Source organism: Misgurnus anguillicaudatus, chromosome 6 (assembly GCF_027580225.2).
Source record: "Misgurnus anguillicaudatus chromosome 6, ASM2758022v2, whole genome shotgun sequence".
Taxonomy (NCBI): domain Eukaryota; kingdom Metazoa; phylum Chordata; class Actinopteri; order Cypriniformes; family Cobitidae; genus Misgurnus; species Misgurnus anguillicaudatus.
This window is the reverse complement of record NC_073342.2, coordinates 33,521,648-33,665,826: the sequence shown is the minus strand read 5'-3', so window position 1 is coordinate 33,665,826 and position 144,179 is coordinate 33,521,648. Positions and strand designations below refer to the sequence as shown.

Sequence of the window (144,179 nt, the reverse complement as noted above, 5' to 3'; positions counted from 1 at the left end):
CTGAATAAATAAGCTTCACATTGATGGATGGACAATATCTGACCAAGATACAATTATTTAAAAATCTGGAATCACCTTAAAAGTTGTCCAAATGAAGTCCAAATTTTATTATACACTAACAAAAATAAAGTTTTGATATATTTACGGTAAGAAATTTACAAAATATCTTTATGTTATCCTTATGATTTTTGGCATAAAAGAAAACATTTTGACCCACACAGTGTGTTTTTGGCTTTTGCAACAAATATATTCATATGACTTAAGGTTTGTTGTCCAGGGTCACATTTATGCTACTATGATGTCTGATTTCAATAGTCAAGTAAAAACTAGCAGCCATATAATTCTGTCTCTTGTTATGGTCGTCTCATCTTTTTTGTTTTGTATTTAAAGTGGTCACTAATTTTCTCCTTTCTGTGCATATTTGTTATTATGCAAGTGTGACGGTTTGGAGATTACATTTACTGCTTTGACGGTGACTGCCATGGTATTAAGCCTGCTGCACACCATCACCATTTCTATTTACCGTGAGCCAAGCCAAACTAAACTGTAAGTGTTATCTTTAAATATTGCACAACTTTTTGCATGTTAAGCAGGTTATAAAAATATTTTTTCATTTAACTATCTATAAACTTTATTTACAGAAGGAAGTGTTGGCTTTGTGCTGTCATGGTGGTTGATCTGTTAAATACTTCCATTACATGTAAGGTTCTGTTTTTCACCGTCCATACACTGTAAAAAATTAGCTGTAATTATGCAGCTGGTTGCCAGTAACTTACTGTAGAAGATAAAGACTGAAAAACTTTCATGTTTATTTAACTTTGAAAAAACTGTTTCCAGTAAATAACATAAATGTAAAATCTACAGTAAGATACTGGCAGTTGGTTGCCAGTAATACCCAGTGATACTATAATTTCTACAGAATTTTTTTACAGTGTAACTTATCTATTCATATTTATGTTCCTTAAAATAAAGATGTTTTGTTGATGATAAGAACTTAACACAGTTTTTTATAAAATATTTCTTTTGTGCACAAAGGAGATAATGTCACCGTCCATACACTGTAAAAAATTAGCTGTAATTATGCAGCTGGTTGCCAGTAACTTACTGTAGAAGATAAAGACTGAAAATCTTTCATGTTCATTTAACTTTGAACGAGCTGTTGCCAGTAAATAACAAATGTAAAATCTACAGTAAGTTACTGGCAGCTAGTTGCCAGTAATACAGTAATGCTGTAATTTCTACAGATTTTTTTACAGTGTACGTAATTGTCTTATGTACATGTCTTACCATATCACTTCTGATACTATTTGTTGTCTTTTTTTCTCTTTAGCCGCTGCAATATTTGTTGGACTGTGGTGTTTTCAAGGGCGCTGGCTGACAATATTAATGGGTGTTTATGTTATTTGGGAGATCTTGTTTTACCTGACCTCATTTAGCTGTGACCAACTGGAAAAATGCCAGATAAAAAGAAACCTAAGAGGTAAAAACCTTGACTGTCTTATATTCCACAAACTTTACATTGTAGACTTTATATATTTGATATGAATCACATCCAGGATTATTTGTCAGTAGCATGAATTTATTATATTTTAATTTTTTTTCATGTCATATTTTGCTTTGAATTTTGAACTTGCTTTAACCTTTTTTGTTTGTATTTTTACAGGACTTCAGAATCAGGGAAGGAAGGTAAGTGAACTTTACATGCGTCATATTTTTATGCATTTACAAAGCAATTTCAGTTCCAGTTTACAAAATGCTTAATACTTTCCTGCTTAATGCAAAATTAGTTCACCTTAAAGTTTTTTTTTCTTTTATAGAATTCTAACTATAACACATTGTCACACATTACTTTACATGTGTTTGATTACAGATATGCCGGTGGATCATTTTCTTTGTCTATTCTCTTCTTAATATTTTCTTTACAATTGCACTTATAATAGGAGTCTGTCTGACCAGAATGGTGAAGTGTCTTTAGAATTTGGTTGTGTGTTAGATTTAAAAGTCAGCTTCCTATTTGTTATCGCACAATTTGTTATCTATTGCCTTTTGAAACATATTGACTGATATATTCCACAATTTTATTTATTCGTCTTTAGGTTTCTTAGCTGTTACATAAAAATGATGCAGTTGTTGAACGCTCTTTGAAACTGTAGATACAGTACATACCTGTTTTTCATGACTCCCTTATCACTGAATTCACAGGTATTGTTTACAATGCAATGTCAGCGCTTGTGAACAACAGTGAATGTCTGACTCATTTCAAATGTCTTGAATGGCTTACATAAGTGAAGTGAAGAGAAGTGAAGCATGCTAAGCCATACTTGGAATTTAACCAAGTCAAACAAAACCAAACAAATGAAGCCAAATAAACTTTTCACCTGTCGAATTGCCTAGCTTAGATTTAAAGAGTTAAACCTAAAAAAATAAATGCAAAACTTTAAGCATTAATGCATCTGAATGAAATGCTATACTTTTTAAACTAATTTAGGGCTTAACATTTTTCTTTTAGATTCAAAAGTATTACTGGGAACCATGCACAACCATATTGACATAAATAATCTAAAACTTTTAATAAATAATGAATGCTTAACAAACTTATGTCTTTATTTAACCATCATCTGGGAGCCTGACTGCTGGCAATTCAAGTTCCAACAGCCCAATATTTCAACTCTTTCACACTTTTCACCTATAGGTGTCTCCTTGGTTTTGTCCACATTTGAAACAAATTTTTTTTAAACAAAGATGTATATGCATTCATCAGGGTTTTTATTCACCGGCCTCACAATATCTCATAAGAGGGGCCACATACACCTGAAAGCTACAAGACTTTTAGCTGAAAAATCAGGTACGAATCTCTGTACCTGTCTCCTACTCAGTTATTGAAACAGCCATTGTTTGAAGATTGTTGTCAAATCATAAAAATTCCACTCAAAATGACTGACAGAACCAAAAAGCCAAAATACATATTTACCGGCTTGACAGATATAAAAACAAGGGTCATAAATCAAAGGTCATAAATATATCAAAGCAATGCAAATTAGATCCTTGAGAACAAATCCACTTGTTAAGTCATGACGTGGAATATTGTTTGCGGGTCTAAGCCTCCACTCATTTCAGTAAAGGATATTATTTAAACAACTATTTATTTATATCACACATTTAAGAGAAAACGTATACACTCAGTGTACACAGCAGTCTCCAGGCTCACAGATTCACTGACAGTAATATATTAACAATTCGTTTGAAAAAATCCATGCCGTGAGTCCATGTCTGGTCATCTCAGATTTTGTTATGAAAAGAAAAATTTAAATGAGGGTTTTTTGAAGTTTTGCATTATGATACGAGAGTATATTGGCGTATGTTTTCAGTTATTTCCCTACGGCGTTTGAGATCTGTTAGACCCGGAAGCTGAAATGTAAATATTGGCTGCAACATGCAAGAGGATTTAAATATAAATCTATTTATTTAGCAGATGCTTTTGTACAAAGTATACAATAGTAAAGGTATACAATTTTTCAACATGTGTTTCTTGATTTCAAACCTACCTTTTACGCTGCTAAAGCAATGCTTTACCACTGAGCTATACAGCACATTACTGTAAACACCATTAACCCCATATTAACGACATACACTGTAAAAAGTGAAAAGTTAAATTAACTTGCTTAAAAAATACTTTAAATGGTAACACCTAAAACAATTTTTTCAAAATCTTAATCTGAATCTAAAGTGTTTTTGATTAACATATAAGTTGAAAAAGAGTAATTTTTTAAGTTGATTAAACTTTTCACTTTCTACAGTGTAGCACAAGATCATTGTTTGTGTACGAAAATGTATTGTTATTTCTGATGTTATGCAATGTATATTTTTTGATAAGCGATATAGGGATTTATAAAAATGTGTTTGCTGCATGCTGTTGTAATGACATATGTAAAGTATGGAAATAAAGCTTTAAGAACATGCCATCAGTGCTATTTCTTTGAGTAAGTTGTAAACTGTGTTTTTTAACTATCAACATCTATTTTAGACTTAAATGTTAGTTTAACCGCAGTTCAAAGCATTATCTTTAATAAAAAGATTGTTTTACTTTACAAACAAATACAACATTGTATAACAGCATCATTACTACACTACACTACATATTACTGTACAAGGTTAAATAAGTTGTATGTGCATACAATAGCCTACTTAAAGCATACATCTTTATTTAGATTTCAGAATGACCTCAAAACTATTATTTCACTAAAAAGTCCCAGAAAACTGGGTGATAAGTTTCTATACTCTTGAATGTTTCTGCATATTCATGATCTCTTTAGATTCCAACTACTCTTGTCACAATACCAAAGTTATGACTTAAAATAAATGATAAAGTAAAACAACTGAAAGGTTTCAGTTTTGGTTTTAAAACATTTTTCACTCTCATGTTACAAACCTGTTTAAATTTCTTGAGCCATGAGGCACCAAAATGCGAGACGCAAGTGTGTTTTGCTAGTTTTAACCCGGCGCAAATATCATTTCCACGTTTAGCACCACATTGTTTAAATAGCAAATGCATTTGTGCCCAATTTTGCGCCCATGGGCATTCTGGTCTAAAAACGAGGTATGTTCAGGCGTATTGTTGTTGTGTTGCGTTTTTGAGGTAACTAACTTTGCCAATGACCAACTAAAACCTGGCATAAAGTTTAAAGTCAATGGTGCAATGTTGTTTTTGTTATTTAATGAGATAGTTAGTAATATGCGCCTATAAATTGGACGACAACGCGTGTTTGCTTATCACACACATGGATGTGCAGATGTTTGTTACAAATAAGGTATTTTTAGAGTACAAACCTTTTCTTGCATATTTGTAAATTATTTTTTGAGATGACACTGATCATGTAGGCTATCCATTAACAGTAATTAAAAGCCTGCTATTTTAAGTATTTTTACTTCCATGACTGAAAGAAAACGACTTTAAAAAGGTTTTAATACAAAAACAAAAAAACTTTTTCAATACAAATGAAAACAACAAGTTTTAAACATCAATCTTTAAGTAAGTGTCTTCTTCCTCTGTTTAGTTTTTTTTTTAGTTTACAAATTTTGCCATCTAAATAGGGAATCGGCATATTGTGCGAGCGCAACTGGCTATTAAAGGGGATGAGAGCTGAGACTCTCATTGGTTTATTGCACGTTACGCCCAAAACATTTATTACCCATTACGAGATTAGGAACAACCCTTTTAGACTGTGTGCTTGGTGCACAAACCATTTTCCTGTTTTTAATGTTATGTGTTCAGTTACAATAATAATATGATGTTTAGCTGTTATAATGTATTTATTACATTCATGGGATAAATGAGCGCCGGTCACTTTAAGAGGTTCAAAACGGAAGTGACGTTGGGTGTTGTCATTGAGTTCAGTGATTTGAAGCAAGCTGACAACAACAATAAAGTTAAACTACAGTACGAGTCGTCTTTACAGACATAACATTTAAATTAGCAAAAGTTGATTCGGACACGCCTGTTTAGACTGTGTGCTTTAGACAAATGCACTTATATCATTAAAATAGGGCCCAAGGTCTGGTCTTTGGCTATTTAAAAGAGCTGCTCTAAGAAACAGATCATCAGATTTAATCAAAGCAGAGCTCAACATTATTATTCATCGCCCTTGATAGTAGACCATTGATTCTAAATGCAAAAACTAGGGTTGTAAATGGACATGTAAAACTGTCTCTTGCACTTTTTTGCATCTGATCTGGTTTTGCATCTGTTTACAATGTAACATGGTACTTTCAGCAGTTAGAAGATTCAATACATAGTGTGGTGCAATGATATGTTAAGCAGGTGATCAATGTCACTAGCTGTGATTTATTTCTGCTGGCAGCCACTGTAATCTTATCAAGTTTTGCTCATGACAAATGTTTGGAATGCTTACATACATTTTTTCACAGTATCTTTTCATATTTTAATCAAACAGCCACCATCCACACAGTTTACCACTCCTTCTCTGTTTTTAAAGAACTTAATCTGATGATCTAAATCTACTTTTTATCAGTCAGACTGAAATAATCTATTCTCAACATCTTATTGTCATTAAATCCATTCTGCAGATGAGTGTGGTCATTATTTCCTGCACTGAGGCTAAAAAACCAAATATTATCAAAGGATAACTCGAATTCCATAAAATAACTTCAAAATCAATGAATAGGACACTCATAGACATATTTTCATAAAGTTTTTCATTCCCAAATACCTGTCCTGTTCCCTTACACCTGCTGTTGTTTAAAGACATATAAAATAACAACAAACAACATCAATTTGAACTCAACATGAACTCTTACTTCTATTGTCATGATATATGCACACTTATAAAATAAACAAAGTATCTATAAAATGACAACAATAAGATATCTAGAGAAGGTCTTCAAAGATTTTGTTTTCAGGTGAGGGACCCCTTAATGGATAGATGGGAGGAGCTTGGACTCCAAGTAAATGTATTAAATTAGATTTCTTTTATTTCATTTATTTTTGGGCTATGGTAAAACATCTCTTAAATTTTTTTGTCTGGTTTTAGCCTAGACATCTTTGTTGTCTTTCGTAGGTAATAAAATAGTATTTAAAAAAATGACTTCAGTCTGCCACAATCCGAATAGTGTAAAATGGGATTAGATGTAATCAGATGCTTTCATTCCTCTAGTTAACCTGTTCTGAAAGATATCTTTGTAAATCCGTGCAGTGACAGATTTAATAGGCGGGTCTAGTCTATAAATCTGAAACAGTTGTGAGATGTGTCAGTTAGATGACATACACATCACAGTGTTGTTCAGTTTTGTTTCAGATGTATCCTGACGGTCTCTTTTTCCTTTGGTTTGGATTTACCGTGGTGAAGTTCATAACCTGTTACAGTGATGGAAGTTTATTGACTGAAGAATGTCAAGGAATGAACATCGTCCACTACAACAATCTGAAACAAATAATAAGCTACACAGACAGTGCGTGCCCGTTCACTGTCACACCAGATCAGATGACCTTTAATGATTTACAAGTGGGACATGAGATTAACGGTAACATTTAATTTCGGTCTTTCTTTGCAGAAAGGAGATTGTAGGGATTTTATGATATTATGTGACCATGCAGATATATTTTTGTGTGCCTGGTAAGTGACGCTGTCTGTGGCTGTGTCAGGCAAAATCTCAAAGGGGTACCATAATGTATTCATGAGATTAGAGGCATCAAAGTTTGATTTCAATAAAATTTCACATTGATTTCAATCTTTGACATGATTTTTTCACACAAACATTCTTAAGACAAAATTATCATAAGAATGTCCCTAAGTCGAAACCTGGAAGTTCTTAAATATTTACTACAGAACTTTGATCTTAAGAATAAAATGACAAGGTTTAACATTTTAACAATACACTTATTAGGCCTTTAATTTTTATTAGCACCTCTGGAACATATAAAGACGGTTTTATCGGAAGCATGTGCGTTGTCGCGGTTTAATGCCGTAGAAGTATTGTTCATTGTTAGTTCATGTTACCTAATGCATAAATGTGAACAAATACAACCTTATTGTTATGTTAAGTGTTACTGTTTTGTCTTAAGAACATGGAAAATATTTCCTTATGTGGAAAAATAAGAACTGTCTTAGAAAGTTTTTTTTTTTGGGGGGGGGGAGAAAACAATAAATATAAGGTTGAATAAAAAAATGCAGGTAAGAAGAATCTTCTTGAGAGTGATTTGTGAATCCGGCCCCAATTAAATTTTGAATTATTGTTGCTCTTTTTTACCACAGTGACACTTTCAGGGACGGAAACTGATACATTTATGGGTTTTTTGTTGGAGGCTCGTAAGTGTGAGAACTGTCCACCTGCCGGTACTTTTAGTTTGACTGACACAAGCAAAACAGTCCTCCTGACCTGTGATGGCCAAAATGTGAGTCCTGACACATTTTTCTAAAAGGCGTTATGAGTGTTAAGTTATACATGCTATGGTGTTCACAACCCATTTTACTTTTGCAATATAATGCATTTAGAAAAAAAAGAAAACATAAAATAATTGTAGGGGTGAGCGGGGCACAAGCTAACATGGGGTTAATTGTGACACAGTTTTTTACATATAGTTACACAGGGCTGAGCAATCTGTGATTTTGTATCTTTTTCTCTCTAAAGGGCACGGTGCAAGTGCACTTAAAACGTATCCGAATCCACTTTTGCTAGTTTAACGACAGGAAAAATGGTCTATGTGCCTGGTGCACAGTCTAAAAGGGTTGTTCCTATTCTCGTAATGAGTAATAGGTATGTTTTTGGCGTAACGTGCAATAAACCAATGAGAGTCTCCTCTTCCCTTTAAATGCCAGTTGCATTTGCGCCAAGGCGGAGGCAGAGTTTGTAAGCTGGAAAACTGTAATCAGAGGAAGAAGACTAGTATAAGATTCATGTTAAAAAAAAATTGTGTTTTATATATGAAGAGTTTGGTTCCAAAACGCAATAAACGCCATTTTTGAAAAAAATGAGTTACTGTCAGAATCAGTATTATATCAGGTCAGTATTATAAAGTAAATTCTTAATTTTATGCAAAATCCAATTTCCGCAGTGTTATTCTGTCATCTTTTCTCCCTTTTTTCCCAAAATGCAATAAACGCCACTCCCCCTTTTCTACAGAATGCCATAAATCCACTCCTCCACAGATTACAGCACACCTCACGCAATGTAAACAAAGAATGGTGGCGCGTTGAGTACACGGAATCCTAGTTTTCCTCATCTACTATGTACTTCGTGATCACCAAACAAACAAAAAAAAAATAATAATTTGATAGCATTGATAAACCTGTGATAGTTTTCTGTGACGGGAAAGAAACGTAAGCCATCAACATCTAATAATTTACGCAGAGGAACTCGGGAGACCGGTGCTTGTTTGGCCGGGCCGACAGCATCAAGTAACTGTCATGATAACACATTGACCCCAGGGGATCTTATGAAAAACTTTCCATAATTTTACTCAAAGTCAACGATAATCGAGTAGGACCAAAACATTTTACAGCTGATCGCATTGAAAAACGTTAAGCGACGACGTCAAGTTAAACCGATGACTTCTTAATATCACAAAGTAAGTGTTTTGATTAATGACATTAATGTTTATATTTTTAATTAGTGTGTACAACTAGTCAACTAAATGAATATAACATGGCAAAGATGAATGCACATTTATATAGGCGATTGATTCAATAGATTTATAGCATTTTTAATAAAAACTTGTCATGGATTTATTGCATTTTGTGGAAAAAATAATCCGTTTTTATAATAAATCTTTGAAAATCAAGTTATGGATTTGAATTTTTTATGTTTTTATAACCTAAAGATGCTATGTGAAAGTTTGTAACAGAAAATAGTGGTTTTCATCTTGTCACTTTCTTGGTATAGAAAACACGTTTTTACCGAAATTTGTCAAAGTGGATTTATTGCGTTTTGGAACCAAACTCTTCATATATATCTATCCATATACTGTATATCAATCCATAATAAAAGGATGCTTGGATGTGAAATGAATAGATGTATAGAAATGTGGATATATATCTGTTATGAATAGATGTATAAACAATATCCATCTCTATTATAGACAGAATAGTATTCAATTCAAATAGAAGTTGTAACATTTGTACTTCTGTCATTTTTATTGTAATTAGTTCGAGCAACTACATTTTGTAAAGCAGAAATGTGTGTGTTGGTGTAAAAATCTGATTAATCTAAATTAATTATTGTTTGAATGATTGAGCCAAAACCAAAATGCATTAATTTGTGCCCTGTTATCCCATAATAAAGGAACATTATGAGATAGTTCTCTTAAATAGTTCATCTTAAAAAAGTCTTGTGCCATGGCCCCTTTAAATAATCATTTTAAAAATACATTTGTTTAGACATTTGAGTGCGTGTGCACGAAACGATAGCATCTCATGGGGAGCGAGCTGACTATCAAAAAAGTCCAGTTAAAAAAGTTTGTATTTAACGACAAACAGCAAACAAAACTGCCATTATTGAAGTAGGCCTACCTAAAGTAAACTGTCTGTATTTCTTGTTAGTTCTCTACACTTCATTTTAGTTTTCAAAAAAATTCATGAAAAATTATCTAACAATTTAATTATTCTGCTTAGTAGTTTGAAGCTGATTTGCATGGGTATATATTTAAGGTATATATTGCAATATATGAATATATCCATAGTCTAGAATAGATTACTTTATACTGTATATTGGTTAAATAAAAGGGGAAATCCTCATCATACGCAGCTTAAATAAAAAACAATACACGATAGAAAAAACACTCTCACATTATTCTAAAATTTAGAGGGACCTTCCAACATTTATTTTGCCTATAGGGCCTCCAAATATCTATATCTATATTATTTTATGTATTGAGAATTTTGTGTATGTTAACCAATGTTAATAAATGGTATTATTGTCCGATTTAATGATGAACAAACTACTAACATTAACTGTTTACCTTAATTTTTTCAGGGCAGAGCTGTTAGCCATGCTGATAACTTGGACAAAAGCAGCATAACAGTAAAATGGATTGTACCTGAAGCAGGAACTTTCTACTTCAGGTAACTTTTCTCAAGACTAATGAAACTGTCACAGTATCAGATTAGCATTGCACAGTTATCATGGGCAAGAGCATAGATAGTAACATATTATCAAATCCCTATTGAAATTTTAAAAAAGACAAATAATGCTATCAATAATCTTTCATTTGGTTTATTTTGCTTGCCGACAATGAATCACGGGTTAAAATTTAAGTGTACGTTTGGAAATGGCCGTAACTACTGAGACAAATAGGTGCGGTATCAGGCTGTATGTAACTTTTTGCACATAGCACTGGTGGTGCAAGTGTTAAAAGTTTAGTACCACAATCCACACAATTATAATATTTTATACATTTACAAATTATGTAAAAGTTTAAAACATCTGTTACCAAACAGTGCAGTTGATAACTTAAACTATGACTGATAAAAGACATGAATATTACATTCAAGAAACCTGCTGTCTGACATTGGATGCACATAAAAATGTTCAGAAAATAACCATCAATTCAGTTTTGTTTATGTAGTCCAATATCACTAATTACAACTCAACTCATTTAATCATTTTTTTAGAGCTGCTGTCACGAAGACTTTCGATACATTTTGGGGAAGAAATCCAATTACAACAGCAAACTCCATTGGCAAAACCTCAGAAATTTCTGCTGCCAATTCTAACACCCGTATAGTCATCAATCCATACAACAATGCAGTCATTGATTTAAAAACCGGTTCATCCATTCATACAATCTTCACTGCAGACATTAGTGCAGTCTTGACTTCAAACATCCCTGCATACATCAATGCAGTCTTCAATGTGAACTTTACAATCTCCACTGCAGTCATCCATACACAAACAGTATATGTTATAATGGTTTCCATTATTATTCATTATTGTTTTTTTGGTTCTATGCATTTTAAATAGACTAATTTCTGTAATGAATAGTAATTGTAATTATGTATATGCTCATCACACTTTCAGGACTTACTTTTATTTTATTTCAATTTATTGTTTTTGAAAACCATAATAGTGGCAGTTGTGGGCGAAATAAGGCAGATATAATTTATTTTTATTTTTTATTATTATTATTATCCTTTATTTAACCAGGAGAAAAAAACCCATTGAGATTAAAAATCTCTTTTTCAAGGGAGACCTGGCCAAGATAGGCAGCTAAATTACATCACAACATTACATACATACATACATACAAGGACACAAAAACACAAATAATTAAATAAAAACAAGTTGAGAGTCAATTATGCACTTACAAGGAATTCCCAATTAAAAACATTGACATGTAAGGGAGTTCAACTCAAGACACCTCATTCTTATTTTAAAAGCACTCAACGAAATCAATTCACTGAGTTTTAAAGGAACAGTATGTAGGATTGTGGCCAAAACTGGTATTGCAATCACAAAACTTGTGGCTAAAACTGGTACTGCAATCACACAACTGGTGGCCAATACACAAAATGACAACATAAACATCAGTTGAGGGCTGCAACTCCACTTTTTAAATGACAATATCCTGGCCAGACCACTGTTGTGAGTGATATAAGTATTTGAAATGAAAATGATTTCTTAATGTCTAGTGACATATCAGGGCCATTTTATAATTCATTGATATAAATTTCTTACATACTGTTCCTTTAAGTTATTCTGCAACAAATTCCATGTAAAAGGAGCAGAGTGAACAAAAGCCTTTTTACCTACCTCAGTCTTTACGTGTGGAACTGAAAACAGGACTACAGCCTGAGAGCGGAGAGAATAATGACCAGCACTTTTTTTCATAAGAAGTGAACACAAGTAGGATGGAAGCATACCAAGAATAGCCTTGTATATGAATGTGTACCAATGACAAAGCCTCCGTGTGGCCAAATCAGGCCACCCTACACGAGAGTACAGCTCACAGTGGTGGGTGCGAGCTTAGTAATAAATCTTAACGATGCATGATAGGCTGTGTCAATCATATGAAGGCATTGAACAGATGAATGCATATATAATATGTCCCCATAGTCCAACACAGATAAAAAAGTGGATGCCACTAGCCGTTTTTTTGCATTAAAAGAAAAGCACAGTTTGTTTCGAAAATAAAAACCCAATTTTAGCCTCAACTTTCTCATTAAACAGTGTACATGAGGCTTAAAGGATAGGCAATCATCAATCACAATACCAAGATACTTATAGGTTGAGACAATCTGTATTTCACGTCCGTCAAGAGTAACCACTGAGGGTATATTCAGTGGTCTACTCCGGGGGCCCGTGAAAAGCATACATTTGGTTTTTTCTGCATTGAGCACAAGTTTCAGCTGGAGCAATGTGTTTTGGACCACTAAAAAGGCATTCTGCAAATTTGCAATGGCTTGTTTAAGAGAGGGGGCACAACAGTAAATGACTGTGTCATCTGCATAAAAATGAAACTTTGCATCAGACACATTCCGATTAAGATTATTTATATAAATAGTAAATAAAATAGGGCCTAAAACCGAGCCTTGTGGAACCCCTTTAAGAATTGGTAAAATACCAGACTGAACACCATCATACTTAACACACTGGGTTCTGTCACTAAGATAATTTGAGAACCAGCAGACAGTATTCTCCGAAAACCCCGAATTAAGAAGCCTAGTCCTTAAAACATCATGATTAACCGTGTCAAAAGCTTTTGACAAATCAATAAAAAGTGATGCACAATGCTGCTTCTTGTCACGAGCAACAGAGATATCATTTATCACCTTCATGGCAGCTGTGATGGTACTGTGTTTTTTTCTAAAACCTGACTGATCTTGGGATAAAATGTCCTGAGCATATAAGAAATTTTTCATCTGATCACTCACCAGGGATTCAAGCGTTTTGGCTAGAACGGACAAATTAAAAATTGGCCGATAGTTATTTAAATTTGACGAGTCACGCCCTTTCAATATGGGGCAAACAAATGCTGATTTCCATATTTTTGGAATAGTATTGCTCTCTAAAGTAAGATTAAAAAGGTATGTTAAAGGCTGTGCTACGCAGTCTGCAGCTATTTTTAAGAAGTATGGCTCTATAAGATCAGGGCCTGGAGGTTTTTCAGGAGCCAGCCCTTTTAAAGCTTTTTGAACATCGGCCACTAAAAATGGAGTAAGATTAAAGACACTTGTAGAGACTGGTTCATTTCTGCAATTTTTATACTTCATTTTTATATAGATCAGTATGTATGCAGTCCACCATATGTTTAAATTTACATTTTTGAAACCTTTAAGATTAAACTTTAATTTGACTTCCTTCAGAATCAAAAGAGTTTTATTGCCAAGTGTGTTCACACACAAAATAATTTTTTTCAGCCAGACTATAAGCAGACTCGTCACCATCCTGGATGGGGACAATGACCATTATGTCGTCTGCAAATTGCAAGTTTTAACTGATTGATGGGTCAAATATAAACATTTTCTGGATTAATTTAACCCATCAGCTGGGCTTGTCTGTTTTTGACCCAACTCTGGTTGAAAATAATCCAGCATTTTTTTTAGACTCAATATGACTCTTAAGCATGTTTTGAAATTGGAAAGTGTTAAATTGCTAAAAACTGTAATGCAAACTTAACAACCAATAAACTGACAGACCTTTTCATTACATGTTTAAATATAGAGATTACCTAAAAGTAAAATGTATTTTTTATTTACCCCACTTCATGTGTTTTTGTTATTTGAATAAAATATGACATTTCCTGGTCTATCTCTCATCATAAAAAACATTTTTGATGTTTACCTTCCTGTTTCAGTGTTAATAGTTAATGTGGGCTCAACTGCACAGACAAACAGTTTTATATAACAGAGACATATTTGTTAAACGCCTGTTTAACTATTGATACTTGGTTTTGCATCACTTGCTTCATCGTGAATATGCAGGTTCATTACTTACTGCTACCTGTTGCTTATGAGAAATGTTTGGAATGCATTACATGAACCTTTCCATAGAAGAATTACACAGATGAATCTCTTCAGACCTTAAATTACACCAATGGCTGTTTGTTTTTAAATAACTTAATCTGATGATCTGACCAGCTTGTGATGGCACATCATCTTTAATCGTTTTCCGCTTTTTTTTTTTTCCGGGTTTTGGGTTCAAGATCAGCACTTTATAACAATAAGGATCCAAATGTTTTACTTAACTAACATACAGCAATATTTTTGTGATTATGAAAGTATGAAACAGCTAAAAGTAAAAATATGATCTTCAGTTCTGCAGCTCATGGCTCAAGAAAAGAAAGACAACCATCAAAAATCAAATATAAATATACTGTACTTAATCATGCATCTACAAATTTTTATTAAAACCAGTTGTTTCCCAATGCAAATATTGTCATGATTGTCAATCTTCAATTATCATGATACATTTATACAGACAATGTTATAAAAAACTGAATTTTTTAGTTATTACAGTTGTAAAATATAGAGGCAAGAACTATGACAAAATTTGCTAAACCAAATAAGAGAAGAACTGGTTCGTAAAAGGCTGCGGTTATGTATGTCATGTCCTCATTTTTAATTGTTGGTGTTATTGTTTTAACATTTTAAATATTTTTGAACAACACAACAAATGTAAGGCTTCAAAAGCAAAGCTGTTTACAACAGGATGACATCAATTCATGTGGTGTAAGCCTATTTGTATGTAAAATAATGATTATTTATTTATTTTACTTTTGGGAGGGTCATTATGCACACAAATTTTTGTTCTATTTTGATGACTTTATTTTGTAGATTGCAGAAGTTTTTTTCTTATTCAAGCCAGTAAATCAATAATCAAACCCTTTAGTTTGGAAACAGTGACTGACTAGCCCGATGCTGCCTCATAGTGGCCGAAAGTAAAAATCATCACTTGTCAACTTTTTAGAAATGTTTTACATATTTGCACTTTTGAAAAACATTATAACCCTTTCAAAAGAGGAAATTAATTTGAAATATATCGCCTTAAACAAATTTTCCTGAAACAGATCCTCAACAGATTCATACATAGCATACATTTAGCACCTCCACCACCAATAGACGTAAAAGAGATCGGGAGACAAAGCTCTTCATATTTCCGCTGCCTAATCTTAAATTAACGAGGATATAATTTTGTTAAATTGGTAATACATTTTGATTTTAAAGAAAAATGACTTCCGTAAACTATAAGCCCTGCAGACAGTGAAAGATTTAACAGGCGGGTCCAGTCATAGCCTATAAACCTGTCACAGTTTTGAGAAGTGCCAGTTAGACAATAAAGCACTAAGATTCTCATCACCGCGTTGTACATTTTTTTCCAGATGTATCCTGCCGGCATCTTTTTCCTTTTGTTTGGATTTGTCATGGTAAAGTTTATAACCTGTTACAGTGATGGAACTTTATTGACAGATGAATGTCAAGGAATGAACGTCAATCATGACGGTATAGCAGCACAAACAACTGAATCCCCGTTCACTGTCACACCAGAGCAGAAGACCTTCACTGATTCAGAAATCGGAAATGAGATTAATGGTAAGATTAACTTTCTTTCTTTCTTTCTTTCTTTCTTTCTTTCTTTCTTTCTTTCTTTCTTTCTTTCTTTCTTTCTTTCTTAAAATTGTGTAATAGCCTATCCCTTAAGACATTTTAGGATGGAGACCAGTCATATTTTCCTACTGTATAAAGTGTTTCTGTGCCTTAGATTTAACAAAAATAAAATGAGTGAACTGTGTGAACATTTTTGAATTTTTATTTTTTTTAATCAAAATATGAGTTAAAATAACATAATAATTTAAGTAATTCTAAATGAACACATCATTGAGTAAATTCAACTTCATTTTATCATGTATAATCTACTTAAATTTGTAAAAGGGTAATTAATAGACGACCAGCTGACCGACCAGTTTATGCTAGTCTTAGCTGGATTTTTCAGTAGGGATTAGAAGCATCAAAGTTCGATTTCATATTAATTTCAATTCAATGACCTTACTCATTCAGTATTAGTAATATATATGTTATATTTTCACAAAATGCTCTTTCCATGTGGAAAACAATCACACACAAACACAAAAAAAACTTTAGCTAGGATCACAGATTTGTGGTTTAGGTTTTTTTTTTTGGGGGGGGGGGGGTTAATGGCTTAATATTATGTGTGGTTTTCCCCAATCTACATTAACGGGAAGAGCTGCTTTCCAAATGAATTAAATCTGTAACAAAAGACAAAAAACAAGATTAATTGAGATAACATGAAAGACAAATTACTGTAAATGAAAACATTACAGAATAATTAAAAGTCACACATATACAAGTACAAGTATTAAGGTGGCCGTTCTGGTCTACCAATTCTAAAATCTGTTATTTTTGCTCTCTTTTACCACAGTGACACTTTCAGGTACGGCAGGCAATACATTTATAGGTTTTATGTTGGAGGCTCGTAAGTGTGAGACCTGTCCACCTGCCGGTACTTTCAGTTTGACTGACCCAAACACCACAGTCCTCCTGACCTGTGATGGCCAAAATGTGAGTCCTGACACTTTTTTCTAACAGGTACAAGTGTGTTAAGTCAGTGGTTATCAAACTGACATTTTATAATTATCATAAATTCTTAAACCTCAGAAAAAAAAGGCTGCTAACCAACAGCACTATAATTTCATGTTTTGTTTAATTCAAATGATACGTTTTAGAATGTTTTGTCATAAAATCTTCTTTGGAGGGCCAAAAAGGGATGCACTGACTGTACACACAAGCAGTGCCGCACGCCGAAAAAGTTTAAGAACCACTGTGTTAAGTTATAAATGCTATGGTGTTCACAACCCATTTTACATCTGCAATAAAAATCATATTAGAGAAAAACAGGAAATATTTGTAGTGGTGAGCGGGCATAAGCTAACATGGGGTTAATTGTGACACAGCTAACACAGGGCTGAGCAATCTGTGCTTTTGGGGGATTGCTTGGAAATTTATGAGAAGTTAGGGGTGTTTTGAGAAAAGATTGTTTTAAAGACATGAAATTTAATTTCTTCATCATGTTTTTTTTTTTTGCAGTTGCTTTTTCAAAGTCACCAAATCCAACCTTATATCTTAATCACTGACTTGTTGCCTAAAACATAGCACCATTTTGACACGTCAGCAAACCCCAACTGCTACATGTATCAATCCATAATAGAAATATGATTAGATGAGGAATATGTGGATATCTATCTGTTATATATAAACTAAAATCTAATACAGACAGAATAGTATGCTAATAAATTATGTGTTCAAATTAAAGTCATAACATTTACACTTCTAAACACAAATTTTGTTTATTTGTAGCAGAGATGTGTGTTGGTTGTGTAAAAATATAACTAATCCCAAATCAAAATGCATTAGGTTATGCCCTGCTATGATCCCAGTGAAGGAGCATGTATTAAGAAAGTGAATAGGGTTAATTTTTTTAGTTAATGTTGACTATTAGTTTTAATGGATAGTTTTTATTTTAAAAAATAAGGCTTCATTCATTAACATTAGTTAATGCATTAGCTTACAGGAATTAACCATGAGCAATATACTTTTAAAGCATTTATTAATCTTTATTTTTTTTATTAATTTAATGAATCTTTGTTAAGGTAATATCAGTACAGTTCATTGTTTGTTGGTGAAAGTGATGTGTTTGTCAAGTATGGCAGTCCATATTTAAAATTTAACCCAGTAAGAAGTGAACAAACACACTGCAAGTTTTCTAAATAAAGTGTTTGAAATGAAACATGTTCAAAGTCCAAACAGGACTAACATGCATTTGGTTGTGTCATTTATAAATTAAATCTTAATGCACTGATCAAGTTGACTCGCAGTACCGGATGAGGCTGTGTTATTAGTTTAAGGGGAACTTCGGATTGTCACCACTGGCTAATCAGAATCGAACATTACGGAGTGTATAGTAACAAATGTTAACAGATACATTTGATTTTTTTATTCCACTGGAATTATTAAATGTTGGAAATTATGTTAAAAGTTTTTTGTATGTTAACTTATGTTAATTAATGGAACCCTATGATATAGTATTATTCCCCAATTTAATGATGAACAAACTACTAACATCAACTGTTTACCTCTTGATGGTCATTTTTTCAGGGCAGAGCGGTGAGCCATGCTGATAACTTGGACAAAAGCAGCATAACAGTAAAATGGATTGTCCCTGAGGCAGGAACTTTCTTCTTCAGGTAACTTTTCTCTTACAAAAATAAGGAAACTGTCACAGTATCAGATTATTACTACACCGTTGTCATGGCCAAGAGAATAGACAGTAACATGTTAGCGAATCAATATTAAAATTTAAGATTATTATATCAGTTAAATTCATCTTTAATTTGGTTTATTTTTATTTATTTATTTGGCAGACAATGAATCTCGAGTCAAAATACAAGTGTACAGAGTTGGAGTAACTGTTGTGACTTTACAATTTATGTAAAAAAAAGAGACAACAGAAGATAACACTTCTTGCTCACTATCAAGTCAGTTTTGTTTTGTAGTCCAATATCATTAATTACAACTCATATCATTTAAACTCTCTTTCAGAGCTGCGGTCACGCAGACATACGGAGCGTTTTGGCTAAGAAAGGCAATAATACTTACAACAACTGCACCCAAAACAACACCAACACCTAAAAACATATCTGCAAACTCCACTACAACCATCACCTCAATCCCTGCTGCAAACTCCACTGCCAACACCACCGCAAATGATGTAATATAAATATATTTAAATATGAAATATCTGTTGCCAAGTAGTGCAGTTGATTTAACTGTGACTGACAAAAGACACAAGGAAAACATTGAGGAAACCTGCTGTCTGAAATTGAATGCAATTTGTTTATATAGTCAAATATTACTAATTACAACTCAAATCTTTTAAAGGGGACATATCATAAAAATCTGACTTTTCATGTTTAAGTGCTATAATTGGTCCCCAGTGCTTCTATCAACCTAGAAATGTGAAAAAGCACAACCCCGTAACTTAGTTTTGGTAAACCATTCTCTGCAAACATGTGAAAAAATAGATCATTGAAATTTGTCTCCCCTTGTGATGTCAGAGGGCGATAATAACGCCTCTTAATCTGCACTATCCAACCCCAGCACTGTCATTTAGTGCAGAGATCAGCTCATTTGCATTTAAAAAGACACCCAAAGACCATTTTTGCTCACACCTACAAAGTGGCAATTTTAACATGTTATCATAAATTATCTATGGGGTATTTTGAGCTAGAACTTCACATATGTACTCTGGGGACATTATTTTTAAAAAGTCTTGTAAAATATCCCCTTCAATCATTCTTCTAGAGCTCCTGTCACGAAGACTTACACGACATTTTGGGGGAGGAAGTCGATTACAACAGCATCTTTAATGGAGACTTCAGCATCTTTAATGCAGCATCTTTCAGCATCTTTAATGCAGAATCTCCACTGCAGTCATCAATACACAAACAGTTTATGTTGTTATGGTTTCTATTATTATTCATTATTGTTTCCCTGCATTTTAACTAGACTAATTTCTTTAATGAATAGTAATTGTAATTATGTTCATTACACTTTCAGAACTTACTTTCGTATCTGATTCAATTTATTGTTTTTGAGAACCATAATAGTGGCACAGTTGTGGCCAAATAAGGCAGATACATATTATTCCTTTTTATTTCCTGTTTATATAGATCATGTATGCAGTGCACCATAGTTTATATGTTGTAGTTAAAATCACATTTTTGTAACCTTTGCGATTAAACATGAAACTTTTAATTTGACTTCCTTCAGAATCAAAAGAGTTTCATTGCCAAATGTGTTCACCCAGAAAATAATTTTTTTCAGCCAGCTGTTGAACTTTCAGTCTATAAGCAGACTCGTCACCATCCTGGATGGGGACCATGATCATTGTGTTGTCTGCAAATTGCAAGTTTTAACTGATTGATGGGTCAAATATAAATATTTTCTGGATTAATTTAACCCATCGGCTGGGCTTGTCTGTTTTTGACCCAACTCTAGGTTGAAAATAATCCAGCATTTTTTTAGACTCAATACGACTTTTAAGCATGTTTTGAATTTTGAAATTGTTCAATTGCTAAAAACTATAATGCAAACTTAACAACCAAGAAACTGACAGACCTTTTCATTACATGTTTAAATATAGAGATTACCTAAAAGTAAAATGTATTTTTTATTTACCCCACTTCATGTGTTTTTGTTATTTGAATAAAATATGACATTTCCTGGTCTATCTCTCATCATAAAAAAAAACATTTTTGATGTTTACCTTCCTGTTTCAGTGTTAATAGTTCATGTGGGCTCAACTGCACAGACCAACAGTTTTATATAACAGAGACATATTTGTTAAACTAACACGGTCTCACACCCATGGCGTCAATATTTGACGACACTTGACCATGCGTCAATATGTTGACGCGGAGGGTATACCTTTCGCGTCATTTTTTGACCAACTGGGGACTTCAATACTATTAGGTACGCGACATTAAACAGTTGTCGCCTGGCATTGGGGTTAGGGAAAGGTTTGGGTAAGGATGTCATTATGTAAATCTAACCCTAAACCGACGGACTTAATAGTATTGAAGTCCCCAGTTCGTATACCCTCCGCGTCAACATATTGACGCATGGTCAAGTGTCGTCAAATATTGACGCCATGGGGTGAGACTGGGTTGGTTAAACGCCTGTTTAACTATTGATACTTGGTTTTGCATCACTTGCTTCATCGTGAATATGCAGGTTCATTGCTTACTGCTACCTATATGTTGCTTATTATGACAAATGTTTGGAATGCCTTACATGAACCTTTCCATAGAAGAATTACACAGATGAATCTCTTCAGACCTTAAATTACACCAATGGCTGTTTGTTTTTAAATAACTTAATCTGATGATCTGACCAGCTTGTGATGGCACATCATCTTTAATCGTCTTCCGCTTTCTTCCAGAAAGGGTTTTGGGTTCAAGATCAGCACTATATAACACTAAGGAGGCAAATGTATTACTTAACTAACCTACAGCAATATTTATGAACACTGTAAAAAAATTCTGTAGAAATTACAGTATTACTGGCTGCAACTAGCTGCCAATTACTGTAGATTTTACATGTATGTTATTTACTGTTAAATGAACATGAAACATTTTCTGTCTTTATCTTTTACAGTAAGTTACTGGCAACCAGCTGCATTTTTTTAGAGTGAAAGTATTTTGTTTGTTTGAAACAGCTAAAAGTGAAACTATGCTCTTCAGTTCTGGCTCAAGAAAGGATAGACTCTTGGACTGATTGTCTGTCAAATATAAGATCACAGTTGGATGCCGTAAAACTCGACAATCAATGAAAGAGCTTTTACAAGAGAGAAAGCAAAACATCATAATGAACAAACATCAAATCAAATATAAACAAACATACTAACATGCACCTAGACATTTTTATTAAAACTAGTTGATTCTCAATGCAAATATTGTCATGATTGTCAGTTTTCAATTATCATGATTCATAAAGACAATGTTATAAAAAAAGAAACAGAATATCTATTACAGTTAAATATCTAGAGGCAAGAACTATGACAAAATTAGCTAAACCAAGGATCAGAGAAGAACTGTTTGCTGCGATCGGGACAAATATGCTCCTCATGTCCTCAATTTTAATTGTTGGTGTTATTGTTTTAAGATTTTAAAATAAATAGGCTATGCTTGAACAACACAACAAATTTAAGGCTTCAAAAGCAAAGCTCTTTACAACATGATGACGTCAATTCATGTGGTGTAGGCCAATTTAAATAATGATTATTTATTTATTTTACTTTTGGGAGGGTCATTATGCACACAAATTCTACATTTTTGTTCTATTTTGATGACTTTATTTTGTAGATTGCAGAAGTTTTTCTTATTCAAGCCAGTTAATCAATAATCAAACAGTTTAGTTTGGAAACAGTGACTGACGGAGGCGCGTAATTTGCCTGCGTTTTTAAACCGATGCTGCCTCATAGTGGCCGAAAGTGAAAATCATCACTTGTCAACTTTCAGAAATGTTTTACGTATTTGCACTTTTGAAAAATATTATATCAAGCCTTTCAAATAAAGAAATTCATTTTAAATATATCGTCTTGAACAAATTTTCCTGAAACAGATCCTCAACAGATTGCTGTTTCATCTACTCTATTTGCAAATACACTTCTATAGGATTTGGTATAGCCTAACTTACACATTCAGCACCTATACACCAATAGACGTAAAAGAGATCGGGAGATCAAAGCTCTTCATCTTTCTGCGGTCTAATCCTAAATTAGCGTGGATATAATTTTGTTAAATTGGTAATACATTTTGATTTTAAAGAAAAATTACTTCCGTAAACTATAAGCCGTGCACTGACAGATTTAATAGGCGGGTCCAGTCATATAAACCTGGCACAGTTTTAAGAAGTGGCAGTTAAATAATCAAGCGCTACGATTCTCATCACCGATTTGTACATTTTTTTTTGTTTCAGATGTATAATTGTGGTCTCTTTATTCTTTTGTTTGGATTTGTCATGGTGAAGTTTATTACCTGTTACAGTGATGGAACTTTATTGACAGATGAATGTCAAGGAATGAACGTCAATCATGACGGTATAGCAGCACAAACAACTGAATCCCCGTTCACTGTCACACCAGAGCAGAGGACCTTCACTGTCTCAGAAATCGGAAACGAGATTAACGGTAAGATTAACTTTCTTTCTTTCTTTTTTTCTTAAAATTGTGTAATACCCCATTATAAAGACATTTTAAGATGACCAGTCATATTTTCCTATGTCATGATCTGTATGTGACACTAAGTTATAATGTTAATGAGATCCCTTCAGAAAAATCCAGTTAAGACCATGGTGAGCTGGTTTTAGCTGGTCTCCCAGCTTGGTTTAAGCTGGTATTGCTGGTGTAGCAAGCCGGTCTAACTGTGTTTTGGTCACTTTTTAAGATGGTCTAGCTGTGTTTTGGTCACGTTTTAAGCTGGTCTAGCTGGACTTAGCTGATCAGACTGGACGGCCAGCTGACTCACCAGCTTGACCAGCTTTATCAGGCTGGGAGGACCAGCATAAACCAGCTACTGCCACCTTAAACCAGCTACCAGCTTATGCTGGTTTTAGCAGGATTTTTCAGTAGGGATTAGCATCAAACATCATAACTTTTATTAGCTGGGTTTTCAAAAACTTCCACATGTCACTGACATAATGCTGTATCACTGGGTCACTGTTGTTTAATCACAGATTTATGGTTTACATTTTTTTAATGGCTAAATATTATGTCTGGTCTTCCCCAATCTACATCAATGGGAAGAGCTGTTTGAAAAATCTGTAACAAAAGAGACAAAACAAGATTCATTGAGATAACATGAAAGACAAAAGAAATGAAAATATTACAGAATAATTAAAAGTCATTAAACGCCATTCTGGTCACCAATTCTAAAATCTGTTATTGTTGCTCTCTTTTACCACAGTGCAGCTTTCAGGTACGGCAGGCACTACATTTATGGGTTTTATGTTGGAGGCTCGTAAGTGTGAGGACTGTCCACCTGCCGGTACTTTTAGTTTGACTGACACAAGCACCACAGTCCTCCTGTCCTGTGATGGCCAAAATGTGAGTCCTGACACTTTTTTCTACCAGGCATTACAAGTGTGTTAAGTCAGTGGTTATCAAACTGACATTTTATACATTTTATAATTATCATCAATTCTATGTAATTAAACCTCAGAAAAACAAGGCTGCTAACCAACAGCACTAAATTGTATCATTTCATATATTTATGATACGTTTAAAGAAATTACATTTCTTCATCATGTGCTTTTTTTCTCAAAGTCACCCAATCTTGTTGCCTAAAACATAGCACCATTTTTAACCATGTCAGCAAACCCCAACTGTTACACACATATCAATCTAAAATAGAAATATGCTTAGATGAAGGATATGTGGATATCTATCTGTTAAAAACTAAAATCTAGTATAATACAGACAGAATATGCTATTAAATTCAAATATTAGTCAAAACATTTGCACTTCTACAAACAAATTTTGTTTATTTGTAGCAGAGATGTGTGTTGGTTGTGTAAAAATATAACTAATCCAAAATCAAAATGCAGTAGGTTATGCCCTGCTATGATCCCAGTGAAGGAGCGTTGTTTAAGAAAGTGAATAGGGTTAATTTTTTTAGTTCATGTTGACTAGTATTAGTTTTAATGGAAAGTTTTTAATTTATTAATTCATTAACATAAGTAAATGCATTAGCTAACAGGAATTAACCATGAGCAATATACTTTCAAAGCATTTATTAATCTTTGTTAAGGTAATATCAGTACAATTAATTGTTTATTTGTGACATGATTGTCAAGTATGGCAGCCCATATTCAAAATTTAACCCATCCCAGTGAGAAGTGAACACACACACTGCAAGTTTTCTAAATAAAGTGTTTGAAATGAAACATGTTTAAAGTCCAAACAGGACTAACATACATTTGGTTGTATCATTAATGAATTAAATCTTACAAACTGTATTAATAATGCATATTTATTTTGATTTCTTTGTACTGCACTGGTTAAGATGACTCGCAGTACCGGATGAGGCTGTGTTATTAGTTTAAGGGGAACTTCGGATTGTCACCACTGGCTAATCAGAATCGAACATTACAGAGTGTATAGTAACAAATATTAACAGATACATTTGATTTTTTTTATTCCACTGGAATTACTAAATGTTGGAAATTATGTTGAAGGTTTTTTGTATGTCATCTAACAAAGTTTTCGAATGTTGATAAATGGAACCCTATGATATAGTATTATTCCCCAATTTAATGATGAACAAACTACTAACATCAACTGTTTACCTCTTGATGGTCATTTTTTCAGGGCAGAGCTGTGAGCCATGCTGATAACTTGGACAAAAGCAGCATAACAGTAAAATGGATTGTCCCTGAAGCAGGAACTTTCTTCTTCAGGTAACTTTTCTCTTACAAAAATAAGAAAACTGTCACAGCATCAGATTATTGCAACACAGTTATCATGACCAAGAGAATAGACAGTAACATATTAGCGAATCAATATTAAAATTTTAGAACAGAAATAATCGTATCAGTTCAATTATTTAATTTTGTTTATATTCATAAATTTTTGGCGGACAGCGAATATAGAGTCAAAAATACAAGTGTACAAAGTTGGAGTAACTGTTGTGACTTACAAATTTACAATTTATGTAAAAAAGAGATAACAGAAGATAACACTTCTTGCTCACCATCAAGTCAGTTTTGTTTTGTAGTCCAATATCATTAATTACAACTCATATCATTAAACTCTCTTTCAGAGCTGCGGTCACGCAGACATACGGAGCGTTTTGGCTAAGAAAGCCAATAATACTTACAACAACTGCACCCAAAACAACACCAACACCTAAAAACATATCTGCAAACTCCACTACAACCATCACCTCAATCTCTGCTGCAAAGTCCACTGCCAAACCCACCACAAGCCGTGCTTTAAAAACCACTGCCAAAACCACCACAAGCCGTGCTTTAAAAACCACTGCCAAAACCACCACAAGCCGTGCTTTAAAAACCACTGCCAAAACCACCACAAGCCGTGCTTTAAAAACCACTGCCAAAACCACCACAAGCCGTGCTTTAAAAACCCCTGCCAAAACCACCACAAGCCGTGCTTTAAAAACCACTGCCAAAACCACCACAAGCCGTGCTTTAAAAACCACTGCCAAAACCACCACAAGCCGTGCTTTAAAAAACACTGCCAAAACCACCGCAATCTCTGCTGCAAACACCTCCGCAATCTCTGCTGCAAATACCTCCGCAATCTCTGCTGTATACACTGTAGTCATCAATTTAAACCTCCATACAGTCATCAATGCAGTCATTAATTCAGAGACCCTTACATCCATTACTGCAGTCTTTAATGCAAACAACACTGTAAACATCACTACAGGCATCACTGCATACATCAATGCAGTCATTAATTCAAAGACCCTTACATCCATCACTGCATCCATTACTGCAGTCTTTAATGCAAACAACATTGCAATTTCCACTACAAACATGACTACAGGCAACACTGCATATGTCAATGTAGTCTTCAATGCAGACATCACTGCAGTCTCCACTGCAGTCATCAATACACAAACAGTATATGTTGTTATTGTTTCCTTTATTATCCATTATTGTTTTTTATAGTTCTTTGCATTTTAAATTAACTAATTTCTGTAATGTATAGTAATTGTAATTGTGTATATGCCCATTACACTTTCAGGACTTACGTTTGTTGCTGGTCTCATTTATTGTTTTTAAGAACCATAATTGTGGCACATTTAAAATATGATTTCTTTTTATTCATACTTCCTTAAAACTTATATACACATATATCAAAAAGATGCTCTATTGGGTTGAGATCTGGTGACTGTGGGGACCATTTTAGTACAGTGAACTCATCGTCATGTTCAAGAAACCAATTTGAAATGATTCGAGCTTTGTGACATGGTGTATTATCCTGCTGGAAGTATCAGAGGATGGGTACATGGTGGTCATAAAGGGATGGACATGGTCAGAAGCAATGCTCAGGTGGCATTTAAAGGATGCCCAACTGGCACTAAGAGGTCTAAAGTGTGCCAAAGAAAACATCCCCCACACCATTACACCACCAACACCAGCCTACACAGTGGTAAAAAGGCATGATGGATCCATGTTCTCATTCTGTTTACGCCAAAATCTGACTCTACCATCTGAATGTCTCAACAGAAATCAAGACTTATCAGACCAGGCAACATTTTTCCAGTCTTCAACTGTCCAATTTTGGTGAGCTCGTGCAAATTGTAGACTCTTTTTCCTATTTGTAGTGGAGATGAGTGGTACCCGGTGGGGTCTTCTGCTGTTGTAGCCCATCCACCTCAAGGTTGTGCGTGTTGTGGCTTCACAAATGCTTTGCTGCATACCTCGGTTGTAACGAGTGGTTATTTCAGTCAAAGCTGCTCTTCTATCAGCTTGAATCAGTCAGCGCATTCTCCTCTGACCTCTAGCATCAACAAAGCATTTTCGCCCACAGAACTGCCGTATACTGGATGTTTTTCCCTTTTCACACCATTCTTTGTAAACCCTAGAAATGGTAGGGCGTGAAAATCCCACTAACTGAGCAGATGAGCAGCCACAGTGTGTCTGTGTTATTATGTGGTATGCAGATTATATACAGTCTTCATTTAAGGGGCCATTCACCTTTCGTGAAAAAAAAATTATGACAAAACTTTTCTACTTCTATCCAAAGTGATAGAACTGCCAACACATGCTCTGCGCTTCCTGTTGAGCTTGCTTATCAGCGCATTTTAAAAATACAATCGTAACAAACAGGTTTGCTCACATTAAGTTAAAAGAATGTTGCTTTTGATGTGAAACAACACTGCAAAAAATTTTCTGTAGAAATTACAGTATTACTGGGTATTACTGGCAACTAGCTGGCAGTTACTTACTGTAGATTTTACATTTATGTTATTTACTGGCAACAGTTTGTTCAAAGATAAATGAACATGAAACATTTTCAGTCTTTATCTCCTACAGTAAGTTACTGGCAACCAGCTGCATAATTACAGCTAATTTTTTACAGTGAATGTAATAAAACCATCGTCCACTTTAGTTTTTAAAACCTCCAATACTAAATTAATAAAGCAGCCTGAATATGTAATACTATAATAACCACGTGGCATTCAATTTGTTAAGTGTTCTAGTTGCCAATCTCTTATTTTAAATTGCCTTGGTCATGCTTGGTTTGATAAACTTTTCATGTGTGTGTTTATTCGTTTGTATTTGCACATTTATCAGTCTGTACACAATTCAGATGCATGTTTAGCGCGGTTCTTCTTTAGTCATCTCTGTTATCTTGGTGCATCTTGCTTTTGGTCATTATCAGATCTGTTTTGAACTTGAACAAGTGTCTGAAGGTACAAAACATTTGTGCCATTAGTATGAAAATGAAATCTGTTCAGAACGTTCACAATGTGATATATTATACTATCTTTCTGTGTATATGATGGTTTGAAGGTTGAATTTACTGCTTTGACCATGAATCATCTAGGCTACTTTCAATTGCTTTATACGAGTTTTCTGTAAATGCTTAATCACATTTTCAATGTCAAATCTGCTTCTGTTTTTAACTGTCTGTAAACTTTATTTATGTTGGCTTTGTGCTATCATGATGGTTGGTTCTGTACAACTTTTTTATGTTAAAATGAAGTGAATAGTGTTAATAGTATTTATCAGCTTAGATGTATTAGAGCAGTGGTTCTCAAACTGGGGGGTCCTGAGATGGTGCCAGACAGTTTAATGACAAAAATACATTAATTTATCATATATTCTGTGTAATTAAACCTCAGAAAAATAAGGCTATCCAACACTACACTGTTTAATTGAACATGTTTTGTTTAAATATTTGTTTTGGGATGTTTTATGTCATAAATTTTCTTTGGGGGGCACGAACGAATGCACCACATGTTGGAAAAATTGAGAACCACTGTATTAGAGGTTTAGACTAAACACAGATTTATGACTTTGCACAGACATGATAATGTCAAATGCTAAACAGACAGACCTTTTACTAACATATTTAAATAAAGTAATGTATTTTTTGCTACTTTTTTAAATAATTTTGTTGGTGTAAATATGAACCCATTATGTATTACATTCAAAATGACCCATTTGATCTAGTTATCATACAAACTGCTTAATAAACAACCCATTTAAATGTTTGAATAAAATGTGACATTTCCTGGTCTATCTCTCATCACAATAATAAAAAAACATTTGTTTTACTTTACCTCCCTGTTTCAGTGTTAATTTTTCACAGGCCAACAGTTTTATATAACAGAGACACTGTTGTTGAAAGCTTTTTAACTTTGTAGGTATCTGTTTTTGCATAACTTGATCATAGTGAATGCAGGTATTATCTATCCATTGCCAAGTGCTGAAGACAGTGAAACTCATGACAAATTTTTGGAATTCCTTATATGAAACTTCCCGTAGAGGATTTCTACAGAATTTCTTCAGACTTTAAACAGCCATCATTCACACAGTTCACCACTCCTTCTCTCTTTGTTTTTAAAGAACTTAATCTGATTTTACTTTTTATTAGTCAGATTTAAGTAATCTTAGCTATTTTTAACGTCATTAAATTCATTCTGCGAGTGTGGTATTTATTTCCTGCGCTGAGGCGATTAAACATCTCAAATATCAGGAAAAACTTTAAAATAATAGAGTAAGGCATGGACTTATGCACATATTTTCACCTGTTCCCTAACACCTGCTGCTGTTTAAAGTGCCACGTAGAAAACAACAACGACCATGTTGGCATATCATACATCAGTTAGAATCTTGATCTAGAAAGCCAGCTGGAACTCTTTCTTTAATTATCACGATACATGCAAACAATTACAACAATAAAATCTTTAGAAAAGGTCTTCAACTTTTTTCAGGCCAAGGACCCCTTAATAGATAGATGAGCTGGGACCCCACATGTATTAAATTAAGACTGGATTTGCATACTAATGATGGTTGCTTTACAAATAAATATTTTGGTATACACATGTGGTATACATATACCACCTACCATACAGTCATGTACTGTTAAAGGCGGAGTCCACGATGTTTGAAAGCCAATGTTGATATTTGAAATCACCCAAATAAACACGCCCCTACCCCAATAGAATCTGGACTTTCTGTTAATAGACCCGCCCCACACATACGCAACCCGGCATTTGATTTGATTTGATTGGCTACAAGTGTGTTTTGGTAGTCGGCCCGTCTCCTTTTCCAACGCGTTTTTCAAACATCGTGGACTCCGCCTTTAACATAGTACATAACATTTTAATTGTAAAAAATAAATTGCTCTGTATTTTAATAATGTTTATTATTAGCCTAATATTTCATTTTTGTTTGATGCCTTATTTATATGAAATATTTTGAATTCAAACTAAATTTAAAGGGCCACCATGGACATCCTCTTGAAGACCCATGATATATAAGGACAAGAGTAGCTACTATCCACCTTATTTTTGACATAGTGCGCACTACCATCTTTGAGCTCTTTTGAAAAGAATTCCGGTGAGCTTATGGTAGTCCTATTGCGAGTGACACATGTGTGCAGTTTTGTTTAGTTTATTATGGAATACAGAAATGTTAGTGGTTGCCATAATAGCTGGTACAAATGCAGTAAAAAAAATTGTTTTGACCGTATTCCACGTACCAGAGCTGTATGTGGCGCATACACACCCTTCATCTGTATCCAGACATCCATCCAGTAAAATTTTTCATAAAAACTGCCAGCAACTAATGTTTTGCTGATAAAAATATACTGATTTAGCTGGTTTATTTATACTACATTTTTACAAAACCGAATTTTACAAATTATATACAACATAAACTGCTTATTAGTTGTTTATAATAATTCTTAATGTGTTTGCACATATTTGTATTATGCTTTAAATTAAAAATCACACAATTTTCTAAATACCTGATCTCCCTCTAGTGCACAATATTCTTCGTAAAAATTAAAACAAAACTGAATAAATGTAATTAGTAAATATCTTTATTATCGTTTGTTCTCGTTTTCAAATAACTGTGTTGAATAAAATAGAAACTGCTGCTAGCTGTCAGGACGGCGCCTCACGTGATGAGCTTAATCCCATAGAAACTTAATTATACCAGTCAATACAAAATTGCCATTTAATAAATTCACACCAGGAAGAGATGCCTAAAATGTTAAAAACACAAATTCTTGGTCTAGTTCTTGTATAAACACTTGACTAACTTCTACCACAGTACTGGTATGTCTTTGTGCTTGTTGCACAATAAAGACTTGTCAACTCCGAGCAACAATACGAAATAATTTCCCGCTACATGCAGTTTGCCGTGGCGGGCCACCACGCCTAAAACATTCCCACCACGCCTGCGGTTGTGGCTAGAGGGGATACAGCAAACGAAATCTTGCCGGATGAGCACTGTTTTATCATAATTCTTCACCCACACCTAACCCTAAACACATAATTTCATGAGATTTAGACTGTAGTCGTATCTCATCTAGCCAGGACCGCGGTTTTCATCCTAATTCTACCTCCAAATGTAATTCTAAATTTTCTGTGTTTGCTGTATCCCTCTAGCTACAGAAATGCTAAATACATCTCCTAAAATATCATAATTTTCCCCAGGGGTTTAGTTTCATGCGCAAATAGCATTAAATCAGGAGAACATGATTATGTCTGTTTGGAGAAAAAAATAATAAATTGAAAAGCCTACATGAATTGTTTCACTTAAATGATTAGCCTAGCCTAAAAGTAGCCTAGCCTATTTGAGTTTCTGTTCTTTTTTGTGACGCGCTCCAAAACCGATCTAACAGAATGTTTAAAAAAATGTTTTTTAAAGAAGTACGTTTTCTCCTAATTGTGAGTGTACACAAATAAAAGTACATCATTTACAGTTTCAAATGTTTTTTTACTTTTATCTGTATGACCACAATTTAGGGTTATCTTTATGCATCAGGCCACTTTTTTACATAGTGGGTGTAGTAAATATTTACCATAATTATTTTTAATCATGTTTTGTGCATGCTCCCATTGTTTTCTACCAGACGGCAAATGAAACGAAAATCTCGCACAATTTTTTTTTGGAAAATAAGGTGGATATACTCACAAGGAAACAAATATGGAGTTGTTTGTATTTGTATTAAATCACACAAAAATACACAAATGAATCAAAGCATATTTTTCAAACATGGAAAAACTATCTTAGATTTAAGTTGAATTTCAAAAATCAGTGCAACACTTTAATAACATACGTGTCTGAATGAAATGCTGTACAACTAATCTGCATCAAATCTCAAATTCATTTGCTATATTATCATACAAATCAGGGTTTGCAATCACACATAGTTGTACATCGAGTTTACTGACAAAGAACCAAACTATTCACAAATACAAAAAATATATAAAACATTTATAAACATACACTTTACAGCTGTCCTTTAAAAACTTCTTTGGAATAAGGATTCTCTTTGTACGTTTATGTACTTACAATGCCACGAAATGTCAATACAGAGATCATATGTTTTTCTGTGAGGGTTTATTAGGACCCACAGCCCTCCCGTTCAGTCTTCTCTTCTGCAGCCACCGGTAGGATAACATGTGAGATTCTGCTCCACAATCCACTGAGTTTATCCACATCCATTTGATTAAACATTGCTGACTTGTTTGGGGTGACAAACTTTTCTTTTATCTGATCATGTACCATGTCCTCAACTGCACTTAGACTGGAATCGGTTTCTATTTTATCAACTGATAGCATCACAGTAAAAACCAGAAAAACCTTCTTATACGCTGCATTCTCATGGTCACAGTAACGATAGAATATGAGTGTAGATCCAGGAGGAAGCTCCTCGAAACGGTGGATAACGGCTGCAGATTTATTTCCATCAAATGCTTTTCTCAGAGCTGTATCAATGTCCAACTTGACCTGGTCACTGTCTTGTCCTGTTTTGGTAGTCCCATCGATTTCTAAGATTGAGCCGTTGTTAAGAGAAACGGAGTATGCTGTAGCCAAGCTTCGAGCAAGACAAGCCAATGTCCTTTCTGCCTTTAAGCCACCGGTCAGAATCAAGCTGACCGGTTCGGTGGGGTTGACTGTTTGCAAGTGACCCTGAAGATGCCTGACGCTCCTCTTCCAAAATACTGAGCGCTGACTTGGATAAAGTAGCTGTAGTGCAGCCATGTCTGCATTCAAATTTTCCTGTATGTTCGGCTGGACCACATCAGTTCTCAGCATAAATGATTTTGAAATGTGAAAGCCCAAAGCTAGAAATACTAATATCAGAGCCATCAGTAAAAGTTTCCACATGTACCATGTACACCCTGAAAAGAAGATGAATTTGTGAAATATCAGAGCACAGATGATGAGAATTTTTTCAATTCTGATGATGAGTAGAGGTCGAAATACCTTTAGAGGTGGAAGTTGGAGTTGCTCTTGATGTGAGCGGTGTCTTTAAATTCTTTAATCCTTTACAAAGAGATTTTTAGGTAAGTGACAAACTTGCAGCACATTAACATTAAACATGTTATAAAACGAATCGGGCTTTACCTGTGTTTTTGAGTTGAGGGACTTGTTTTCTTGTAGGAAGGTTATTTGTGAGCACTATGAGGTTCCTGTTAGCTTCAGCTGGTCTGTAAGAAAGGGCCGGTCTGGATGCATCTGCAATAATAAAACCTTTGATCACATAACATCAACTATAATGTATGTAAAACTACAACATAATAATAACATCCATGAAAGCAAGAAGTAGCCATCATTCACCATCTAGGTTAACTAAATACCCAATACAGTCGGGCTATGAGTAACCAATTTCTAGCCAAAAAAAAACCCCCATACATTTGGTTGAATGCCGTTTTTGCCAAAATAACTTGAGAGATGTGATACTCCATTATGTAAGCAAAGTCACAGTGATTACATTTATGGCGTCATTTATTTCTTCATTTTTATTTAATTTAAATATCTTTTAAAGGGGACATATCATGAAAATCTGACTAAAAGTGCTATAATTGGGTCCCTAGTGCTTCTATCAATCAATAAAATGTGAAAAAGATCAACCTGGGAACTTAGTTTTGATAAACCTTTCGCTGCAAGTATGTGAAAAAAATAGGTCACTAAAAATTTGGCTCCCCTGTGATGTCAGAAGGGGATAATACCGCCGCATAATCTGCATTATCCAACCACGGCACTGCCATTTAGTGCAGAGATCAGCTCATTTGCATTTAAAAGGACACACCCCAAAACGCCACATTTTTTGCTTTAAAAATGTTAACATGCTATTACAAAGTATTTATATGGTATTTTGAGCTAAAACTTGACACATGTACTCTGGGGACACCAAAGATTTATTTGAGCCTTGTGAAATGTCCCCTTAAAATTTTAATTGGCAGTCCAAGTTTTGCCTTGTTTTAGCCTGGGCTGTATTTGGACGGCTATTTTTAACTCAAAAATGCTTGCTGGGTAACCATATTAATGTGTGTACTAATGTGCATTAAGGGGGTCGCACACCGGACGAGAAGCGTTGCGTCTAGGACAACTCTGAGGTATCGTACACTGGAAGTGCACAGTTAATAGCGCAAGCTTAGTCAGATGGCATCTACTTCAAAATGCAATATATACGTTAGCAGCAAATGTTTATCGCTACCCATTTGGGACAAATTATGTCTCCGCTTAATCTCTATATCCGTTTCAATGTGTGTGTGTATATATATATATATATATATATATATATATATATATATATATATATATATCTCTCCCTAGGGTTTTTCGCTCTTAGGACTTTTTTTACTTCCCCAGCTAAAAAATCCGGGGGTTTTTTCTCCTAGGGGGTTTTTCAACCCGGGGAGGCAGCCTTCTTGGGCTTAACTTCTATACGTTACATTAGTAATACATTTGCTTTAATGTTGATTTATAGCCACATCAAAATTAGCTGCTTGTGCTATTGTCTATTTTGTTGTGCTATCTGTCGATTTTCTGTGCTTTTCACTGCTTCTATTAATGTAAAGCTGCTTTGATACAATTACCAAATTGTGAAAAGCGCTATATAAATAAAATTGAGTTGAATTGAATTGAATGTTATTTAATGTTTAAACTATGTGAGTGGCGCGACAGGGATTTGAGCAGTGTCCAGAATCACAGTGGACAGTCACCGCCGGTGTGCGTACATTCATAGAAAATAATGTGTTTTGTTTTTTAGATTCATGGCGCGACACAGCATTGCGCTTTGTGCTTCTCGTCCAGTGTGCGACCCCCTTTACAAAAAACAGCTAAAATACATACAATCATTTAAAGGTTTTGTTGAAGCTCTAGTTTTCTCCTTTGTGTGATCCTGATCATTTAAGTAACGTCTCCTACTTAACCCCTTTAGGTTCTCCAGGGGTTTGAGTTGAACAGGGACAGCACCCATACTGGAACGCTCTGAAAGTAATATTTAAATGTTCATATTATGTGTAACAGACATTTATTGCATGTGTTTATATTAATGTTAAAAACATGGAGATTTTGTGTGAACAAACCTATAAATGTAGTCTTTAAACTGTGATGATGTTTGGTTGGCTCAGTGTCCTCCGTCTCGTGAATGGATCTTCGGCTTCTCAAGCTCATTCCGGGTTCTAGATTCTCTTCCTGTACATCTGCAGAAAGCTTGAAACCTCTTCTGGACTCAGCTGTGGAGCCACAAAAAACTTGTCCATTACATTTGGATTAACACTTAACCTAATCTCAGAGATTATATATTATTTTTTGCTTTTAAACACATTGGGGTGGTTTCCCGGACAGGGATTATCTTAAATCAGAACTACACCTTAGTTTAATTTGGGAATATAACTAGTTTTAACAAAAATGCCTTACTAAAAACATTGCTGGTGTGCATTTTGAGGCAAAACAAAGGGCACTGATCTATTTAAAGATATGTCAGTGCAAGTTGTTTTCAGTTTGGACAGTTCTTAATTTTATTTTAATATAGGACTAGTAATCTTTGTCCAGGACACCCCCCCATTGTTGAGCTTCAGGTTTAATAATATAGATTAAAACAGTATCCTACATATTAAGAATGCATTGTCCTCCTCAGCCTCCTCCTCTGAATCCATATCTGTATCTTGGTCTACATTGTCATCCATCTCCACATCTGCTTGGTCTCCATCACCTCTGTCATTTCCATTCTCTGTCATCTCTGATTCTTTTTGGCGCTTTGGGGACTTAACAGGGGGTTCTGTATTGAATAATAATAAACACAACAAAACTAAATGTTTTAACCTAGAACTAAAATGTAAACGACATCTTCTTTCATTTACATACCTTCATCTTCGTCCTCTGCCAGGCTATTGACCTCTTTGGACCCATTGACGGCTCGTGATGGCGCATCATCTTTATTCGCCTTCCGTTTCCTTCCTAAAAGGGGTTTGTGTTTAGGATCGGCTAAACTAAAAACTAAAAAAGAAAATGTATGGGGGGGGTGGGGGGGGGGGGGGTGGGGGGGGCGGGGGTGGGTGGGGGGGGGGGGGGGGGGGGGGGGGGGGGGGGGGGGGGGGGGGGGGGGGGGGGGGGGGGGGGGGGGGGGGGGGGGGGGGGGGGGGGGGGGGGGTGGGGGGGGGGGGGGGGGGGGGGGGGGGGGGGTGGGGGGGGGGGGGGGGGGGGGGGGGGGGGGGTGGGGGGGGGGGGGGGGGGGGGGGGGGGGGGGGGGGGGGGGGGGGGGGGGGGGGGGGGGGGGGGGGGGGGGGGGGGGGGGGGGGGGGGGGGGGGGGGGGGGGGGGGGGGGGGCGGGGGGGGGGGGGGGTGGGGGGGGGGGGGGGGGGGGGGGGGGGGGGGGGGGGGGGGGGGGGGGGGGGGGGGGGGGGGGGGGGGGGGGGGGTGGGGTGGGGGGGGGGGGGGGTGGGGGGGGGGGTGTGGGGGTGGGGGGGGGGGTGGGGGGGGGGGGGGGGGGGGGGGGGGGGGGGGGGGTGGGGGGGGGGGAAAAGTGCTTCCAATCACTGCCGTTTGGTAATATACACAAACCGTGAGTATGCAAGTTTTATTTCTTAGGGAATTTTTGAATTTTATATGGTTCTCTATGTTATGTTTATCCCCAAGAGAGCAATGGTTTGGAATCTGTGAGCTCATTTAGATTCTTGAAGTGGTTCACCACTGTAGTCTAAAACTCTGCCATCTTCTCTCAGAGGGGTTTGGGAGATTACAGCTCTGCGCCTGCAGTTTGTTGAAACAGTATATTTTATAGACATTTCGCAGCAACCGTTTAACCGCATGAGTGTAAGCGTATCTGCTGTAAAACCAAGGCCCTGGCAGTAAAAAAACAGACCCAGACTGCCTTGTTGTCCTGGGCTTTGACTAATTGCCGACAGTAGTGGAAAGAGGCCGGTCCCGGGGTGCACGGGTTTGCTGCGCGTAGCCTTCGGCTCTTCCTCTGTTTGACTTGCGCTGTTGGAAAAAAGCCATTCGTGAGCCGAATGAGGTCGTTTCTCTTCATTAACTTGGCTTTAAGGTAACACAGAGCATCTTTAATTGAGCGCTGTGATGTCTCAAGATTTGATCAAGTGGAGTTTCTGTTTAGCCCGCGCACGCACTGTACCATTTAAGCTGTCACTTTAAAATATTGCTCATTATCAAAGCCAAAAAGACCAAGCTGCGAGAATTGCCCTTGAAGACAGCTTTAAAAATAGTGTTTTCCTTTTATAAAACAAATAGTCTTTTATGTTTAAACTGCTTTGCCTTTTCAAACAAAGGCGAAAAATACACAAGCATTACTGTAATTCCTAAGCTGTGGTTTTATGGCCTGTTTATGTGGTTTGTTGATGAATGAATCAACTACTGTTTCTGTTTCCCGTTTCACCACAGACTTCCCTTCGAGCAAGACGTCGAGCACGGAAACACGTCTCACTTGGGCGACTGTGACGGTAAGAGAACGTTTTTATGGCAACTATAAAACTTCACACGTTGACCTCCTGTTCTCGCCTATCGACAGACCCCCACCCATCCCCTCCATTTTGAGGTTTGCTCGCTGATCGCAATTTGCGCTTTCTATTTATAACTTTCCATTCATTTCCGATTACGTTAGCCTTTGAGCCTCTTTGTTGCAAAAATCAATCGTTCATTCTGAAATATTCACTCGGTGTGGAACCCTTTGATTTTGCACAGGCATCGGTGCGCGTTATTCCCGGGTCCACCGCGGGAGACCTCCTCATCTACTGCGAGACGCAAACAGTCGAATGTATAAATATTGCATAATGATCATGTCTGCCCGGCTTGATTTTAATCTGCTCATCAGGAGCTTTTGAAGTTTCCCAGCCTCTGTTACCGCTGCGGTGCAGAAGCCAGAGTGTAATGGGTGGCGGAGCCAACTGTTATATTCGTTAATGTGTTAGCTAATGGAAAAGATGAGTAAATCAGACAAAATACTACCTCTTTTATGGAAGCATGAATAATTTTTACAACACAACCATTTGTTCAGTTTTCTGGCAGAAGTGCCCTTTTTGAAACACCAGCATATTGCCCAGTTCTGCCTAGCTAGACATCACAGGTGTTGCATAAATATGCTGTTAGCTTCTAAGACAACTTTATTTGTAGGCAACATTGGCAAGCATGTATCCATTGTGGTGCGCTGAATACAAAAATGTTAGCTATCACATGATTTCCATGGTCCCCTGATGATCCCCCATTAGTACATGTTAACTTATTCTACTCATCCTAGTCCAACTCGTAAGAGCGCAGCTTCACCAGCTAGGCTAGCACCATCAAAACAGCCCTAACCCACATTAATCAGCCTCGATCATCATATAAATTTATGCTGGTTGAAGCTGGTCTTCCCAGAAGTGTATCTCTCCAGTGATCCCATTATAAGTCATGTATAAATAAGAGTTTGCCTTCAAGGCTTTGATCAGCAGACCGGGCGGGGACCCTGTCAGACCTGTCACATCCATCACGCTACTAAAATGTGGTTGTCCTGAGAATGCAGTCTAGAGAGGCACAGACCACGGGTTGAGAGGTGGGCAGTTTAGAGGATGTAACACTGCATCCATCACTGTTTGTGGCTGGAGACGGGCTTTCATCTTTCATTCATGTTTAAGGGGGCTACAGAAAGACGACTTGGGTGGACAGCCTCAGTGATGAGATGGAGACTGAACTTCTCATGAACCCCACACGTATGTCCAACCACAGCTTTAAAGGGTGCAGACGTAAAGATGGTTTCTGGTTAACAGGAAAAAAGTCAGGGGGAGAAGAATCGATTTTCATCTGGCTTGGTAGAGGTTGAATGATTACAAACACTCCCATAGAGGGAGGGATCCATAAACCATGAAGAAAGAGAGGGTGGAGGCGTACTTAAAGAGAGGAGAGATTGAATAAGGGGCGTATACAGTAGATGGAGGGCTCGTGGTGCTTGTCAGACAGACAGGAGCCGGTGTCCAAGGGCAGGTGATGGAGGTTGGGATGGGTGTAGACATGGTACCCTGAGTGATTTAGAGAGGAAGCGCTGATGTTTCCAGTGTCACAGAGTCCCAAGGGCTTTGCACCGCTATAACTCTCTGACATCCAGCTGTCTTCTGTATGGCAAAAAAGATTTCTCATTCCCTTGCTCGCCCTAGCTGTCTCAATACTTTCTTAGTTTCAGCTTTGGTGCCATTTTTCTTTTTTTAATGACTTGGTTTAAAATTTTACATTTTATCATCTTGAGAATTAACCAATTCTATCTGTAAAGTTTTTGCAGCTTCATCTAGCAAGCATCAAGTCCTTTCATATTAAAAGATCAAGGAAAAAATCCTGCAGTGTGACAAATCAATTTTTAAAATGACCTTGAAGGCTATCAATGTTTTTGCCGTGCATTAAATCTGTACGCAAACAAGTTATGATTTTAGCCAAATGCATATGAAAACCCACCCAAAGTTGGTTTACTGTTACATAAAATCCTCCTACATAATGTAAAGATCATTCAGTGAAAATATAACCTTGATATCTTTCAATCTGATATTGACTGAGTAAGGTCATCTCAAAGATTAAAATTAAAGTGCAATCAGTGTTTAACATCAAAAGTAGATGCTACCTAATCTCAAAATTAGACTTCAGCCTGGATTTCACAGACAGACAAATGTTTTTTAGGTACTTCCCCAAAATTTTTGATGTCTTATATCCTTGCAGGTAACACTTTACTTGAAGGGGTGTTCATAAGAATGACATGATGCCTTCATAATCATTACATGACACATGTCATGAACATGAAGGAGATTTTATGCACATTTATGACAACTGTCATTAAATGTCATTTGTTAAATTATGTCATTTTTAATGCAAAGATGACATCGTTTGAGATGTTATGCCTAGGGATCGACAGATATGGATTTTTTTAGTGCCGATGCCGATTTTTGTTTCATCAGCCTTAGCCGATGACCGATACAGGCTGCCGATTTGAAGCTGCTTTTACTCAATTTAATCATAAAAATGACACGATGATGCCAAATGTTACAAGTCTCAATTTAAAAAAGTAACATTTATTGAACTTAAAAAAAACTATATTTAACAAATAGTAAAAAACAGGTGAGGGTGCTATGGAATCATGAACTGCACTCTCCACAATGATGAGGAACTATCAGCAAAGGATATTGATTTCTAGCACTTTACTACTACAAATATATATAGAGATGAGAAATAAAAACACGCTTTGTGCAGCTATGATCAGCTTTTAGGCCGAGCTTTCGATGTTGTCATGGAAAGGTTGGTTGTTTTTAGTCACATGACCTGCAATCGCTTGCGGCTTCCAGCAATCTGTCTGTAAATGCCGGAAAAAATCAGCGAACACAGCAGCCACATATCGGCCGATGACGATACACATCAAACGTGCAAAAATCGGCCTGCCGATATATCGGTCTATCACTAGTTATGACAACTTGACATAAACCAATACCTCTTAACTCTGTCATAAACATGACATAGCAGAATAATTATCAAACTTTAAAAACTACCTAGCTTAATGGGTTAACATTACATTAAACTGTCATTTAATACTATGTCAAATAATTTAAAATACTTTACAAAATGCAACAGACATGTCAAAATATTATACTTAACTTTATGTATGTCCTCAATATATAAAAAACTGACAACTAACTGATTTTTTTTTTAAATTCTGACATAGAAGAAAAAACTAACAAAACATTTAATTGAATTAATTAATTTAATGTAATTAACTGTTTTTTTTTCCAACATAGGACCCAATGCTGCATGAATTAACCCATTGTTGTACTGTTTTCATTAAATTTTAGGTGAATCGGTCTCCAAATGCAATAAAATAGACTTTTATTAATTTCAATTACTATTATTATTATTATTATTATTATTGAATCATTGATTTTATTTCTTAAACAAAAAAACCCATTATGAACTGAAGAATGTTCATAACGTTGTTATAAAACTACATGACAGAGTATTAACACTTAATGACATTTTAATGACAAATTATATTTGTATCACTGTAGCTGAGGTCAAGAAAAATATTCATGATGCTGTTTTAAAACTACTTGACAGAGTATTAGTACTTAATGACATTTTAATGACAAATTATATTTGTACCACTGTAGTTGAGGTCAAGAAAAATATTAATGACGCTGTTATAAAACTATTTGACAGAGTATTAACACTTAATGACATTTTAATGACAAATTATATTTGTACAACTGCAGTTGAGGTCAAGAAAAATATTAATGACCCTGTTATAAAACTACTTGACAGAGTATTAATACTTAATGACATTTTAATAACAAATTATATTTGTACCACTGTAGTTGAGGTCAAGAAAAATATTAATGATGCTGTTATAAAACTATTTGACAGCGTATTAACACTTAATGACATTTTAATGACAAATCATATTTGTACAACTGTAGTTGAGGTCAAGAAAAATATTAATGACGCTGTTATAAAACTATTTGACAGAGTATTAACACTTAATGACATTTTAATGACAAATTATATTTGTACAACTGTAGTTGAGGTCAAGAAAAATATTAATGACGCTGTTATAAAACTATTTGACAGCGTATTAATGCTTAATGACATTTTAATGACAATGTAAATTTGTATTACTGGTAAAAAGTGGTCAGTTATGTTGTTTTGGTAATATCAAGTTGTCATGACACGTTATGATGAATTGGTTTATGTCAAGTTGTCATAACAGAGACATCTCAAACAATGTCATTTTTGCATTGAAAATTACATAATTGAACGAATGACATTTATTGACAGTTGTCATAAACATGCATAAAATCTCCTTCATGTTCACGTGTCATTTCATGATTATGAAGGTGTTATGTCAGTCTTATGATCACCCCTTCAAGTAAAGTGTTACCATAAATTTGGTCTAAAATCTCTCTTATCTTTCCTCAGTCTTATTTCCTTACTCTTATTGTTGAATAACTGATCAGGCATCGTGTACTGTCTCTCTAATTTTGCTCTTCATTGAAAGCAGCGTAATTAGTAATGCATCAGTGCTTCCATGTCTTGACCGAGCACTTAGCGATCTGCTTCAAAATGTCAACTCTCCTTTATTCCCCCTGCTCCGATAGGGAGCTGATCAAAGTAGATGTCTACATCAGACGATTTAATTTAGTTGACCTGTGAGCCCATCCCTCCGAGGGCTGAGCCACGGCCCACAGCAGCCACCTGTCGTTCTGGATTTTAAACGCTTCTCTCTTTATCTCTCTTTGTGTTCTCCATTATTCCTTCTCTCTCTTTTAGGAAGGATGCCAGATTGAGAAAACTTGCATGATAATTGCGGATGACTAAACTTGCTGAAATGCTCGAGAAGTAAACAACTGCTGAAACAATTAAATTGTTGTTCAAATGATGGGTACACATTGTACAAAAGCAGAAATGCATGAATGCTATGACATTTCACATTCCAGCCATTTTATTTTCCCACTTTTTGCGCCATTAACCCTTTCCAGGTCATGCCCTTTGAGGCTATATCGATTATGGGATTACTGCCTAATTTAACGGTACTTTAACATCAACAGTATCCTTTTCTTTGTAAAAACATTTGATTTTGGTAAATGGCATTTTGAGGAATAAGAGTCTAAAAAAAAACAGCAGCTGTTAAAATGCCTGTAAACGTTAACTGTGCTCATGTCAGCACCGGGTGATACTGTTTGTGCAGAAAGCTCATCGACAAATGTCACCTCTATTAAACCAGACATCAAAAGGGCGGATATGTCAATGTAGAAAAAATGTCACGCTCCGCTCTTGTTACGAATGAATGGGCTGCAAAATAGGTTTCTCATTGAAACCTCTATTCTGGCATCCAGCTGTTTAACTGTTCCCGCTCTATTATGGTTTCTTTGCACCTATACCTCACCCTGCGTCAATGTCTCGTGTGTATACATTGCTGCACAAGCATTTCAGCACAATCACTGAGTTGACACAGATGGAGGCAATTACACCGCTGTAAAAATATTTCCACAAGAAAGGTGCTGCTTTGACTGGGCAAACAGTGAGCTGCAATTATGATTTAATTGAAGTTCAGGCTACACGGAGATATGCTAGGTGGTGTCATTCTTGAGTGGGGTGACAGCCATGAAGAAAAAGGCATTGAGGTACATTTTGACAAATTGGCTTTGATTTTAAAAACATAAAAAACTTTTTATTTTGCGCCACCATACTTGCCTGTGTAACTACTCATGTAAAAGTCTTTAAATAGGGAAAACATGGAAGTGTTTGGTGGCTTCTAAATTCATCCCTGTTTGGATCCTAAGGAATGAATGGGGCTAGGCTAAATGCCAACACATTCACGACGCGCCGCACAAAGACCAAATGCACGCATCGAAAAAAGATAGGTATGTATTCACACGTCTAAGTTGAGGTAAGAACATACTAAAATATTGAAAAACGGTGGTGTTTTCCTTTAAGTTACAGTACCAAACCAACTAATCGACAGTGTTGCGTGTATTCCAGTCCTGACCAAACTCATGTTAGGAAATAATGGCTCGAGCGTATCAGGTTTTGTGTCCTCTATGGAGTATAAGGTGGGTGTAATCGGTTTTATAGAGGGGGCGGTTGTGTTTGTAAGTGTTCGTAAGACTGATGTGGTGCTCTTGCCCTCTGCACCCTACAAACACTCCCTTAAGGCCAGTTCAATTTCTCGTGAAGTTCAACACCTCATGACCTTCATGTTCACATCATTAATCCAGACACTTCACGAGCACAGACATGTACTGTATGTAAACCCGCACACATTTTGCATACACGCAAAGGTCTCACTTGCAGAGTGAGGCATACCAAAGGCTATGATACAACAGATCAGCCATGTGGAGACCATTTGAGAAAGCTTAAGGAGAACAAACAATGTGTGGGGAGTGAAAAAGTAAGAGACGATAAGAAAACAAGGAGTCGGGTCAAAGTCAAAGTTTTATTTGCAACACAGCAAACAGTAATTGTTGACAATAACATTTTTCTTTTTTTACAAGCTCCCATTTACAAGATATACTGTATGTAATTCCATTATTGTATATCCATATATATATATTTATATAGAAATTGCTATTTTCAATATCTGGTTAGATGCTAACTGCATTTTATTTGATTTGTACTTGTACTCGACACAATGTCAATAAAGTTCAATCTAATTTAATATAAAGTAAACTTGAGGTTTAAAATAAATTCAATAGAGTAAGTAGTGCTTTCACTAAGAGTACATTGTAATAAATGAATGTTGTAGTAACAATATAACGTGTGTGCCAAAAGCTGGAAAAAAATAATAATTATCAGTGGCGGCTGGTGATTTCTCTTCCGAAAGGTGTGCATCGGAGTGCATCTTGTCAAAATAAGTGCCTGCTGAACATGCGTCAAAACTGTTTATGATGAAAGAGATGCTCACATTCACAAATACTCACAAGACACTTTAGACACATTACACGTGAGATTAAGCGAGTATCTGGCAAACGCAAGGGTCACTTTAATCATAAACCCTTTAGACGCGTGTGCAGCAGGCACTTATTTTGACAACACGCATGATGCACATGGTTCACATGACGCAAAGAACACATATTTTGAAATGACAAACCACACACATGACGGGCTGAATACATGTTGTGACGAGCTTTGCATTGTGCGTCCTCGAAAAAAAAGTCACTAGCCGCCACTAATGATTATTATTATTTATAAGGCATAAGTATAAACATTTGTTTAGAGCTGATTTGTTTACAAGTTATTGGTGTATTGCAGTGTCATTCAGAAGTAATGAACGTGTGCCCGAAAGAAAGAGGTACTGTAAGAGCCATGGCCTAATGCTAAAATGGACAACATTCCCCAATCTGATACCATCCTCCCACTCCCATCATTTCCAGTCTTCCTGTCAGTTATGAAAGACAGTACTCAAGAGAGGGAACTTGGCTTGTGTGTATGTGTGAAAAATGTAAGATATTGTGCAACTCCCCTTCATCGGGCTACTTGGTTCCATCAGTCACTGGGAGACTGGGTAGTGTTAAAGGACAAGAGCAGCTGCCACTGAAGCCTGTAGCACAGCAACCGTATGTTGTGCTGTTGAGGATGTTGCGGTGTTGGTTGCCAGGCGTGTTGAAGGGGCATGAGGAATCTCTCGGCCTTAGATTATCGTGACTGAATGAAAGTGATAGTTCAGACAGGTGTGTGTGTGTGAACATAAACTGCAGAAAGCAAAACTACATTTGACCTAAATATATATATATATATGAATTCTGCAGTATTGATCAGAAAACACTGCATATTTTGATTATTTTGTTTTTCCCATTTAAATTTTCATTAAACAAATGCAAAAACGTTTTTTTTTATTAAGAATTTGGCAGAAATGTTGTCGGTAGTTAAGTGAATAAAACAAAAATTATCATTTTACTTTTATGCATTGCATACCTATAAATAGTAAATCTAGAAAAACTTAAAGGGACCATTGAAATACAGTATATGTATATATATATGTATTCAGTACTGTATAGTTTTTTCACGGTATTATATTTTTCATGATCATAAAAAACCTTTTAATCTATCTAAATGTTTGAAATGTTGAGCCAACATATTAAATAGTTGCATAATAAAACAGAAATGTAAAAAAATTATATGTTAAATAACAAAAATGTTATTTAAAAAATGTGAATTCATGTTGAAAAAGCAGACAAAGAACCTAAATGTTTTAACATTATGTATATACATATTTTTATATAATGTATACATTTTAGCTCAATTAGTGCCTGTGTAAATTGAAATGTGGTTAGTAAATGTGATTCTGTCTTAAAGGGGTGGTTCAATAGTATTTTAAGCATTCTGACTTATTAACACAGTTATAGAGTTGTTTCCTCATGCTAAATGTAGGCAACGTGTCAAAAAAGCAGTTGGGCGTGTTACAGATTATTTCTGTGCCGAATGCACTTCGCCAGGGTTCGTACAAGTTTCGGAAAGTTTTTTTCGATTACAGGTTCAGCTGACGTTTCAGAGGTTTATACGTATCACTTCTTTACATGGGCACTTCCCCCGGAAAACCCCCCCCACCCGTCAATCAGCTGGAGACGCTAGAACTTGCAAACATCACATCACGCGACAGAGCTTTGTTTGATTTCAAAACTCAACAATGGCACAAAAGAAGAAGTGTGTTTTTGGATGTAAGAAGACATCCAGCCTTATGAAAACAATGGATATAGTTTATTATCCGGGGTAGCAGCGGAGATTGCTTGTGTGTATGATGCACTGGATTTTCCCAACCGGGTCATGAGTTGCATGCAGTAAGTAAGACTTCTGTCTTATGCTGGAAATAGGCACGTGCATATTATATAAATGACACGAACATGTAGTGAATCATAAGTTATAAGTGTTGTATAGTGTTGCATGACTCGTACTCGCTCCTCCCGCATTATAACTAATCCTTTTTCGTACGTTATCGGAAAGATTGGGTAAAGCTAATCTTTCTTTTATAAATCTGATTAAACTAAAGACTCTTTGCTCTATACTCCAGATTAACATCAGAAATGCAGAAACAGTGTGTGTTACGTGAGCTTTAAGCTGTGTGCACACCGGCAGCAACTAGCAAAAGCGGAGTGACACAATCTAATTTATTTTAACGGAAGCTAGTCGATTTACGGCAATATGAGCCACACCTACCGTTGTCGACAAGAAGTGGGCGTGTCCAGATGCAACAAAGTTAAGAACATTTTACCTTTATGCACATGCAAATGACAAGCAACTTTCGGGAATGGCAACCAATGGAAGTACATAATTTGTCTTTCGTCATTTACTGAAATACGGTAACTCGTTTATAGTTATTAATAGGACAACCAGAATAAGAAACGCCCCCTAGCGACCTCATTGAAACAGACAGGCACGCAGTTTTCTATATAAACTCATCCTACATAATGTAAACAACATTTGGTGAAAATATAACTTTCATATCTTTACTATTGACTGAGTAAAGCTATGCAAAATCAAACTTTGATGCTCCTACTCTCATCTCATAATTAGATTATTTGACTTTAATCTGGATTTCACAGACAGGGTACCAAATAGAAGAGAATTTAGAGATTTTGCCATTTGTGTCATTATTCTCTCCCTTATAAACCCTCTCACACATCCTCCAGACCTTGACATGATCTTATTGATCACTCCAAAGAGGATTTTATTCATCAGTTCATCAAGCCAGACATGCATCTCTATTGAGATCATGCTTGACGAGTATGAGAGAGACGGCCACAGCAGACTGATTGACCCAGAAAAACATCATAATTCATTAATGTGCAGAAAACATATTCAGACGTCCCTGTCTGGCCAAACCTAGAAACTCAATATCTCAGTCAGACAGAGAGCAAAAATGTCAGTACCAGCACGTTAACTTAATACAAATAACCAAGTGCTTTCAGCTGCTGGTAATATACTGCCATTTGCACAATAGTGACAGGCAAAATTTACGTCTGACGCATGCTGGAAAGATTAAGTTAAAATTGAGGTTTCGTGATTGTAGCGCATGCAGATGTCGCACATTGCAATTGGCTAGACTAATAGCAAGGTGTCGATTTCTGAATTTATAACCCACGTCTGAATATTTTTTTATGATTTCATTTGAGAGTTCTCTCATTTCGGCCCTAAATCGAGGCTATTAATTTTCCAGCTAACTTCCTGTTATAGTGTAGCATTGTAATGCAGTTTGTGCGTCGACACACTTCCATGATCCTGCATACTTGTTTGATAATTAAACACAGCTGAACGGGCCTTCATCTGCATTCTCATTAGACTCTGTCGGCAATGATTGAGAGAAGCTATGTTGAAAAACTATGCGCTAATTGACTGCAATTGATTGTGGCTGTCTAGGCGGCGCCTGCCGAATATGGAAAAGGTGAGCATGCAACAATAGGGAACAGTGCCGTAGCAGTCGGATAAGGCTCGACTCCTGTGGGGCGGCTCATATCCTGTGTTCGCCCTCCTCTCAACACCCCTCATTATTTTAAACAGTACCTTCTATTTAGTTTCATGTTAATCATCGCCAAGCGTTGTGGATTATAGCGTGCACAATTATGTTGGAATTAGAAACCCTGAACCGGTGCCAGGAAGCCTTTCACCTTATTGGAATGATATAGAGCAGCTCGCTTTTATTGAAAATTATAGAAAGCTAATTGAGAACACATGCGGCTCTCCGTAAACCTGCAGGCTGTATATTGATCTGAAAGTTTGGCTTTTAAATGTAAGCTAAGAAGCCCTAAATGTCTTTGCCACCAACTTTTTGTAAACACCCTGCTTGAAACCAGACGGGTTAAACAAATTTGCAGATTTTTCTTGGCTGCTTTTTATGAAAACCTGCTGAAAAGACCAGCGTAGATTTCCACGCTGGTTGCATTTACATTTATACACTCTTTTATCCAAAATGACTTGCAGTACAGTGTGTTTAAGTTACAATGTTCATTTTCTCAGAACGTTCCCTGGGAATTCAATCCAAATGCTATACTAGTTGATCGACCAATAGTTTTTAACACTCAAAAGTGAAACAGTGATGGAATTTATTACAAAAGTAATAAAACAACAGCACTGAACCATGAAAATGTGCTAAATGAAAGAAATATAAATAAAAGTAAATTCATTCTTATATAAAGTATTAAGGTAAATACTTTTGTGAAATACTCCCACTGGTAATATTGAAATTATATAAATATATATTATATGTGTAGTCTTGTACTTTATTTGCTTCTGTTTTAACACTTAATGATTATCTAATTAAAATAACAAAAGATGTATTGCAGTAATGATAAAAAAGAACTGAAATCAGATTTTGATTCGTTGAATATAGTAATGTAGCCGACAGCTGCATATAGTTTGCTTTCTCTCTTATTAACTTATTAATCATGGATAAAAGTAAAAAGCTGGATAAATAAACTAATGCAAATTGATGGTAATAATCGTGACATTACATATTTGGGTTGGATTTATCTGCATGTATTTTTGTGTAACTGTTTAAGGTACTACTAATATTAGCGTCCTGACAGCCTAAGGTACATTCACACAGGGCGTGATTGTTAACGCTTCCCATTTACTTTTAATGGGTGACGTCATGCGTTTGCTCGCGGCAGAAGTTGAATATTTCTCAACTTTTCAAGCACCAACGTGTGCGTCAGCCAATCAGATCGGCTTATGCAAATAACTAGGGATGTCCCGATCCGATCACGTGATCGGAAATCGGCCCCGATCACGTGGTTTCAGACTCGATCGGAATCGGACGTTACCTCCCGATCAGGACTCGGATACATATGCAGGGTTTAAAATCCATTAAGGTCTCGCTCTGCTCCGCGCCAGTGTACGCGCTGCGCTGGTGCGTGTGAACTGATGAGAAGAGAATAGGCTTGTTCGACTTCATGCAGCGCCGCAACAACCGGCAGCCGGATGACGTCAAAGTTCCGCGAGAGCGATTTAAAAGCAAACTTCTCCGTTTGGTTTCGCGGATCACTCTCGCGGTAGTTTGACGTCACCCGGCTGTCGATTGTTGCGGCGCCGCATGAAGTCGAACAAGCCTATTGACGTGCTTTCATTCACAAGCTTCACACTCGTGCGTGCAAGGAACCCACGACAAAACCGGATTTTTACCGCTCATTTAAACAACGGGTTTACCGTTTTTGTTACCATGTACTCAGACGCAGCTCCGCGTCTCACTCAGACCCTCAAGAACGCGCATTCGCGCAGGATACTGTAGAGATGAGAGATAGAGAGAGAGGTAAGAATGGTGCCCACGTCGAGAAAACTTAATAGAAGTCTAGAAACAAAGTATTAAAGTATGTATAGCCATTTCACTCATCTCATTACAATATGTTAACCAGATAACTGGATACAACTGATTGTATAGTTTAATAAAACAATGTATTTTGATTATACAGATTAATTACGACCTAACTATAGGTATTTTATAACTAACTGCTGACCAGCTTAGGGAATCTCTATGGCTAATTTATAAGATATATTGCTGAATCAGTATGTTGTTTTTCTTGTTAATTGAGTCTTTTTGGGTAGCCTATCTTATGCCTAGAATTAGTCAAGGAGGTTGATTCTTATAACTTCCTTCAAAGTTTAATCAATTGTGCATAATGACACGAGCAACAAATGCATATAGGGTGTCAGACTCATAGATTTGCATCATTTAAAGTTCAGGTTTTAAAGTTTGGGTCAACATGTGGCACAGCTTTAAAACTGAAACTTATGAAATCCTATCAGAGGTCCAAAATATCATTGAAACACACCAGGGGCTTTGCTGTCATCAGGATTAAACATGTTACCCCTCGAACCCTCCCTCCCAACAGAGCATTCCCACAAAACAAATCCCAATGTAACCCCTGTACATATACTATATATATTCTCATTATTTTTTAACACATCTGTAGTTATGCGCTGGCACAGAGTTAGACTGTTTTGACTGATCATCTCTGCGGCATGACATAAGGAACATCCTGGTTCTGTTTTTTTCGCTCTTATTTATTCTTTTTTTATGTATAATAGAAGTATCGGATCGGGACTCGGTATCGGCAGATACTCAAAATCAAATGACTCGGACTCGGACTCGAGGGCAAAAAAACCTGATCGGGACATCCCTACAAATAACCCAGTGCGAGCCAGCCAATTACGATTATGCAAGACCGTAGCATGTGTTGTGGCACTGTAATTGGTTGTTGTCCATGCTTCAGACAAGCCTTCCATAAAGAGTTAACACTTTCACCCTGTGTGAATGTACCATAGACTGTAAAAAAAGATGGATGACGCGACTTCGCCTCCCTCCATTGCAATGAATTGAAGCCAAAAATGTCCGACCATGGTCGCCGCCATGTTACGTAAAAACGTCAGTTTGGACCAAAGGCATGTGCAGAAGGAATCGTCCATAGAGCCAGAGGCGGAGCCGCGGTATCAAACTTCTGCCAAAACGCTTGCTTGCCCAATTCAACCACGCCAATCATAAAGACACACCCCGTTTCTATAGCATCAAATTACTAGCTAAAATAAAACATATCACAAAAAAGAACAATTGAACATATCAGTGTGCAATTAACTACCTGAAAGGATCAAAACCATCTTTCGGAAACTTTTATTGGAAGTGTAAATAATTTTTACATTTAGAGCAGAGTCCCATTCGTTTGAATGGAAAGGGTGGGGTTTATGACTTGTACTGCAGCCAGCCACCAGGGGGCGATCAAAGAGCCAGCGGCTTCACTTTTCAAGACTTATGAGGCACACCCGGAATGTACCGTTAGGTTCCTGCGATTGTTTCGCTAATGCAGCATTTACTTGGCATTAATTCCTTTTTAACTCTTTTCCCGCCAGCATTTTTTTTACCAGCCAATGCCAGCATTTTTCATAAGTTTCACAAAAGTTTGATGCCTTCCAGAAAATATTCTTCTTTAAATATATAAACATACAATATATCAAATGAACAGTCCCTCTGCTTTTAAACAAAACAGATCAGAGATCAGATTAAAGGCGGAGTCCACGATGTTTGAAAGTCAATGTTGATATTTGAAATCACCTAAACAAACACGACCGTACCCCAATAGAATCTGGACCTTCTGTTGATAGACCCACCCCACACATACGCAACCCAGGCAACGATGACGGTTAGTAGACACGCTCCTTACTGCTGATTGGCTATAAGTGTGTTTTGGGAGTCAGCCCGTCTCCTTTTCCAAAGCGTTTTTCAAACATCGTGGACTCCGCCTTTAAGAGCGATCCTCAAAACTTACACGGACATACTGCTGTTTGCCCTAGGGCGATACTTGCAGGTTTTATAAATTGTGGAAGAACGCCACCTGGTAGATAATAGCGGTATTGCGGAATGACGGAAATACTCGTCATTGGCAGGGAAGCGTTTTCTCTTAATCGACGGGGAAAGAGTTAATGATATGAAGCAACGGACGCAACTCGGAACAACCATCTGCTTGAATGTTTGCTGATAGCCGATTGTCCCACCAATGAACTATTGATTAATCGTTCTACCTCTAGTTGAGGTACAGTAGTGCTGGTTATTTCTGTTTTGCTGAATTAACCGGAGCAACTTTTAGTAAACCAGCATTGCCTTGATATTCATCAGTGTACAAATGTTGGTTACCAGCTTTCTGAAAACGTTTGAGGCTTTATATGTAAGCTACCTATAAGAAAAATCACAAATGATATTTCTTCTTTATTCCTCCTAGACATTAGTGAGATAAAATAGAGACTAAATCTCTGCATCTCAGATATTTCTACTGAGGAAAAACACCCAGAAATCTCACAAATGTCTCCATTAGAGTTTCAGAAGATGTCTCAGACTGGGCTCGGATTTGTGTGAAATCAAAAGTCATTATCATTGAGCGTTTTAACATGAACTCAAATATTTCTTAATAAATTTACCCAAATCCATATTAGCTTTTACAATCTTTATAAAATCATCTGCATTTAAACGATTGCATCATTCTTATTTCTCCTAAGCAATTTTAGGAGAAACATCTGAGACCAAGTTGATACTTAAATGAAACCATGCATCACATCTTCTAAGCGATGAAAGCACAGTAGGGACACCAGCATACCAGTATTGGATACACAATGTATGCCACTGATCAGCAATGCTGGTCTTTCCAACAGCGTTAACACAAATAGTAAGAAGTCAAGAGCTAAAGAGAGACAGAGAATAGCCAGCAGTCTTTCAGCAGAGAGAGAAAGGATAAAACAGAGAAGTGTGTGTGTGTGTGTGTGTGTGTGTGAGAGAGAGAGAGAGAGAGAGAGAGAGAGAGAGAGAGAGAGAGAGAGAGAGAGAGAGAGAGAGAGAGAGAGAGAGAGAGAGAGAAAATATAATGAGTAAAGCCAGTGAACCATAAGCCACTTCTGACACCGCTACTCACCTCATGCTAACATGAACACACACACAAACACACAAAGCAGAATGTAATGCAATGTAGAAACTACAGCAAGAATAACAAGTTGCATGCGTTACATAAGCCAGCATCTCTTCAGAGCAGATAAGGAGCTGCTTGCTAAACCCCTTTATACCCCATGAAAGAAGGTCGATTAATTAAAAAACCTCAGGAAGGTCAGAAATAAGAAAATCCATATTCCACCTGAGGTTTTTAATGACGAGATCTCAGCCAGAGCCCTGCTAGCATTTCATTAGCAGAGTCTCCGCTTACAGGTTGAAAGAGGAGAGAGAGAGCAAAGAGTGATACGGGGGAATTAAAGAATAAGGGTACATCCCTGGAGACAGACAGCCAGCGGAAGATGAAAGAACATGGAAGAGATGGGGTTGGGTGGAGGAACAGCAAATGAGAGGGGATGTTCACAGAGATAGATCGACGGATAGACAGGCAACAAACATCAAACTTGGGCATCTGTTAGTGAATAGGTCTATGAACAAAAACTTTTAAAAGCAAGGCAGTTAGTCCCTGGGCTACGAGTCTTATAACACTCGGCCTCCAGGACTTCTCTAATTCAACGCTATTGTTCGTCTGAAATTGGAGCTTCTAGTTCAGGACAGGCTTGTTCTAGTCCGGTTGACTTCCATTAAGCTTTAATAAGTGAATGGGGAAAGTGGGATTCTGTCACAACATCGGGAATGAGGAAAAGAAAGAAACGAAGCCCCCCCATCCACTCTCATCTATTTGTTTTGTTTCCCCAAGCCGTCAAGACAAAGCTAAGTGGTTACAAAGACCCGGCATCTATTCATGGCATACATGCACAGTATCTTCTCGCTGTAAAGAGAGACAAACACATTGCAGGCGAGAGAGAGGAGGAGAAAGAAAGAGTAAGAGGTGGCCCTCCAGACAGGCGGATATTTTAATGCATCTCTTTTATTATGGAGAAAGGCCGGTGTGGTAATATTTTTTCTGAAGCACCATCAGGGATGTGCCCAGGAACAAAGCAAGTGTTTGATGTAGGTCATAATTCTGCTTACAAACTAAAGCCCTAGTTTTCCTCGCAGGCCGAGAGTAAATTTGCGTTTCACTGAATTTTTAAATCTGTCTGGATTTGTAACTTTTTTCCACTTGCGTCTCATTTATCTTAACTTTCATCGAATACAGTTAGTGAGCGATGTTAAGCATTATATTTGAACAAGTTTAAAAAGTCAATTATCTGTTTTATGCATACTAAATACATGCTAATCAGCAGATGGGGAACATTGTGGAATAAAAATAAAGACTTTAAGGTCTCATAGTGTTTTAAACGGGCACAATGATTTTCAGCATGTTACAATAAAATACACTTTCACAAACACTCAGAAGTTTACTTTTTGACCAAACCACATGCACATTTAAATGATCTGTAATAAAACAACACGTTTAATGCTTAAACTTTAGAGAAACAGATCAAATGACATGTTTAAGTTTATTGTGTACACATATTGAACACATTCGCGTTTCTGTCAGTCTCTCATCTATTTTGTAACTCCTCATTCATTTGAAACTTCAGAGAAACATTAAACAACATATTTACTTATTGTGTATGATAGTGAATACGCGTTGTTCACTCAATCTGTCTCGTGCAGTGCATTAATCCTCGTGTTCATTCATATAAACTTCAGAGAAACATATTAAACAACATATAACTTACTTGAAAGCGAACCGTCGCGTTGCTCTCTCTCTTGTTCGTTCGCTCACTCGCTCTCTCTCTCTCTCTTGCACTAAGGTAACGTTAATCCTTTAGAACGTTAATTCAATCTTTAGAAAGATTTTTAAAACTACAAGTTATAAGATTGTAGGCTCCTGTTTGTGTTTGATGGAATACAAAAGCGTTGTGCTGTCAGTCATTCTTTCTCTCTGTCTATCGCACTCGAGGAAGCATCATGGTTGGATAGCGCAGATGAAGGGGCGGTATCATCATAATAAGATCCCTTACCTACGTCATGCGGGGAGCGAAATCCGCATGACCTATTTATTCACATGCTTGCAGAGAGAGCCTTACCAAAACAAAGTTACAGGGTTGCTATTTTTCATGTTTTCTGGGTTGGTAGAAGCACTGGGGACCTGTTTATAGCACTTAAACATGGAAAAAGTCTGATTTTCATGGAATGTCCCCTTTAATGTCTTCTTTAGGCATTGTCAGTGTTTAGTGTGACCTCTCTTGGCACTAAACACATCTTGAGCGTTTCTGAGCAGAATGAAGTAAGAAAAGACTAATTTCTTTAAAAATAGAAATTAGGATTTAATTTTATTTAAGTTTAAGAGATCCTGCAGTTTCCTGCTATTGCTCAAGTGGAAGGGGAGTTTACCCTAAAACTTTAAATTTTTGTAAAGTTTTTAATACTATATACACATTTCATGTATTTGGATGTATGGATGTATTCTATTAAAGAGACTGAGAAACAATTATATATGATCAATATAACATTGCAAAAACAACAAATCTTGTCCAAATCTTGTCCAAGTTATGCAAATGAAGCCCTTGGCCCTTTTTACTTATGCTAATGATTTTTGGCATAAAAACCCATACAATGTAGTTTTGGCTATTGCTACATATATACCTGTGTGGTCCAGGGTCACATATAGTAGTTGCAGGGATATCATATACATTCTTAAAAGATTAGTCAATTTTCTTAAAAGAAAAATCCAGATAATTTACTTACCACCATGTCGTCCAAAATGTTGATGTCTTTCTTTGTTCAGTCGAGAAGAAATTATGTTTTTTGAGGAAAACATTCCAGGATTTTTTTCATTTTAATGGACTTTAATGGACCCCAACACTTAACACTTAACAGTTTTAATGCAGTTTAAATTAGCAGTTTCAAAGGAATCTAAATGATCTCAACGAGGCATGAGGGTCTTATCTAGTGAAACGATTGTCATTTTTGTCAATAAAAATAAAAATATGCACTTTTAAACCAAAACGTATTTTCTTCCTCGGTCCTGTGACGCGCAACCTCACGTAATACGTCATCATGTCAAGAAGTCACAGATGACGTAAGCAAAACTACACCCCAGTGTTTACAAGTAAGAAAGAGGACTGTTCCGACGTTGTTGTACGTCAGATGATACTAATTAAAGTCTTTGTGTCACTTTATTGCTTAAAATGGTCCGCAAATGTGCGTTTTTCATATATTTTACATGTGACCTTTCGATGTCATTACGCAATTACGTGAGGTCGCGCTGGCTCGTCACACGACCGGAAGAAGACGAGAAGTTGTGGTTTAAAGGTACATATTTTTTATTTTTCACTAGAGAAGACCGTTATGTCTTGTTTGGGATCGTTTAGAGTCCTTTGAAGCTGCACTGAAACTGCAATTTTAAACTGCATTAAAACTGTTAAGTGTTGGGGTCCATTAAAGTCCATTAAAATGAAAAAATCCTGGATTGTTTTCCTCCAAAGTTCTTTTTCTTTTTTAAGAAAATTGAGTAATCCTTTAAAAAATGTATTTTATACTCAAAGAAAAAAGTTGTCACTTAGGTGGTACCTTTGTTAATTAAAGAAATGTTAACAGCAATGGATACAGTTTTTGGTTCCCAAAAAACGATTCAGTCTAAGGTTTAGAAAAACGGTTCTTTGGGGAACCAAAAGTGGTTGTTCTCTGCCCTCACTCTGAAGAACCTTTTGTAGATCCTTTATATTTCAGGGTGTATATAATTTTTTTATGCTCACATATTTGCGCACATGCAGAGTGCATGACAACACTCCCATCAAAGCAAAAAATACATATAATTTAATCCCGTTCAAATCAGTACATGAATTTACTTGCTTCCTATGAGTTTAATTGTAACTCAGACAATTTGGAAAACTAATCCCAACTGAATATTAGTTCTAAAAGTTTTTTCGGCCCTCAGCTGGTTCTTTGTGACCTACAACCTAAGCAGAAGCAATAGCAGAGGGCACATTTGAGCCACCCTCCCTCCAGAGATTCGTCAGAAAGGTCACCAAGTGTAGAGCAGTTTAGTCTTCAAGCAATCACACATTGCATTATCTTCTGCCTCTTGCATGTAAACACATGAACATAACCACAGTCTATACAACTACATCATCCCAGCATCCCACCCAATTTACCACATCCTTCCAGACCCCGGGACCTCTGCTCCCCTGTGCTCCGCATGAATGCCCAGTGGGCTGTGAGACGGTAAACAAGAGATGTTTTAGTCACTGGTTTGTAAAGTTAACCGCCCTGTGCCAACAATGTTTATCCAACTTCAAACAGGCATGCAACTGCACCCCACCAGCAGCAGATGAAATATAAATCAAAAAGACTTGGGAAACAAATAGCTTACCACTGTTTATACAGCAAACGGTACACACACCAGATATTTGTCTGCGACTGGATAAATATAATGGTTCCCCACCACCAATAAAACAGGAAAGCTACTGTTTTTGAGTTTTATTGCGAATGGCATTGGGTGGTAGCAGGGTAGCAACAGAAATAAACACAAGAAGAAAGCGTGGAGATGAGCATTGAAAGCATAAACCAGAGTAAAAAGGACAGAAAGATAATAAATACATCCACATGAACACATTGATGGATCCGAGTTGTCCTTTCGGGTAATCTAGTCTGTCCTTTCAAAATGGATACCGTAAACATCTATACCATCTATACGTTCTGTCATTGCACATCTCTATGAAATGATAGCAGTACTCGGCTGACAGATATATTGTAGCTTTAAATTTAACAGGCTCTGTACACACAAGCACCCACACTTATTATGAACTCATTATCATAGCAGCATTTATTGATGGTGTCATCCCTTTTTCTAATTTTATTTGTGCGCTTAAACACACGGCGATGAGTGCACATTAAGGCTGTTTATTTTCACCGGATTGAAATTGTTACCATTAGTCTCTATTGTGATGCATTTGTCAGACAATTAAATTAATTTGTTTCAAGAGCATTTCATCCTTGTTGAATTTTTTCGTGTTGTTCTTGCTGCTGTGGGTTGCTGTGGAAATCAATCCAGTAAATCAAAAATGCATTTTCGTGACTTTTGTTGTCTTTATACCATTTGACAATGCTTACAAAATGTACTTAAAGCAGATGTATACTCAAATGCATAAAATATATGATTCTGGATCACAAAGAAAGTCTTAAGTAGAATTTGTATCAGTGGCGGCCGGTGACTTCTTTTTTCGAGGGCGCATGATGCGAAGTTCATCACAACATGTATGTAACCCATCATGTGTGTGATTCGTAATGTCAAAATATGTGTTCGGCGAGTCGAGTGAACCTATGTGCATCACGTGTCTTGTCAAAATAAGTGCCTGCTGCAGACACGTCTAAATGGTTTAGTACATCAAAAAATGTATTTATCATAGTAATGTTTTGCTAAGGACTCCACTTGGACAACTTTAAAGGCGATTTTCTCAATATTTAGATTTTTTTACACCCTCAGATTTTTAAATAGTTTTTATTGTCCTATCCACCTGTTTCTTGACGTAAATGGGGGCGCCGCCATTTTTGAGCTTTCCTGTTTATGACCTCCGGTGAGCCACTAAAGCTAATGGTAGTCTATTGCGAAGGACACGTTTTGTGCCGTTTTGACTGGCTGTTTAATGTTTACTATGAAATCCAGGAAGACCGACATAATTTGGGCAGTTAGGGGTTGCCATAATAGCTAATACAAACGCAGTTAATTTCTAAAAAACATTTGTGTTAACCATAATCCATGCACAAGAACTGAATGTGTATGTGGCGCACATGCACTCACGATCTGTATTTACATATCCATCCAGTAAAACCTTTCATAGAAACAGCCAGTAAACAATAAATACAATAATTGTTTAAAAACAACTAATATTATTCTGATAAAAATATGCTTATTTATTTATTTTGCTACTATATATTATTACAAAAAATGTGATTACAGTACAGAATATATACGACATAATCTGCTTAGTTAATGTTTATAATAGTTCATAAAAGTGCTGCACAATTAATTGCATCGCAATCGCGATGTCAGCCTGTGCGATTATATGACAGCAAAATGTTGCAATTATATTAAATAAATAAATGTGTGGACTTGTTAACACAAACTTTCTGAGAACAGTTTGATGATTTTCCTTGCTGTTTAAAAAAAGAAAGAAAAACGAACAAAAGGCAGTGCACGTGTGGCATGCACGTGTGTGGTGTGCGTCGTCACTTATACCAGAGCGAAGATGGATGCAGAGGAGGTTGACAGTGATCTGGTAGCTAAAAAAAAACTCTACGTCTGTTGTATGGCGGTATTTTGGATTTAGGATTACTGACACTGAGCAGTTGCTATATCACGTGGCAATACGAAAACATTTCTAGTTTTACAAATACACATTTTAGCTAAACTGTGTGTGGATTTTCCTTAAAACCCATCAAGTTGACTCATGATACCATTTAGCATAATCGCAATCACACATCGCAATATTAGCATCAATAACCGTAATGGGAAAAATTACCCAAATCGTGCAGCCCTAGTTCATAATGTGTTTGCGTGTACTTTTGTTAGGTTTTAAATGAAAAGCAAATACTTTAAAAAGTAAGCAAAAAATTTCATAAGCTTATGTCTCCACCTAGTGCGTAAGAAGTGATGTAATAATATTTTCATAAAACGAAAACAATACTCAATACATGTAGTAGTTTAATATAACTAACAATAACTTACAATGTGTTGAATGAGAAAGATACTGCTGACTGTGTCGGACCGCGTGAAGCTCGACGTGTCGCCATAAACAAGTCCATTTGCCGTTTAAAAAACCTCATACCAGAGGGACAGTTGTGACATTTTAAACCAGCCCCTGAAAAGTTAAAAACACAAAGTCTTTCATGTACAAACACTCGACTGACTTTCCCATTGTAAAGATACTGGTATGTCTCTGTGCTTTAATATTTGCGCATTGAAGACCTGTCACCTCCGATTCACAACGCGAAATGATTGAATATATCTTTATATATCAAGCCACTTCTTAATTTCATCCTCACACTGGTTCATACATGGAAGGTGTAGTGAATATTAACTGTTTAAATCATGTTTTATGCGTGCTCCCACTACACTGTTTTCTACCGGCTGGATATTGGACCGGGAGTCTCGCACAGGAAGGGAAATATGTCACATCACTTACATACCAAACATCAATAGAAAGCTTCTTTATTCAGATAATGTATAAATCTCAATTTCACAAAAATTGACCCTTATGGCTGGTTTTGTGATGCATGGTTTTGACATGGCCTTGCTCAGTCAGTATTAAATATATCATTGCTATATTTTCTCTGAATGTTCTAGGGTGCTTTTATTTTGAAAACACTTTTGCTTGGCTCATGACTCAGCTTGCACTACACAGATTGTTTTCTAATCAAATGCACCTTACAGTATGTGGTTATTTTCCCTAAAACATATCAAATATAACATCATTGGTGATGTAACTACACCCTTTTGGTTTTCTTTTTTGTTTATATGTGTGGAGCCTTTCAGCTAATGCATTCCATTGCTACTCCTCCCCAGTAAATTTTAAAGTTTAGCAAACATTTATAAGACACGCCTGCGGTCCCTCTGATGAAACAGATGTCTGGAGGGGAAGCTTCTGCAATAACTCTTTCACCATCTTGTTTAAAATATAGATTCAGTGCAGTTTTATCGATAACACTCCTTGGTGCTTGTACTCCACCGACGAAAATGCCTCCTGATATTTTCCCAATTGATCTATTGCAGCTGAGGTTTAATGCTCCCCTGTTTCCTCGTCATCAATAATTCATTACGTCTTTTTTTAAGAACTTAAATCTTTTGTCTTTTAAGGGCAAAGTGAATGGTATCCATCGCTCTCATCGGTCTTTAATCTGTCTGGGTGTGAATTTGCAGTGCATAGACACCCAGGGCACTTTATAATTGGTAAATAAAACTTAAAAGCTTGAACATTTGTCACAATTATTCACAGCTTGAAAAGTAATCATCCAAAACACATCATTTACTGTATGATAGATACTTTAAATCTGGTTGACAGTTATTACAGCTGTTGATATCACCATCCACATTGGGTAATGAGTGCAATTAGTCTGAAATTTTCGACGTTCTTCTACCCCAATAGAAAAAACCTTCAAAGGTTATGTTACTTTGTGCCGATTTGCTAATTATGAACGCCCTCTTTATTCACAAAATCTCACTTCTTTTCTTTTCTGTGTGTGATTAGGTCTCCTACCAGAGACTTTCATAGAGGAACCAGATGGCTTGGTGTCTGTAAACCTGCTGGTGGTATCCGCAGTTTCCGCGTTTGCCACCGGGGCGGCGCTGTCGGGTCTGATGGTGTGTTGGATAATGAGCCTCAAGCTCCGCCAGCGATCCAGAGGAGGTGGATCTGGCTTGGGGAGTCGCCGCAAGAGTGACAAGGAGCAAAGCATGCTAGGACACGGACGCAGCGGTTCCATAATCAGCGTGACACGAATCAGCGGCGTCGATCGACCTCGCTCACAAGTGGAGAATATGTTCTCCAACGGCTGGCCAAAGTCTGGAGACATAGACACAGGACTTCCTACACCGGAGCAGACTCCTCTACAGCAAAAACGACCCACTCCTAATGTTCACCTCACAGACTGCGATTGGGACCAGACCCATACTTTCCTCGCCCAAACAGGAACGCCTAACTCTGCTGTCATATACCTGAGCTCCAAATACTTGCAAGGTGGGCGCCAAGAGGGATCGGGTGACATGCCATCTCGCTATCTCATTCTTTCCCACCCGCCCAGTCAGCGGGAACAGGGTGGGCGGGTATCCGCCCCAACAACCCGCAACTCTGCAGGCGAGTACAACTATCCGGCCACTCCTCAGGACTCACCTGACCGTAGGAGGGTGGTGTCTGCTCCGACCACGCAGACGGACTATGGCGAAAACGTGCGTTGGTCCCGCGACGAGTTAAATTTGAATAGCAACAACGCAACGCCCTCCGGCCACCACCCCTATCCGATTCAGCCACGCACTAACGCTGCGTTAGTGCGACCGACCCACCATACCCAACGGGGACTCGGTGAGCTTCAAGACTATAGCCACCTTCTGGTGAAAAGCGTAAATGAGCGGAACCCTAACGGACAGTGAATAGTCCTATTCGGACCCTTCGGTAACTTATCCCCAAGACAGACTCAGACAAGACTCTCCTTTTGTAATCCTGCCCCACCTGTCCTCACTCACTGCCATCCAGTGTCTTTTAAACCCCATGAATGGCTGAGCTCTAGGACTGCAGATGTGATCAATCGGCCAGAGTGAGTGAGAACAAGAGTGTTAGCTAATGGCTGACGGCCATTAGCGGCACGATGCCATTTAGCACGTTAGCACATTAGCGTCTTCTATCCAATAAAACGGATTGCTTGGGAATAACAGAGGTGTTGGCCGATGATACGCAACATAATCATAATCCTACAAACGGCTACGTTGACTGTTTAGCGAAAACAGAAGTAGTCGCGGATCGTCTCTCCGTGTAGCCCTGTGAACCATCCGGTGGATGTGACCCGTTTCGTTTTCACCTTCCGTGGGACTGTGTATGTCCCGGTTCAATCTTCCTCACGTTTGTTAGCTTTGGTGCGAGTGTGTGTGTGAGCCACTGCAAAACATGAAAAATGTGTTTATCGGCCGAGTTAATGTGAACACACGGTCGACTGACACTGGACTTCATAAGTGAATCTGATGTCAATTGACTGAATCCTCTTCCCCTAACCCACTATTAAGTGTCAGGAAGCAATCAAGACAACTGCCATGTGACTTTATCTAAAGATCTGTGTGCTGTTATATCAGATGTGACTGGGTGAGGAACAACATTAGCCAAAAGTCATGGAAGAATCGACCCATGCTTAAAGGACACCAGCGCTACAGAAGCACTGTGGAAAAGACTTTTATTGTGTATAGGAACATACAGTATGTTGTTTGGGTGGACCCATTTGTTTTGGTTTTAATACATATATATATATTAATATTATATGGATTCCAAAACTAAAAAGGTTTTTGGTGTTTTTTTATTTTGTATTGTGTTTTTATATCTACCTTTAAATTTTGCAAAGCATATGAAGCTCTTTCTCTTCACTCTTTCTCTCTCTTTATTTCTGTGTGTCATGTTTTTTTTTACATGCATACATTTCTTTAAGAGAAGTTAGTGCAAATTACTGAAACACTTTCTCTGTTTCTATCTTTTCCCTCTCCCTGCTGTCCATTGACTAGTATGTAAGCGTGGTTGTCTGGGCCGAGTTGGGCCGCTAGGGAGCTGCATTCAGAACGTATCTGTGACACTGAGACTCTTTGTGCAGCCCAGCCAGAGAAGACCATCCCAACAAATAGCCGTTAAGGAGTCATGGCCTCATAGAGACCATCAGCCCGGTCTAGGAGAATGTCAATGAGATGCCAAACAGATCGGACCCCTCTGGGTCCCCACTCGCTGACGGCCTTCAGAAAGCACACGGAATCATGGGACAGATTAATACAATGTTACATTTAAAAGAAATCTAACTCAAAAAGCGCCCAGTGGCTCTGTGCCCACTTCAACCGTCGTTCAGTCTCTTTTGGCCCTCTTTGGATTGGTGTTTGTTTGTTTTTAGAGTTGCAAACCCCAAATGCGTTAAAGAAATAGTGAAAAATTGTATTTATTCAATTCTCAGTCTCTGCTTTCAACCCATATTTCACCTAGCATTACACCAGTGTCTCCACTAGAGGGCAGTCATGCACGTTAATAAGGCAGGGTGTGCTGCTCAACATTTACACTGGTGCATTTGGCAGATGCTTTTATCCAAAGTGACTTCCATTGCATTTGAGATATACATCACGATGTGTGTTCCCTGGGATCGAACCCATCGACTTAGTAAAGCATTGCATTAGCAATGTCTAAGTGAGCTTCAGAAATGCGCTTAATGCATGAGTGGTTAAGTGTCAGCACATAATCTTTGTTAAGGCTCCACAGGCAATAAGCAAAAACACTCTTAAAGGGATAGTGGGGGGTGGGGGGGGGGGGGGGGGGGGGGGGGGGGGGGGGGGGGGGGGGGGGGGGGGGGGGGGGGGGGGGGGGGGGGGGGGGGGGGGGGGGGGGGGGGGGGGGGGGGGGGGGGGGGGGGGGGGGGGGGGGGGGGTGGGGGGGGGGGGGGGGGGGGGGGGGGGGGGGTGGGGGGGGGGGGGGGGGGGGGGGGGGGGGGGTGGGGGGGGGGGGGGGGGGGGGGGGGGGGGGGGGGGGGGGGGGGGGGGGGGGGGGGGGGGGGGGGGGGGGGGGGGGGGGGGGGGGGGGGGGGGGGGGGGGGGGGGGGGGGGGTGGGGGGGGGGGGGGGGGGGGGGGGGGGGGGGGGGGGGGGGGGGGTGGTGGGGGGGGGGGGGTGGGTGGGGTGGGGGGTGGTTGGGGGGTGGGGGGGGGGGTGGGGGGGGGGGGGGGGGGGGGGGGGTGGTGGCGGGGAGGGGGGGGGGGGGGGGGGGGGGGGGGGGGGGGGGGGGGGTGGGGGGGGGGGGGGGAAAAAAAATGGAGAATTTACGAAACAGTTGCGCCACTTTTGTGTTGAATTACAGCACGTATTAAAGACCTGTGGTTTATTCACTAACCAGCTTGCTGAATTCAGAATTGAATCATGTAAAATTGGTTACTGTTCTCTTTAAATGAGATAAAACAAAATATATTAGAAATGTACTACATTCATTAAATCATGTAGTACATTTCTAATATATTTTGTGTTATCTCATTTAAAGAGTACAGTAACCAATTTTCAACTCGCAAAAAGTATCATCCAGCACACTGGTAACCAGTGTTGGGGGTAACGCATTACAAGTAACGTGCATTACGTAATATTACTTTTCTGAAGTAACGAGTAAAGTAACGCATTACTTTTTAAATGTACTACTTATTAATATTTGACTTACTTTTAAAAAAAGTAATCTGAGTTACTTTTCAGTTAATTAATTTGATAAAAAAATAATGTACTGAATTAAACTAAACGTAGTGATGTAGAATTACACATTATGTATGTACGCCAGTTTGAGTCAGAAACTGAGATGGCAGGCCAGAGCTCGACATTTTTGTGATGGAAAATGTAAATTCTGAATGCACAACTTCTTAATACTTTAACTGGCGCAGCCCTTTTTGAGTGGGGGATTGGTGAAAAGGGGATATACAACTTTAAATTAGTATAACTCTGGCCTTTTTTTTGGTCCAGAAGCCTAATTTTGGTTTTAATTTTGGTAATTTTTTGTTTTAAAGAAGACACTTCAACGTTTTTTAGGGAAGTGACTGGATGTGAAAATATTCATTTTTTTAAAGCAGTTTACATTTATTTGTAATAAATAAAAATGCAATATAGTATTATTTTTAATACATAAAATTGTCAAAAAACTGAGGTTTGTGCTGGTTTGCTGTGAGGTTTGCTGCATACTTGTGTCACAAATGAATAAATTACAGTTACTGCATTATTATTACTGCTAAAAGGATTTGAAATATGAAAACTACATTCTTAGACCTTTCCAACAATATATAGTTTGTCGTGATAGATTAACATTTACACAGAAAATATTGAAATAAATGTAGGTGTCCCGCTCACGGGACAGCGCCAATTAACGGGTTAAAAACACCTGCAAGGCCTGAAAGAGATCAAGCCTCGGCCAAGTAAGAAAAAGTAACACAAAAGTAACGTAAAAGTGACGTAAGTATTACTTTTCTGAAGTAACGAGTAAAGTAACGCATTACTTTTTAAATGTACACATTAATATTTGAGTTACTTTTTAAAAAAATTAAAGTCAGTTACTTTTCCGTTTAATTAATTTGATTAAAAAAAATAATGTACTGAATTAAACTAAACGTAGTGAGGAAGAATTACACATTATGCATGTGTGCCAGTTTGTGTCAAAAACTGAGATGGCAGGCCAGAGCTCGACATTTTTGTGATGGAAATAAGCAATTTATGAATGCAGAACTTCATATAAAACACCTGCAAGGCCTGAAAGAGATCAAGCCTCAGCCAAGTATGAAAAAGTAACACAAAAGTAACGCAAGTATTGCTTTCCATGAAAAGTAACTAAGTAATGCAATTAGTTACTTTTTTGGAGAGTAAATTAATATTGTAATGCATTACTTTTAAAAGTAACTTTCCCCAACACTGCTGGTAACTGTCAAAAGTCCTTTGAATGACTTTGTGGACTTTTGCTGACAAATAAACATTAATTTGAAGAGTTTCGTTGCAAAACGAGCAAACTCCGTTTTTTGTATTTGAAAAATCTTGTTTTTTGGTTGTGCATTCCAATTAATATCAATTCAACTGCAGTTGGTTTGTTTTGATTTAAACCTTCATAACTTAAAAAAATACAGCTAAGTAGCACCATTAAACAAAATAATAACATGATAACATAATAATAAACATGTTTTGACAAAAATGTTAAAAACGGATTTATCTCGTTTTGCAACAAAACTCTTCATTTCCTAATCCAGATAATGCAGCAATTGGCCTTATAACACAAAGCAGGTAAAAAATCTGCAAAGTTAAGGGACGAAAACAATTTCATCAACTAATTTTTGCAGGCAATTCAGTACTTTAACAGGATTGCAAAGAGACAATTAGTCATAGTAATTTCAATATCAAAACATAACACGTAGAAAACTCCATGGGTGGCTGATGAGAAACTCAAGGAGGACAAGTCCATTTCTAGGCGGAGAAATCGAACATCTGTCACGCTGTGGACGAATTCTCCAAAGCCTCGGATGGAGCAAAGACTAGGATAAAAATGATATATAAAAATAATACGCCGCGAACTGAGCGAAATCTGGAAGCGGGTGTTTTGACACTCATCCGAGATGCTGGATGACAACACCTCAGCGTTCGCTCCGAGCAGGCAGCCCACACAACCCATAGCGTGTAGACAGCTGCTCTCTGCAGTGGCGCCTTTCCTGCTTGTCATTATCCCACTTAAAGTTCCATGTCAGGTGTGGAGGAATCTTGAAGAATTCGGCTGTGGAATATAGGAGCGTGGATTCTCTAAAGAGCCACAGATCTTTGCTGATGATTCTATTGTTTGTGGCACTGCTCAGTTTGAGTTTGCTTGATGTGTATGGAAATTTGCAACCTTTTTAGGGTTTTCTGGGAAAGGGTACACAGAAGACTGTCTGAAAAAAGCGGATTCGGAGACGCCGTCACGACAGATCTCGTACAGGGCCTGCCTTCCCTGAGAACCGGTAGATCTTCTGTTGTTTACAGTGCTGATGTTCAGCAGGTGATGTGCAGGTCACTGGAATGAACAGAGTACAATCGCTGACACACATCCATCAGCGCTGTATCAACACTGTATAGAGCACTCAGCACTTAAGACTTTTCCATAAACAATCTTTTTTTAGAGGAAGAAAGCACATTCACTATAATGCAATAGGTCACAGTTGACTTATATTGAGGTATTAAATTGTGTAGAGACAAAAATACATGATAAAAGTTATAGAACTAAGTAAAATATGCTAAATAATGTACTAAAATGTGAACTATGTATTTTTTTTTGATGTTTTTTATGTCAAGATCAAGAGAAAAATCACTGTAAAAAGGTTATCTTGAGAGATTGAGATCTTTTGTAAGTATCAAACTCTCACAGAAATTACATAGTTACCTTTTATATTATTTTACGTAAAATGTGATTTAATGTGATACGATCATATAAGATGTAAAATGTAAAGCTCAAAAGTATTAATATGGCATAGCCTGGAAACCCATATCGCTTTAAAAAAGTTACCACATATCTTTACTCATTTAATTTTGTTGAATTAATGAGTGTTACATTGATATTCTGGTTTGTATTGCTTATAATAAAAACATAAATCAGTCCTTTCAGAAAAATTAGGTTTTTTTGTGATTGTTGCGGGCAAACCCTTGATCTTGCGGCATGTTTTCTTAAAAAAAAAAAGGAATATGCGGGATATTTATTCAATTTTATGTGATGAAATTGCAGAAAATTGCAAAAATTGTGGTTGGGGTTTGGAGCTTTTCAATGATGTTTATGTCGCGTAATTACTTCACTTCATAACATTCCCATAGCAACAGAGGACATGGCTGCACTTGTGTGACGTAAATGCTAAATTTTTCTGCATTTTATGCAGCGAAAATGAAAAATGCGGCCCCCTCATAAATATGCGGACTTTGGCTGTTTATGCATTGAATCATGCGATCGCGTTTTTCTGGAGGGACTGATAAATACTATAAAAAATTATAATTTTTTTATAATAATATGTTTATAATAAATATTTTAATTGTTTATTAGAATATTAACAAATTTTAAATAACATTGCTTTATTAAAACATATTGTTCATAATATGTACACAGTAAAATAATGAATCGGCCATGGGTGCTGTAGTAATACAAATGATAAGCTCGAAGAAGAGGTAATTTGTGCTGTATAATGAATAAACTCTAGCAACTTTTGACCAATCAGCATCAAGGATCACAATAATTAATTTTTAATGCAATTTAAACTATTAAAAAGTTGCAAAGTTTTATAAGTCCAGCCCAAGTGATTCTTTATTTACTGACCTCCAGCAGTGAATGAGAAGAGTGAATCATGCGAAAGCATAAAAAAAGCTTTCAGCTCACAATTGGAAATATGCTTGACCTTTACATTTATATTGTTCCGCTTCTGGATATAAACTCTATGCCTGCGCTATATGGCCCTGTCATTCAGAGAGAAATGCCCCAAACCTTGATACTATGAAGAGAAAGAGAAACTGAAAAATTAGCACAAGGCAACTTTATGTTCTCTGTCAATCTAGAGGTCAGATATCAGAGGGAAAGATGACAGTTTTATCTGGAGGACAAATAGCACCAGAGGCAGATGTTCAGGTCTGGTTCACCCTGAAGAACAACAACCCTAAAATCTATGGCTGATGAACTAGACTGACCCAATGCGAAAGAAACGGGGCTCACGTTGACATAGGCAATGAGACACCACAGACTGATCAAAAATAAACAATCACAGAGTAATGCAACAACATACAGTCTTGTTTAATGTGTCCATATAAGGTAATGTGTCCATATAAGGTAATAACGCTGCTCCGTGCATTGGAGCTCCGTCGAGTTCATAATCTAAATCCTATTTTCTTACTATCTCGTTCCTATCTATATAATATAACGTACTAGTTTATCTTAGGAATACTTTACCGTGACGATTTTTGAACAGTATTAATAAGTAAAACGATCTATCACTAGTAAACACCTAGTGCTAGCATATAGCCCACTAGCATAAACACACGTGCCGGTTGAAGTTAGCACTTGCTCACTGTCTGTTTACTGTAAATCTGCCTTTTTCGATCTAATGGCGGACTCATCCGATGTATGTTTTTCAGACCTTTCCTCACCAGAGCGGGAAGCTGTGGAGGAGTTGTGTCCCGGCATTAGCACCAGGCGGTACAGCATGCCTCACATCACCCTGGCTCCAGGCACCCGGAGACGACCGAGGCACGCAACGAGCGAGCACCCATCTCGATGCAGCTTCACGGACCGCTGTCTGGCGAACGGAGACGCCATCGGCCAGCATGAAAACGGTAAGACTCCGCTTGTCATTGTAACCTGCACTACTTGCCACATGTACAGTTTAGCTTCTTCCGTCAGCATAGAGGGGTTTACATGTGCTAAGTGTATTGAAGTAGTAAGTCTGACGGAGAAGGTTGCAGAACTAGAAGCGCGCATCCGAACGCTAGTTGAGGACAGTAAGACCGCTAATGTTAATGTTACAAACACTGTTTCGGGTGCGCCTAGTGTTAAGCGTAATACACATGGCTCGGTTCCGACTTCAGAGTCAAGGCGGCTGACTAACTGGGTGACTGTCAGGCGGCCTAGTCGCATTCGGCATCCAAATCACGTTCCTGTTTTAATATCAAACAGATTTTCTCCACTCAGCAATACACCGGCTGAGACATCTGTTAAAGGTGCCCTGGTTATTGGAGATTCTATACTCAGGAACGTTGGCATTGAGGCACCAGCCACCATAGTCGATTGTATACCGGGAGCCAGAGCGTCTGACATTAGATCCAAACTTAAAGTGCTGGCTAATGCTAACCGTAAGTTTTCTAAGATTGTTATTCACGCCGGCACGAATGACACCAGACTCCGCCAGTCGGAGATCACCAAAGATACTATTAAAGAGGTGTGTGAAATTGCAAAAACAATGTCAGACAATGTAATTTGCTCTGGTCCCCTCCCCGCCTACCGGGGGGATGAAACTTACAGTAGATTAGTGTCTCTTCATGGCTGGATGTCAAAGTGGTGCCCTCAGCATAACGTAGGGTTTATAGACAATTGGAAGCATTTCCGGGGAAGACCTGACCTGCTAAAGAGAGATGGCCTCCATCCGTCTCCGGAAGGAAGTGCTATACTCTCTAGAAATCTGACCAATAGTCTTAATTTTGTTATTGTATGACTATCCAGGGCCCAGGTCAGGAAACAGACAGATCGGCTTACACATCAGTCTGTTAGCTGCCTTGACATGTCAAGATCACATATATCCCAGCACATAGAGCCTTTTTTAACAGAGTACCAACACATCTCGACTGTGTCTGTTTCTCGAACAAATAAATACAGAGCACCGTTTACCTCGTCTCGCACAAATCTTATTATAATAAAACTAGAACATAATACATTAACAGATGAAACTCAAATGTTAAAATTCGGCCTTCTTAACATTAGATCACTTACCAACAAAGAACCAATTATCAATGAAATAATTACTGACCAAAACTTAGATGCACTCTGTTTAACAGAAACCTGGCTTAAAGCAGACGATTACACCAGTTTAAACGAATCCACCCCACAAGACTATTATTATAAACATGTTCCTCGTCTAATAGGGAGAGGGGGTGGTGTAGCTACAATATACAATAAAATATTCAAAGTAAACCATAAATCCAACCTAAAATTTAATTCGTTTGAAATAATACTGTTAAATATGGAAATAACTGATCGCAACAACAAACGACTTTCGTTCATTTTAGCTACCATATATAGGCCTCCAGGCCACCACACAGATTTTCTTAAAGAAATAGCAGACTTCCTATCTGAGCTTACAGTCACTGTAGATAAAGCTCTTATCGTTGGTGATTTTAATATCCATGTGGATAATCCAAAAGATGCATTAGGACGTGCGTTTATGGATGTTCTAAATTCTCTCGGCATTAAACAAAACGTGTCAGGGCCCACGCATACTCGTAATCACACACTAGACTTAATTCTGTCACTCGGACTCAATATTAATGACATCGAAATATCACCCCAGAGCGATGCCGTTTCAGACCATTACCTTGTGTCATGCACAATACTTCTAGATAGGACCGCTCAGTCTACAACATGCTACAGATTAGCCAGAACAATAATTTCCACCACTAAAGATAGCTTTATTAGCACTCTTCCAGACCTGTCCCAAATGAAACATGTAGCAGATAATCGTGAAGATCTAGATATTATAATAGAAAACCTGAACAACGTCTGCTCTAGCACGTTGGATGCCGTTGCTCCCATTCGAAAAAAGAGAATCAAAGAAAAACCGCCAGCTCCATGGTATGACCATCATACTGCAGCCCTTAAAAAAGTAGCTAGAAAAATGGAAAGAAACTACCGAAGCACAAAGTTAGAGGTATGGCGTTCAGCATGGAAAGAGAGTGTTCAACACTACAGACAGGCTATTAAAACTGCCAGATCTACCTATCTCAGTACGCTTATTAAAGAAAATCATAACAACCCTCGTTTTCTATTTAGCACAGTTGCGAAACTGACTAGAAACAAAGAACAAACAGAAACCAATAGTAAACTCCAACACAATAGTGACGACTTCATGAACTTCTTTACTAACAAAATTATGTTTATTAGGGAAAACATAGAAACTATGCAAGCAGCCATCACTCTACCCAATAGTACATTTTCCACTAGATTACCAAACGAACATCTTGAGTCATTTAATCCTACTACAATAGAAGAGCTCTCTAAACTAGTAACGTCATCCAAATCATCGTCCTGTATACTAGACCCCGTTCCCACAAAATTACTAAAAGAGGTATTTCATGTAGTGGCAGACACTGTACTTAATATCTTTAACTCATCTCTAGAATTAGGATACGTTCCAACAGCTTTCAAACTAGCAGTTATTAGACCGCTCATTAAAAAGCAAAACCTTGACCAGGGAGATCTTAATAACTTTAGACCAATCTCAAATCTACCTTTTCTTTCTAAAATATTAGAAAAATTAGTGGCAAGCCAGCTACGCACATTCGTAGAAAATAATAATACATATGAAAAGTTCCAATCAGGATTCAGGCCCCACCATAGCACAGAGACAGCGCTGCTTAGAGTTACAAATGACCTCCTATTAACATCCGATCGTGGTGAAATCTCAATCCTTATATTACTAGACCTTAGTGCAGCCTTTGACACAATAGATCACACAATCTTACTCAATAGACTAGAAAACTATGTTGGCATCAGTGGTCAGGCGTTAGCCTGGTTCAGATCGTATCTAACCAATCGATATCACTTTGTTTATGTAAATGAGGAAGAGTCATATCACTCCCCCGTTAAATACGGCATACCTCAGGGATCAGTTCTAGGCCCTATCCTATTCTCGTTATATATGTTACCTCTAGGAGACATTATCAGGAAACATAACATAAGTTTTCACTGCTATGCGGATGATACCCAGCTTTACATCTCGTCGCATCCTAGCGAAACCCACCAGTTTTCTAAGCTAACAGACTGCATTAGTGATATTAGGGACTGGATGGCACAAAACTTTCTTATGCTAAACTCCAATAAAACAGAGATACTTATTATTGAACCGAATCGCTACAAACATAATATGTCAGATTACAAGTTGCCCATAGATGGCTGCACGGTGGTGCCATCTTCCACGGTTAAGAATTTAGGCGTAATGTTCGACAGCAATCTATCTTTTGATAGTCATATCGCCAACATCTGCCGCACAGCATTCTTCCATCTTAGAAATATCTCAAAAATACGCCATATGCTGTCTGCATCAGACGCAGAAAAGCTTATACATGCTTTTATGACCTCTAGAATAGACTATTGTAACTCGTTACTCGGGGGATGCCATGCAAATCAGGTAAACAAGCTACAGCTGGTTCAAAACGCCGCCGCAAGAGTGCTTACTCGATCTAAAAAGTATGACCACATCAGTCCAATTCTGGCATCTTTACACTGGCTACCAGTTAAATATCGTATACAATTTAAAATATTACTAATCACCTACAAAGCCTTAAATGGCCTAGCGCCTTCGTATATTAAAGAACTACTATCAGAATACAATCCATCACGTAAACTGCGCTCACAAAATTCTGTTCACTTAATTATCCCTAGAATATCAAAAGTGTCTAAAGGTGGTAGATCCTTTTCCTACTTAGCCCCTAAGCTCTGGAATGATTTACCAAACAATGTTCGAGTATCAGACACAGTCGATCAATTTAAATCTAAACTTAAGACATTCTTCTTTAACAAAGCATTCACATAAAATGTCCAGTAAATGTACATTTCCCGCAGTAGTTAGTTTGTCCAGAACAAAGCACTCACATACCTCATATGGGTAATATACTTATGCCGCAATAGTTAGCCTGTCTGGAACCGAGCCGACTTGAACCACTATAATGTTTGACACTTGCATTGCATGCGAACGGCCCCTACGCTAATAGAATTCTGTTTTTCTCTCCCTGTCTCGTCCTCAACCACGAGGACCATGAGACAAACAGACCCAGTTCCGGTTGCTGTGAAGATCATTGCATCACTGATCCACTGGCTGTCCTTCAATGTGATGACCAGCCGATGCCCGACCAACGACCACCGGCTAAACCAGTTTAATTCGCTTACCCGCCTCCTACCCCTACCGTTTCTATATATATATATATATATATATATATATATATATATATATATATATATATATATATATAAATATATATTAATTCCTCCCAAGGGTTTTTGTCCTTCTAGGACTTTTTCCCATTGGGTTTTTTTTCCTAGAGGGTTTTTAATCCCAGGGAGAGTCAGCCAACTTTGGCTTAACTTAGCACTTTACAGTATACGTTACTTTATTAATATGCTCGCTTGTACGGTTTAACCGCTTTCTCTACTTCTTATATTATCTATTGATTTTCTGTGTTCTCCTCTACATCTTCTCATGTAAAGCTGCTTTGCAACAATTAACACTTGTGAAAAGCGCTATATAAATAAAATTGAATTGAATTGAATTGAATTAATAAAGGTAATGAAAATAAAATGTTGAGCTCATAATGTCATGGTAGTATGAAAAATATATTACATTATGAACACACTGTGGCAACTTATAATGTTTACAATATAATATATTTTTTAATATAAATAAAAAAAAGTTACATTGCGACCATGCTTTTGGATTCATGCTATTCGAGCCAATACATTTAAAGCCATACATAACTTTGTGTTTTGTTTTGCCAGTTGGTCAAAATTTTAAAAAACTTAATAATCATATTTTATTTTCCCAAATCCTCACAGTCTTACCCTTAAATTTCACAGGTTAATTTACTTGTCATTCATTTTAATACCTGTTTTTACATTTCTTACTGTGGTGTGCAAGTGGAAAATAAAATATTTAGTTATAATATACAGTATATATATATATATATATATATATATATATATATATATATATATATATATATATATATATATATATATATATATATATATATATATATTTATATATATATACACCTTAATAATAATAAAAATAACTAGAAGAAGATGTAAAGTAGTGCTTGCAAAACTTGGGATCTTTTATGTGTCTATAGCTAACATGAGTCAAAAGAGTGCACACACACATATCTCTACGATGTTCTGATTCAGAGATATAGGTCCTGCTAAATGATTGCTGGGGTATTCTGTTTGGTTATAAGGTGGTTGCTCTGCAGTTGCTAGGGTACCCGGGGTGGTGGCTAAGCTGTTGCTATGTGGTTGCTAGGGTGTTGCTATGTGGTTGCTAGGGCTCCTGGGTGGTTGCTAGGCTGTTGTTAGGGTGTTGATATGTTGCTTAAATGCAAGCACCAATAATAATAAGCTGTTTAAAAAGCAATTACAATTATGACAAAATGACAATTTTTTTATAATGTAAAAAATTCCTTCATAATGTAATAATTTATATTAAATTATGAGCTTAGGATTTTATTACTTTTAAAAAAAATATTACACTAAGAGCATTTTATTACAATAATACTTATTACATTATGTGCAGTCAGGGTTTCCCGCAGCACTTTGCAGTTCAGGTGGCCCGCCTAAGCTGGGAAACCCTACCGCCTTAACTAGGTCGTCCAAAAAAAAAAAAAAAAAATTAGCTGCACAAAAGGCCATCAAGTGCATCTCGCAGAATAGCACGGACGCGCTTTACAACGCAAGCGGGCACGCGCACCACACAGCCTATATGGGGGAAGACGTGGTCGGTCAGGTCACTGTCTCAGGGTATATACAGCAATCCTTAAGTTAAATTTACAACTTTTTAATACCTTTTTTAATACCTTTAGAATATTTTTTTAAAACCATCACGACACTGAATTGCAAGTGTTAATCAGTGACCTTTCTATTATTTACACAGATTTTGACATATATAACATACAAAAAGAATAGACATGGTTGAAGTGAAAAAAATTATTCTGACTGAAATGTTTTTCAGGCCAAGTCATATTCCTTTAACACTTTATGTAGGCGAGACCAATAACATTTTAAGGGGAGATTTTTTGCCATAAATTCCATATTGAAGTCTCCTGTTGCATATATAGGTAGCTGTAGTTTGCAGGGCATTTCAGATGTGAAGGCGAAACGGCTAAATAACTCACTATATAAAAAGAAAACATGAATATCACCACCTTTAATGAATCTTTTATTCATTATTTATTAATTGTAAATGTATTTATTTTAGCATTTACTAATTTTTTTTAATCAAAGTTGAAACTGTTAACATTAGTGAATGCACCATGAACTACCATCAATTACTGTAATGACATAAACAAGAATTCATTAATGCTTATATACTCTATATTTTTCATTGTTTGTTCATGTTACATAATGCATTTACTAATGTGAACAAATACAACTTTTCATATCATATTATTCAGTACCCATAAACGACTAATCCAGGGTCTGTTCTTTTCACACAACAGCTTACAGTCACAGCTATACAAACGTTATGTATGAATATAAACCCTGAACGAGCAACTCGAGTTAAACTAGTGTACAATTCACACAGGATGCCTGTAACCATAGTGAACGAAATTGAATGATTGTACCTTTATCAACTAAATATTATGTTACAATAGAGGCAGCGCTGATGTGCTATTTTATGCGCAATGTTTCTGCTGTTTCCTTTCTCCTAAGACCTAAATGGTCGTGTTTATATGAGGATATTTGCAAAGACGGGATTTTTGAGGCATATGTGTTATTTAAGGCCAATAAAGCGGCAAAAATACTCACAACACAAGCTCAATGAGAAACGAATACGCGGCTTGCGTGCTCCTTTGACACAGAAACAGCGGATGCAATTAGCAAAGTTGTATGTGTTTGAATGGCTTAAAATCACCTGTTTTTAAACTGCGGTGCTTAAATATATGGACAAATGTTACGTTTGTGTGACCACACGCAAATGCAACTGCAAGAACCGACAGGTCGATGACATCAAAGTCCCGCGAGAGCATTTCGGAAGCAGTCTCCTCTTATGATTCCTCGTCAATCTCTCTGACGGGATTTGGATGTCACCTGCCTCTTGGTTCTTGTGGCGCCACATGAAGTTTACCCACGAGTTCAACATACCCATAGCGGCTAGATCAGCATAGCATTAAAAAACGTGACGCGGATGATCACGTACGTGAGAAATCATTTACCCCCAAAATACACGACCCCTAATGTAGTCATACTGTGCGGAGACACGCAAGTTACCTGGCTGTTTGGGTTTCTTTGCCCCCGAACTGAAAGGCTTGCCAATCTTCATCATTTCGCTAAGCCAAGTCAATCTCCATTGGTCTTTTACACCTTTATCGATATTCAAAACCGGAACCTTCCTGCTTTATAAGTTTGACCATGCTAGCTGAAAGTTTTACCTCAGCTTAACGGGATACAGTCAGAAAACCTGAAGTGGATCCGGTGCGTAGTAATTTCAGTACGCTCACAGTGGAGAGAGGAACGTGATTTGGCTCCACTCCAGGCTTTGATAACATCCCAGAGAAAGATCTTTGATTATGTGCCCAGATATGCTAAAGCCCATATTTAAACGAACTAACGCGAACGCAGATAGAATTTCAATCAGAATAGGACACCTGATAGTCTGAAAAAAATAATACCTAATTTGGAAAAAATAATACCTCTAAGCCGAATTTAACACTTTTAATGGCCTTAAATTTGACAATTTTGATTTATCACTTTTTAATACTTTTTAAAACCCCGCGGACACCCTGCTGTCTGGATGATAACTAGCCAGTTGATAAAACATGTGTCTGTGAGAACTGCAAGTGGACTTATGTTTTGGGTTTATTTAAGCCTGTTATTGTATTCGTCTATAGTTCTTGCAAATTTAAAGTAAATTAGCTGGTGATTTTGTTGTTTGAGCAACCTGCTAGCTAGGTTGCACGTGCCTGTTGATTCAATATAATTGTTGAGCTCTCTTGCTCACGTTATTTATGTGCATTATTTACATGCAACAGTAGTTACAATCCTTTAAGATAATGTTATTAATAGTGGGAAATAATCAGTTTTTACAATCTTCGCGCTATCTATCATCGTTCGCCAGACGTTCTAAAACATCTGCTTCAGTTTGTGTTTATTAACCCTATAGTTTCACTTCATCACGCAGCTTTTCCCGTTAGAGGTATCTGTTAAAAACATTTAATTTATTAATTATCTAGTATGTGTTCGTTTTCTGTCATAGTTTCTTCAAAATTAAGTTGAGTGTTTTTATTAAAAATATTTTAATTTTCATCATAACGTGTACGCCCCACCCCTTTGATTGCCACACCCCTGGCCACGCCCACCCGTTCAACCCTACCACCTTAACTAACACATTTTCTGCGGGAAACCCTGTGTGCAGTTATTACATTATGAGTTGCTAAAAGTTTTTATCAATAAAACCTTGTATTTGTTAACATAAGTGAATGCATTAGCTAACAAGAAGTAACAATAAGCTATACCATTTTTGCATTTATTAATCTTTGTTCTTGCCAATACAGTTATTCATGTTATTTCATGATGAATTAACTAATGGTAACAGTTAATACCTTTAATGTTAATAATGTATTAGTAAATGCTGAAAAATATATGTAGCCACTAAGATGAATAAATGCTGTAGTGTTATTCATTGTTAGTTCATGATAGCTATGCATTTCCTAATGTTAACAAATACAACCTTATTGTTAAGTGTTACCCATTTCGGCTGAATATATAGAGAAATCTATGTTGGTAAATTTCAGTGAAGCACTGAAATAGCAAAGGAAAGTGAGATTATAACAGTTTATAATATGCAGTATATCTGCACAAATATTTGCCGAACTACCAGCAAGATAATGGGGTCATTAAACATTTATTTCTTATTGACCGTTTAATATATTTTCAACAGTAAACATAAGCGTTTTAGTCTTTCAAACACTGCATATTCAGAAACAACACCACAAACCATGAACAGCTCTCATCATTTTTGTGATTTACTGTTTTCTACATAAAATCATGCTGCTTAATGTTAATAAAAGTATGTGAAAATATAACCTTGATTTATTTAATATTGACTCAGCAAGATAATGTCAAAGATTAAAATCAATAAGAAATCAATGAGTGAAATCAAACTTTGATGCTCCTAATCTCATAAATAGATTATAACGCATGGGATTTCACAGACAGGGTCACACTTTTCCCATATTTTAATATAGTTCTAAATCAAGCACATTCCAGATTTAATTCTGTTATACTTCATAAAACAACAACAAATCAAGTAGGTCCTAAAACCTCTTAAGCCCGGGATACACTGCACAATTATTGGCTGTCCCAGACGAAAGATTGCCATCGTGAAACAATCGTCGCGATTTCTGTGATCGTGGCTCTTCATCGGTGGTCCTATGTCGTACAATGAGAGAGGTTCAAAGACGGCCGGTTTCTCGGTCTTGTGTCCAAAGATAGCCTACGATAGTTTTCTGACAGTGTCAGAAATTCGGCATGATCACCGCACAGTGTGTTTGCTGCTACAACCTGCGCGCCGGTATTTGTTTACCACGAGCGCATGCTGGTGACGTTGCGCAACATGTGACGCTGTCGCCGAAGCTTCCGTGTCACCATCGTACAGTCTACATTGCCTCTCGTACCCGATTTTAAACGATACATGTTGCACAGTGTAATAAGGTAATGATCTTATAGGAGGGCAAAAATCGTGCAGTGTATTCTGGGCTTTAGATAAGAAACTTTGAAGATTCACAGTTTTTTACTTTATCTCTAATCTAACATTGCTTTGCTTTCTAAGATACATTGTGCAGATGAACAGACTGCAGATTCACAGATTGCAGATGGACATTCACACAGATGTAGAGCATGGAATGTAATAATAAGTGCACGGTCTGCGATCACAGCAGGGAAGTGGGAATCATCGCTCTGAGATACAATTTATTCTTCCCATACTTGAAAAGTGGCATTAAAAGGGTGAGGAATTAGCGGGGTGAGACGGAAGTGTGTGAAAGTGTAAAGCAGGATTTAAGAGGACATCAAAGGATTCTCTGCTTTAACTGCCCCTACCAAAAACACACAGCACAAAGGGCTTTAAACAAGCTATGAAGCCATGGTACGCTTAGGAAGGTTTGTCCTATTGCACGCAAGTTCAAAGAACAAAACCTCAGATGGAGTTTTAGGCAGAGATCACTGATATGAAAGTAAAGATGATCCTAGAGACTTTGTAAGAATCGATCTCAGTCAAAAAAGGCGCTGGTCCCAATTCGATGTGATCAAAACTGAGCGAAAAATACAGTATGCCATACGTTTTTGGACCGCAACTGGGTGTTTACTTATTCAGCTGATGAGATATTAAATATGCTTGTGTAAGATAATAAACCAAGCAAACTTGCAACTAAAATTGACAGACAGAGATCACTTTGAATTTCATCCACTTGGATTGCAGATTTACCATTCCATCTATGTATACCGACCGCTGTGCCTCCACGGCCCTCTGGCACATTACAGTTGGCACCATCTACAGTACTCCTACATGCCCCCAGCCAACCTCTCCACTCTACCAACCACTGAGAGAAGCAGTGATTGTTTATTTACTATTTACCGAGGAAAAACCCAGCTACTTCCTGCTTATAAATAATTGACATGTTTGAGTTGGATGAGGTACAAAGTCACTCTCGCTATCGGTCTTCAGACCTGCAGGCTGTGTGTTTGTGTGTGGCTATGGGGCAAACTGTGTGTGTGTGTTTCTGTGTTTGTATGTCAGACCACACAACAGACTAAGCTCTTCTCACGGTGGTCTCTCAAATCACTTTGTTGAACTTTAGAGTCGTGAAGGAAAACTTGCCATTTAGCAGACACTGCTTAAGCCACCTGCACTGTGTTGACAATCCTCTAAGGAGAATCTGGGGTTAAGTGTCTTGCTGAAGAGCAAGGCTGTGATAAAGCACAACTCATCTCATTGTCTTATCAGCATTCTTAACAACCATTAACTCCCCTCCCTGTCATATTATTATGTCACACCTAATGATTTTAACAAACCTTGACACCTCGGCAAAGGACATACTCTATGCAAAAATATTCTACAGCCTTGAATTTACAGCACAGCTTTAAAACTTGATATTGCCTGTATTATTAGTAGAGATGCACAGATATAAATGTTTTCCACCAATACCAATAGCCGATTATTCAGACTGATATCGGCCAATTCTGATAGTTTGGTGGTTTTATTAACTTGCATTAACTAAATTCTGAAGATTACATTTTCTGAATTTTATTCATTCATATAATGATCATTAAAGGCACACTCCACATTTTTGAAAATATGCTCATTTTCCAGCTCTCCTAGAGTTAAACATTTGATTCTTACCATTTTGGAATCCATTCAGCTGATCTCCGGGTCTGGCGGTAGCATTTTTAGCATAGCTTAGCACAATCCATTGAATCTGATTAGACCATTAGCATGGCGATAAAAATAACCCAAGAGTTTGACTTTTTTGTAGTTACATCGTGTACTAAGACCGACAAAAAATTAAAAGTTGCGATTTTCTATTCAGATATGGCTAGGAACTATACTCTTATTCTGGCGTAATAATCAAGGTCTTTGCTGCTGTAACATGGCTGCAGCAGGCGTAGTGATATTACGCATAGGCAAGGGCCGGTATGAGATTTTGGCAGTATGATATAAGCAAAAATACCACGATTTCACAGTATTGCGGTTTTGACATTGCACTACTAAAATTTTTAGACGACGCCTACGTATACAAACAACAACTTTTTAACTGGACAAAATACATTTTATTTTTAAGCAACATACAACATGTAAGCTGGGTAAAAACAAGCCTTTTAAATAATAATTTTCTTTCAAAAAAAAAATTTTTTGTAATATATATTAAATGTAAATTACATGACTTAATGATTTAATTAATTCTGTGTAAACACAGCTCATACCTTGGAAACGTTATCACAGAAAATGTTAATGGTTTTGAAACCTTGACTCTAAAACCTTGGTATACCTAGAAACCGGTAATCTGCCCATGCCTAATTATGCAGCACCTGAAAATAGTCCCCTGCTACTCAAAGTAACAAGGGGACTATTTTCGGGCAGTGCGTAATATCACTACACCTGCTGCAGCCATGTTACAGCAGCAATGTCCTGGATTATTACGCCAGAATAAGAGTATAGTTCTTAGACATATCGGCATAGAAAATCCCAACTTTTAATTTTCTGTCAGTCTTAGTACACGATGTAACTACAGAAGAGTCAAGTCTTATATAGGAAAAAATATCGAAACTCTTTAGTTATTTTTGAGCACAATGCTAATGGTCTAATCAGATTCAATGAATTATGCTAAACTATGCTAAAAGTGGTCGCGCCAGACCCGAAGATCAGCTGAATGGATTCCAAAACTGTAAAAATCAAATGCTTAACTCTAGGGGAGCTAGAATGTCCCCTTAATATTGAACATTAAACTAGTGATGGCTCTTTACATTTTCTATACACAGCTCAAATTCATTGCATTTTCCTGTTCTCTTTTGATTGACAGGATATATCGGCCATGACTATGTGCTGTTTTTAAACTACCAGCCGATAACCGTTATAGTGTTAAAAATGGCTCTTATTGGCCGATACCGATTATTGGCTGATATACAGTATATCTGTGCATCTCCACATATTAATTCTTAAAAACTTTATAGGGAAAAAGTATACACAGTTATATTTACAAACCCGATGAGGGGCTGATATTTCGATGCATTATGCCAGAAGAGGAGTACATTTTAAATGGGCTTATCAGCTGAAAACATTTCTATAATTGACATTTATACACATGACCATAATGCTTTATTGTGGTCTCCAATGTTTAACCTCTATAATTGTTGAAAGTCCACATTTTTGCATATTTTTCCAATTATACTGTTGGTGAAATGTCTTACCTGGCAACATCAGAAGTGTTTGTAGATGCAGACGAGGTTTTGTTTGCTGCGTCCTTCAACTTAGTGATTTTTCCCAACTGACACCAAATCCCCAAACTATTCATCTCTCTGCAATGAAAATACATAACATTGATGCAAATGAAAGCATTTGAGGTCATGTGCTAGTGAATGCTAAATACAATCCAACGCTAGTAAGAAATATCAGGAACTGCTTTAAACGCTGTTAGAGTAGCGGCATCAGTACAGAGAGCCATGATGCCTGTAGCAGGCCGCAGGCACTGAGGGGCACTATAGGGAACAAAAGCTGGTCAAAAACACAAAAAGACAAACTACAAGAACGATTCACTTTGGTTTAAAAAAATTTGGAAATCAGGAAGCATAGTAAACATGGCTTCAGGATATTTACTTTTTTTCTGTATTTTTCTTGGAGGTAAAAATGACCAAAACTTCTGCATCAAACATATACAGCCTTTAAAGGGATAGTTCACCCAAAAACCGCATCTAAACCTGCAAAAGAAGATATTTTGGCACACAGTTGATTGTAACCATTAACTTCAATACTAGGAAAAACAAATACGACAGAATTCAATGGGTACCATCAACTGTGTGCTTACCACCATTTATCACAATACTTCCATAAGATTTTTTTCCTACTATGGAAGTCAGTGGTTACAATCAGCAGTGTTCTTACCATCATTTATCAAAATATTTTTTTGTGTGTTAATCAGAAAAAAAAAAACAATTCATACAGGTTTAAAACAACATGCAGATGAGAAAATGATGACAGAATTTTTATTTTTGGGTGAACTATCCCTTTAAAAACATCAGTCTGTGATTTTAACCTTATATATATATCCATCTCACCCTATATATGTGTAGTTAGCAAGACCATGCTTGGATTTTCCCTGGATGATCAGATCACATATAGCCGTATCAGTAGTGTGTCTGGGGACCAACTTGACACACAACCTTTCCTTCTTCAAAGCCTGTTCCTCTATAAGAAAAAGACAAATAAATAGTATTAGTTAACATAAACAAACCCTAATTATGTCCCATAGTGTCTAAATTTTTCTATATATGGTACCGTCCCAGTCTTATAACTATGAGGTACGTATGCATTATCCAAAGCCTACATTATAGATGCAAACACATTGTATGACCTATTCGTCCTTGGGAAGCACTATAAAAATGACAAACAATGTAATGATCTTTAAAAAAAAACTACCTATTTTAAAAGATTTATTTACAGAGACAAGCTAAATATATATACGCATTAATATTTGAACACCTTATAAATGCAACTTATATGTGCCAGGCCTTGAAGCATCGGATCGGCATATAAAGGCCATCACGATTACATAAAAATGGCATTTGTTGGAAGCTAAAGGGGAATCTTCAGTGCCAAGTGTATAAGAAGGATATTAAGGCAGATTTTCACCACGACTTGATTGAGAGTGAAATGGCGATGCAGTGAGCTGAAGCATCTATTAAACATGGCTTTACCACAATAAAGCTTTGCATTAAAACGCGGCCCGATGAGACTTCATCTTCTTTTCAGTCATTCCTCCAGAACCCGCTACCAGTCTCGCCCATATTACTTCTGGGCCCATCCCATTCGTTCCGAAGGAGCGCCGGGCGAGGGCCGTGTAAATGCAATAATAATGAAAATAATAAACATGCTGCCCCCACTCCCAGAGCCAAAATAATATTACATTCTCAAAGGCACGGTGAGAGGAGCAGACGCTGAAGGAGAGAAATACATAGCACTCAAAAAGCACTAAACCATCAAGGGAATGCATTTCATTAATATTAGATAACCACCATCCACTCCCGCTCTGCACAAATAAATACATAAATAAATAAGCACATCATAAAGAAAAAGCTGGGTTCTGGCAGAGATAAACAATGACTCATCGTTCTCTTCTCCTCCTACCTCCGGGGCAAAATGTTTATTTTACTCTCTCCCACTATCATAAATTAAGCTAAACCTGAGCCCGCGAAACATTCGCATTCACAGCCTCGAGAGAAGCACTCCCTCAGGACGACTAGAGAGAGGCAGGATAAAAGAAAAGAGGAAAGAAGATTATTTTTAAGAAAACTCTGCTTACGGCTATCCATGGTGTCTTGAATTGAAGTGAAGCCCTCGGGCAGAGTTTCTCTCAAGTCCATCAGCTTCATGTCCACCACTACGTTGCATAATTGCTTCTATTTAAAAAAGTGATATAACAGATTATGTAAGGTTAGGCATAATAATGATAACAATTAACTTGTTTAATAAAATTAGATGAAAATGTGCAATAAATACATGAATGAATTTAAGTATGAAGTATGTATTTTTCAAGTATGCACATGGTACTAAATGTACTTTGAGGAAATCAGTATATACCATAAATACTTCTTACTGGCCATTAAAATGTAGTTTTTTATTTAAATATATTTGTTTGGTTATTTTGTGTATTGATATAATTTGTCATTTTTTCAATTTTTGTAATTAAATAGCTCAGATGCAAAACCCGCTAGGTGCATCTATGATTTCTTGTTAATTAGCATATTTTATCCAACTCTTAATGGATTCTACCTAAATATAGGTATGGGCCGGTTACCGGTTTCAAGGTATACCGAGGTTTTAAACAGCAAACATTTTCAGTAATACCGTTTGCAAGCTGGGTTTACACAAAATTAATTAAATCATTAAGTCATATAATTTACATTTACGTTTTTTAAAAGAAAATTATAATTTAAAGGCTTTATTTTCACCCAGCATACATGTATGTTGCTTAAAAATAAAATGTATTGTCCAGTTAAAAGGATGTTGGTTTGTATACGTCTGATAATAACACATTATAGCAATGGCAAAACCGCAATACTGTGAAACCGTGTTTTTTTTTTTTGCTTTAGGTTATCATACCGCCAAAATCTCATACTGGCCCATGCCTACCTAAAAATAGGTGTTTATGAATAGCCTGAGTGCAGGATTAAGTGGATTTGATGCGAAAGTATTTGATGAACGTATGGTACGTGTTGGTTACAATCATTATCTAATTTTTGACGGAAGTGACGTTTAGTGGCTTTTGCCTCTGAACTCTTCAATTCATGATGTTTGTCTCTATATCGCCATCTTTGTTTGAAAGAGAAACTGCAGGCTACTTTGCAAATTATTGTAACAGGCCAATTTTAAAAAGGTGGGAGTGGACATTTCTGTGGGTGATTTACAAGGCGCACATTAAGAAAAAGCTTATTTCCACAATGACCAATGCAATCTACAAAGAACAGCACAAAATTTTAAAGGGGGTGTTCAATGGTATTTCAAGCATTCTGACTTATTAACACAGTTATAGAGTTGTTTCCTCATGCTAAACGTAGACAAAGTGTCAAAAAAGCAGTTGAACGTGTTACAGAGTATTTCTGTGCCGAATGCACTTCGCCAGGGTTCGTACAAGTTTCGGAAAGTTTTTTTCGATTACAGGTCCAACTGATGTTTCAGGGGTTTCTATACATATCACTTCTTTTTATGGGCACTTCCCCCGGAAAACCCCGCCCACCCATCAATCAGCGGGAGATGCTAGAGCTTGCAAACATCTTATCACGCGACACAGCTTTGTTTAATTTTAAAACTCAACAATGGCACGAAAGATGAAGTGTGTTTTTGGATGTAAGGAGAAGAAATCCGGCTTTTTGGAAACAATGGATATAGTTTATTATCCAGGGTAGCAGCAGAGTTTTTCGTGTGTGTTTGATGCGCTGGACTTTCCCAACCGGGTCACAAGTTGCATGTGGTAAGTAAGACTTTTGCCTTATGTTGGAAATAGGCGTGTGCATATTATACAAATGACACGAACATGTAGTAAACCATAAGTTATAAGAGCTATATAGTGTTGCATGACTCGTACTCGCTCCACCCGCGGTAGTAACTCCTCCTTCTTCATTTTTTCATACGTTATCGGAAAGATTTGGTAAAGCTAATCTTTCTTTTATAAATCTGATTAAACTAAAGACTCTTCGGAGAAATAAAGGATGTAATACTACTCTATAGGTACTCCAGATTAACATCAGAAATGCAGAAACAGCGTGTGTTACGTGAGCTTTAAGATTTGCTTTTCTAGGCGTTTGAATAGTGGCAGTGGGTCGCTTCACTTTTGGGCCAGTCGTTTTTTTTTTACATTTGTCACATTAGTGAGTCTATCTTCTCTTAACTAACACTACACGCGCAGCCTCTGCATGGGTTGTACCATGTAAGTGAGTTCCCCCCTCCCCTCTCATAGAGTTGGTCCATAGCGTGTCTTTTCCAAAACTTTTCTCAGGTAGGCTGGGCCAGCCCTACCGTAACAGTATGCGTTTCAGGGAGGATGGGTGGAAGGAAGAGGCCAGGAGGGGTTGTAAAAGCCAGGTTGAAGAAAAGAAATGTTTTGGAGAAGGATGCTGTCAAATGTGCCAAGCTTACCGATTTATTTTCAAGAGGACAAACACAAGTGGTAACAGGTAAAGAGGGATATGCCTAGTAGTGATTACCATTAGCAACTTAATTATTTGGCTAATACTGTTGTCCACCTATTCACAAGCAAAATATAAAATTGAATCAAAATATTGGCCTTTTGTGTATCACCCAATACATGGCGATCCATAGACTATGCAGTTTAATATTGATAACAAAACTCAAGCTTGATCTGTGTATGCAGTAAAATTACTTTTTATTATTAGTTTATTTTAATTACTAATTATTTTTTGTAGTGAATAAGTATATTATTATTTAATTAATATTAAACCTTAACATTATTTGTTGAACCATTGTATAAATAAAAACTACACAAAAGTAAGAGCTGTACTGTTGCTTCATTTATCCAATTTGGCAAAAGTGCTCACTTGAAGTTCCACCATGGAAAAAGTGGGCTGGTCTTGTGCCTCAAAGGAATAGTCAATTTTCTTAAAAGAAAAATCCAGATAATTTACTCACCACCATGTCATACAAAATGTTGATGTCTTTCTTTGTTCAGTCCAGAAGAAATTATGTTTTTTGAGGAAAACATTGCAGGATTTTTCTCATTTTAATGGACTTTAATGGACACCAACACTTAACACTTAACTCAACACGTAAGAGTTTCAAAGGACCACAAACAATCCCAAACGAGGCATAAGGTTCTTATCTAGCGAAACGATTGTCAAGAAAGGTAAAAAATATACACTTTTGAACCACGGCTTTTCGTCTAGGTCCGGTCCAGCGTGACCTAACGTAAATGCGTAGTGACGTAGGGAGGTCACGTGTTACATATATAAAACGCACATTTGCGGACCATTGTAAACAATAAACTGACACAAAGACATTAATTAGTATCATTCCACATACAACAACGTCAGAACGGTCCTCTTTCAACACACTTGTAAACACTGGGGCGGAGTTTCGTGTTCGACCTCTGTGACCTGTTGACGTCATGACGTATTGCGTGAGGTCACCAGTGTTGGGGGTAACGCATTACAAGTAACTTGAGTTACGTAATAATATTACTTTTCTGAAGTAACGAGTAAAGTAACGCATTACTTTTTAAATGTACACATTAATATTTGAGTTACTTTTTCAAAAAAGTAACTCAAGTTACTTTTTTATATTAATTAATTTGATTAAAAAATATGTACTTAATTAAACTAAACGTATGCACTCTCTGTGCCTGTGTGGAAACAGTTTGAGTCAGAAACTGAGATGGCAGGCCAGAGCTAAACATTTTTGTGATGAAATATGCAATTTCTGAAGGCAGAACTTTTCAGTCATAAAAACACCTGCAAGGCCTGAAAGAGATCAAGCCTCAGCCAAGAAAAAGTAACGCAAAAGTAACTAAAAAATAGTAGCGTAAGCATTAGTTTCCATGAAAAGTAACTAACACAATTAGTTACTTTTTTTGGGAGTAACTTAATATTGTAATGGATTACTTTTAAAAGTTACTTTCCCCAACACTGGAGGTCACGTTGACACTTTCAGGACAGGAGGAATATGAGAAGTTGTGGTTTAAAAGTGCATATTTTTTATTTTTCTTGTCATAATTTACAATCGTTTCGCTAGATAAGACTCTTATGCCTCGTTTGGAATCGTTTAGAGTCCTTTGATACTCCGTTGAAAAAACTGTTAAGTGTTGTGTTAAGTGTTGGTGTCCATTAAAGTCCATTAAAATGAGAAAAACCCTGCAATGTTTTCATCAAAAAACATAATTTCTTCCGGACTGAACAAAGAAAGACATCAACATTTTGGATGACATGGTGGTGAGTAAATTATCTGGATTTTTCTTTTAAGAAAATTGACAATTCCTTTAAACTACCTGTCTGAAAAGTGGCCCCACTCCGGCCCTGAATAGTGGCACAAATACCAGTAAACTGATGAGTGCAAACCATTTACATACTCATCTTCCTTAAATTCTGTGTCTGAAAATGAAACTCCTACAAATGCATATGCAATAAGGTCAGTCGCAAAAATATCATGCCTCCATGCCTTACAGTGCTAATTTTTTACTGTGCGCCATTAAAAAAAAACTAACAGTAGTGTTGCACCAGTATAGGCAACAGAGGCGTTTGCACTGACGCAAGCTGTTAGTAAATCTGGACTCATGACATTTTCCGTGAAAACGTACCCGACAGTTCAAATTATAAATAATTATTGTAAATTTAACAGATGCGAATTGGTGTAAGATGTTTTTTATACTTGCTCAGTAGCCTTCCTAACAAGAAAAGTTATGGATTGCAGCTTAAATTGACAAAATATTTAACTGTTTTCTCTGATGTACATTGCGACTAACAGCTATGGTCATTGTTTCACTTGCAACATCAGAGTCAGGTTCTCTCTCTCTCTCTCTCTCTCTCTCTCTCTCTGTAAAACACCACCAGTCAGACAAATATAAAAGCAATGATTTCCTTCCTCATTGTTCCATTTTGATGTGTTGCCACATGGATTAATGGGAAAAAACTGACGGCAAAACTTTCACGACGGTGGACAAATGTTTGCTTTAGTAAACAGCTTACTTGTTGTTTATTATTGATTCAAACTATCTTAGTTTCCAATAAAGTTATCAGCCAGCAAGCCTTTTTTACCCGCATTTGGCCCTTGGTCTAATTCTGGTCACCGTTTATGCCTGAAAAGCCTTTTGTAGCATTTTGGAGACCCACACATGCACACATTCAAATTTGTTGAATCAGTGCCCTCTTTTAAGCATGCATGCACCTGTGTGTTAGCCATCATCCTCAAACGCGACAGCTTAGCACTCAGGCCAGTCGATGGCAGGCCAAATTGCTTGTGCTTCAGAACAGGGAGTACTTGAAAACAATCAGGAGCTGTTTAGTTGACATTTTCAAGCATGACTTTTTCCCTCAGCCTTCCAAGCCGTTGCTCATTATGCCTCCATTTTTCGCAGTAATAAATAGCAATAATCCAGCGAAACCCCTGAAAGCGTGCAGCTAGCGTGGCGTGACGTGACGGGTCCGACATTCCGCATACCGTCGCTAGTGTTGCCTGGCAGTTATTACCACTACAGAGCATTTTTATTCATAGTTTTTTATTCTGACTCGCGGGTACGAATATGGATGAATGCTATTACTATGCATGAGTCCTGCTTTTTTCTTTTAACACTTTTTTTTTTAATAAAAGACGCAGGAGAGATTTTTTCCCATCAGGACCTGACAAAGGGCCATCTACCTCCAACCCTGAGTATGATAAATCACAAACTGTTTACTTCCCACCACATAATTCACTGGCTAATTCTGCAGAATCTGTTTTTGTCATAGACAATTACAGTGGGGGCCACTTTGACTGACAGACAAAATAGCCTTTGTTGATGGCGCTGCCATGTTTTATTAGCGTCAGGGACTTCAAAACAGTACAGACACGCATTTTAAGACTGCACGCTGGAGAGGTGGCGGAGGGGACTGATGTGCTACATACTAAAACTACAGCTTCCATTGCACTTGATCAACAGGCAGGAGTTTGCAGGAATTGGTTGTTGCAAACCAGCGAACATCTCTTAACCCTTGTGTGATTCCATTGAGATTCTATTCTATTAATCTGTTTAAGAAGCAAGAACCCTCAATTTACAGATTATTTTCATTTAAGTGTAAAGATTTTGAGCACATGTACAAAAGGTTTTAGTGTTGTCAAAAGCCCTGGGTCTTTGGTACCAAGTTGGTTCTAAAAAATATAAAAAGTCATTGGTGCCAGAACCAACGCAGAACCGGTTCTACCGGAACTGATGTGCTGTTTGACAGGTTGTCAGCTGGAAACTTTTCATAGACACAACAAAAAATATAATGATCCAAAAATCACAAAAAATGTGCAGATCGCGTACAGAAATACTTAAGATTTAAGGAAAATCAGAGAAAGAATGAGCGAAGTGTCATGATGAAAGAAGGAGAAACACATTAACTATTTCCCCGCCATTGACGAGTTACCTTGTCAAAAACAAATTTTAATGTTAGATTAAAATAAAACACCATTAGTGAGCTTAATGGTTAGTACAGTACCAGCAATGCTAATGCTCATGCTGTCAAGTGTCCTTATTAACCATTTAATGCTTTAAATTCTTTTACATGGGTAAAAATAAATGAGAAATTTAATACAGAAGAGACTTTTGATAACCTTTATATACAAAAGCTAGAAAAATAATTGAAAATAAATGTAAGAACATAATAAATGTATGGCTTAGCAATGTTTGTCATTTTATCTTTACTAATCAGGTACTTTAATCTGTAAATGTAATATAATAGCTTGATTTTGTTATTATGTTATATGTTATATTATGTTATAACAGTTAGTGCCAGTCATTTAATGTTGTATATTTATGCATATGTTCAACCAGTTGTCTTACTAAAGTTTATTGTATTTGTCTTTTTAAGCAGCAGACTGATGATGATGTTCATCAGGATGAAGGACCCCAGCAAACACACACAGACAACCGCTGGTGAAACCTTTCAGCAACAAATACATTTTATACTTGATGTATAAATGTAAAGTAAATACAGAATGACAATGTTTTTATATTATTTTATATTGACATTTAACTTTATTAAAAATAATGTGTTTAATTAGCACGTTTTAGTGTTTTGCAACCGAAATTGGTACCGAGAACCTCTGATTTTTACTGGTATCGAATTCAATTACTGAAATGTGGTACCGTGACAACACTAAAAGGTATGATAATTTTCCTTAGGGGTATAAATGATCAAACAGGTAAACATGACTGAGTGCAATGAATACTACTAAGGAATATTGTGACTAACAAACGATCTTCTGTATATAGGTAAACTAGTGTAACAAATAACATCAAATAACAACAGCATTTACCTGAACAGAGATAGTGTACATTTTCAGACCATGGGCCCTATTTTAACGATCTAAGCGCATTGTCTAAAGCACACAGCGCAACGTCTAAATGAGCGTGTCCGAATCCACTTTTGCTAATTTAACCAATAAACCAATGAGAGTCTCAGCTCTCATCCCCTTTAAAAGCCTGTTGCGCTGGCGCTATGTCTAATCCCTATTTAGATGACGGTCTTTGTAAACTGAAAAACTAAGTGGAGGAAGAAGATCCCCAGTTTAAGATTAATGTTAAATAATTGTGTTGTTTTTCACTTGTATTGAAATTGTATTTTTCACTTGTTATATTTTATTAAAACCTTTAAAAATCGTTTTCTTTTAGTAATGGAAGTAAAAAAGTAGGCTTGTAATTGCCTTAAATGTATGGCTATCCAATATCATCAAAAAATAATTTACAAGTATGTCAGGTAAGGTTTGTGCTCTAAAAATACTTTATTTGTAACAAACAGGAGATAAAGAATTTATCTCTCCGCACGTTCGTTTCAGCACTTGGACAGCGTTTTTTTAAGCAAAGAGTTTTTTTAATCATTACTTAAAAATGTTTCTCATCTCACCATATCCGCAGGTACAGAGTCATCAAATACAATAAATCCGTGAGGTAGCATTAAAAAAAAAAAATTAAAAACAGATGCATTTGTTTAAAGCAAAGCATTTATTTACTTACCAGGCTGCAGGTGAAGCAGCTCTTTGCGCCTTCTAACGACTCATAATTAGTCCTCATTTATGTCCAAGAGACTAAATAATAATCTTTTACATTCAATCCTTTAATCTTTCATATTAAAAAGCGTTTTTGTGCTGCTACGCATTCATGTACTATGTGATAAGCAAAACCGCGTTGTCCTCCCGTTTATAGGCGCATATTACTAATGCGCTCTTTAAATAACAAAAAACATATTGCGCCATTGACTTTAGACTTTAGATCATGTTTTTGTTGGTGAATGGCGTAGTCTATTTTAGTTGCCTCAAAATAGCAACGCGCCAACAATGCGCCTGAACACACCTCGTTTTCAGACCACAACGCCCATGGGCGCAAAAGGGGGCGCAAATGCATTTGCTATTTAAACAACGTGGCGCTAAACGTGAAAATTATAATTGCGCAGGGTGGAAACTAGCGAAAGACACTTGCGTCACGAAATGCGCTGCATTGCGCCGGGTGTAAGATAGAGTCCCATATGTTAATGTGATTAAAAGGAAATAATATAAATTCACAAAAATAAAAATTTGCCTACCCATTATTTAGTTTCTTTTTATTTGTTGAAAATAAAAAAGATATTTGATATCAATGGTAGGTACACAGTTGACGGTTCCCAATGACTTCCATAGTAATTATTTTTCCTACTATGGAAGTCAATGGGTACCGTCAACCATCATGGGTATCTTCTGGTTTTCAACAGAAAAGTGGTTTTAACATAGATGTAACACTGAATAACAATGACCCACCAAACCAAGCTTATTATTAGCCAATCTATTGTTGCCACCCTCACACAACGAAGGATAGAATTTTTGAAGAATCTTAATTAACAATACAGAAAGATTTATAAAAACACATTTGCTGTGTAAGCTAAGGCAACAACAAGGCATAAAGACTAAAGGCACGACAGCTCAAGTTTTGCATCGCTCACCCTAAATAAAGACAGATAACCTAAACAGCGTGAACAGGCTGGCACTTGTTTCTTTCTGGGACAGAGATACCTGCACATAAAAAGCCACTCATTCTCAATTTAGCTGAGCTGAACGAGAGGTAAATGTTCAAAAAGCCACAATACACGGAGGAATCATTGGTCTAGGTGCCCCTTTATAAGCCATATTGGGATGTCTGTTTGATGTGTCATATTCAATAAGCAAGAATTCCCGTAATCAAAAGTTTGCCATTTTTGGATCTTGGATGAATGGCTGGGATGTATCTGAATCATCTGCAGGCCAGGGACCAGTTTAATTGAGTAAAATGAAATCGTAAACTACAAATGCGGAGAGTCTCACTTATGAATAATCATTAACCAAATTCTTTTGGGAGAGTTGGATATCAACATATTTTCAAATGCAAGGAATTTATACATCAAGTAAAAAAATTCTCAGACCGTTCTAAATTCAGAGTGGTATTTGCATTCATCTTGGATACTTAAAGGACGTGATGTATTTTGAAGGAGTTTGTGATCAAAGATCTGTGCAGAACCCTAATGAGAGACGAACTGAAGCAGCCGAGGCCAAACACGGTCCATGACAGTGTGTGAAGAAATTCGAAGAAAACTCGTGACTTGAAGATTTTCACTTACATTTTTCGAGGCTCGGCTGAAACACAGATAGCGCGTGACCTTGGATTTGAATATGCTGTCCTTCCAAAGGTTGGCGTCGAAGCCATCTGTTGTTTGTGCAACCTACATGAAAGGAAAAACAATACCCAGAGAAGAATGCATTGAGGTGTGATCGAGTTAATGTATGGATGCCATGTGTGTGTGCTTTTTTGCCCGGTTCTGTGCATACTTGGCTTAATTAATGCTTTCTTGAGCTCTCGCTCCATCTCATTAGAGCCCGACACAAGTGAAGAAAGTTCCCTAGACTCTGAAAAAGCCTAAAAATACCACCAACCTCATGGGACCACAAGGATCGCATAAGACCTCACAAAGAAGGCCTTAAATGAGATTATACTGTGCGATCTTTATAGAGAATCAAGTAGGTGACCTAATGTGTGCCAAAAAATTACTATTTTGTCCACATTTCAGTAAATATAAACTTGCATATAAACTTTCAGGAAAGATTGACATCCTGACAGGGAATCGGATATAGAGGACAGACTGGTGGATGGATCCGGCAAGTGCAGCGGCGTTGACTCGAGCCAAAGCTCCCAGAAGGAGTCTATACATCAACCACGATTCCCTCCCCACCTTCTCACCACCCTCCTCCCCTTACAAGACAACCCGTCCTGGCCACTTTTTCCAGGTCAGTGCCCCGCTCCTCCTGTCAGCGTAAACAAAGAGCCGGAGCTGTGAAGCCCAAAGTCAAACAGGGAGGAACCAGGCACCAAAGGAGTCAGTATGCCACTGCGCAGCTGGGGCAGGGTACGCACCCTGAATGTGGAAACAGTTGCCAAGCGCTGGGACCAGCAGGGTAGAAAAGAGACTTCTCCTTCCTCGAAAAACCTCAATACTTCGTACTTAATAAAGAGACACTTGAATATAAATCTGTCGTATAGGATTTTCTGTCTGCTGTTGGTTAGTTGAGCAAATGTTAAAGGTAATAATAAGAATGCATTTCAAATCAAAACTCGAAAGGTTTTGCTATAAGCAGCTTGCAAAAAACATTTGCACTTACATTTAGTCATTAATATGGTTATTAATAACAACATGTTTGTTTGCGTAAACAAAGTAAAGAAGTAGATGGATGAGCTTTTAAAAATCAGTTCCCAACTCTTACAAAATCTAGCTACTAAAAACAAAATAAATGTTTGTTTATATAATAGGTCTGGTTTTCAAATTGTATTGGCTAAGTAATGCTGATGTTTATAACAGCATTTGTGCATGTATAAATATGCCTTTACATTTTGGCTGATACTCGGTACAACGGTACTCGATCTTCTGCGCTATTGCGTAATTTAGCATTATTAAGTTTTTAATAAATAAAAGTGTTTGTTTGTGCAAACAAAGTGAAGCAGTTGCATCCTGCTTCATGTGATGGAGGGAAAGGCCAAGCGGAACAGGGCCCCCGAGAGCACGGCGGTGCCATGTGGCGCGCACCGGATCCTCAGTGCCAGTGGGCAGAACTCAAGCACCGTGCCAACCCACATACAACCCACCGGAGACGGCAACAGTTGGGGACGTGCGGGGTGGGGCGGGAAGTGAGGGAGTGAGAAGAAAGAAAATGCGAAGGGAAAATCGGAAAGCGGAAAGGAAGAACTCTAGCTACCCGTAAGCCTAGCATTAGGATTTTTTAACACAGTGTTTGCTTTGTGCTTTGTTTTATTCACAAAACTTCCACTCTCTCTTTATGCCCTGCTCCTTTCTCTCTGTTTTAAACACACCCACTTACACAAACACACCCAATACACACAAACACAAAGGATATTCCTAGAGGCCATTGATACAGTTGTCCTAGTTTCTCCTCTCAGTGCTAAGGGATTGCTGAGAGTTGCAGAAATGCTGGAGAACCAGCCACCCTTATGTCACTGCCATTTGAGTCCTAAACAAACAAGGCACGGTGGTGCCAAGCTCTGCTGGAGATCTTATCAGAAAGAGTTGTTAAAGTGTCTCCTCAGGCCAGACAAAAGGAACAGCTTTAGCCCTCATCAGAGTTAACTTAATTAATAAATAGTGTTTAAATCAATACATGGAGAACATATACTATTATTAAGATAGGTCTGGACTAATATTCTTCTTTCTTTTAAAAAAATTAAATGCTTAATTTTTTTAGTAGTTTAAAAATAAATGCTGCCTATTTTAAATTCTGTTTTTTGACAGCATATATGGCAATAAACGTGGCAAGGATTCATAATAGGTTAATCCATACACACGTTGGGGAAGGGGCAATTTGGCATCTCCAATCCCCCTAACCTGCATGTTATTGGCCCATCTTAATGTGCTACCCACTGAGCCACTGTGCCACCCATTTTATCCTCTATACCTTATGAGGCGGTTTCCCGGACAGGGATTAGACTAGTCCTAGACTAAAATAAATGTTGCCCAAACTAAAAAACTAATTGCACTGACATATCTTAAAATACATCAGTTCCCTTTGTTTTGCCTCAAAATGCACACAAGTAATGTTTTTAGTAAGGCATGTTTACTATTTCCTAATTAAACTAAGGCCTAGTCCTGGCTTAAAGGATTAGTCCATTTTCTTAAAAAATAATAACAGATAATTTACTCACCACCATGTCATCCAAAATGTTGATGTCTTTCTTTGTTCAGTTGAGATGAAGTTGTGTTTTTTGAGGAAAACATTCCAGGATTTTTCTCATTGGACTTTAATGGACCCCAACACTTAACAGTTTTAATGCAGTTTAAAATAGCAGTTTCAACGCAGCTTCAAAGGACTCCCAAACGTGGCATAAAGGTCTTATCTAGCAAAACGATTGTCATTTTTGACAAGAAAACACAACTTCTCCTCTATCTCTGGTCTTGTGATGCGCCAGCGCGACCTCACGTAATTGCGTAATGCTGTGGAAAGGTCACGTGTTACATATATGAAACACACATTTGCGGACCATTTTAAACAATAAACTGACACAAAGACATTAATTAGTATAATTTGACATACACGTCAGAACAGTCCTCTTTCTCCACACTGGGGCGTAGTTTCGATACGTCATATGTCACCTCATGATGTGATGACGTATTGCGTGAGGTCGCGCTGGTGTGTCACAGGACCGGAGGAAGACAAGTTGTGATCTAAAAGTGCATATTTTTTATTTTTCTTGCCAAAAATTATATTTTTTATAATTATAATTGTTTCACTAGATAAGACCCTTATGCCTTGTTTGAGATGGTTTAAAGTCCTTTGAAACTGCAACTTTAAACTGCATCAAAACTGCCAAGTGCTGGGGTCCACCAAAGTCCATTAAAATGAGAAAAATCCTGAAATGCTTTGCTGAAAAAACACAATTTCTCCTCGACTAAAGAAAGAAAGACACCAACACCCTGGATGACGTGGTGGTGAGTATATTATCTGGATTTTTTAAAGAAAATTAACTAATCCTTTAAGCTAATCCCTGTCCGGGAAACCAGCCCTATAAGATCCAAATCACAACTATACTTATATATTTGGCAACTGCATACTCACAACATTGTAGTCTGCTGGAGGGTCTTTCTTGGATGCAAGCACACTAATATCAGTGATGGCTTCAGGCTGCAGCTCTGATATAGCGTTGGAAATGTCCTGAAGATCTGGCATCCTCCCTGCAAAACAGAAATAACACTGTAAAAAAATTTGTTTAACTTAATTTGTTAATTTAAAACAACATGAAAAACATAACGATGATACGACTTACTGTACTGGTCTATAATTTTTTACAGTGAAGCTTTCAGTTACACACATACACTTTTGCTTGCATTTAACAATGATACAACAAAAATGCAACATTTTCTTATATTAAAACAACTGAAAATACAGGATATTAATAAAGTAAACCATAGTAAGATAATACACACAATTCAGAGGTGTAAACAAGGCGTGAATTTATCATCACATGACACAAGTCTGTATTTTATGTTTTGGTTTCTATAAATATATTTTAAGACTCTTATTGCATTTTCAAGCCACTGACTCTGTGCTTGACGAAACTGGCAATAAGTGCACAATTTGTCCAAGAAATGAATCAGTATTCAAATTAGGTGTAAGCTGAATCTAAAGTGTTCTACATTGGAATAAAATGAAATGTTCATATCCAAGCATATATTAATTTTCAATTTTATAAAATTATATTTTTAAAAATTGTATATACTGTGTACTATACAGTATATAGTGTTACTGATATAATGCTGTATCTCTATAAGAGAGGCTTTAGTGTTGGACTAAGTGATTGTAACGTCACCGCCCTAATGGTCGGGCGTAGGAGCCTCCTAAAGCAAATGAAACAATCATGCGGCAGGTCTCGTTCGTACACTAAATAAGCAGCACAGACACAGACAATAATACTGCTGAGGGCCCAATTAGCAGGGTAATTAATTACAGCAAACCTTTTTTCCTCTGTAATGAGCTCCAGATATATGGAGTGGGCTGACGTTATGCTCTGAACTGTTTCAGATGAAATGGTTTTACCGGTGGCTGTATATAAAGATGAGGGATCTTCATTCTCGCATTAAACTGTGGGAGTAAACTTTTCACTACATAAATGCCACCAGCAAATCTCTTCTGGAAATGGCGTAACAATAGCCTTCACACTTTTCTCTCGTCTCTGTCTACGCATTTATTGAGATGCTGAGGTTTCTCAGATTATAGTTTACTAGTTTGTGTGTTGCTGCATCTTATTTTATTAGCTACAACTAAAAAGTTTAAAGGGACAGTTCACGGTGTAGCAAAAATAATTTTTCCGGCCTCCGTATTAATACAATTTTGTTTATGACTTCTTCTATTACATTTTTTTAAAGAGAGCTGACCCTGCTTCTTTATAAAACATTAAGGTTGAATAAATGACAGAATTGTCATTAATCAATGAATTGCCCCTAAGTACTAATTAGGCATAAATGTTGTGGTTTACCTTTAAGGCCTTGAATGATAATAGGCCTGCGGTAAAAGCCAGTGGACCCAACATACGTGATCTAAGATGGACTAGCAATACAAACATAATTAGGCTAAGTAAATAAAGTCTCTCTAAACAACAAGCCAAGGCAATCAGATATTTTCAAGGAAATCTAGATCAATCGTTGTCTATTTTTGTCCCGAGATGCTTCAGTCTAATGCGTATGCATGGCTCACCAAGGATTAGTGGCCCGCCTATGCGGAGGGTCCTTTGCCCTTTTATTAAATTACGCTTAAAGCGACCAACTAGAGTAAATGACACAGTTATTGCATTCAATCTAAATGTTTACTGAATTTATTGCAATTATGGTTATTAAATCTAAAGGATTTACCGAGACAGTGGAGAGTCTATGTATAAAAAGTCGGTCAGAAGAACTTATTAAGGGGAACCAAGGATGGCAAATTAGCTTAGGGGAGGAGAATGATTTCTTTCTTGTGTTAATTTGTACACTAATCAATGCGGCCTTTTCCTAGTGCTAGGCCATTTGATTGTAAAGCTACGTTAATGGAGAAATAGAGAACAGCCTGCCCAGACAGGGCTGCGTTTCTAATGATGCACACTCATCTTATAGTGTCTGCATGTTAGTGATCAAACAGAATGGAAACTGCTGCAGATTGAGAACTAGAAGAGAATTAGCCAACGCTCTTTTGAGGACAACATCAAGTCAATGGAGATGAAAAGTCTCATAATGAAGGTTCACCCACATGAAAAAAAATAATGTACTGTAGTATATTTGATATTCACTATAGTGAAATTATACAGTATTGTGTGAACCCCACCATGGTAAATATTAAAGTGTACTACAGTATTTATCCCAGTTTATCAATTCACTAGTTAATAAAAAGAATACTTTAAAATTTAGTAATTACTATAATATGCTACAGTTTACTATACTACTGAAGTATACTACAGTACTGTTTATCAATTCATATGCTATAATGTAAAAAAAATCATTGCTGCTTTATTTTTTTATCAACTCAGATTTACAAGTCATTTCAGAAGAGTTGTTATAACTTAAAATATAGTTGAACTTATCTCTTGTCAAGATAATAGTAAGTTGACATGACTTGTAAATCTGAGTTGATTCAACAAAAAAATTATTCTATACTACTACTATAGCCTACTATAGGCTTACAGTGCATCAACAAAGTGTAATTATTATAACACACCACCGTATTTACTACAGTTAAGTATTCTACAGTATATACTACATTTCTATATTAAATACTACAGAATACTATAGTATAGGCCTTCACTAACAAAATGTAGTTTTGTTAAACAGTAGTTGGCCTTCTTACTATATTGTATACAACAATATACTTCAGTTTACTATAGCAAGTAGTAATTAATGGGGAAACATATGAACTATATTATCTGATAAACACACACATCATTCTTAAACCCGGAGTATGCTACATAAACAAGCGGCTTTCGTGGTCAACACGTAACTTCCTGTAAACTCTGCTAGGAATAAATAACAACAAAGTACTTTTAAAGTAGTTTATTTATACAAGCAAAATAAACAACACGTAGATTACCCAGGAGACCAAAACATTTGTTATTTTCGACGAGGTATTCTATAGAGAATACAAATAACGTTTAGCTATTCTATATTGCACGCAAATGTAAATATTTAGACAGAATGTAATTATTAACAGAAACACCCTATATCACCTCATCATCTCCAAAGATTTAACAACATAAACTGCATACTGTTTGAATAAAGAGTATTGTGTTTTAATGCCGTTCTTAAACAGATTTAATCACACTCTGAGTGTATTATAGTAGCCTATACAGCACGGTTTAAGATACATTGTTTAACACACACGCGCGCGCGCGCGCGTTAACTCGCGCACTGTCAGCAAGTGCGCGAGTTAACGCGGGTGTGTGTTTGTTAAAACAAAGTATCTTAAACCGTGCTGTACACGCATATTTATCGTTATGTCTTAATCATTTACACGGAATATAAACCAGAACTTTACCGCAGTCAATTAATCAGAGTGATCGATTAATACATAATCTATTGTTGTTTTTCTTACCTGAGTGAGACGCGAATGACCAGTAAACTTTATTCACAAGCCCGCATTGTACTTGTCACTTCCGGAATGAGTCATTTATCAGTGTGATAAATCATTTACCAGTAGGATCAACAGTAACACGTGTTGTAATGTTGTATGACTGAAATAGGCCTTAAATATAAGTTACTGGTTAATAAAACATTACACGCAGACGTATCATTAATACTGGATGTAAAATACAAACGTGCACTTCATTTAGATTTAATAATGCAATAATAATAATCTTATCTTGATACTTTATAAAACAATATACAATTATAATAACAAGCATATTTATTTAAATAAAATACTATATAATAAATATATTATTATGCATACATGTTACATGTGTTGTTGTGTGTGAAGTGTAAACTGAAGGACACACATGTGCAAAGCTAGTCAAGGTCCAATCACTGGTGTCATCAAAAACAACTAAATATGGCTTTTGAAATTTCTGTGCATTGTTTGTATATTAGAATAAAATAATTTTTGATTAGTTTCCCAAAAAAATACCTTCAGTTGTCTCCATTTACTATCATACCATTCATTTTTAGATCTGAAGCTGTGGGGTCATTTAAAGCAAATATTGTATACTGTATATGTGTGCCACAGGTTTTTTTATTCTTGCATATCTGAAGATGAATAATCTGTGTACATGCAATGGGAGACTCGTACACACTTGTGAAGCACAGCGAGGTGGAACAGATTACGGCACAGCCAATTGCGTGGCATAAGAATGCATCAGTCTGCATCTTCTAATGGCATCCACACAGTGACATAATCCTGATGGATTTTACTCTGTCAGTCCCTTGAAATCCTTTTTAAAGTGGAGAACCCGTTTTGTGTTATCCCGGAGACACAAACTAGAACAAAAAGCATCTGTTACCGACCCATTGTTCTGCTAGAACTAATAATGCACAATAAGATCAAACGCACAGGAACTTAACAAGATTTAATGAACATAATAAGGTAATGAGACCTCTTACGCTCATCATCATTCATGACAAACTGACAATGAATCAATGCCCTTGCCCCAGAACAGGCGCCCGGCGCTTGTGTACGCTGCAGACGTGTCAATGAGAGACTAATGGATGCCATCTCAGCTGAGACTTGCTGTGTCAGTTTGGCTCGCAACCAAACCACCCAAAAGCTCGAGAAAAACGCATGGCAGATAGTGCGCGAGCTACATGTGTTTCATGTCAGAGTCGCTATACGGCGCTGAGGCACGTCAGGTCACACCTGCTAAACAGCACTGATATGCGTAGTGTTATATAATGAGCCTTTGTCGATATTTTAAGATGCTAAAGAAATGCCCTGGATGTGCATCATCTGTGATGTGAAATGCATTGTAGATTTTACGTAAGACTCTTGGTTTTTACGATTTCATTCAGCTAACACAGCTGTCAGGCGGTATCTTACGTACTTTTGCAGTACAAACATCTCCACTAACTCCCCGAGCTGTTCTCCTTCATCCCGCTGTGTGTTATAGTGTCAGCTGAACTTCTCAATGTCACACCCGACTCTCCTGACGAGGTGGAAAAAAGACTACACGCTTTCTCCAACACCTCAACTACGTTTCACAGACAAGCTGAAGTTGATGAAATAAAAAAGCAGAGTGTGGAGAGATGTTTTCAGAAGGAAGGAGGAACACAGGGAAGTGGCACACCTGTTAAAGTAATGGTCTAATTATGGAAAAGGTGGTGAAGCGCTCAGCACGAAACAGTCAGCGATCAGCATTCTCAAGCTAACTGTGAAAGCCGTCAGCCATTATGGGCTGGTTTTAATGTGCGCCCCAGTGCATGCTGGGGGTTTGTGGGTAAGATGAATGATGCCTGCATGTGTGAATATGTGCGTGCGTGTGTGTGTGATGGGGGTGTGGATGGTCCGCTGAGCGATGCAGATGGTACATTGGAGGGGGGATCATTAGATACGAGGGTGCTTTGTTTGCAATGCTGCATTTCTTACATTCCAATAAACCGCCTCTTCTGGTCCAGTAAATGCCACCCGTACGGTTCACGATCAACGCTCTTAATTTCCTACAAAAGACTTTGTGAAAGATACTGGATATTAAGGACTTGCAAAAATCATATGATGATGCTTAAAAGTCACGAGGGGCATTTAAAACAAACTATAAAACAGGCATGTTCAGATCTAGAGAGCATGTACAGAATGTTTCAACACATCTGGAACGCTTATTGCAAATTCAGTACAAGGACAGGACTATAAATCCAGCAGTAAATAAAGATTTTTTGAAAAGATTTTAACTTGATTACTTCATACACACACACAATATATTTTATATACTTGATATGACATGCTTATAACCTAAACTTATGTTAAACAGCATTTTGTTGATTCTTTTGTAACATTAATAACCTAATCTAAAAAAATATTATTTGGAAAAAACAACTGGAACAACCGTGACGCAGTGAAAATGAACATAATAGGGCAAAAACGTTACCAAAATTGCAAGTTTATGACACTGCTATGGGTCATCTACCTTATGTAACTGTTATATACAGTATATATTTATTGTAAAGCTCAAATTCAAAGCCACTAAAGGCCATCTCTATCAAAAATTTGATAATGATATTGACCAGATGCCTTTAGCATGTGTTATATGTTATATGTCTCAGGCCATTTAGAAATAACGGTTTGTTGGCAGAATCTGTTAAAGAGTAACTAAACCCTAAACCAACTTTTTTTAGTTAATGATCTGTAAGAATGGGGCTTTATTAGTGCTGTTCATTGATTTAAGGAACTTTTTTGACATTTGGATATAAAGTGTTTCAATACTACAATATATGGTGTAAAAACGTCTGAGTGCTGCCCTCTTTAGGTTAAACGGTGGCTACTGCAGTTGAATTTTCCTATTGAATGTTGGGTCCAAAAAATTTGTAGTGACGTAAGCAGGTTCAAGCTCACCACGGCCTTCTTACGATCTCCCCACACACTTGGTACGAGCTTAGTTCGTCCCCTCTTTCTCCGTTGGGATCTGCCCACTTTTCTTGCATTTTTTAAATATTGCCAGTGGGTGGAGTCAGGCTCTGACCAGGGGTTTAGTTACGCTTTAAACGGCACAAAGGCGCTGTCCCAAACGGCACACTTCATGTGGAGTTTCGGTCTCTTGGCGTTAAATTGCGAGTGCTCGCTTAGTCTATGAGTCCGTAGGGTGTCCCATCTTTATGCTCCCATCTCTTTCATTTTTATGCTCCGAAGTGTGCTCATCAGCGCCCCCTTTGCACCCTTGCTGCGGTCTTCGGCAAACTGCTGCAGGCTTCATGCACTTTACCTACCCAGAAGTCCTTGCGCAAGAGCAATCAGATGAACCAGACGAATCAGATGATAGATAGGCAACTTGTCTTCCTATTTCCGGCGTGACGCGCGAATCTGTCCCAAAATACGACTCTGGTGCGCCCACGTGGACTCACGTCAAGGGTCCCTAAGGTCTGCACTACATGATGTCATCAAAGTGTTTGAGGAAGTCCACAACTCTGGAGTGTGCCATTTGGGAAGTCCTCCAGGTGCATGGGAGAAGAATTGGGTGAATGATGGCCAGCATACGTCAAGGATTTTTTGAGCGAGTGGACATTTTTGTTAAGAGGGCTTTGCAGCGAAAGACTGTCCAATTTGTTAAATACTAATACGATTACTAAACTGAAACTGGTGAAAGCATTTTAGTTGACTTATATCCTTTTCATTATCGTTAAAGTGAAATTACTGAACCTAAACATAAGATCCTGATAAGAAAACATGTCAGGCGCACTTAGGGGTTTTTGCATTTGAGCTCTTCATATATAGGTGGACACTTATTAAAGACAAATCGTATCATGTTTATTTATACAACTTTATTGAATGTTCTGCAGAAGCTATTTTCTGGAATGTTCAGGGAATGCTTGATGCTGTCAACCAGCAAGAAAAACATTTAAAGAAGCTGAAAATGGCTCTCCCCCTATACGTGCATGAAAGAAAGGTCATTGGTTGTGTTTTCTAATTTACCAACACTTGTCTGGGGACCTAAAGAGATGGAGATTTCTTTGTTACCAGCCAGTGTAATAATATCCTTATCTCAACCTGGGAAATCTAGAGAAGCCCTAGTGACCTCAGTCTGCACGCACAAGCCATTACTAGCGGAAGAGTGAAAAATCCGCCACGCTTGTTTCGAATATGATCCCCTCCACGCTCCCCGGTCCCCCCGTTTACCCGCAGCATATGAAAAGGCCCTGTGTCTCCTCCTGAATAGCTTATAATAACGTGTTTTAAGAAGCGCAGCCTTACTGCACCCAAAGGACTCTGCAGAGTGCCTGGATGTAATATCCATGTATTTTCCTCAAGTAATTAAAGGTCAGTTTGGGTTAGACTACAGTTGCCTGGCTGGTGAAGTCCCTTATGCGGCCCTGCGCACTTTTTCTTGCATCAGCTCTGATGCTTTGCCAAATGCGATTACATCTTTTTTAAGCCATCTGTTTTCTTGGCACTACCTTTGCATAAGTTAAAAAATTATCCTTGTTGCTATTACGCCATCCCAAGTTCATTTCCTTTAATCAGGAAAGCTATGCTGCTTAAGGTGAGTGCGGTTAAATAGCAACGTTAGTTTAAATTTAGTATCCCAGTACGATTCAATTACTTTTATCCGGACTCCATTTGTATCAACATTAAGCGGACTCGACCTCACATAATATTCCTGACATACTCACTTGATCTTAACCTAACTTTACAAGGTCAGATTTCCAACCCGACTCCTACAGAAGTAACCAATACCGTATTTGCCAATAAATCCCCCTTGCAGAAATTACCAACCTCACCTTGGTCACATACACAGTGTCACACACACAAAAACGCACGCGACAACACACACACACGCACACAATCTCCAGCGTCTGGCAGCAGGTCTGGCTCGCTTCGACTGGCTGCGCCTCGCTGCCCTTGTGCAGTGGTGTGCCAGTTGTGTCTCCCCCCCACTGCTGCGAATGCCACCATCTGGTGAGCCACGTGGACATCATAATCTCCCCTTAATTACATTAGCGCCGCAATCAGTTACTGCATTACAAGGCCCGGCGAAGAGCTTTTAAATCTTGGAGGAAATCATAAATAATTGCACTAAGTACCCGGCGCCAGATGTGCGTGCCAACTTGGCGGGCATGAGATAAATAGTCGCCCTGCCGATGACGCCGTTCAATATCGGTGGTTTTTTGGACGTTGTCATCCTATTTTAGCCTTTGCTCTCTCCGTCTCTCTCTCCTTCCATCAAACCGTAGTTCTTTTGGCTCTCCTTTCGGCCGCTGGCATAAGGAATAGCAAACGCTTATCGGCCATTAAAGTGGACCTGTTGGTACAGTTTGCAGTAAGAAATGGTCACCCAGAGATGATCGAGTTTTGGATCTGTAGCTGTTGTTTCTTCGGTTGTTTCTGAAACATTACATTTGGTTTGAATGAGTTTTGATGTTGCCATCTGTCATTAATCAGAATTAAAATGCCAAAAGTGCTTTCAAGCATCACTGGCCTTGTCTTGCACAACATCCTGGAGGTCTGTGTTGGTTTGTCTAACAGCTATAAATGTGTTTGATCCCTTTCATATGCTGGGATAGGGGAAAATGCCATTGTTGTATTTCATGATTTTAGTTGAACTGTATGCAAATATGTATCTGGCTACACAGAGGATATTGCACAATTCAGATTTTGGTTATATTTTATTTAAAGGTGCCAAAGAATGCATTGAAATAATATGTTAAATTGTTCTCTGATATCTATATAGAAGGTATGTGGCTTTATTCAAAAAAATTCAAAAAATTATCTAGAGACAGTTTAAAGGAATAGTCTACTCATTTTCCATATTAAAATATGTTATTACCTTAACTAAGAATTGTTGATACATCCCTCTATCATCTGTGTGCGTGCACGTAAGCGCTGGAGCGCGCTGGAGCGCGCTGCGACGCTTCGATAGCATTTAGCTTAGCCCCATTCATTCAATTGTACCATTTAGAGATAAAGTTAGAAGTGACCAAACACATCAACGTTTTTCCTATTTAAGACGAGTAGTTATACGAGCAAGTTTGGTGGTACAAAATAAAACGTAGCGCTTTTCTAAGCGGATTTAAAAGAGGAACTATATTTTATGGCGTAATAGCACTTTTGGGAGTACTTCGACTCGGCGCAGTAACACCCTCCCTCTCCCATTATGAGAGTGAGAAGGGGAGCGGACTTTTCAGGGGAGTCGAAGTACTCCCAAAAGACTCCGCTCCCCTTCTCACTCTCATAATGAGGGGAGGGAGGGTGTTACTGCGCCGAGTTTTGTACCACCAAACTTGCTCGTATAACTACTCGTCTTAAATAGGAAAAACGTTGATGTGTTTGGTCACTTCTAACTTTATCTCTAAATGGTACAATTGAATGAATGGGGCTAAGCTAAATGCTATCGAAGCGTCGCAGCGCGCTCCAGCGCTTACGTGCACGCACACAGATGATAGAGGGATGTATCAACAGTTCTTAGTTAAGGTAATAACATAGTTTAATTTTGAAAATAAGTATAGACTATTCCTTTAACATGTCCATTTACAACTCTAGGATTTGCCCTTAGAATGAAATGGTCTTTAATTACCTTATCTGAAAGGGTTATGAATAATAATGTTTTCAGACATGTTTGCACAAATGGGTGCAAATGCATTTGCTTTTTAAATAACATGACGCTGAACGGGGAAATTTTAACTGCGCCAGGTTGAAACTAGCAAAAAATGCTTCATTGCATCGGGTACAATATGGAATTTGAGGAATAATCAATTGTTTGGAGATCAATTGTTAATGAACATTTCTGACTGTTTTTTTTCAGTATGGACCTGCAAAATGTAACTTTAACATCAATAGTAAAACTTCAGCATAAACGTTAGCTTTTTTACTTTTTAAAATCAGTTTGCGTAATGTAAAGAACATTCTGTAAAAATATAACCTTTATCTGTAATCTGAGATAGACCATGTCAAGGATGGAAATCAATTAATGAAATCCAACTGTGATGCTCCTCAATAGATTATGAGACTTTAACCTGAATTTAAAGGACAAGTTCGATATTTTACACTTAAAGCCCTGTTTTCAGATTGTTTATGATGAAATAGAACGGTTTTGACTGAAATTTGGACATATAATGCTGGCCCGAGAATTTTTGGGTGTTTGTTGTATCACCTCCCGCCTCTACAATAGGGGTGGAACGGTACACAGAAGTCCCGGTTCGGTTAGTACCTTGGTTCAGGCGCCACGGTTCGATTCGCTTTCGGTACAATAGAGGGAAAAGCAAAACAAAAATGAAGAAGGCATTTCTTTAGTACTTAAGCTAATCTTAAAAACATAGGTGTCCTTATCAGTGTTATTTTGAGATGTCATGAATATGAACTGAAATGCATTTAACATACTATCTCGTATTTCAAAAATGTATACCACTTTAAGTAATCTTGTACTCATCTTTCATACAAATATTGGTTCAAATGTATTACAAGTGTTACCTAAATACATTTTAAAATTACATTTTTATTTCATATCAATGTACTAAAGAACAAAAACATAGGCTTGTAGGATGAATTAATATGTGTGTACGACTTCACGAGGAGCTGCAGGAAACGACAAGTGGATGACGTCAGAGTAACGCGAGAGCGATTTGAAATCAGCCTCCTCCGCAAGATTTTTCGCGGTACTCTGACGCTGATGGCGCTGCGTAAAGTTGAGCACGCTTAAAAATGAAAGCAGCTGAACTCGACAGAACTGCCCTGCGTATGCCTGTTGTATATAGCAGGACAATTTATCTCCTACTTCTCAGCGTGAGAAATACAAAGTGTGGCGTTTGAACTGAAATGCGTGTGTCAAGGTGAATGCATGAGACTTGAGAGCCCTGATAAGATGTATTTCCCCTCCCATACCTCACAACTGCTGAACAACGGCGACGCACAGTCCTCGTCTTTTCCACCACTCTCTCGCCTGTACTATTGTAACTGACTGGAAAACTGAAGTTTTGCCAAACTTGCGATCTTAAAGAGGCTGGCGGAGCGTCTAACTCTTGTGGAACACCACTTGCCATCGCTGCTCACACTGACTGGACCGGCGTCGACGTGACAAAAAAATGCAGAGTGCCAGAGAATGTAGACGGGCTCTGATAGAGCGCATACATAGGCGGAGCTCGGATGCATCAGCGCCAATCAGAGCTTCAGAGCTAAAGCGGGGCAACAGATTAGCTGTCCATAAAGAACCCGCCTATCTAACAGTAGTTCCGCATTACATTAATTATTTTGCACGCAAGTTTTTTTATTTTCATACCGTGTATTCTCTGTTTAAATTCATGCACCGAACCGTGACCCCCGTACCGATTCGGTTCGAAACGAATACATGTATTGTTCCACCCCTACTCTACAATGGTTGTATAGGTGCACTGGAACAATCCTTCCTTAAATGCATTAAACTTTCGTTTACAAAGACGTGAAACTCAACGAGTGGTCAGGGGTGTTCACTGATATGCTCACCCAAAAATCGCTGCAAAAGATGCTTTCCAACAGGTTTTGTCGTAGTTTTTGTCCGACACATTGACTTGTTTTAGATGTGCTGTGAGGTACGGTATTACTCTGCCCCGGGAACGTTGTTTGTATTCTTGCAATTGGCAAAGGTGGATTATCGCCACCAACTGGGCTGGGGGGTCTATTATTCAAACTCTCAACGGAAGAATATACGGGTGTGAGGCGTTTGGAAAAATAGATCCACAAGTTTACAATGCCTGTTGGAGGGCGTCTTTTGCGGCGATTTTTGTGTGGGCGTGTCGGTGAGCGCCCCTGGTCACTCGGTGAGTTTCACGTCTTTGTGGACGAAAGTTTAATGCATTTTGGGAGGGATCGTTCCAGTGCACCTATGCAGATATTAATATAACAAACACCTAAAATTCCTCATAGGATAACTAAAAATCAAGTTTTACCTATGGATGTGTGTGTGGCTTCATCTGTAAAATGTTCACAGTTCACTGTCAAAATTGACAAATTCAAGCAAAAGTGATTTCCATTTCAAAATGCTAACTTAATTTAGAGCTACAGCAGAGAAAAGGGGGTGTTACCTTGACAAATGGTCAATTATACTGTAAACAATTGACTTACTAATTGCATTCTTATCGCTCAGTTTGCTAATTGCTCAGATTAACGACAAATATCTGAATTCGCCACTTGTCATTTTTAAAGTCCTCATGAACTATAATGTCTGGCAAGAAGAAGCAGTACAGAGAATGATTCATTGGACCTGAATCTACTGATTCACAATTATTCCCTTATTGTGGAAACACAAACGGCTGCAGCATTTATCATATTTAAATGAGGCCGTTAAATAAACGATGCCTGTGTATTGGTAAGTAGCAGACTGCCTTTGGCATTTGTGAAGAAAGAAAGAGAGAAAGAAAGAAAGAAAGAAAGAAAGAAAGAAAGAAAGAAAGAAAGAAGGAAAGAAAGAAAGAAGGAAAGAAAGAAGGAAAGAAAGAAACTCAGTTATGAGTAATCCCCTTCTAGCCAAAATAAACTTGAATTTGGTAACAATGTTTTTGGCTAAAAAACTTTATGTGATATTCCATCATGCAAGCAAAAGCTGGATTTCCATCCAAACGTAAAACGAATCTTTTCAAAATTCGAAAAAAAAATGCGAATTAGGTATGTTTCCATCAAGTTCTACAGTATTGGTAAACTAGTATGTGTCACGGAGTGACTTTTGAAGGGCGGAACCTAAAATGGTGGAGAGAAGGTTCGCCCGGACTATGATTCCCAAACACCAGGCACTCCCGGAAACTCCGGGCAACCCAAATTTGGGTTTTATTAGCAGCAGGTGTGCAGATGAGCGTGGCGATTGTTGATTGGGCGATGCAATGAAGTGGAGGCATATAAATAAGGGCATTGAGAAACCGGCAGGCGCAGTTGATTTTCGGGCGAACTTGTTTCCGCCAAAGGCGAACGGAATCCTTGCCTTCTAAGGAGTCGGAAGGCCCCGTTGATCTGGCGGTTGCACAGACATGAGCGGAAAGAATACGGGGCTGAAGGAGACAGAAAGAAGGGAGTTGAATTCCAGCAGATACTGCGGGTAAGACAGAGTGGTTGGGGCGATTGGAGACAAAGAGGAGTGGATGTGTTGTGAACATTGAGGACTCGCTAAGCGAACTGGAGGATTTGGCATGACTTTACATACAGGTTGGCAAGTAAAGAGTCTTTTGGAGGAAGAGTTGTACTTACCTGTGTTTTGTCTCCTGTGAAGAGATTACGTACACCGAGGAACTGTGGGAAATACGGTAACGAAGCGGGAAGAAGGATATAATTCCTCTAGTCTTGTACATGTGAGTAGCTGGAAGACATGTTGTGGCCGGTGTGTGTGTTTACAGATTGTGGAGTGATTTCAGAAGTTCACCCCTGTCTAGATCTCTTGTCGCACTGGCTGGAAGAGAGGAGAGGGAAGCGTTCGAGTCAGTCCCGCGGTGCATACCTGGTGTAGATAACCTACCTGAACCCATCCATTGTGGTAATATCAGCTATGTTAGGCCCAACGAGCAGCAGCCTTGGATTTGTGTCCCCGTCTGCCCTTGTACGAAGCCAAGAGGTGGTGTATGTTTCCCCACATATTCACTGAAGCCAGTTAACTTTGTGAAGGAATGCTCTGGGTCTGTCTGCTACTAGTTTTACAGGTTTGAGCCTAAGGCTTTGTGTCATCGTGGGAAGATTGCCTGCAGTTGGAAGCGACCGGGTTGAACGGAGGTTCAAGGAGCCAGTGTGGTGAAGAAGTACAAGTGACATGACAAACACATCCTCCCCAGTCTCCCAAGCTCCAGAAAGGCTAAAGCCTGGTGTCCATCGCCTTGAGGGTCTGTGAGTTGAATTCACTCTGCGTCGTTGTACATTCACAGTATGCCCAAGCTAAGAACTACTTACCTTTGAACACGCCTCTTTATGTCCAACGTTGAAGATCCAGTTGCTCTTCTGTACACGTACCTGTAAGCCCAAGCTAAAGCTACTTACCTTTGAACACGACCCTGTACGTCCAACGTGAAGATCCAGTTGCCCTTCTGTACACGTACCTGTAAGCCCAAGCTAAAGTTACTTACCTCCGAACACGCACCTGTAAGCCCAATGGGAAAATCCAGATGCCCTTCTGTACATGTACCTGTAAGCCCAAGCTAAAGATACTTATCTTTGAACACGCCCCTGTACGCCCAACGTGAAGATCCAGTTGCCCTTCTGTACACGTACCTGTAAACCCAAGCTAAAGATACTTACCTTTGAACACACCCCTGTACACCAAACGTGAAGATCCAGTTGCCCTTCTGTACATGTACCTGTAACCCCAAGCTAAAGTTACTTACCTCCAAACATGCACCTGTAAGCCCAAGCTAAAGTTACTTACGTTTGAATACATACCTGTACGCCAAAGTAAAGCCACTTACCTTGGAATACTCACCTGTACGCTCAAGTAATAGCCAACTGCTTTGGAACACTTACTTGTGTGTTCATAGCGAAGATCCATTCACCCTTCTGTGGATGCATCGAGATGCCAAAGGCTAACCACTAACTCCCCTTGTGTTTCAAGTGAAGTTTCAGGGTCTTGGAGACCTCCTTCTGTGTATTGTCCATGCACTCTTCAATCTGGGCCCTCGGAAGCGTATACCTTGACCTAAGGTACTCACCTCAGCTCCACTTGTTACTCACCGTGTTTCTCTCTTTGCCTTCAGGAAGGAGGAAGGGCGCCACGGCCAGTCAATCTGAAACAGATGATTCAGTATTAGTTGGAATCATCAGTTAAAGCCACGTGAGGGAAAAAGGAACTTTCTGGAAAAACTTACCTGCAGATTGCCCGTGGCAAAGTCGAGCACTACAGGCCCAATACTCTCTGGCTCGAGAGTTTGATTTTAGATTCCCCTTCCCCACTCACCTGCTTTTAATGGAATTAAATAAAGTTTGTTTAAAGTTTACTTACGCTCTTGTGTGTCTGGTCATTGGGGTGCTCTTGGGACCTCCTTGGAAACTAAGACTGCAGTCACAATGGGGCAAGTTATAAATTTATTAGCAGTGCAGCTTGTAATTGTCAAACTAAATGCTGTGCAAAGAAGAAGGAATGCAGCATTTTTGATGTAGGCACTAGTAGCAATGACATTAAGACAACGTCTAACCCCATATGATAAAGACAAGTCCATCGGAAACAGCTAGACGGCCAGTCCCGTGGATTTAATGTTCGCTACGTCAGAATTAATTCGGCAAATGCGTTTCCATTTTCCATTATTCGCATTTACTCCATTACATAAATCTAAAACCACCTCAAGTGAGCATAAAAACTTTTTTTTGTGAATTAAGGGATTTTAATTGAAATTTGGCGTTTCCAAAACTCGTTTTTAATGTTTAAAACTTCAAACTGCGCATGCAATCATGGCGAAGTTCGTCACAACATGTATGTAGCCTGTCATGTGTGTGGTTCGTAATTTCAAAATATATGTTCTGCATGTGAGTGAACCTATGTGCATCACGTGTCTTGTCAAAATAAGTGCCTGCTGCAGATGCGTCTAAAGGGTTTATAATAAAAGAGACGCTCGCGTTTGCCAGATACTTGCATAATCTCATGCATAATCAAAGTTTACTGTTAAGGGAGTGTCTGCGTGTATTTTCTGAACGCGAGCGTCTCTTTTATCATAAACGATTTTGACGCGTGTGCAGCAGGAACTTATTTTGACAAAACACCTAATGTACATGGTTCACATGAGGCAACAAACACATATTTTGAAAACACGAGCAACACACATGACATTTCGAACACTTTGCGCCCCTCGGATGAGCAGTCACGAGCCTCCACTGGTCCACAGTTAAGCAATATAAAAAATATAAATGTGTAATGTGTAAATCTTATAGTCAGGGTGCTTTAGAATTAGTGGTAATTACAAAAAGCTGTATATATAAAGCAATAGAAGTCTATGGTATTTGAAGTACAGCATTTAACTACTGTAAGTACATGCGTGCGTCTGTGTGTGTGTGTGTGTGTGTGTGTGTGTGTGTTTGTTTGTTTATCTGACCACGGGCACTTTACCTCTCATTTGCTTTCATTCCAACCAGAGCCTTGTTAGAATAAAAACCAGAGGGGGTTGACGACGGAGAATTCCAGGTATTGACTAAATATATCTTTTCATTTATCATAATTTCTCCTTCCCACTTTGTCGCAGCTTCACTGTTTAAGGAAGATGGATGACACAAGATGTTGTCTTGCCTTTCAGACTCTTTCTGCTCGGGTAAGTGTGTCCAATGTGGAATTATTTTGCCAGTTTATTACTCTCCAGTAAGCGGCTGTCACTGTGTTCCCACTCGTGTCACTTCCTGTTCGAGCCCGTGTAAGGGCTTATCTGAGTGGCGTTAGCTGTCAGATGGCTTGTCAGCCATTGTGGCTCTATGGAAACATAGTTGCACTGGATTCCAATTGTAAATCAGCGTGTACATTTTTAAATTATTTTTGTGTTTTTCTGGTCTCTTGAGTGCCTACCTGGTTCTGTGCTTATGAAAATAGACAGTTATTTTTAGCAAAAGCTGAAATCAATAATTCACATCTATCAAGATATCGGGGCATGTATAGGTGAATGTTTAAACAGCTTTGTGCAGTTGGAATATAGCAAACTATAATACAGGTTTGCAAATGCAGTGTGTTAAGGTGTCACGGATGAACAAATACATAAATATATCCCCATCCAGAGATGGCATCCAGACGCTATCAAAACAGGCAAACGTTGGAGTCTGGAATGCAAACGTTGCCCTTAAATCCCTCCAGCATACCCCAGACTCCATCGCCCTGTGCCACAAGGGCGGCCATTAATATCAGAAGGGGACAATTCCCTTGGTACTGTGACTTATGAGAGGGGGTCTCGCACAGCACTGTGACACAGACCTTGCTGGAGTGGAGAGATCTAGAAAGCGCTGACTTCCTCATAAGCCAGAGATGAACCCCAACCATCTGCTGCAGCGCTAGTTACCTTCAAGCGTTGAACTTATGGTTATTACTCGTAATACTTCATCTCAGAGCAGACCTACAGTCAGCAGTTCACAACGTATTCAACTTTGTGAACTTTGATTTGAACTTCTAGCAGTTTTTGGAGTGCACCTGTTTCTCTTGGAAGGTCGGTGACTACCGCCATTTACTATTTGAACTAACATGAGAGGGAGAAGAAAAATTATAGAATGTGAGGTTACACTTTATTTTAAGGCGTCACTGTTACATTGCCATTATATATTTAAGTACCAAGTAATAATCATCAACAACATGTACTTACTGTAGGGTTGGGGTTAGGAATAGGGTTTGGTTTAGGGTTAGTTGCATGTAATTATGCATAATTAACTGTTATTACTATAATAATTACATGTAACGTGTAACAAAGACACCGTAAAATAAAGTGTTACCGAATGTGAATGAATGTTACGGCAAAAAATATTTTGATATTGGGAAAACATTGGGAGGGATTAAAGGGTACTTGTACAGCATTGTAATAGCAACACAAATGTAATGTTTTTTGCTCTCCAAGGAATATGCAATTAATCAAATGTGTACTCTGGATGCACTGTTGGTTTGAATAAAAACTGATAAAATAGAAAACATTAAAGTCACAGAAATCTAACCCCCCAAAATGCTTTTTAAAATTAAATAATACAAAACATTTATGAGCAATAATATTACCATATGCAATGCATAAATGAAAGACAAAATGTGCTTGTGGATTGCTTAATTACCATATGTTTAGGATTGCCACCTCAGAAGTCTTGGACAAAAATGACCCCATTATCTTAAACAAGAAACCAATCCAACATATTTGTCAATAAACGCTTAACTTTATTGTTCTGTATACCAATGCCAAAATGCAATATGTTACCAAATCAAAAAGCGGTAACATTTGGTAGCAATAAATCTTTCAACAAACACAAAAACAAACACATGTTGAATGAAAACATTATGGCTTCAAAGCAAATGTCTAACATTTGACAGAGTTCAGTTCAAATTAGGGATAGTTAATGTGCACAAACTAACAACAATGGGTTTGTTTTTTTTCAAAATAGGACGATCATCAGTATGAAATGACTTCTTTGTTCTTTTAATTATAAAATATTTTACAAACTCTTAACACTGTATAGTACTGAACTTATGGTACTTGAGTCATTTATGTCAGTTGATTAAAAAATAATAAAGTTCATGGTCATAGTATAAGAATTCATGGCTGTAATGAAGCAGTGTTAATGTTATATGATGACTCTGCCTGTGAAAACCCAGCTAAAGTCATTTTATTATCAGATTTACTGTTTTCTACTTAAAATCATCCTACATAATGTAAGATATAACCTTGATATATTTAATATTTACTGACTACGATTGAAATTAAAGTGAAATCAATGATTGCCCTACTGAAAAATCCAGCTGAGATCAGCATAAGCTGGTTTAAGCTTGTTCTTACAGCCTGGCACAGCTGGTCAAGCTGATGGGTCAGCTGGTCTTCCAGCCTGACAAAACTAAGACCAGTTTTCAGTAGGGTGAGATCCATCTTTAGCCTGGATATCACAGACAGGGTCACATATTATAACCACAACTATTTTTTTTCCATAGCATATAACCAATATCATACACAACAGGTGCAATCACATTTAGCTGGTCAATTAACACTGCGTCAAAACTGTAACATTGTAATATAAAGTGATGCATGAACTCGCACACGAAAACATCGGCATACTCGCACAAATCCACCCGCTCGCACTTCCCCACCCCTCTTCCCAAACTCTCCCAATATCTTCCCCTCGGCATTGTGTTATTTCCATTATTATTAATATCTGCCAGTTTAATTTTCAGCCCTGTCATAACGTGACAGCCTAAATGACTAGAGACAATCGCTTATTGATAACTTTCCCAGCAAACCTGCCACTGGAGCCAGCTGATCAGACCGGTCTCTCACGCTGCGGGCGTCTCACATGGTTGAGATAATGGGCCACTGCTCCCATGCTGAAACAGATTGAATGTGCAGTCAGTCACTGTCTTCCTGAATCATACTTCAGTCTATCAGACAGACAGACTCGGATTATCATTTTACAGACGTGGGGGGAGGAGGAGAGAGAAAGTGCGAGAGAGGAAGGATGCGGTTGCGTTATGTCATTCAATTTCGCGTTCGTCTCGGTTTTACGTTTTAGCACGCTAGCCCACAACATCAGCCCGCGGCTCAGAACGAAGCGTTAACCGACATTTCGATACTCGCCATTCAATTCCTGCCCAGAATTCTTGCTCTGTGATGAATGTCTTTCTCTGTCGAGTACCCTGTCACTCAGATTTGAGGAGAAATCTTTGTTATGATTGCAGACATTACATCACCGCTGTCAAAATCAAAGTTAACAGATCGGGCGTCAATACCAGACCATTCACTCACAGAGTCAGTGTCAAACCTGAGAGCCCGAATGACACATGGATAGACGTTTTTACAGCAGCACCGGTCCAAACGTGTCAGTCTCGGCAGTCAACCGCACTGGACACATACAGTACGGTATGTGTTTTTGTTGGGCTGATGACTGTGGTAATGCACCTTCTGCCAGGAAACCTTCCAGTCTTCTAAGTTTGTCAAACTTTCATACAAAAAAGAACACTTGATAAAAGATAAATAAATAGATATATAAACAAACAGTTAGATATACACTCAGCTCCAAGTCCAAGGGGGATCTTTTTAAGTTTTAACAGCGAAAGGCGATTAATAATACATTAGGATTAGAGAATCTGACTGCATGTGATTTTAATAAACCAAGAGAGATATACTGTAGAGTAACAACAACAACAAAATAATATATATATTTATCTATGGACCTGAGGACATATGGAGGAATCACCATGGTGACTAGTATGGTACACTACTGTACTGTACTGTCAGGTTCTTCATTATGAAAGAGCTACGTTCCTCATTGGAGAGAGCCGAGAAGAGCTATGAGAGAGGAAATAATTGGCACGGAGGTGTACAGTTTCCCCTGTTCAATGCCAGCTGTTTAAAATATGGATGTTGTTGTTTTGGTTCGTTTGATTCTGTTGGGGTTGTGCTGCATATGACTCTGACCTCTCGCAGCACACTAGAAAGGTAAACAAAACTTCAGTGTTTCTGCTATACAGTATGTTGGTTAAAGACGTGGGTAGGTTTTGAGAAATCGGACTTCTGGTAGCTTGTAAACCTGCAAGTTTTACACAGAGTTTTGCAAAAATAGGTAATTGAAATTTGGTTCCCCCTGTGATGTCAGAAGGGGATAATACCGCCCCTTAATCTGCACTATCCAACCATGACACTGCCATTTAGTGCAGAGATCAGCTCATTTGCATTTAAAAAGACACACCCAAAAACAACACATTTTTGCTCACACCTACAAAGTGGCAATTTTAACGTGCTATAATAAATTATCTATATGGTATACCAGATCTACACAACACCTCATGCAACTTATCTCACAATGCTGAGCGGCTTACAAAGTGTTTTAAAACAGTTTTGCCAATATGATGGATTTATTGACAAGATAGCATCATGCAGTTGCTGCGTATTTGTCGTCTGCACATCCATGATGCAAATCATGTTTCCCAAATGTTCTTATTGGATTGAGACCTGGTGACTGTGGAGGCCATTTCTAGTTCAAGAAATCAGTTTGTGATTATTTAAAGGGTACATATCATGAAAATCTGACTTTTTTCATGTTTAAGTGTTATAATTGGGTCCCCAGTGCTTCTATCAACCTAGAAAATGTGATAAAGATCAACCCAGTAACTTAGTTTTGGTAAACCATTCTCGGCAAGCATGTGAAAAAATAGGTTGTTGGAATTTGGTTCCCCCTGTGATGTCAGAAGGGGATAATACTGCCCTTAATCTGCACTATCTAACCACGACACTGCCACATTTAGTGCAGAGATCAACTAATTTGCATTTTAAAGGACACTCCCCAAAATTTTTGCACACACCTACAAAGTGACAATTTTATGGTATGGTATGGACAAATCTATATGGTATTTCAAGCTAAAACTTCACATATGCACTCTGAAGACACCAAAGATTTATTTTACATCTTTAAAAAGTCTTGTGAAATGTCCCTATTAAGCTTAGTGACATCATGTATTAGTAGAAGTAGCTATTAGAAGATGGGTAAACAGTGGTCATAAAGGGATGGACATAGTCAGCAACAATACTCAGACAGGCCTTGGCATTCAAACAATACTCAATTGGTCCTAAGGGGTCCAAAGTGTGCCAAGAAAATATCCCCACACGAAAACTGTACATCAACACCACCAGCCTAAACGTTTAAAATAAGGCAGGATGGATCCATGCTTCCATGTTGTTTCCGCCAAATTCTGACCTTAGCGTCTAAATGTCGCAGCTGAAGTGGAGACTCATCAGACCAGGCAACGCTTTTCCAATCTTCTATTGTCCAATTTTGGTGAGCCTGTGTGAATTGTAGCCTCTGTTTCCTGTTCTTAGCTGACAGGAGTGGCACCTGGTGTGGTCTTCTGCTGCCGTAGCCCATCTGCTTCAAGGTTCGACGTGTTATACGTTCACAGATGGTATTTTGCATACATTGGTTGTAAATAGTGGTTGAGTTACTGTTGCCTTTCTATCATCTCTATTCAGTCTTTCCATTCTCCTCGGACATCAACAAGGCATTTTTGTCTGCTCACTGGATATTTTCTTTTTTCGGACCATTTTCTGTAAACCCTAGAGATGGTTGTGCGTGAAAATCCCAGCAGTTTTTGAAATACTCAGACCAGCCCGTGCACCAACAACCATGCCACGTTCAACTTAAATCCCCTTTCTTCTCAGTTTTGATGCTTAGTTTGAACTTCAGCAAGTCATCTTCACCACATCTAGCTGCCTGAATGCATTGAGTTATTGGCTGATTAGCAGTTTGTGTTAACCAGCAATTGAACAGGTCTATCTAATAAAGTGCCCGATGAATGTATTTTTTATATCTTCTTTTTTTGAATAGTTAACTTAGTAAAATTTCACATTTGATAAATTGTGATAAAATGTGTTTGATACAGTCGGTAGAATTTACTAAGAAACACTATGGACTCCAAATGACATCACAATGCATTTTGTCCATGCATTGGCTAGCCTTGCCACACCATAACACTTATCTTCATGTGCTCGATTTGATTCTCTCCTACACATGCCTTTGTTAAGTCTTGCATAAATGCACAGATAACAAAATTATTAAATTAAAGGGAAGGCCATTGACGTTTCTCACTGTCGCCTTAAATCATGCATGAACGTGATAATTATCCAGGCAAGGCTAAGGAGGGCCCATCACGGCTGCTTTAAATCCAATAAACGTCCTGACCCGATCATTAGAATTGACCATCTATCAGGGCCATCGAGTTGCACATTGTCATTAACCGCCGCTTATAATCCTTCTTGATCAGCACTAATTACAGATAGTGGGAGTGAGTGACCAATATTTTCAGTCTGGGAACTGCATGACGCTTAGATGTTCCTGGCTTTTAGCTCCACAACGATGATGATATCCTTCAGGTTAGGGATGACAGTGGTGATGATCACACATTTTTGTTTGAAAATGGAAATTCTGGGCTGGTTGTATTTTTGCATGCGGCAGCAGGTCATTTAGAAGTGTTTGGCTGCGTCCGAAACCGCATACTGTACTGTTCAGTAGGTACTGAATGAGATGAAGTACTTACTGCCTGTTAAAACAGTAGGTACTGTATAGTATGAATACTAGTAGTATGAATGCATTTCGGACATTCTACATCCACCATGTTGATACATTACGTGACATACGTCGTCGCAACATGATCTCACAAAGTTCCGTGGGATAGTCACAGAATTTTTGGCTCATTTTCCGTGGCATTCTCACGGATCTCTGCATATTTCTGTGGCCCTGCCACGGACTTTCTTTTCCGTGGCATTCTCACGGATTGGTTACTCAACTGCTTTTTCCTATTTTCAAACCATTGTCGCTTCGATTTAGGGTTAGATTTGGTGTTTGCGTTAGCATGTCACTTTAAGTATTGGTTTATACTATTTTTTCTGATGTATTCCTTAATATTTTCTTAACTTTAATCAATCAACAAGTTGGGTTTGGGTAGGGATGTCATTTTATGTAAATCTTACCCTAAACCGAAGTGACAATGGTAAGAAAAAAGGACAAAACAGTTGAGTAACCAATCCGTGAGAATGCCACGGAAAATGAGCAAAAATTCTGTGACTATGCCACGGAAATCATGTCATACCAGCGTGAAAACGGCCGCATCGCTGCTTTCGCCTTTCTTCTTCGTTGCATAACTCCACTCCTGGGGCATCATGGGATAGTGAAGTGTCCATCGTATGCACACTTCGAAATCTAACCAGGAGTAGTATGTCATCCGGGTACTTTTCGCATAATGTTTTTGGAATACTACGTATTCGGACATACTATTCGCCTCGCCTACTGCTTTTTGCCTACTATATAGTATGGAAGTAGGCGGTATCGGACGCAGCCTTTGCTTATACATAGCTTTTAAGTGAATGACCACAGGCAGATGTAGCTCTCATAGTGTGAATGCTTTGAATCAGGTTGCATGTGAAACAAAGAAGAAATCTTGTAAATATTTGTAGTAAAATCAAATGGTCATCAGAAACTCTATCTTAATAAGAGCAGTGAATTACATTCCTTTATTAAACACTAAAACATATCTTAAAGTCCCATTTCTAAATATTTATAAATATAGTTTCTGGGTTACATTATATTATTAAAACTAATTATATATTAGAAATTAATAATTTTATAAATAATAGTTGACTTACCAGCATGTAATTAATATGCATATCTAGTCATAGTTATTCATACCATTTGTGTGTACATTATTTAAAGCATGCATAGGGTCCATTAATATTTAATAGTAAAGCTTTGATTTGCGTCTTAGCTCTGAATGCATATTTTAAATATAAGTCAAACATCATAAGAATCATTATCTCAGAAAAAAATTTACGTTACATTAAACTGCTAAGTTGTTGATCTAAAACACATAAACCACATCTAACTATTAACACAATACAGAACTGCATGTGACCCATTCCTAAAGACCGCCCAATTACTTCCACCAATTACAGTCCTGAAGGCTAAAGAAGAATGATCATACAAACAAACTGGTTTCTACAATGATTCCTGCAGTGATGGAGACCGACATTCCTCTAACAATCCCTCGGGTCTGGCCTTTGCCTCACTGACTGGCAACCTCAGGGTCTCACAATGCAAACAACAGCGGCAAACAACAGAAACAGCTGCAGCAACAACAACAACAACAAAGTCTTGTCCTCATTTACCCTCCAGCTGAATTTGTGAGCTTGTCCTATCAGGGCCATTAGCACCAAATCCCAGTTATTCTTTTTACGTTTGTGGGTGACAAGATTTCGCACGGCACCGAGCCAGAGAGCAAAAGAACCGAGAACAAACGGGCTGAGCTTTGTGGAGTTTCGTAGGGCCACCAAATCGGTCGTCGCCACACTGAGAGTCCCCTGCCAGCACGAGCTGTCTGACCGTGGTTTATTGGCTCTCGATTGGGCTTGTGGTCGCATGAGCCGCTCCGTCGTTCTGCCGCAAACACCCCTAGGAATGCATGGGTGGCACGCGGCGGGATTCCGCACACAATCCGGCTTTCATTTCACGCGAGGGCACAAATCCTGGTACGCCCCAGCCTCTTTTCCTTCATAATCACATAATAAAACCTATGAAATCATATCCACACAAGACTTGTTTCATTATGTGACTCAAACAATTTTTATTGATCGCCACAATGTGAAACTCTCATTTATTTTGGCTCCATGGTAATCTCAAATTGTCCACATGTGCGACTCGACTCAAATGTCAGATGGGGTTCATTTATATAACACGGGGAGGAAAGAGAGAATTACGAGCCGTACGAAAGAGAGGTTTTCACACAGTAGGTAAGTACGGTGCGAAATAGGAAACAATGGTCACGCCGTGTCTGTGACTTCACAGGGGACCCGCTGAGGTTTTCGGATGGTGAAAATCCACACACTGTATCTCTGTCTTCCTCTTCTCCTCTGCACTCTTCCTTAGAAACACTTAGGCAGCACACCATTCTTCTCCGGCTTTGAGCATTGTTCACGCTCTTTCTGCCGAACGCTTGAAAGCACCCCATTTTTCACTCGGCCACTTCCTCGTGGGACCCCAGCCCAGAGAGCAGCATGCAGTGGATATGTTTTATTGGACTGTTGCTGACAAATAAATCTAAATATGTATTTTGGTCATGTTTGCAGGCAGGCGGTGTCCTTAGGGGGTTGAGGTGGGTGATTATCAGCCATAAATAAAAGTAGCAGGTCATTCACATGTGCATACTTATAAAAAGAAGAGAAAGAGGGAGAGAATCAAAGAGAGAGAGAGAGAGAGAGAATATTTAATTTGTTTATTCAAAGTCTTAAGAGAAAAGCATGCATGCTTTGTATACCTTGTATGTAGCATCATGTTCACACTAGTTTTCTGCTATAGGTTGTGGTAAGTATTGAGTTAATGCAAATAAAGGTACTTCATGATAGTGTTGTAGTACTCAAGATCGGTCTTGGTCTCAAGACCGGTCTTGAGACCACTTTTTAAAGGTCTTGGACTCGTCTCAGAATAGACCGCATTTTTACTCGGTCTCGCCTCGGTCTCTGACGAAGAGGTCTTGGAATCAAGACCAGTCAAGACCACAACTGATGGCATATTGTCAGGAATTTCAAAAATGAACCCAAGTGCAGACGGGAGTAGACAAAACAATGTATACTATATTACAAAAACAGCTAAACAAAAATCTACAATGGGGCAAACAACAAGAAACAAGGTTTAAATACAAAAGAATAACAGGACAAGACTAAACTTGACACTAAACTAGACAAGGCTTAAATTGGTCACAATACTCACAAGAAAGACAAACACACAAGCAAAGAACATCAAACACAAGGACTTTAAATAGGGACAAAATAAATTAAATACACCTGGAAATCATTACAAGTAAGGGACCGGGGAAAAAGTGACGAGACCCGGGAAATGCATTGTCCGAATAAACCAATATTAAAACCACGCATCTCCCACATAAAACATGGTATTGCCAGGACCCTGTCACAAAGACTAGATATAATTCAAGACATGATTCTGAAAGGATCCTAACAGATATCACAAAATTATTTTTTATCATTAATTATTAAATAATTATTATAATTTACTGACTTTTAGGGTGCCAATTTATTATTATTTTTTATTATTTTATCAACTTCTCTCATGGCATACACACAGATACACACACACACACACACACGACAAGGGCCTAATATTCCACATTTTATCAAAAGTGTTTTAATGCAGTGACTTGCACGGGTCATGGTCTTGACTTGGTCTCGGCCTGTCTTGGTCTTGACTTGGTCTCGACCCTTCAAAGTCTTGGTCTTGTCTCGGTCTCGGCCTGTCTTGGTCTTGGTCATGACTTGGTCTTGGTTTAGGTGGTCTTGACTACAACACTACTTCATGATGCCATAGAAGAACCATTTTTTATCAAGAATGAGAACCGTTGAAGAACATCTGAAGAACCATTCTGTTTCTTTGTAATGAAAAAATTTTCTTTAGATTCTAAAATCTTATGGTTCTTAAGGACCTTTAACTAAATGGGTCTTTGTTGAACCAAAACTTGTTCTTCTATGGCATCGCTGTGAATAACCTTTTAAGCACCTTTAAAGTGTGGGGGATATGAGAATTATGCCATTATTATCTATTTTTCCATAAAACACAAAAGGAAAGTTTAGCCAAAAGGTACACTATAAAAATACGTTCCTAAAATGCTCTTTGTTTGGTAAAGCATTGAGTTAGCAGTGCAAAACCCAATGAACTTACATACTGATAAAGTCACTTAAGATATGTGTCTGCCAAATGCATAAAATGTAAATCAAAAGTGTCCATTTTAATTTTAATTTACTTACACTCTCAGAAATAATGGTACTAAAGTTGTCACTGGGACAGTACCCTTTCAAAAAGGTACACCTTTGTGCCCAAAAACTGCATATTAGTACTTCAAATGTACATACTGACAGTTCAAAAATACGTATTTGTACCTAAATGGTACATATTAGGACCTTTTTTAAAAGGTACTGCCCCAGTGACAGCTTTGTACCTTTGTGTCAGCGTAGGAGCAAATGTCCTTGTAAGTACTGTATAAGTACAGCAGATGACCTAATGCACAAATGATGGTTTAACACAGTAACAGGTTGACTGTCAAAGACCCTGCTGCTTAGCACAAAGCAGTTCATCTTCTGGCTTTCCGACATTTCATATTTTTCCTAGAGTCAAACTGGAATCTTAAATATGTCAATTCACATTATATAGTAACGGATGAAACACTGAACAAATGGATTTGAAAGAAGGAAAAGGTAACTGGAGCAGGTCACGCAAGTGACAGGCACATATAATATACATAGTTGAGTAGATAAAAGTCAGCAGCGTATTGAGATCTGCCAGCCCAACACAAATCAAGCTGTCCATTACACCAGGCCCTCGCAGGTCACGCTCTTAATGAAATGGTCTGGGCTTGCTGACGGGGCTGAAAGAAAGTCAACGGGAGACGCCGGGCCTTCGTGATTGACACATCCTGAGCCACGGGCCCATCTGAGGTGTCATAGAGAGGAACTGCAGCGTGGCCTTGACTCCCTATCAGCGGGTGCGTACGGGATATAAATTATAGCTTTGTTCGCGCGCTCCAAATGTTAAGTTTGCTCTGATATACGATAAATCCCCTCGGCTCCCGTACGTACTTAAACGCATTGGTACACCATACAGGTATGTCATTTTATACACGCCACAATTACTGTTGTCTCTCCAGCTGTACGCAGAATCGCACACGTGTGTTTGCCGGCATCACGGCACGATACGGGAAAAAGTCTGCTAAGTTTTCAATCCGAGACGGGTGCTTTGAAGGTAGACAAAACTGCAGGGAATAAAAGTGGGGGCCTGCGGCAGGCTGGGCTTCTGAAGGCTGCCGCGCTTCTCCAGCTGCCGGGCTTGACAAGCGAGCTGAATTATATCCGTGTGTCTAATTATGTCTTTTCAACTGTTCACAATGAAAGACCGTGTGCCTTCCACTCGCGAAGAGTAGGACAGTGAACGCACTCCCGTGCATCTGACACAGATACCTGTCTGTGTGTCAACATAGCACGCTGTCTGACGTCCCGGCATCCTTATAAAAGAGATCTGCACGAAAAGCTTGAGATGTTGACATTTATTTATCTATTTATTTAATCTTTTTTTTAACACATATCTTGCTGTGTGTCTTGAAGATCATAGTATATTTGTACGTGTTACAAAATGATTTATGTGAAATTATAACACATTTTGTTGCACATTCGTAAAGTAACTTAATTTTAGCTGTGCTATTAACATCACATTTTTGGATTTGCACTATTCGTTATAAAATATAGGGTACATGCTCATAGCACCACGGACCCAATTGAGCGTGTGTCAAATGATTTTAAATCTAAACTCATTTTCTAATAAAGCATATTCCATCTATTCTCATCTTCTTGCTATGTCCTCATCTCCTTCCACATCCTTGTTTTCAGTATTTCTTTATCCTAAAGACTCTCACCACTCCTGCACCAAACCGGTCACAAGGGGGTAGCATTGATACAGCACTGTAAGGCTCTGACGCCGAAGACATGCTGTGGGACAAACTGCCTTTGATGTAATTGAGGTCTCGGACCTTTTACGAGAGCATATATTGGTTTGTACGTGAAAATCTTCAAGGAACAATGGATTTCCATAAGTGGATGTAAAATTGTGTTTGAAACTCACCTCTGCATACTAACCGCTTCTCTAAACAATAACAGAAAAGGCCACAAAGACACCACGGCTTGTAATTTTACAGGGGCCACGCTGTGGAAATGAAAGAGACTGAGGCATTAGGATTAAATGAGTGACTAAAGGATTCAGACGCGTTCGCTTATGCGTGCTGCATCCCTGTTGATTCGTCAAAATAAACATGCAGATTTCATGAAGAAGTCAAACTGTTTAAGGGAGGAGGAGAAAAGAGTTTAGGAGCAAAGAAATCTGTCAGTGTTTGACGGTAAATATATATTTTTTGATGGGGAAATACTAGTACACTGAAATAAAAACATTGACATAAATGGGAAGAGCAAAATAACTCACTAAATATATAATTAAAGTTAAAACAATGTATGAATTAGTATACACCTAATAAGTATTTGTGTCTATTTATCTTATCACCCAAAGCGATACTTTAAAGCAAACTAATATTGCAGGCTCATAAATAAAGGTTACACATTTACATATTCAGTTTATCATGAATATTGCATACACTGTACATAAAAATTCAAACACGCTTCTTATGAAATATGATCCAGCAGCAGGCAAGAAATGATACGCGCTGTCCATTCGCATTACTCAACGTTACTTATTAACTCTATGTGTTGATGAATAAAGAATGAAACATATTTGACCTGGTTTATATAATTATATAATTCAAACGCCTCTATTTTACTTTTGTAGAATAAATATTTAGGAAATTGTTTGCATAGCACTTTGAAAATGTTTTGCTAATAAGGAATTGAAAAATGGATTTAACTGAGGAAGCCGCACAGTTTTGTGTGCTATACAACTGTAGTGACCCAAAGAAATGCCACCTTACCTTACCTCTGCCAGCTGTGACTTAATTATACTGTCTTGTGGGGGGGGGGGGGGGTGGGGGGGGGGGGGGGTGGGGGGGGGGGGGGGTGGGGGGGGGGGGGGGGGGGGGGGGGCGGGGGTGGGGGGGGGGGGGGGTGGGGGTGGGGGGGGGGGGGGGGGGGGGGGGGTGGGGGGGGGGGGGGGGGGGGGGGGGGGGGGGGGGGGGGGGGGGGGGGGGGGGGGGGGGGGGGGTGGGGGGGGGGGGGGGTGGGGGGGGGGGGGGGGGGGGGGGGGGGGGGGGGGGGGGGGGGGGGGGGGGGGGGGGGGGGGGGGGGGGGGGGGGGGGGGGGGGGGGGGGGGGGGGGGGGGGGGGGGGGGGGGGGGGGGGGGGGGGGGTGGGGGGGGGGGGGGGGGGGGGGGGGGGGGGGGGGGGGGGGGGGGGGGGGGGGGGGGGGGGGGGGGGGGGGGGGGGGGGGTGGGGGGGGGGGGTGGTGGGGGTGTGTGGGGGGGGTTGGGTGGGGGGGTGGGGTGGGGTTGTGGGGGTGGGGGGGGGGGGGGGTGGACCTTTTTAAAGCTATAGTATAAGCAATGTGCTAATGAAAAACTATTTTTTTCCTTTCTTAACTTCCAAAACAGTTTTTTTTTAAATATCTTACCATGACTTTTACATATTGTAGCTTTGATTTATGAACACTAAGTTTAATGTACAGTATATCCTTTTAAGGGGCAGTTTCCCGGACAGGGTTTAGATTAATCCAGGATTAGGCCTTAGTTATAATATGACATTTAAATAGTTTTTACAAACATACTTTACAAAAAACATTACTGGTGTGCATCTTGAGACAAAACAATTTGTTAATATACAGTGTGTGCAAAAGTCTTAGGCCACCATGCTCATTATTTGTTGTTTTTGCAATTGTATAGTGATCATATATAATTGTTTCTCAGTCTCTTTATTAGAATACAACCAGAATACAGGAAATGAGTATGTAGTATTAAAAACTATATAAAAGTATAAGCTGAAGTGTCAAGTATTTAGAGTAAACTCCCCTTCCGTTTGAGCAATAGCAGGATCTCTTAAACCTAAATGAAATTAAATCCTAATTCTAATTGAACGACTTCAGGACTTTGGTCTCCTCAAAAAGCTCAAGATGTGTTTTGTGTCAAAAGAGGTCACACTAAATACTGACTGATGCTTCAAGACATCATTTAGTTCTGAAAATTGTTTTGTTTTTAATTTTGTGTACATATTTCCTGTATTTTCTGTTTGTATCTTAATAAAAATAGTGAAAAATAAATATGAATGGACATTAAAACTTTGCTAAAACAACAAAGCTGGTGATGGTGGCCTAAGACTTTTGCACAGTACTGTGTGTCAATGATATTTTTAAATTAAGGCAGCTCTAACATGCATTTTAGTCTGGGCATAGGATAAGCCCTGGCCGGGAAACCGCCCTTTAAAGTATGCACACTGTAAGACGTCATTTAACTTACTTACTATTACTTACATAACTTACTATTCACTATGGGTGAGTTGCTGTAACATATCGTCACCTTCCTAAAATAATTGCCATTTTTCAAACAAGTAACAAAACAAAAGCTCTCAGTATGTTTAATACGTTCATCAAATACTATAAATAAATTCCCTTAATCCCGGCCTCAAGTCATTCAGAAATACCAGTTTGTTGGCAGAATCTAATAAACGCCAAAATGAAAGTGCGTGCATACAGCAAAGTGCAAGACTTTTTTATCTAGTTAAAGGAGGTTTACCAAATATATGAGGCAGTGGCCGCCGGTGACTTCTTTTTTCGAGGGTGCACAATGCGAAGTTCGTCAAAACATGTATGTAGCCCGTCATGTGTGTGGTTCGTAATTTCAAAATATGTATTCTGCGCGTCGAGTGATCCTATGTGCATCACATGTCTTGTCAAAATAAGTGCCTGCTGCAGACGCGTTTATGATAAAAGAGATGCTCGTGTTTGCTAGATACTTGCATAATTTCATGTGGAATCAGAGTTTAGTGTTAAGTGAGTGTCTTGCGTTTATTTTGTGAACAAGAGCGTCTCTTATCATAAACGATTTTGATGCGTGTGCAGCAGGCACTTATTTTGACAAAACACATGATGCACATGGTTTACATGACACAACAAACACATATTTTGAAAACACGAGCAACACACATGAAACACTGCAACACTTATTTTGAATTGGCACCCCTCAGAAGACCCCCCTGTCACGAGCCTTTTACCTTTATTCAGAAAGGACAGTTAAGGATGCCTGACTTTTTAGAAGTGGAGATTTTTGTACTTAGAGGGTTTTGCAGCAAAAAACAGTCAAATTTATTGTTAAAGGTGCAGTGTGAAAATATTAGTGCATCTAGTGGTGAGGTTGCAAATAGCAATCAACGTTTCAGTCCACCGTTCACCGAAATGCATAGAAAAGCTACGGTAGCCGCCACCGGACAACCATGTCATCGTTGGAGACAACTAAGTAAAAAAGTTTGTCCGTTATGGGCTTCTGTAGAAACAAAATGGCGACTTCCATGTCAAGGGACCCTCTGTGTATGTAGATAAAAACTTCTCATTCTAAGGTAATAAAAACATAACAGTTTATCATGAAAGGTCTTTATACACCACTGATAATATAGTTATGTATTTTATATTGCATTACTGTCAAGAGATCCTTATAAAAGTTACACATTGCACCTTTAAATACCAATGACGAAAGTAGTATTTGTGAAATTTCAATTACTGACTAATAGCTTTAATTACTGAGCATGAAACTCATTTACAAGAAAATATGAACTCTTCATATGTTGCATGACTTACTGATCACATAATTTTTTTACTGTGCACTTTATTGGTGATGGACGTATGTCACACTATTACATTTTGTCTTGACTATAGGGAGGCATTTAAAATGGATTGTATGCAAAAATGTTCTTTTCCTTCCTCATCCCCCTTACCTTTATCACAGTTTTCCCATCAATTAGCTTTTTCTTCTCTTTGCTGTTTCTCTCCTTTCACTACTTCAGTTCTTCTACCCTCTCACTTGCCCCCTCATCCCCCTCTCAGCTGCAGAGTGTTAGGGTCGATGATAGCGTAAGCTGTATGGCCTCTAAAAACAGTTTGTCTTAATGAGCTCCGAAGAGGCGGGTCACAGCTGAAGCCAATTGCGAGACCTTCCTGTCGGCATGGCTGCAGGCTCGGGGGTCACAAGAGGTCGCGCTGGCCCCATCACACCAGTGGGCTCCAGCCCAACAGTCTGATCCGCAGACTCAAGGGGACACATCTGGTTCTGATGCAACTCTGGAGTCGGCTCTCAGGGTTTAGGAGCGAGAGGGAAAGGGGTCACATTCCTCTCAGTGTCAAAGTCAGGGCCGAAGGTGTGCGTGACGTGACTTATGCCCCCTGATCTTTCTCCTCCTCTTCCTCACGGGCAGGTGAGATCTGAATAAATCGACGTGGCAACGCTTTGAAGGCATTGCCAGTAAAACGAGCAGCTATTAACGATCGTAACTAACAAGCTGCAGGCGTCCCCGATGCGCGTTCTCATGCTAGTTTAACACTCGTCTATTTCCATATGTGCTCTTTCTTTCATGGATGCCTGGAGCTAATACTTCACAGGCCAAAACACTATTTCATACCCTCTCAAAGATCCAAGGATCAAAAGGCGATGTACCTGCGCACATGCGGGTAACACATGCGGCTTTGTAAATGATCAGACATGCAGATACATTCACAGTCTGCAATCTGTTTGTGTGATTGTGCATTCGTATGCATGTGTGGCCTAAACACAATGCAGTATTTGTTAACTTTTTTTGTGCATTGTTTGCGTTGATTTCAAGGATAGTTGCACAGATGAGGGTCTGAAAATTTTAAATATGCATTTATATAATCTAATTGATTTCAAATAAATATATCAAGGTTATATTTTAACACAATGTTCTTTACATTACATTATATAAGATGATCCTAAATCATAAAAAATGATGAGACTGATAAGATCACATTTAGTAAAGTTAAATTTGGTTTAAACACAATGTTCGGCACACACCTTCACGCATGCGAGGTGTCACTAATGATGGAACATGCAGATCTCACACACACACTTTTCAATTGGCAAGCCTTTGTGGTTCCAGATGCTTTATACACCTGATCCCATAAAACAGAGTGCGTTATGGCAGTAATTTCTATTCTACTTCTCCGAACACACAAACGTGTACACACATGGTGCCATAATTGGCTCCTGCAACCTTCTCGGCCCGACTAAGAGTGAACCCCCACTCCGTCTCCCCCACCCTCACAGGCCCATAAAAGCACATCTGGAAAGGCAGTCTATTGCTTTGCCTCTCTCTCCATCTTTGTCCTGCTCCCTCATTCAGCAAAAAAAAAGAAACAGCATAGAAAGAGCTTCTTATGAGCAACTACAAACCCAGAAATAACCCTGTCAGCTTAAGTGAAATGTCCTTATGAACCATCACCAGATATACTGTTAGGCACGATGACAGCTCTGGACCTGCTGAGGTGCGATTTCACTGAGCACCACTGAGATTGAATAAACGACAGTTTTGGCGTATTCATGGGACTGTCACAAAGGGTTAACTTCTTCTCATGTTGGTGATTTTATATAATTGCAGGTACATTTTGTGTCCAACGCCATTTATTCTTTTGCTTTTTTAGATGGTTATATTATTAATTTGGTATTCGTTGTCATGGATCATAAGATATTAGTATGTAATCAAACTGACAGAAACACACACACACACACACACACACATACACACACACACACACACACACACACACACACACACACACACACACACACACACATGACTGTCAACACTGTTACTCTTCATTGATAATACAATAGAATTGACACAAAAGGAAATTATGACTTTTAGCTATATAAGACACTTTTTACAGAAAATATGATGTTGCTACGGTCTGTAACATCTTGTGATCCGTGGCGATGAGTACCAAATCATTAATATATTTGAAAATATAACCAAATCATTAATATATTTAAAAATATAATAAAATTTAAAAAATGACTGCAAAAAAGTTGGTCAACTTAAAAACTTACCTGGTTGCCTTAAAATCTTGAGTTAATTCAATTTAAAAATATTAGTTGACACAACTATTTTTACACAACTTTTACTAAGTAAACTGGCATTTTCAAGTTTAATTACTTTTTTAAGATGTAAAATAAATATTTTCCCTGGAGTACGTATGTGAAGTTCTAGCTCAAAATACTATATAGATAACTTATTATAGCATGTTAAAATTGCAACTTTGTAGATGTGACAAAAATGTGCCATTTTTGGGTTTGTGCTTTTAAATGCAAATGAGCTGATCTCTGCACTAAATGGCAGTGCCGTGGTTGGATATTGCCAATTAAAGGATTAGTCAATTTTCTTAAAAAAAATCCAGCTAATTTACTCATCACCATGTCATCCAAAATGTTGATGTCTTTCTTTGTTCAGTTGAGAAGAAATTGTGTTTTTTGAGGAAAACATTCCAAAATTGTTCTCATTTTAATGGACTTTAATGGACCCCAACACTTAACAGTTTTAATGCAGTTTAAAATGGCAGTTTCAAAGGACCCCAAACGAGGCATAAGGGTCTTATCTAGTGAAACGATTGTCATTTTTGGTAAGAAAAAAAAATCTGCACTTTTAAACCACATCTTCTCGTCTTACTCAGTCCTGTAATGCGCCAGCGTGACCTTACGTAATACATCATCATGTCAAGAGGTCATTGATGACGTATCGAAACTACGCCCCAGTGTTTACAAGTGTGGAGAAAGAGGACCGTTCCGACGTTGTTGTATGTCGAATGATACTAATTAATGTCTTTGTGTCAGTTTATTGTTTAAAATGGTCCGGAAATGTGCGTTTCATATATGTAACACGTGACCTTTTGACGTCACTATGCAATTACGCTGGGTCGCGCTGGCGTGTCACATGACCGGAAGAAGACGAGAAGTTGTGGTTTAAAAAAATGCATATTTTTTATTTTTCTAGCAAAAAATGCCAATCGTTTTGCTAGATAAGACCCTCGTTTGGGATCATGTAGAGTCCTTTGAAACTGCAATTTTAAACTGCATTAAAACTGTTAAGTGTTGGTGTCCATTAAAGTCCATTAAAATAAGAAAAATCCTGGAATGTTTTCCTCAAAAAACACAATTTCTTCTCGACTGAACAAAGAAAGACATCAACATTTTAGATGACATGGTGGTGAGTAAATTATCTGGATTTTTTTAAGAAAATGTACTAATCCTTTAAAGGGTGGTATTATAATAAGATTCCCTTCTGACATCACATGGGGAGCATGCACTGCACTTGTCCACAATTTGCCCGTCGCTCAATTGGTAGAGCATTGCGTTAGCCGCACAGAGGTTGTGGCTTTGATTCCTTGGGAACACACATGTAAAGTGTATAAATATAATGTAATGCTTTCTTGCAATACATTTAGAAAAATGTCTTATCCTGACTTGGCTGTAAAGACATTCCTGCTTTGCCTGACTATGTACCCTTTTCTGCACTTATTAGCATGAAAAATTATTGTGCATAGAAAAGTATTTTAGACCAAAAATTAATTGCAGTACAACCAAATATCATAATGTTATGTTGGAGCACTTCATAGACTTTCTTCTTATTATTATTAAGGCGGGACTTCCTTTGTACAGCACTCCAATGTATTTGTTTTTTGATATAATCCAAGTTTTAGCTCTGCCAAAAGATGACGTATTCAAACAGATGATCCTATTAGTAGGATATATTTAGTAGTAAGCAGCGTGTTTTGAAGAATCCTCTAAACGGGACAGTTATGACTTGTTTGTTTTATATACACACACATGTGTGTGTCTGAGCTGTAAGATGTGCGGTCTCTGTTTATTCACCCCTGCTTTCTGAGGCCACATTGGCTCGTGGGAAATAGGAAACAATCCTGCTGGGCGCAGTTCATCCACCTCAAGCTTTTCTGACTTTTTAATTGATGTATTATACATTCTCTGTGTGCGAAACAGCACAAACTATCTCCGGCACTTGGACTATAACTATATATACATTTAATGAGAGCCTCTGTGGTGAAGTAATGGCTGGTTGGGTTATAGGGGAATATAGTACTGGAATTTGTTGTACAGCGCAGGAAGGAGTAACCATCTATATTAATTCATCGCGATAACTCTACAAAGATAAGCTGACGCGGTCTGATTCAGTCTGGCTGTGATCATACGCTTTCTGTTTTCCAGCGGATCTAGGCAGAAGACCAGGAAGAAAATAAAGCGAGCCACAAGAATCTTCTGGCTGGGCTGTGCACTGTTTTCGCACTGCAACTTCTTTAGGCCCAAAAAAAGAGAGACGGGGGTAGGAAAAAAGACGCCAGCATTTTTTATTCTCATTTTTAATGAAGTCTTGAGAAATGGGAGCTATAGCTGCATGGGTTGGGTTTTACTTATGAGCCCAAGGCTCTTAAGCAGGAACATATGCGGCCCCTGGGCCTGAGGGCTCAGGTTACTACGGGTACACTAAAATGTTGAGAAACGGGACGGGGTAATAGAGACAAGGAGAGAGAGAGAGAGAGAGTGAAAAGATTAAGAAAGAATGCGTGGGTATTTGTGTGTTAAAGAAGTAGTTCACCCAAAACTGAAACTTGTTGATTCAAACCCAAACAGTTTGAATATTTTTCCAAGTGAGCCTGGTTCATGCAGTTACAACAAAAATGTTCATGCTTCAAAAATAGGATGCAAAATCAGAACGTATCATGTGAATAGAGTCCAAAGAAAAAAGGCCATATGGTTATGAAACAGCAGGCTGAGTAAATGATTGAATTTACATTCTTTTGGTGAACTATTCCTTTAAAAGTGAAAAAAGAGAGAATAAGAGAAAGAAAGAAATTGGTAGAAGAAGATTGAGAGAGCAGGAAAGAGGGTGGGCAGTTCTGCGGTAGGTAAATAGAGTTCTGACCCAGGCCCAGTCATTGGAACAGCAGGCCTTCTGCTCCGCGGGATTTTCTCTGGGTTTTTGTTTTGTGTTTGGAGGGGGAAAGGGGAGATGGGGGCACTATTAACCAGCACCATCGTTTTTCTAATTAGAGCTTTGGGGAATATTTTCTTAAGGACTGTCGACCCTCCCTAAAGGACTCCCAAGAGAGAGGGAGTGTGTGTGTGTGTATCTAGTGGAAGGAGAGAGAGGAGACAAAAAGGATGTATGTGCCTCTACGTCCTACATACGTGCATTTCGGTGTACATATTTGTGTGTGTAAAAATGTATAAATTTGTTTCAATATAAACTTTTGTGTAAAAAAAGTATGTCGTTTTCTAAACCAGATCAATACATTGCAGGCAAGACTAATTTATTTGAGGAGGCTTTTGGAAAATATGTTCGGAGTTTAATTGATGTATTATGCAAATAGTTTTTCTTGCTTTAAGCATGCACTTCACAAAAGTTTTTAAATAATTTGTTAGCGCCATAAAACACTGATTCAATAAATACCCTGATTTTTTTATTATCTTGCAAAGTTTTGCTTCCTAAATATAACTAACTTGTTTGAATAATGTTTAGTTGCTTTAACTAGAAAGCAAACCAGCTATACTTACTGTAGTACCAAACAAATGATATTTCGAAGAGTACTTGTAACAAATAGTCTTCGGCTTTTTAACACCACTGTTTTTCGATATTTTACTTTGTTCTTACCTCATCTTAGACGAATTAATACATACTTATCTTTGTATTAATCTTTTGTAAAGCGCCTGGTAAACCGTGTTGGGGAAAGTTACTTTTAAAAGTAATGCATTACAATACTAAGTTACTTCCCATAAAAGTAACTAATTGCGTTACTTAGCTACTTTCATGGAAAGTAATGCTTACGTTACTTTTAAGTTACTTTTGCATTACTTTTTCTTACTTGGCTCTTTCAGGCCTTGCAGGTGTTTTTTATGATCGCAAAAATGTCAAGCTGTGGCCTGCCATCTCTGTTTCTGACTTAAAGGGGCCATGGCATGAAAATCTGACTTTTCCATATTTAAGTGCTTTGATTGGGTCCCCAGTGCTTCTATCAATGTAGAAAAAGTGAAAAAGATCAACCCAGTTTTGGTAAACCATTCTCTACAAGCACATGAAAAAATAGGTTGTTTAAATTTGGCTCTCCTTGTGATGTCATAAGGAGCTCTTATTATAATAATATACCACCCCTTAATCTGCACTTTCCAACCACAGCACTGCCATTTAGTGCAGAGAAAAGCAGTGTTTGAATTTCATCAGCTCATTTGCATTTTAAAGGACACACCCAAAACGGCACATTTTTGCACACACCTACAAAGTGGCAATTTTAACATGCTATAATAAATTATTTATATGGAATTTTGAGCTAAAACTTCACATACGTGCTCTGGGGACACCAAAGATTTATTTGACATCTTAAAAAAGCCCCTTTAAACTGTTCCCACTCAGGCGCACAGAGTGCGTAATTCTACTGTTCAGTTTAATTCAGTACATTATCATTCTTTTTAAATTGAATGAATTAAACTGAAAAGTAACTCCCATTACTTTTTTTTTAAATTAACTCAAATATGAATGTGTACACTTATAAAGTTATGCGTTACTTTACTTGTTACTTCAGAAAAGTAATATTATTATGTAATGCACGTTACTTGTAATGCCTTATCCCCAACACTGCTCCTGAATGTGTTAGCATTTAGCCTAGCCCCATTCATTCCTTAGGATCCAAACAGGGGTGAATTTAGAAGCCACCAAACACTTCCATGTTTATTTAAAGACTGTTACATGAGTAGTTACACGAGTAAGTATGGTGGCACAAAATAAAACTTTTGTTTGGAGCCATAGGAATGAATGGGGCTAGGCTAAATTCCAACACATTCAAGAAGCGCTGTACAAAGATTAAGTGCACGCATTGAAACAAGATAAGGTATGTATTAATTCATCTAAGTTGAGGTAAGAACATAGTAAAGTATTGAAAAATGGAAAACACATGGCAATTTTAGTGATATTTCCAAAATTATGTCAAAAGACACACACATCTCCATCTCATGTATACCGCATGGATGTAAAAACACCCTCACTCCATCAGTCATAAACACACACACTGTTAGTTCATTAGGTTGTGATGGTCAAGATCCTTTCTCCTTGTCGAGGAGCAAAGGACAATTTTCTTTTCTCTTTTCTTCCTTTTCCAAACCTTCTTTTCTTCTCGTTTTATCCTTGTGCTGTTTCTTTTCAGTGAGTCTGCTGCTCTTGTCGTGGCTTTGATCCCCCACTCCCCCCATTTCTGGGCCTCTACTGAGCTCAGTGGAGCGATTTCCTGAGTCTGCCTAGATTAATGAGTGTGTGTATCTGTGTACTTCATAGTGCACTTGAAAAAAATAGTGGGAGAGAATGAGACGAGTTAGAGAGAGTGTATGTATGTGTGTGTGTCTGTGTGGTTCTCCTCTGGCTTTTCAGAGACCGCACATTATTTTTGTGTTTTATCTTCAAAGTCACTGCGTCCACAGTGTGCCTGTGTTTGCCTTGCTCGCTCGCCATTTTGAAACATTTGCAATCACAGAGCCCTCGTTGTGGATATGATGGCAATCTCGCTTCCACAATAAAAAAAGCAACAAGACCGACAGGCACGCTCACGAGTAGCGTACACATACACACACTTGCCCTCGCAGAAGGGCAGTTTGGACAGCAATGTGTTTGCGTAAACGTAGATAAAGTTGTTGCTTTGCAACGCGTTCCTTCCAAATAAATCAACGCCTATCAGATGCTGCATAAAATGAAACCCATAATCAGATTCTGAAAGAAATCGCAAACGGCTAAAAATAACTGTCTTATTGGAGCCATGTGTGGATTTTGAGGGGGGAGATGTTACTGTGGTGGGTCGCATGAATCAACCGGTGGAAAAAACAGTTTGTCTTTTCTGAGATAACAGCCACGTGACTCCCGGCCGAAGCCTGTTTATTTACTCTCACTTAGTGTGTGTATGTTAATACGCAAACACACATTGGATAACATTAATATACAAACACATACACATCCTCTAATGCCTTTTACTGCTTACACACATTTATACAGTTTTGTTGCTTTTCACTATATTTTTAGGACAGGGTGCAGACGGAGAGGGGACTTGAACCCAAGGCACACTTCATGACCAGTATATACTCACAAAATACATCATTTATATTCACTTACATACAAAAACACTTGACACCCTCTTACATGTAATTATTATGGCGTAATGTATACCTTACAAAAATAAGTAAACTTCAGGTTTATTTTATTAAGTATACTTAAGTAAAGTTCAAGGTATACTTTATGTAGTAAAATACTAATGTCCGTATACTAGTATAGTATACTTTTAAAGGTTTATATAAAAAAATGGCTTACTTTTAGTTTAACGTGTATAAAAAATAAAGTATACACTATATTTTTCCCTTGTTCTGAGATCACACTACTAGTAAACTTACAGTTATATGAACAGTTTAATACATGGCACGTTTTTGTGTAATGACTGCACAATTTGAAGTATACTTTCAATAAACTTCTTATTTTATACTATATCGTTGAATACTGTGAGTTTTCTTGATTTTTAAATCATACTTTTATTTTTATAATTTCATATTTTTTAATATTTTTGAGTTTATAAGACAGTAACACTATATAGAAAAGTATTTTATAAGCTACTGAGTCGAAAGAGTAAACACAACTACACTGCAAAAATGATACTACCGAGCCCCTAAGGTGACATTGGAATAAAAATCTAAAGTTTAGTTTCATGTGCTCACGTGAAACTTTCGCGTGCTCACGTGAAACTTTCGCGTGCTCACATGAAACCTTAATGTGTAGAATTTTTTTTAAAGTTTAGTTTTGTGTGCGCGTGTGATAGTTTCACGTGCACACGCAAAACTAAATCCGATTGTTTCACGTAAGCACGTGAAACTAAACTTTATTTAATTTTTGCTCCATGTCCCCTTAGGGGCTCCGTATTGTATAGCATGAACTCAAAAAAACTAGGTTTTGCAAGTCAATTCTACTATTTTAAGTTTTGGCTTGTGATAAGTTGACACAACTTATAAAGACAAGTTAAAATGGTTTAACTTAATTTTTTAAGTTGAAGTTACATAAAAATATCTGAAGAGTTTGGTTCCAAAATGAGATTTTTCAAAAATCTCATTTTTTATTTTGCATTCAAATTAATATCAATCAAACTGCAATTGGATTATTTTTATTTAAGCCTTCATAACTTAAAAAATACAGTTAAGTAGCACAAAAAAACATGATAACATAATAATAAACATTTAATAATAAACAAACATTTTAAAAACTGAGTTATCTCATTTTGGAACCAAACTCTTCATATGTTGGTTTGATAAAAATGCTGCTTTTTACAGTGTAGAAGTATATTTAGAATACGTCATTGTACTTTTAATTATATTGAGTACAGGTATATGCCAGATATTCTTTATTATTATATAATTTCAAAAAAAAGTATATTTAAGTATATTTTTGTGTAATTCTAAGAAGTATGTAAAAAGTAAACTGAAGTCTACTTTCCAATTCAAAGTTTAAAAGAAGTATGCTTGTACTTGGATAAAGTTTTCTAAGGGTAAATTCCAAATAAATCAATAGGTGAAATAACAAATAATAACAAAGTAACTTAAAAATATAACTTGTGAGAAGAAAGAGATGGCGCAGTAATATTACACAGCTATGCATGAAGTCAGTTGCCTGACTGGAGATAGTTACACAGTTAAGTTGCCATCGTACTAAATAAATCAGACTCCTTAATACCACGATTATTAATAAATATTACACATACATTTACATTAATAAGAACTATTTCTCATTAAAACAAAAAAGAACACTTGGACTAACACGAGTAGAGAAGTACAAACACATTTTTTGCACATAGACATACTCACGTAGACTAATACACACTTCTACGTCTGAGCAGAAAGTGTATAAGGGTGCAAGTGTGTTACAGGCTCGACTATGAGCCAGGTGTTTTTGATTAGGACCCCTATCAGAAAAAGACTGAGGAGCGGGGGTGTAATGATGGAAGAGAGTCAAAAACTCTCCCTTTTAACTCTGAGGCCCGTAGATCAAACCCTAGCCAGCTTCCCTGATAGGCTCATAAATACCTCCTCCAAACCAGCTCTCATCCCTTATCATACTGTTATTGCTACACTGATTGCAGTGTTTTAAAGGAAAGGGTTTGATATGTGTACTGGAGGAACAACGCCGATGCATATCCCGATTGTCTGTGTGTGTGTTTGGAGAGAGTTTGATAAACCTGTGTGTGTTTGAGTTAGAGAACAAGTTATCTGTGCCTGTACCTGTTTCTGCCTAGGCCTCTCAGTCTACCAGCAGAGGTACTGGACTGTCTGAGTGTTTGTTAAACTTCTGTGCGGTTTTGGCGAGTATGGTTGAATTTGTGACACTGTGGTGATGAAGTCAGGAGCCGAGCCAGCGTGTGCAAAACCCGTTGTTGGACGGCGCATTGTAAAACTCCGTCTGCTTATTTGATAAGAACTCGTCCGTCTTGAAGGAAAATAAACAGCTGGCGAGTCTTCAGGAAGGAGATGTTACTAGAGCACAACACAATATTTACATTGCTGTTTACATCATAATACACACCCGTCTCTTGCCTTCTCTCATTCCAGTTTCTCTCTCTCTCTCTCTATCTATCTCTCTATCTCTCTCTCTCTCTCTCTCTCTCTCTGAGGTGCACTACTTGACTGACTGTGGTTTACATTTATGCATTTGGCAGACGCTTTTGTCCAAGGCAACTACAGTCCATTAGAAGGTATTAGTGTTGGGGGGTAACGCATTACAACTAACTTGCATTATGTAATAATATTACTTTTCTGAAGTAACGAGTAAAGAAACGCATTACTTTATAAATGAACACATTGATATTTGAGTTACTTTTTAAAAAAAGTAATGCAAGATACTTTTCAGTTTAATTAATTTAATTTAAAAAATAATGTACTGAATTAAACTGAACTTATACCACGGGCCAGTTGAATGCTTTATTCTGATTGGCTGAGAAATGTTATTTTTTTGTAAACCGCACACCTAACCTGTCAAATGTCTTTGTTTGTGGCAATGTTTGTGGTAACCGTGGTATAAGAGAAATAATTGACGGTGTTTGGTGTGCATTATTTTGTTATAATTCAACAACCCGTCGTCAATTATTCCTTACATATTAACGTAGAATTACGCACTCTTTGCGTCGCGGCCACAGGCGGACACTACTTAAGTATTTTTACTTTCTACATAAAAGTATATTTTTAAGTATTCGTATTTTATCATTGTTTTTCTTTGGAAAGCATATTCCAAAGCATATTATCATAATTTTCAACTTTTTGGTTTATATTTAATATTTAAGTACAGTAAACATCTAGTATTTTTTTACTTTTACTTAAGTAAAAAGTACTTTTGTACTTTAACTCAAGAAAAGTAAAAGTATACAATTTTTATGTAATTAAGTATTAAATCAATTTTAATATGCAATATAAAAGGAATGCACATTATGATTCTATTCTTAAGAATGTAGTGAACATTTTTTAGTAAAGTAAAGTAAATTTTTTCCCAAGACAAACACTCTGATAAAGCACAGATGCTTGGAAAATTTACTTAAAATACTCAAGTAGTGTCCACCTCTGGTCGCGGCTGAGTGGGAACAGTTTTAAGTCGGAAATGGAGATGGCAGGCCAGAGCTTGACATTTTTGCGAAGAAAATTTCTGAAGTTTCTGAATGCACAACTTCTCTGTCATAAAAACACCTGCAAAGCCTGAAAGAGATCAAGCCTCAGCCAAGTAAGAAAAAGTAACGCAAGCATTACTTTTCATGAGAAGGAACCAAGTAATGCAATTAGTTACTTTTTTGGGGAGTAACTTAATATTGTAATGCATTACTTTCAAAAGTAACTTTCCCCAACACTGGAAGGTATATGTTTTTTATCATTATGTGAATTATTCCCTGGGTTCGAATCCTTGACCTTTTGCGCTGCTAATGCAATTCTCTACCACTGAGCTATAAAGGAGCACAGGACTGTGGTTTCTGTTATTGTCAGATATTACTAGTTGGTTACTATATCACATAGTAAAGATAATAATTTAAAGGGGGGGTTCAATGGTATTTCATGCATTCTGACTTATTGACACAGTTATAGAGTTGTTTCCTCATGCTTAACGTAGGCAAAGTGTCAAAAAAGCAGTTGGACGTGTTACAAAGTATTTCTGTGAGTTTTTTCGATTACAGGTCCAACTGACATTTCAGGGGTTTTCTATACATATCACTTCTTTATATGGGCACTTCCCCCAGAAAACCCCGCCTACCCGTCAATCAGCGGGAGACGCTAGAACTTACAAACATTCACATCACGCGACAGCTTTGTTTAATTTCAAAAAACTCAACAATGGCACGAATGAAGAAGTGTGTTTTTGGATGTAAGGAGAAGAAATCCAGCCTTATGGAAACAATGGATATAGTTTATTATCCGGGGTAGCAGCGGAGTTTTGCGAGTGTTTTTGATGCTGTGGATTTTCCCAACCGGGTCACGAGTTGCATGCGGTAAGTAAGACTTCTGTCTTATGTTGTAAATATGCGCGTGCATATTATATATATGACACAAACATGTAGTGAATCATAAGTTAAAACAGTGTTGTATAGTGTTGCATGACTCGTACTCGCTCCACCCGCGGTAGTAACTCCTCCTTCATTTTTTCGTACGTTATCGTAAAAATACGGTAAAGCTAATCTTTCTTTTATAAATCTGATTAAACTAAAGACTCTT

The 144,179-nt window shown here is 37.8% G+C and overlaps 6 protein-coding genes across 11 annotated transcripts in view; 4 read left to right on the top strand and 2 right to left on the bottom strand.

The window, feature by feature from the left end:
• The window catches only part of LOC129414412 (uncharacterized), a 12,170-nt gene extending 8,461 nt beyond the window's left edge, over nucleotides 1-3,709 (top strand). For all 4 annotated transcript variants that reach the window (XM_073869082.1, XM_073869083.1, XM_073869081.1 and 1 more), the window contains 5 exons: nucleotides 437-546; nucleotides 642-700; nucleotides 1,331-1,480; nucleotides 1,664-1,686; nucleotides 1,871-3,709. In XM_073869082.1, coding sequence (XP_073725183.1) covers nucleotides 437-546; nucleotides 642-700; nucleotides 1,331-1,480; nucleotides 1,664-1,686; nucleotides 1,871-1,975 — 447 coding nt within the window. In that variant the 3' untranslated portion in view covers nucleotides 1,976-3,709. The remainder of the gene's footprint in view (nucleotides 1-436; nucleotides 547-641; nucleotides 701-1,330; nucleotides 1,481-1,663; nucleotides 1,687-1,870) is intronic.
• An 11,853-nt stretch (nucleotides 3,710-15,562) lies between these two features.
• LOC141364202 (putative ferric-chelate reductase 1) lies at nucleotides 15,563-20,686 on the top strand. 2 transcript variants are annotated; one of them, XM_073868290.1, is made up of 6 exons: nucleotides 15,563-15,652; nucleotides 15,830-16,040; nucleotides 16,888-17,027; nucleotides 18,621-18,709; nucleotides 19,065-19,233; nucleotides 19,827-20,686. In XM_073868290.1, exons 2-6 carry the CDS (start codon nucleotides 15,830-15,832, stop codon nucleotides 20,028-20,030), a joined length of 813 nt encoding a protein of 270 aa, XP_073724391.1. In that variant the 5' UTR covers nucleotides 15,563-15,652; the 3' UTR covers nucleotides 20,031-20,686. The 2 variants fall into 2 exon arrangements, with proteins under 2 accessions (XP_073724391.1, XP_073724390.1); XM_073868289.1 differs by having other exon boundaries at nucleotides 15,569-16,040.
• A 2,246-nt stretch (nucleotides 20,687-22,932) lies between these two features.
• On the top strand, nucleotides 22,933-28,323 carry LOC129414414 (uncharacterized). Its single transcript, XM_055168471.2, has 4 exons — nucleotides 22,933-23,214; nucleotides 23,990-24,129; nucleotides 25,393-25,481; nucleotides 25,844-28,323. Exons 1-4 carry the CDS (start codon nucleotides 23,004-23,006, stop codon nucleotides 26,715-26,717), a joined length of 1,314 nt encoding a protein of 437 aa, XP_055024446.2. The 5' UTR covers nucleotides 22,933-23,003; the 3' UTR covers nucleotides 26,718-28,323.
• A 3,897-nt stretch (nucleotides 28,324-32,220) lies between these two features.
• Nucleotides 32,221-36,523, bottom strand: LOC141364397 (torsin-1A-interacting protein 1-like). Its single transcript, XM_073869079.1, has 7 exons — nucleotides 36,396-36,523; nucleotides 36,142-36,309; nucleotides 35,615-35,764; nucleotides 35,379-35,516; nucleotides 33,648-33,758; nucleotides 33,507-33,566; nucleotides 32,221-33,421 (listed from the first exon to the last, which is right to left on the bottom strand). Exons 2-7 carry the CDS (start codon nucleotides 36,266-36,268, stop codon nucleotides 32,640-32,642), a joined length of 1,368 nt encoding a protein of 455 aa, XP_073725180.1. The 5' UTR covers nucleotides 36,269-36,309; nucleotides 36,396-36,523; the 3' UTR covers nucleotides 32,221-32,639.
• A 1,257-nt stretch (nucleotides 36,524-37,780) lies between these two features.
• LOC141364396 (semaphorin-6B-like) lies at nucleotides 37,781-64,415 on the top strand. Its single transcript, XM_073869078.1, has 2 exons — nucleotides 37,781-37,987; nucleotides 61,644-64,415. Exon 2 carries the CDS (start codon nucleotides 61,754-61,756, stop codon nucleotides 62,540-62,542), a length of 789 nt encoding a protein of 262 aa, XP_073725179.1. The 5' UTR covers nucleotides 37,781-37,987; nucleotides 61,644-61,753; the 3' UTR covers nucleotides 62,543-64,415.
• A 3,226-nt stretch (nucleotides 64,416-67,641) lies between these two features.
• LOC129414293 (multivesicular body subunit 12B) lies at nucleotides 67,642-101,840 on the bottom strand. 2 transcript variants are annotated; one of them, XM_073868287.1, is made up of 7 exons: nucleotides 101,691-101,839; nucleotides 98,193-98,308; nucleotides 94,694-94,795; nucleotides 85,186-85,282; nucleotides 83,942-84,071; nucleotides 83,078-83,185; nucleotides 67,642-67,678 (listed from the first exon to the last, which is right to left on the bottom strand). In XM_073868287.1, exons 2-7 carry the CDS (start codon nucleotides 98,301-98,303, stop codon nucleotides 67,657-67,659), a joined length of 570 nt encoding a protein of 189 aa, XP_073724388.1. In that variant the 5' UTR covers nucleotides 98,304-98,308; nucleotides 101,691-101,839; the 3' UTR covers nucleotides 67,642-67,656. The 2 variants fall into 2 exon arrangements, with proteins under 2 accessions (XP_073724388.1, XP_073724389.1); XM_073868288.1 differs by lacking the exon at nucleotides 94,694-94,795 and having other exon boundaries at nucleotides 101,691-101,840.
• Nucleotides 101,841-144,179: the final 42,339 nt, after the last annotated feature.

Bases quoted from the DNA above. Each gene is read 5' to 3' on its own strand.
- LOC141364202 (XM_073868290.1), top strand. From the start codon at position 15,830: ATGTATCCTGCCGGCATCTTTTTCCTTTTGTTTGGATTTGTCATGGTA. The intron at 16,041-16,887 runs GTAAGATTAACT...CTTTTACCACAG, and splicing joins AATCGGAAATGAGATTAATG to TGACACTTTCAGGTACGGCA. The intron at 19,234-19,826 runs GTAATATAAATA...TCATTCTTCTAG, and splicing joins CCAACACCACCGCAAATGAT to AGCTCCTGTCACGAAGACTT.
- LOC129414414 (XM_055168471.2), top strand. From the start codon at position 23,004: ATGTATAATTGTGGTCTCTTTATTCTTTTGTTTGGATTTGTCATGGTG. The intron at 23,215-23,989 runs GTAAGATTAACT...CTTTTACCACAG, and splicing joins AATCGGAAACGAGATTAACG to TGCAGCTTTCAGGTACGGCA. The intron at 24,130-25,392 runs GTGAGTCCTGAC...TCATTTTTTCAG, and splicing joins TGTCCTGTGATGGCCAAAAT to GGCAGAGCTGTGAGCCATGC.
- LOC141364397 (XM_073869079.1), bottom strand. From the start codon at position 36,268: ATGACAGAGAATGGAAATGACAGAGGTGATGGAGACCAAGCAGATGTG. The intron at 33,759-35,378 runs GTATGTATTTTA...TTATTATTGCAG, and splicing joins AACAAAACCTTTAAATGATT to ATGCATCCAGACCGGCCCTT. The intron at 33,567-33,647 runs GTAAAGCCCGAT...CTCTTTGTAAAG, and splicing joins CCCTCAACTCAAAAACACAG to GATTAAAGAATTTAAAGACA.
- LOC141364396 (XM_073869078.1), top strand. From the start codon at position 61,754: ATGGTGTGTTGGATAATGAGCCTCAAGCTCCGCCAGCGATCCAGAGGA.
- LOC129414293 (XM_073868287.1), bottom strand. From the start codon at position 98,303: ATGCCAGATCTTCAGGACATTTCCAACGCTATATCAGAGCTGCAGCCT. The intron at 94,796-98,192 runs GTGAGTATGCAG...CCTTTCATGTAG, and splicing joins CTCCAGCAGACTACAATGTT to GTTGCACAAACAACAGATGG. The intron at 83,186-83,941 runs GTGAGATGGATA...TTTTCATTGCAG, and splicing joins GCTAACTACACATATATAGG to AGAGATGAATAGTTTGGGGA.